This window comes from Melopsittacus undulatus, chromosome 2 (genome assembly GCF_012275295.1).
Source record: "Melopsittacus undulatus isolate bMelUnd1 chromosome 2, bMelUnd1.mat.Z, whole genome shotgun sequence".
In the NCBI taxonomy this organism is placed as follows: Eukaryota; Metazoa; Chordata; class Aves; order Psittaciformes; family Psittaculidae; genus Melopsittacus; species Melopsittacus undulatus.
In genome coordinates this window covers 10,250,921-10,388,328 of record NC_047528.1, presented here as the reverse complement: position 1 = coordinate 10,388,328, position 137,408 = coordinate 10,250,921, and the positions used below count along the sequence as shown (strand labels likewise).

The window sequence follows — 137,408 nt, the reverse complement described above, 5'->3', positions numbered from 1 at the left end:
TCATGTGCTTCTCTATTCCACTTACACCACAATCAGCAAGGAATACGTATTTCTTCTCCTTATAAAAACTCAGAAGGTGATGCATCCCTTTCTCTCCTCCACCACATACTTTTAAGGCATGGAAAAAACACCCACTTTTTTAAAAATGTATTAAAATTGTTGGGGTTTTGTGTTTTACTTAAAATATAAAATCACTTTGCTTAATTTTACAGAAGATTATATACATCACCTTCAAGTACCTTGTGGAGCCTGGTACCTTATCTACAATCAAAGTTGCTCAGGCAAACCTTTTTATTCATCACTGTAATTGAGCAATATAAGGTAAACGACAAAAGCCAGCCCTCAGCTTCTGAGTACACTATTAGCCAGTGAAGTCGATGAGCCAGAAAACCAAAGTAGATTTATAGAGATGCTGTATTACTGACTTAAGCAGCTGCAGGGCTGAATTTCCTCCCAAATCTAAAGGGAAAAATTGTGCAATGCTCACACAAGGCTGATGAAAAAAGAAAAGGTTTCTTCTCTCCAGCACAAGTGCTCTGCAATAATGGTTTACAGGACTGCAGTCTTCATTATACAATTCCTGATATTACTCATGCAGCACATACAATACGCACAGTTGTGATCACCTTATTCAAACATGATGCTTTAATTGCATAGCTCTTTTCTGAATTTTACAAAACCTGAGTTCATCAAGATTTCAAATGGGTTCTTAGAGAGGAGAGGAAAAAAGTATGGTTGTGATCTCTGGAAATTCCCATGCTCCTGCCTGAGGCATTACTAATGATTACACACGAACTGTGTGCCTGGAAAACTGTCAGAAAAATGCTCAGAGATTTAGGACTGGAAAAAAAATGCACTAGTTTCAGCAGACTGGTGCAAAGTAGTACAATCTTCAATATCAGCTCACTTTAAAACCTGGTTTTTGCATACCTCTATGTGAACTGCCCATGGCAGGGGGCTTGGAACTAGATGATTTCAAGGTCCTTTCCAACTCAAACCATTCTATAATTCTATAAACCATGATAAAAACTGAACAGAATAACATCATAAATCAAAGGCAGACATTCTCTCATCCTGACGCTCAGCTATTACTGATAATGCTATACTTAAATCACACTTTTTATATTATCAGAACCAATCTTCCAGGAGTAGTAACCACCTGGCAGAGAAACAGATGAGCATGCAATGAAGAATATGCTTTTGCTTTAATCACTCAGACCTGTTCAAGTGAAAAAATGCAGCATCAGGGAGCATCCCTGCTACACTCCACATCAATGCTGACTGTCTACCTCCTTCCCAATCAGATTTCTACAGTGAATCTGGCATTAACAACAGAAAGGTTCACAAAGTACTTTCAGCCCATCCTTTCTTCCACAAAAGCAGATGGAATAAACATAGAAGCCAGCAAGATCTGATCTGCTAAATCTGTGCAAAATTAGCAATGAACTTCATTATTATTAGGGGGCTTGGGGCTTTGATAGGTTTGGGGGTTTTATTCTTCTCAATAATCCTGGTTCCATGCTTACCTAATCAAGGGGAACATCTAATTTAAACTAAATTACAGTAAGCTGCTGTCTCATAAAAGTACCTACCCACATCCCTTACTTCTTAAGGCAAATATAATCCTGTTCTAAACTTAAATATGACTCACAAATGCCAAGTAAACCCACCTGTTCTGGTCCTCACCTTGTGCTTGTAACCAACCTTCTTTTTCCACCTGTTCTGTGCCCGATTTACTCTAGTGAAGCTCCTTAAATAGGAGCTGGACAAATCCCACAGTCCTTTGTGCAGGACTTTTGTGGGGTATCATTTTTGTCACCAAACATTACAATTGCAATGGGCAGGGAGTGGCTAAACTTCCTGAGGATCTGTAATGGCAACTAGAGTTTCTCCCTGGATTTCATCAAATAGATTACATGTAAACAAAAAGTAACCATAACACCTACTACCAGGAAGACTCCAGCGAATGTCAGAGTCTGAAAGGGAATAATCACCATAAATGTTCCCTGTAGGCATTGAGAGAAGAAAGTTTTGCCTAAGGAACCTATTTATGAATTAAAAAACTGAGCCAGAAAAAGCCCTCAAAACCAAAGGAAAATGAGTAGTGAATCGTTCCCTTTGCATATGCTTTCCTCACACAATCTGTATTATACAACAGTTTAGATATTATTCTCTACAGCAACTTTCTTTTCAAGAGGCAGTGATTTGGGACTGGAGGATTTTGGGGAGGGTTTGATAACTATTATTGTACAAACACCAAAGAAGCACTCTGAGTAGTCTGTCACCTGGCAGAATTGCTGCAAACGTGTCCATCAACCAAAACACTCGCTACACACCAGGACTGTCTACTGATACTGGAGCAATAAGTTAGCCTTTCTGTACACATATTCAATACAGTAATGAAACCCCCATGGTTCTGAGCCCTTCCCTGCTTTTTCCCTACATGGCAGTAATTTTGCAGGGGAAAAAGGCAAATTCTGTAAACATTTTCTAATTCCTGAATAAAGGAAGGGTTGGAAATGTTCCGACTCTTTCTACAGTCTGTCCTTTCCTGTACTTAAGGTTCTTCTCCACTTTCAGACAGGATAAACATGCCTATGTTTTGGGTAGGTGGTGGAAGAAACACTCTACATCATCTGAGCTGTTTTGTTCCACTCAAATCCACCCTTCCCATACACTTTTTCCTAAATGGAATTATTATTTGGCTCAAAGCATTATTAGTTGGCTGCTGCAACTTCAAACATTGCTAAAAAGTGCTACTGCATCGTTACATTCTACATTCAACACTTTGTGGCTCAGAATTTGTCTGCAAACAGCTTTCACGTGCATAACGTGCATCACTGGTTAAAAATATTCACTTTTGTCCTTGGAATACAGAAGGCCAGCGCTGGTCACGTATCCTCTGCAAGCAGAAGAAATGGTCCAGGAAGCTGTCAACAGCCGACAAAATTGGTTGCAGATGTACAGCTGAAGAACTTAGCATCAGTCAGTTATGTCAAGCTGCGCACAAATGTTAAAGGCTTCAGATCTGTACGAGTTCTGGAGATTCAACTTTGCTCTTGAAGAATCATCTTGCCCAATGTTTCTTTGTCCTTCCATAATTTTGCACTTTAACAAAGATCTTCCTTCTGTAGGCTTTCCACAGCTTGTTTACCTATAAGCTTCTCTTGCTGATGACAACTTCTGTGCACTACCTCAGCTAATGATCTCTGAGACCCATCCTTCCTACACCTTGGTGCAGCTCACTGCCAGCACAGGCTGCCCAGCCAAACCTCATCCAGGAACATCAGCTTTCAAACCAGCTGGCCAGGTTTCGTACAGTCTTGATTTGATTCCCAGCTGCCCTCCACGGCCCTGGCAAGCCTTGCAGAGATGCTCATCCCAGAAGGACGTGACGTGGACTTCGTACTTCTTCCTCCAGGCAAAATACTTCCTGTAGTTGGGTTTGTTTTTATCCAGGAACTTCAGGTAGGTGGCCAGCAGCCGGGGGCTGGGGAAGTCGTCGACGTGAATGAAGGAGTCGCGGGGGATGAAGCGCTCGTAGTGGCCCTGCGGGGTCCGAGAACGACGGGCACGGCGCTGGCAGCAAAGGCGTTTTCTCCAGAGCTTCTCAGTGATTGTAGTCGGTTGTGCTGGGAGTTCTCGAAGGCCAGGTAGACTTGTAGTGCTCGAGACAGTCTCCACCACCGCCGCCCTCGGCCAGCGCCAGCCCCCGTGCCCCATACACATCGATGGCGAGGTACTCCTTCAGCTGGCGGTAGTAGCGCACCCGGGCGTGCTCCTCGTTCCAGTTGCTGATGACCCAGGCCACCAGCCGCGTCTTGCGGGGCAAGGACGAAGGGCCGGGGCGCCGGCGGGGTGTAGAGGTACCCGTAGGGCACGAATACATCCGAGTCCCGCCGGTAGGACATGGTCCAGTTGAAGAGACCGGCCAGTCCTCGCAGGCCGGGCGAGTGCCGAGGGGCGACTCGAAGTTCATCCACACCCAGAGCTTGCTGCGGCGGCCGCGGCGGGGGCCCTCGGGGAGCCCCCTCTGCGCCGTGCAGCGCCAGGTCGCGGTGATGGAAGAGCACTGCCTGCGCCTCTCCGTAGCTGCTGCGGTCGGCGCTGAGCGGCAGCCGGTGATGTTGTACCGCCGGCGGCAGTCGGCCATGCGCCGCGGGGCGGCCGAAGGGCCTCCCACCATAGCAGCACATTCACTTCTCCGCCGGCCTGCGCTCCCCCGCCGCCTGCGCGGCCCCGGCTCCGGCAGGCGGGCGTACAGGGCGAGCGCGGCGGCGGCGCCCAGCACCCCGGCCGCCAGCGCCCACCGCCGCCCTCGCCACCGCCGCGGGCAGCCGGGCTGGCCGGCGGGGCGGCGGCGCGGGGCCGGCTCCATGCAGGCCGCCCGCTGCCGCTCTGGCCCTTCGCGGCCGCCGCGGGGCAGGCTCGGGGCCGGGCAGCGCATGCTGCAGCTGGGGCTGCGCCCGGGGCTGCTGCTGCCACCGCAGCCCTCTCCGCGCCCACCCCTTGCCCCGGAGGCGGGGAGGTGCCGCAGCCGCTGCCACCGCCCCTCCCGGCCATGCCTGGCCGTCCTCCGCGGGCGGCCGCATCTCCGGGTGCCGCGGCCCGCCCCGGGTGCCGCCCTGCCCTGCCCTGCCCCGCACCGTGCGGCACTGCCGCAGGGGCAGCGCTGCCGATCGCGGAGGTGCCCGCGGGCCGCTGAGGACTATGGAGATCTGGCTGTTACCGAGGTGATGGTCACGGCCTTGCGCCACGGCCCCCGCGTTCCTCAGCACCGTTTCGGGGCTGCAGAGTGGATTTGTGTCCCTGCACTCGGGCAGAGCCCAGCCTAGCAGCAGAAGGGGTCAGGGGATGGTGCACAGCGGGCTTCAGTGAGCTCTGGTGGGTTGACCCTGGGTGGACTCTAGGTGCCCACCAAAGCTGCTCTGTCACTGCCCTCCTCGGCTGCAGAAAGAGCAAGCAATGTGTACCAGAGAACTCCCATGCACTAGGATAGGCTGGGAACATTCTGGCTGATAAAAAGCCATGAATGAACCGAGATGAATGCGAGCTCTCCTCGAAAGTAAAGCAAGTCACCTGCTAGGCAAGATGTCCATCAGACAGGGAAAGTAATTATCCCCTCACTGGTGGAGCAGCTCCTGGAATACTGTCTTCAGCTTCCCAGTTCAAGAAGGATGTTGAGAACATGGTCCAGTGGAAGGCTACTAAGATTATGACAGACCCTAGAGCATACAAGCTAAGAGGAGAGGTTGAGGGAGGTAGTTTTTGTTTAGCCATGTGAAGAGGGATGATGGGATGATTTAATGAGAACCAGCAAGTACCAGAAGGTAAGTTATGAAACTAATGGAGCCACTACAAGAAACAACCACCACAAATTCCAGGTTTCAAGGTTCAGGATTAGACATTAGGAAAAGCTTCTTCTCCAAGAGGGTGGCACAGCACTGGGGACAGGCCATCGGAGGTGGTATGGAGTCTCTATCCTTCAGTATTTTCAACACCTTGATGCTAACCCAGCCAGCACCTTGGTGAGCACCTTGGTTAGTGCTGGTAATGATGCTCCTCTGAGTTGGAGGGTGGATTAGTGACCCCCAGAGATCGCTTACAAGCAATGATGTGTGTTGGAGCAGGGACAGTATGACACCAACTATAACCACAGCTGTTGGCATTTCTTATGCTTTATGAGTGCTTAATGCACAGGACAGCAGAAGCCTGCAAGTTTTTTTATGTACAATTAATAAATTTATGAAGCACACAACCTAGTTACTAACCTAACACCAACATCACACACGACTGTTGTTTATTTGTCAGGGGTAAACAGGCTTCAATCACTTCTTTCACTAACATAGAGACAAATCAGCAGGGCCTTGACCTATGTGGGTATGTAAAAACCTGTGCTGCAATCCTAATGGTCAGCAAGAATTTATGGCTGGAGTAACTTTGCTGCTTGTATGAGAGGACCATGGACCTCTGCTGTTGGATATGAAATGCACAGTGTCCGAGCTGGAAAGCTCTCCACGTCTCTCTGAACAGTCTCTGAACTGTGTGAATCAATGATCTCTTACTTCACTGAAGCGAATGACCTGCTGGAAAAAGAAGTTTTCAAGCCTACGTGGTACACTCTTACACAGCAGCTTTGTGAAACAGAGCTGGAAAATGTGATTTTCTGGTAACCGTGTGGGTTTGTAGGTTATTGCTCCTTGCTGAACTCCAAGTTTATCAAACTTTCTCTGTACTCAAGTTCTACAAGCCGTGAACCCTGCTTTCTAATTTACCATCGTCTGCAAAATAGTGCGATAGCAAATAGTAGTGCAATGCACACAGCACTTGTCTTGACAAGTAACAGTGATTTCAGCCAAAAAGTGGGAATCTGGGAAAATTATTTTGCCACTGTAGAAAACTACAAACAAATGTAGAATCTAAGGGAGAGTCAAATCTTCTGAGGGCACGATCTGCACCAAGATTCAATCCAGGGCCCACCCAATGCAATGAACACTATCTAAAATGAACACAGTCCCTAGTCTGCCTGAATTAAAGAGTCAAAGTTGTCCAGAAGCCCTCCTGTTAGTAATTTTTACTTAGACATTTTGCAAGATAATGTGAGAAATTTGGCACCCATGAAAGTCAGTGAAAGAACTCAAGTGACTTCTGTGGAATTCTGATTCACTCAATAAATTTGATCGTATCAGCTGCAATGGCAGTTCTGAATTTTCCTTCAGGAATTTAGATTTCAGCCTTGATGACTCTGGAGGAGTCTTTGTCTGGCCAAGTTTTCATTTCCATTTCTTGAAGATTTAATGCTAAGCTACTCCAGTTCCAGAGCTGAGCCAATTACATGGATGGCTCCAGGCATGATCCTGTGTACGCTGCAATCAACAGAAATGTTTGCATTAATTCAGGGTCTGTGAAATGTCTCAGGAACATGGAAGTCTTCATAAGCCAAGTGGTGACAAATTTGGAATAAAGAATATATATATGCTTTTCTTTTGAAGGATTAATAGCAGGAATTGGCTAGTTTTGCTTTGTCTGCAGTCTCCCAGTGAAACATCAATGTTTCATGTTCATCTGCACTGCACTGTCCTCTCTTTTAGGGTTATTGTCATATGGGAATGAATGTGCTGAATTATTTAGCACGAGATCAGAACAAAGCTTTTTGTATTCATCAACACACCATCAGCTAATGCATTACACTGCACATTGAACAAAGCTACTACTGAAAGCCACGGTAAGTTGTGATGGCATATACAGCATGGAAACCCAGTACTGTAAACATTTCCTATGTGTTTTATTATGGTAAACAGGAGATCGTTTCAAGATGAGAGGACAGAAGCCCAAAATGTTCCTAGTAATACTGTCACCATAAGTTCATTTGCATGTTACATCTGCTTCTGCAGAGACTAAATACATGTTTACATTTACATGTTGTGTATAGTCCACTAGTTCAAAAGTTTTTACAGAGTTTATATCTAGAACATGATGAATCATATTATTACATTCTGTAATTTTTACAAATTACAGATGCAATTGTTTTGCTATTCCTATCTGCCTTCAAAATCCTCACAATGTGGGAGATGATAGCACAGCAATGTATTTGTTAGATATTCATCATAGTCCCTATAGAAAGTAATGATAAGTGTGCCTTCCTCTAAGTCCAGCAGCCTCCTAGAAATGCTGGTGTAGTAAACTTACAAGCAAGAGGTGATGTATTGCTGTAGAGTGAGGAATATAGGGAGTGACCTCACCATCAGGACCAAGGTTAGAAGTGAGCTGTCCTCAGACCTGTGTGTGGGTGATGGGTTTCTTTCTCCTTTTTAAGTCTTATTTCTCTCCTAGGGAAGAAATACCAGCCTGGCAGTAACCACATCACCTCCAGTTTGCCTGATTTTTGCTGTAAGGCACAACATGTTCATGGCACAATCACCATCTGCTACTCTGCACTGGTGATGCTTTGTCAAGCAGTTTTGTTCACTCTGACTCGAGAAAAACTCCACAAAGTACAACGTGGTGAAGGCTCAGTAACATTACCAGATGCCTGCAGACCTTCCAGAGGGAACACACCTGGTTTTGTCTGCTCTGGAGGTAAGCCAGCCCAAGAGATAGCTCTGTGGACTAAGAACCATACAGACTCCTTGGTACTGTACATAAAACTGAGAAACTGTGGTTTAACTGCTCTGTGGAAACCTCAGTAAGCTCCAATGGTGCTTATAGCCAGAGATTTAAAATAAAATGCTGGCTGTTAGTGTTGAACCTGTTGCAAAATAGAAAATATTTGGCTTATTTGAAGGTTAAGTGTTTGCTGTTTCTAACAGCAATAAATGTTTTCTCCTAGAGCTTCCCAGCTGGCTTCCTCTTCTACTCTGACTCACTCTGTTTTGTCACACTTGAGAAGTAATAAAGCCTAAAAAGTCTTTGATATTATTTGTCAACTCTCTTGCAAACACAGTTTAAAAGGTACTGCAAGATGTGATTGCGTTTTCAGCCACAGCTATCAAGCCAGACATTCTGTCAACCAGGGAAACCTTGCGGAGTTTTTTATCCGAAGAAAACGTGATCAGCTTCAAAGAGTAGGAGGATGCTGTCTGCTAGCAAAATGACACTAAGAATGACTTTGAAATCTCTGCTTCATAAATAGTCCCACGGTTTCAATGCAAGTTTTTACTTAGAAGGAACCTAAATCTTGTACGAAAAAGAGTGTTTCATACTCAGGTTTCTGATCTTTCTGCTTGGAAGTTTAAAATTCTAATATATGACCAGAGAGAAAGGATTAAGTTGAAAGTGGAGGCCTACCACATTGGACGACCAGCTTCTGGACACACAAGCCCACGTTACTGCACACGTAGCAAATGTGATGTTAAAATACTCTGCCTGGCTACAGTTCCACTTCTGACTGTGAGCAGGGCTGGATTAAAAGTATGTAAAGCTGACATTTCCAGGTCAAGGCACAGCCATGAATAAATGTGCTGTGCATGCTGTGGATGAAGTATCCTGTCCCAGAACGCTCTTCAACCTTCCACTGCAGTACACATCTCTGTTGTTCACCAGTGTAGACTAGAGCCAATAGGAGAGGAGACAACTTTTCCACCAAAACCACATGATCCTCAGACACAGAATTTGGCTCTGTGGAGGTTTGTTAGCAGTTATAATGAATTTCAATCTTCCTTGGTTCTTACTGAGCACCAGACTGCATCTTACACACCAACAGTGGCAGCACAACCAGCACTGACACTTTCATTTTACCCACTGAGCACTCTCCAGGCCAGAGGGCAAGGGTAAAGCTTTTCTTCAACCATTTTTGAGGCTCAAGCACGAAGGTGACCTTCAGTAAAGGAGAAAAGACTAGCTCTAGTTTGAAGTAAATCTCAACCACATATAGCCTAGTTATGGGGCTCTCAATACCAATTGCTTTAATAACTTGACGCCCTCCTATCGTGCTTCACTGCTTGATAGATGTAGCTTTTGAAAGATGCCAGTGTTTGAACACTGTTATTACTGCATGGAAGCAATGGGAACATTTGTCTTTTAAAACAGAAGAGTTCAGTTTGGAAATGAAAGAATATAAAATAACCTAAGAGAAAAGAGTAGCTGAAGAGTTAGATGGTAAAAAGTCGCTATGATAAAATGTGAGCACAGTTAAATTACTTGACCCCTCATTTACTTAAATATTATATTGTAAATACCACAGTAATATTAATAACATTAATATACTATTAGACAATGGTATTATATTTAAACAAATCGCTTTGGTTTATTCAAAGATGAGACACACAAAAATGAATGTATCAGACAAGCTGGGAACTGCCCAGGCCTCATAACTGAAATAAAACATTCAATAGAAAAGACCTAAAAGACATTTCTCCATTGTACAAAGCTGCACAAAAAGGAAGAAGCAAAGGAGCAAATGACATTCACAAATCTGCCTTTGTTGCAGTAAACTGAGCTAGTGCAAGAAGCCAGGAAAGACCCAGAAAGTCTTTTCATTAGGAAAAACTGAAGATTATGAAAATAAACCACAAACTAAGAATGAGAAAGCAAGGAGCACAAGTGAGACGCAACAAGCATCATCAAAGCCTCTATCTGAAAACCCAGTCTTTTTCACACATTACTGTGTGATTCATGATCAAATTTGCATCTGTAAAGGAAGAATAATGCTTTCAACACCAGTTATTCCTCCAGTGCCTCAAATGCAATTATCTGTGTTTTTCCAAGTCAAATGGAAATGCTGAAAGAGTTGGCCTGGAGCCAGCTAAGGGTTAGGGGATGTTTTTTCCCTTCTCACTTATATAAAAATAAACCCAAACTTTTCTTGTCAGAGAAGAGTTCCAGGCAATGAAAAACACCCCATTTCATTCACAGATAATTGGTAAAAAACAAAACAAAGAGAAACAAAGCTCACCTACACAAAATTGTCACTGACACTTCTCCTTTATAACAATATTCAGTGTGGTTTAGATACCTCCTTAGGATGCAAGAGCCTCTGAAGTAAATCCCACCTCCACCTCTTAGGATTGCACCTTAGGAAAGATGTTTGAAGTAGAACTGGGAATAAAGGAAATTCAGTGCAGCCCTGTGGAGAAGGACTTGGAGGTGTTGGTCAATGAGAAAATGAACATGAGCCACCTTCAGTGTGTGCTTACAGCCCAGAAAGCAAACCGTATCCTGGGCTGCATCAAAAGAAGCGTGACCAGCAGGTCAAAGGAGGTGATCCTGCCCCTCTGCTCTGCTTTTGTGAGACCTCACTTGGAGTATTGTGTGCAGTTCTGGTGTCCTCAACATAAAAAGGACATGGAACTGTTAGAACAAGTCCAGAAGAGGCCACGAGGATGATCAGGGGACTGGAGCACCTCCCGTATGAAGACAGGCTGAGAAAGTTGGTGCTGTTCAGCCTGGAGAAGAGAAGGCTGCGTGGAGACCTCATAGCAGCCTTCCAGTATCTGAAGGGGGCCTACAGGGATGCTGGTGAGGGGCTCTTCATTAGGGACTGTAGTGATAGGACAAGGGGTAATGGGTTGAAACTTAAACAGCAGAGGTTTAGATTGGATATAAGGAAGAAATTCTTTACTGTTAGAGTGGTGAGGTACTGGAATGGGTTGCCCAGGGAGGTGGTGAATGCTCCATCCCTGGCAGTGTTCAAGGCCAGGTTGGATGAAGCCTTGGGTGATATGGTTTAGTGTGAGGTGTCCCTGCCCATGGCAGGGGGGTTGGAACTGGATGATCTTAAGGTCCTTTCCAACCCTAACTATTCTATGATTCTATGATTCAACTCTACGTTTAATTTTTCCATCAATCCTCATTATTTTTGTCATTGTACAATACAATTCCCTCTTTCAAAAAAGACAGCAGCACTTGTTTATCACAGACACGTTGGAGGGATGTCTGGGATGAATTCTGACAATGGAAACCATAGGCTAATGCTAAGCATGAAAAACTAATCATTATGGCCAAATTGATCATTATACATGAGGACAGGAAATATCCTGCCTACCAACCTGGTCCACCACCTCCCTGTCACTTCTACTGATAGTTCTCCCCACGTTGGCCTGGCAAAGATCACTATTAGGGATTTCTCACATTGTCACAGCAGTCAGGAAACAATCACAGATCCTTCTAGATATGGAACAAACAGAACTTGTTGAGGTGAATCTCACCTCTTTCAATCTGTTCTTAGTCCTCAAAGAGAGGACATCCCACAGACATAAAAGCCAACCCCCCATTTTCAGCCCCAGCTGTGCAAACAATAGTTGACCTACAGGATCCATCCTTTCCTCCAGCTATATCCACTTGCCAGTAGGAATGAGAAGAAAACCCTGGGCACCTATGTCCTTGACTTGCCCTACAGCAGTGTAGCCATGCTTGATATGCTCCATGTGTCCCCTAGCATTATCCTTGGTGACCATATGGAAGAGCAACAGGGAGTAAAAGTCATTCACTCATTCAAGACTCAGCATGCTCTCTACATGCTCCCAGATCAACACCCCCCCAGCGAACCTCCTCAGGCAGCACACTGGGGCAGGAAACTGGAGCTTCCCTCTCCCACGGCAAGGAGTCTCCAACTACCATCCCTCTTCACTTCCTCCTGCATGGAGCTTCCATCTCCCATAGTAGAGAGTCTCCAGCTACCATCCCTCTTTACTTCCTTCTGCACTTCTTCCTGTGCCAGCTCAGACTTTTTGCTGAAGAGAGCTTCCAAGCTCTCATCTGCTGCCAGAGCACTGAAACTATTCTGTAGCTGCAGATGTCACACCTGTCTCTGGTACCTCTAGTCATCCACAGGCTTTCAAAGCTACCTTTTGTTCTGGTTTTATGCAGTACCCAGGAGGACCCACATCTGTTTCCTATGTGCTATGATAAACCACACCAAACTAATGATCATTTGGTATTACTCCACTGTAGTATTGCCTAAGAGTGAGAGTTAAGTGATAGGTTATTTCAGATTCCATGCTGTTTCTGTGGTTCTTCAATACTATGGTAACTGTTACATACATAGACATATATAGAGATGTTTATTTATGTTAAACTTGTATTAAATCAAGCTAGATATTGAATTACAAACTCTTGGCTTCCAAACTGCTCAGTTTAATGAATGGACTCAGCATAAGGCATTTTAAGGCATCTCTTCAATGACATTACAATTTTCTGCTGGAACTTACAATCACTCTGCAACAGAGAAGCCAAGGAAACATTTGAGTTTTACAGCTGTAAGAACATTTTGTTGCGATGTCTTCATCACTGGCTGAAATATGGATGATATTTGGCCGCTACAACATCAGAGTAAAACAGTGTGAAGATACAAATAAAACAACAAAGAGAAAATACTTCCCTTTCCAAGCAGAACTTTCTTGAAAATCTTAAAACCAGAGATTTACACTTCCAAAGGCAGCTAGTCATTTTGATGTTTGATTTGACACACAGGCTCAGGTCTTCACAGCACTAAAGTTCAGTAATCTGTAAAAAACCAGAATCTGCTCTAAGAATGGATGAGACACCACACAGTGAGCCCTACTCACTTTTAGGGAAAGGCAGTAAAAGGGAGAAGCAAAAATCAACACATTAACTTCAGTAAATTCAGAAACACGGGTATATATATTCTTTTTTCTTCTTTCGCTCTTCTACTTATTTCTCTTACCTCTTTTTCCCTCATTTCTTACAGTTTCTATCTCTGTGATGCTGAACTGTGCTATCCTCTCTCCAGTTCCCTTCAGGAATTCCTAAGCTGCTATTATATGTCTCATTTTTCATTCCCTGTGTCTGTGCTTCTTCCTTTTCATGTTTTGGTGCCTTTCCTTCTGGCATTAACCACTGTAGGCTCATCTCTCCAGAAACCACTCTTTTTTTGCCCATTTATATAGCCTATACCTGCTCCATCTCCCAGCTAGTATCTTACCATCCGTACACAGAAGAGGGTGTGTGAATGGAAATGGTCTGATGAGTATAGGAGCTGAAGGCAGATTGCTCCCCGATTTTCTCTTGTCTTGTATCTTTTCTGCCACCCCTGCTCTCATGATACCTGCCTATTCTGCTGCAAAACAGGCAGTACAGCAGTGAGAAGAGCACAACTTGTCTCTAGCAGCAGCCGCTGGGAATGAAGGGACATTTAAATTCACAAAGGAAAACCAACAGATCCCATACATTTCAGCACCTAAATCAATTTGAATAAACTGCTTTGGTTTAAAGCTGTTCTTTCTCCATGGAATTTAACAAAGTGGTGGAGATCAGGATCTTTGGAAGCTCCACGTGCTTCCACCAGAAGCCTCAGGTACATAAGTTTTAAAATAATGCTAACATCTCACAACTCTTGAGGTATTAAGTTCTATTTTCTGTGGTGTGGCTAAAATTTTCTCTGTTTAAGTACATACCAGAAGTGACTGCAGTGCATACCCAGCACTGATTAAGCCTGCTCTATAACCAAACTATTCCTGCTAGTAGTAACTACAGTAAAGGTAGCATGGCAGAAGGCTGTGCTGGTAAAAGACTTCTTGTACTAGCAGTAACATAATTCACACTGCTGTTGTAACTAAGATGCACTACTCCCAGAGCTCACAAGACCAAGGTAGGGAGAAAGAGGTGCTAGTCATGCAGCTAGCTGTATGTTTAAACAACTATCCCCTGAGAACATAGGAAGAAGCTTAATTTAATGGCAAAATATGCTGGTTCATATATTCTGGAAGCTCATGGCAGTAATGATATTCCTCTTACAAAGCTAATGAGCTCTGTTTCCTTAGCACTGGAAGCTTTCATCTTCAGCTACAAAGTCAATATATTCCACGAAAAGAGAGAAGGCAGGCACACTGAGGCTGCTAAAATCTGCCAGCTCATACGGAACAGGTCTGCTCCTCAAAAGCCACACTCCATAGACTGTGAAAAAAGAAATAGATGCTCCAGAGCACCAGCTGACCATTGCAGGCAAAGCTAGAATGCCTGAAATGGTGCCTAGAACAACCTCTTTTCAGTAGGTGTGTTGGAGAAGGGCTTTTCCAAACATTTGAATTTATTAAGGTTGGATGTTAGGAAAGGCATGTTAGGTTCATTACGTGCATGAAACCAACACTTACCACCTACCAGCAGGAAACAAGTGATTATTCTAGACATTTACAAAAAGTTTCAGAATATGAACATGGCTCAACACCCAGCACTCCTAAACGTGTTTCTTAAGCAAAGATTTAAACACTGTTAGCTACTTACTAAATGAAGAGGTGGCTTAGCTCTGCAGAAAGGTGCCCAGAGGTAACTACTATAAGACCATATAACTGCATCCTGTGAGATGTCCATGAATTATAAAATAATACTACCCTGCAATTTTAAATTAAGGTGTTATAGTGAAAGTTTCTTATTGTTGACTCTTACTTTTCATTCCTGTATGTCTTGAGTAGAATTGAGGCTGTAAAAGTAAACTGTTTCTGTTCTGTGACACTGGATTCAGGCTTCCAATGGAGAATTTCTTTTTCACATTCCAAATTCCTTCAAGAGCCTCTGTTAATAATTTGTCACAATAATAATGTTATAACTGATTACTTCAACTTGTTCTAGAATTAATGTAACCTTTGTTCTACACAGTAATGAGAAGCAGTTAAGCAGAACCATATAATCTTCCTCCACAGTTAACGAAAACAGATTGACACCTTCAGAGAGCAATTCAGATTGCTGAAGGTATATGATGCTCTCTACTGTCTGTAGAACAGCTTAAGACTACTAAACTCCCAACTGAAGCAGGATGCAGCTAATCTGTAAGAAAAAGCAGTAATACCATCGATGCATCCAGTATGATTTACTGGTCAAACTGGAATACCAAATGCCCTCATCAAAAGATAGGGGAACAATAACAAAAAAACCACCCACCCCCTAAAGAAAACTATCAAAACCCCTCAGAACAAACCCAACACCACTAAAATGAAACAGAAAAGCTAATTTATCTTGTGGAAAGGTTACAATTCACTAACCATCTAATTTGTGTAAACAAATAAACTTACTAATGATCTAAGCTGTGTAAATAAGTAACCATCCAACCTGACATCTGCTGTTTATCCGAGCCCAGGCCCATACTTTGGTAGCATCTCTAATTCTCCAGATTTATATAGATTAAAACAAATTTGCTGAATAATCCAGCATCTATTTGATCTTATTATACACACCATTGTTATGCTGTGCATATAACATTGTGCTATAAATTCAATTTATATACTGAGCTTGTTACACATTCAGATAATACATTCCTGTTATGAGTATTTTTCTATAGTGTTTCTATATTATCTTTAGTACTTCAAGCCTTTGTAACATCCATGAGAACATATATGGTAGCATCCAGCTATGCCATTTGCTGATAAAGATTACCTGCCACGGGATGTTTAACATAGCATGCTTCTTTCTGAATATAAAGCTCTTCTTCAAGGAGTTCTTTAACTCTCCTAGATGGTTCAACATACACAGATTTCTTCCCTGTTAGCAAAACATATTACAAAAGAACGAGTTATTTTAAATCTGATTACTTATATGCTTTGTTGAATGCTTTTTTGCTGCTTTACTTCTGTCTTTAATACTTTTAAGACAAGTTGTTTACAAAATACACGGCCCTGCTCCCATGACACAGTACAGGGTGGTGGTGGATAGAACTAGCAGCATATGAGTTGTATCTCCCGGGCAGAGCCAAGGCCACCCCAGGGAGACATGGCCACTGTGCCTGCCCATGTCAGGCACCCCAAACCACGGCCAAGCACAGAGGTCTTCATGGAGATGTCCTGCTGAAAGAGATCTCCATGGAGCTACAGAGGAACTAGGGCTCCTTGCGCCGGCAGGGCACTGCCGTGGCCCGGTGCACGGTGCGCGGGGAGGCGAGGGACCACCGCGCAAGGTGGCCACGGGGGATCAGTGGGGACCTGCGGAGGTGAAGGCTCGGCTCCCCGCAGGGACAAGCCGGGGATGCGGGGGGAAGGCCGCACCGGACGGACTGCCGGCCGGTACGGGAGGTGAGCCCCGCCGCCAGGCCGGGGCCCCGCCGCGCTCACACGCCTGCCCGCCTCCCGCCGCCTGGCAGCGGACATCGCTGCCCGCCTCCTCGGCCGCCGCCGGCAGCTCCCTGGTCGCAGATCTCATGGCCGCCGCCGCCGCGTCGGGGCAGGCAGGAGCCGAACGGCCCGGTTACCACAGCAGCACGGCCCAGCGCGGAGGGTGGAGCCGCGCCCGGCGGGGCGGTGCCGCTCGGCCCCATGCTGGGGCTGGGCCTCGGGCGTGGCGAGCTTGGTGCCGAGAGGCAGGTTCGTTGTTTCCCGTCGCAGCGGGGCTGTTTTATCCGGTCCGCAGGCGGTTGACAACGGGGGTGGCCAGAGGCCATCCCGCTGGGGCACAGGGTGAGTGACAGCTCTCAAGCACCACCGAAGAGCCTCTGTTGGGTCAGTCAGCGTGCTCAGAAGGGGCACAGGCATCACCCACACTTTGTACCCTGTGGGGGGTCACCCCCGGCCTGCAGTCTGAAGCGGTGTTTGTACCTGAGGCAATGGTGATGGATGGAAATAAGGACCGTATAGCTCAGTTTAACTGCGAGGAGGATGTAGAGCTACTCAGAAGTACTAGCTTGGTTCTAATAACGCTTTTCACAAAATGAAAGCGTTACTAAACATGTTTGTAAGACTGAAGTAGATCTGATTCCTTGTTTTACAGCCGTTCTGAGAAAGAGAAGCATCTGGCACTTAGCCGGTACTGCTGCCACAGGGAAGCTGTCCTGCTGGCTGGGCTGGAATCCTGGCCCCGCAGTAGCTTCCTTGAAACCAAGGCTTTGCTTACAGCAGTGAGAGTTTATGGGATATAAACCAAGTCCTAAGCCACAAACCCACCCCTGGCACCTTAAGTTTGGTTAAGTGACAGCAGCCAAACCAGTCAGGACTTCTGGAAGTTCAGCTTGGATGTGAACACCTTGGATGAGAAACACAAGGGATCAGAAAGCTGAAAGTGTCAAATAAGAAAATAGTCTGGAAATTAAGGAGAGGTGGGGCAGTCATGAAGCATGAGGGGAGATCATAAGGGGACAGGAAAGGCAGCCATGAGGGATGAAGGGAGGCTGTGTGGGGAGAGCAGGGGCTGACATGAGGGGAGAGGTGGGGTGGTTGCGAGTGGAGGTCATGATGGGATAGGAGGGGTGGCCATGAGGGGAAACCATAAGGGGTGAGATGGGGCATTCGTGAGGAGGGGTGGTTGTGAGGGTACAGGAGGGGCAACCATGAAGGGTGAAGGGAGATCGTGATGGGAGAGCAGGGGTGGCCATGAGGGAGGATCATGAGAGGTGGCGTGGCCATGAGAGAAGGGCATGAGGTGAGAGCAGGAGTAGCCATGGGCAGTGGGGGGTGGCCATGAGGGAGATCTTGAGGGGAGATGAGGGATGGCCACGAGGGTTAGAGGCAGCATCTATATCGTGTGGGGCCACTGAGGAGGCAGATGAGGGGTGGCTGTGACTGGGGATCGTGAGTGGCAGACATGGAGATCACTTTGCCCTTAGTGACATGGTTGAGTGGTGGGCTTGACAGCCCTGGGGTAAAGTTTGGGCTCCATGATCTTGAAGGTATTTTCCAACCTAGCTGATTCTATGAAATATGTCCTACACGAAATCAGCCGTAACCAGTCAGACACAACAGTGTGTTAGCTGTTTATCTGTACAAAGCTGTTTTGTTCGAATTTATGACATAATCATGACATTGAAACTTCTAAATCTAATTCACAAACACAAAATAAATAGGATTTTCATAGAAAGTCAGTTGCTTGGGAAGTACCAGGAAAAAAAACCCAAACAGACAAGAAAATTCCTTTGTCATCCTATGATTGATGATTTTGATTTATGGACAGGCAATTGCATTGATAATTGTGTTTTCAATTAAAAATACAACTACAAACTCCTTAGGTTTAAATATTTTATTTTATAAGAAGCCTTACACCAGGATCACCGAACGTTTTGTGTATCACCCAAATAAGTTACATTCATTCTGAGCTTTCATGCAGGTCTAAAAAAGTTAGATTTCTCAAAAAAATAATTTTCAAGTTGAGTTGTCCCAAACTCTACATTACCAACCCAGAATTATTTCACATCTAAGTAAACATTCCAGTTTCCTCTCCTGCTTTAATAGTACAGACCAATTATAAAGGCCCCTCCAGTATGCACTAATTAAATGGAAACTCACTGGAATTACCAAGACTTCCTCAATTCCTTGAGTGATAGTAGGAATGCTCCCAAGTATGAGCGAGACCACTGAGCAGAGCTGCAAGAAGTGACATTTTGCCTGAGAATACTAAAGTATGCTAAATGAAAATCTTGTTGCAAAGGGACACACCACCAGGGATGAGCATGCAGGACACAAACAGAAGGCAGCAAACATCCCATTTTCACAAGCGTCACCGCAACCTTTAAGGGCACACAGCATTTATGCAGTCTTCTACTATTTCAAAAAGGTAGTGATATATATCAGTCCTCCTGGCAATGTCAAGAGCTGTTTCATCCAAGTTGTTCTTCAGGTCTGGCTTCACATAGCGATTCATCAGCAGGAGTTGAAGGGTTTCCTTGCTGTTCTTGTTTCCTGCAGCAATGTGCAATGGTGTCAGCAAGCCATTTGTCTGGGCGTTGATGTCCGCACCCTGCTGAAGTAAGAACGCGGCCACACTGGTGTTGTTCCACTTACAGGCACTGTGCAGGGGTGTCCAGCCGTCCACCGTCTGCGCATGAACGTCTGCCCCTTGGGCCACCAGCTCATGTGCCATGTCCAGGTGCCCGCTGTAGGCAGCACGATGGAGAGGAGTGTACTGGTCTTCATCACGAGTGTTGACTGGAGCCAGCTTTTCCGTAAGGAGCCTCTTCACTGTGCTCAGCTGTTTGAAGAAAACAGGCAAATTAGTATGAAACTCTGCCAGCAAGATGCACAGCTTTTACTGTGCCAAAGTTTTACAGAAAAGCAATTTCTCTCAGTCTCAAAAAGTCTTAAAGTGCAACGAGAAGGCTCAGGGGAGACCTGAGAGCAGTCTTTCAATACCTAAAGGGGCCTATAAGAAATCTGCAGAGGGACTTTTTACAAGCAGGTAGTGACAGAGCACTGGAACAGGTTGCCCAGGGGGGTTGTGGAGTCTCCTACGTTGGAGATATTCAAGGCCCACCTGGACAAGTTCCTGTGTGATGTACTCTAGGTTACCCTGCTCTTGCAGGGGGTTGGACTAGGTGATCTTTCAAGGTCCCTCCCAACCCTTGGGATTCTGGGATTTTGTGACAGGAAAACGGAGAATGGCTTTTAGCCAAAAGAAAGTAGATTTAGATTAGCTATTAGGAAGAAATTCTTTAGTGAGGGTGCTGAGGCCCTGGCACAGGGTGCCCAGAGAAGCTGTGGCTGCCCCATCCCTGGCAGTGTTTAAGGCCAGGTTGGATGGGGCTTGGAGCAACCTGCTCTAGTAGAAAATGTCCCTTCCTGTGGCAGGGGGTTAGAACTGGATGAGCTTTAAGGTCCCTTCCAACCCAAAATGTTCTATGGCTCTATGTTAAGAAATTTTAAAATGAAACCAGTTATTGTTGCTGGGTTTTTGTTAGTTGTGTTTTGAGATTTTCGGGGCTTGTTTTTTGTTTTTTTTTTGTTTGTTTTTTTTTTTAAAGAAATACAACATGAGCATTAGCTGTGATGCCTTAAGGATACCTTTAACTTACACCTTCTCCACATTTACTCTGAGGACATAACTACCTCCACAGAAACGTAGACAGAGCTTGTGTGCATGTAAGAAAGACAATGAATAAAAATAAATCTGCATAAAGGCATAATAACCTAACAGGAATCTTGGTCATTTCTCTCTCACTCCCAAGAGTAAAAAGCGTTATTTTCCATAAAAATATAGGAAAACTATCACCCATTATGTCCATATGGATTTTAGAAACTCAAAGTTCAGAGACACCCTCTCCACCCCAGCAGAGGCTGACTTGCCATGAAGGGCCTGGCATGCTTTCAGTATATAGAAGGTTAAGAAAAAGTGCTACTGCTTTCACTCTGAACAGCAATCAAAGCTTTTGTTCCCAAAGCTTTTGATCCAGACATATTTTATCGTGTGGGGGCTACAAAGAGAGATGTTTTACATAGAGTGGCTTGCAAAACTGGATCTAAATAGTTTAAAGGAATAAAGGAAAGTGTAGGTGCATTTCTGTTTATGGATGAAACTGCAAATATACTCAAAATAACATTCTTGTCAGGGGTTCATACAAATCAAATAAATGCCTTACCCGATTGTTTTCAGCTGCCCAGAGTAGCAACTTCTCTGGATGTTTTTCCATCTTTTTTTCCTGCATTTCATACCATTCCTCACTTCTTTCTTGCTCATCGTCATCATCATCCGACTGTCCTGACCAACAGCTCTGAGTTCCTACAGGAATCAAATGCCTGTGTGTCTCCAGCAGCTCGAGCTGGTTAAAATTCTCCATAAAGGCTTCGAACTCATCACTGTCATCATCATCATCATCTTCGATTTGTCTCCCTTTGTTCATTTTCACTTAGTGCCTGTAAGCAGCCGACATTCAGTGGTATTTGTAACGACTCCTCCTGTTACCCCAGCGCTGGTTGTCGACTCAAAACACCTGATGGACGATGCAGAGATGAGCAACGCCACCACCAGCAATGCTCGGGAACAGAATCAGTTCCTCTGCTCACCGGCTTCCAGGACAGAGAACGCCACCACCTCACAGCCAAACGACCCCACATTCAGACACACTCCGGCCACTCCAAACTCATACACAAAAGTGGGAAGAACAGACCAGGCTTCACAGCGACCTTCCGCTGCTCCCACCCAGCGGCCCCCACTGCCCTCCCAGCCCCGCCGCGGGGGCCAGGCCACCGCAGGAGGGTCTCAACGCCCAACCCTGCGTCCACCAGAAGCCCTCCCCGAGGCTGGGGCCGAGCCCGGCCCCCTGCGACCCAAGCCCCGCACACGCCGTACGTGTCTCCCGTCTCCCATCCACACTCGTCCCCCTCCCTGCCCTGCTTAGCTTCGCTCGCGGCTCACCACCAGGGCGAACGCACCTGCAGCCTCCTCCGCCGGGACGGAGCTACTCTCGCCCACCACCCCCCCCCCGAGTTCTTCCGGGCCGTGCTGGTTGGCGGACGGACGCCACCGGACGTGACGTACCGGCAACTGGTTTCCAGATTGGCCTTCGCGGTGGTGGCGCGGGGCGCCATGGAAACGGTGCCTGGCGGCGGGTGGCAGTGCTAGGCCCGGAGGTGAGGGACGGGCCCGGTCGGGCCCCGGTTCCTGGCGGGGGGGGTTGGGGGCAGTGTCCCGCTGCGCTCCCTGCACTGGCTTCTGCTCTGCGCTCCTGGGCCGCCGTCGCTACCTGCGGCGATGCCGAACCCGATGGCGGCCGTGCCCGAACCGGTGCCCGCCCTCCCCCCTACCCAGTCACGGCTTTACGGCCGTTCTCGGGAAGTTCCCCGTTCCTTGCATGTTTCCGGGCGGCCTCCCTCCTGGGGGCGGGGTGAGGAGCAGCGCTCCGGGACCGGATGGCTTCACGAGTACCCTGAGTCTTGTGGGGTAGGGGACGGCTAAACCAGTGACGGTTCTCCTTTACCTTGAGTTCTTTTGCAACGGTAATTCCCAGTCAAAGACTGGGTAACTGATCGCTCAGCTCGTCATGCCCTTCTTGTCTCAGGCTCTTTCTAGCATCTATGAAGATGGAAGCTTGCTTTCTGACCTGACTTACTAAGCACTGTCCTGAGCCTTTTCGTAAGAGTCTTGGTGCGAAGATGAGTACCATCAACTCAGAGTAAGCTCCTGTTGTCTGCAGCTCTGACATATAAAATAGAAAGTCTTTTGTATATTTGTAACGAGATTTGTGTTTTCATCCAGGTCCTTATGGTCATCATACTTGCTTTCATATAAAGGTAGATTGCTAGTGCAAAGAGAGAAACTGAATATTTGTTCGCTGAGTCTTTTTAAGGGTAGAAAACATGCAAAGGATTCCTTAGGCTTTGTTAGACACTTCAGAGAGATGGTTGCAGCCCTTTGTTCAAGTGGGATGATTGGAATAACTGAATCTGGTTGGTTTGGTGAAGTGCTGTTTGCAATGAAAGTCATGAAATGTTTTGAGAATATTACAGGACTGTTATTTTGATAGAGTGTTATCAAAAATCTGTGTACTTAATGATTTTGAGCAGAACAACTCCTGCTGCTAAAGTCTGGTTTGAAATTCATAAGTATATTGCTTTCTAACACAAATTTTCTTGTCTTACTCAGGGATGATGAAGATACCTTTAAAATACTTATTGCTACTGATATTCATCTTGGCTATATGGAGAAGGACCCAGTGCGTGGAAAAGATACGTTTGTGACTTTTAATGAAATTCTGGACCATGCTCAAAAACATGAAGTGAGTACTGCTTTGATAGTGAGACAGTAGAAAGCATGTTCCAATCTGCCAGAAGCTGTAAAGCTTCAGCCTGGTGTGTGATCTTTAGTAAGAGTTTGGTAATTTAATTTGCTATTGATTGCAGCCAGTTGTGTTTCTCCTCTGCGAGAGCCTTCTTAATGAATTATAACCCTCTTTACCTGAATGGTGATTTCAGATTGCCCTGGGGAATGCCAGCAACCAGGAATGCCACCAGTAGGGTGGGCAAACAGGGTGTGACGCAGCAGTTCATGCAGGAAGGGGCTGAAACTGCAGCTTGACCAGAGGGTGATGGTGTTCACCTGGTAGAAAACTATGGACTCTCCATGCTCTGCACACACCATGACTGATGCAGCTGCACAGACAGCTCTGGTGGGAACACGCTGCCACCCAGGTGTCCGGCTGCAGGCTGCTCTTGTGCCAGTGTGGGGTGGCAGCAGTGAGCAGAGCTGTTGGGGGTGTGCCCATGGCATGGAGCCCCTCTGCTTAGGGACAGAGCTCTGAGAGGAGTTGAGTAGGGTGAGGAGTATAGGGAGTGTGAGAATGGGACAGACTGCTAGAATTACTCCCTGGCTTGCTCTGAGACAGGGCCGACAGGCAGACAGGACACATGACATGGAGGATTCCCTGTCCTCTCTCCTCCACTCTGAACATAGTGACTTAAAGGATAGGGGCAATAGCAAACATAGAATCATAGAATAGTTAGGGTTGGAAAGGATCCTTAAGATCATCTAGTTCCAACCTGTCTGCCATAGGCAGGGACACCTCACACTAAACCATGTGACATGCACAGCTGTCGCATATTTTGTGCCTACCCCTCCTTCCTGAGTGCTCTTCCACAATAGGTGTGAGGCTCCGCAAGTGGAACACAACAGTAATGAGGACGATGGTTCATCTGGCTTGGAAGTGTCACCACGGTTAAGCTGACTTCCACCCTGCATCAAAACTGCTTCTATAAAGAAAAAAGATGGGTCTTTGTCACAGGAGACTCCTTCCTGACAGAAACTGAAGTCCCAGTGTGCTTACTGGACCCAGTTCTTTGGAAACTGGAGAAAATGAGGCTTAGGGGAGACCTTACCACTCTACAAGTACCTGAAAGGGGGTTGTAGTGAGGTGTCAGTCTCTCCTTTCAAGTAACAAACGATAGGACAAGAGGAAGTGATCTCAAGTTGCATCAGGGGAGGTTTAGGTTAGATATTAGGAAGAATTTCTGGAAGGGTTGACAGGCATTGGAACAGGCTCCCCAGGGGAGTGGTTGAGTCTCCAGCCCTGGAGGTATTTAAAAGACAGATATAGATGTGGCACTTAGAGGTGGACTTGATAATCTTAAATCTCTTTCCAACCTAAATGATTCTGTGGTTCTGTTTTAAAGGATTCAGTGTCTCTGAGTTAAACTATTTGTAATTTTGATAGCAATGAGTTTTGTTTGTTTGTTTTCTAAGGTTTCTTCAAAAGCTAAGTATATATGCAGTCACTGCAGCTAGTACCTTCTCAAAGTAATGTGGCAAGTCCAGAGGAGAGCATTGAGGATGATAAGGGGGCTTGAGCACCTCCCATATGAAGATAGGCTGAGAAAGTTGAGGCTGTTCAGTCTGGAGAAGAGAAGGTTGTGTGGAGGCCTCAGAGCAGCCTTCCAGTGTCTGAAAGGGACTTACAAGGATGCTGGGGAGGGACTCTTTGTTAAGGACTGTAGTAATAGGACAAGGGATAATGGGTTTGAACTTAAACAGGGGAAGTTTAGATTAGATAAAAGGAAGAAATTCTTTACTGTGAGGGTGGTGAGGCACTGGAATGGGTTGTCCAACGACCTTATGAATGCTCCATCCCTGGCAATGTTCAAGGTCAGGTTGGATGGAGTCTTAGGTGACATGGTTTAGTGTGAGATGTTCCTGTCCATGGGAGGGGGGTTGGAACCAGATGATCTTCAGGTCTTTTCCCACCCTAACTATTCTATGATTAGCTACTGTTTTCTTCCCACTAGGTACCACAGCAATGAAAAGATAATGTATGTCTTCATGCCTGTCAAAGCAAATGTTCACAAGCCAATCCGGAGACCCTTATTAAAACACTTAACTGCTTTTTGTTTTTTTTTTTTTAGTACTGTCAGTTGTTTTCTTCTGTAGCTCTTCATAAATGGGTCTCTTTGGGTTTTGTTTTGATGTAATGAATAATTTCAGTTAATGTTCATTTCATGAGGAAATGAAATACCATGTCTGCAACTACCACCTTGTTCTACGTAAAAGTCTAGATATGAGGAGGAACGTGGAACTTCTTAGACAAAATGATTTAAACTACTTACTTAGAAGTCTTTCAAGGAAATACAAAATGTTGTATTAAAATAATAAAGCTTTTTGTTACATACAGGTGGACTTTATTTTATTAGGTGGGGACCTTTTCCATGACAACAAGCCTTCCAGGAAAACAATACATGCTTGTTTGGAGTCTCTGAGAAAATACTGCATGGGAGATCGTCCTGTTCAGTTTGAAATACTGAGTGATCAGGCAGTTAATTTTTATAATAGCATGTAAGTATCTTTGTAAGCTTTGTGAGGTTTGGTTTGCATCACTTATGAATATGTTGTTTTTTGTGATTTAAATCATCTGTGGCTGGAACCGTGATGTTTTAGGCCTGTTTGTTTGGAGTGGTGCACAGGATGGCTTCACCTATCATCTTCTGTAATCTAAGTCTATAAAGGAGCAGACACCATTTTTTGAGAAGCCTGTGAGTGTGTTGTGATGTTGGATACATTTATGTAATGTATCGTTTGTGTCCTGCAAGTGCAGTACAAGTAAACCAATTTCTGTGAATCACTATGGTAAATCAGCAAAGTTCTTTGTGTGTAAACACGGGTTGCACAGCCCAGTCTGCTGCTCTTGCATGTACCACTCTGCATGCTGTACAACTTTTTTCACAGGCTTGCTCTAAATAACATCTTTCATTACACTGTTCCCAGTGGGAAGTGCTGTTCCAGGCCATGAGTAAGAACATTCTTACGCTGTGTAGCTGAAACTTATTCACAGCCACTTAGTCCTTATTTGTGCTGCTGTTGTAATGTATTTGAGATGACGTTTGTTTGAAGAGAATATTGGGAGCTGTCCCCAAATTTGCAGATAGAGTTTAAGTTTTTGGGTTTTTTTTGTTTTGTTTTGTTTTTCTCCCTTGTGCAGGTTTCCATGGGTGAATTATCAGGATGAAAATTTCAACATTTCTATTCCAGTGTTTAGTATTCATGGCAATCATGATGATCCCACAGGGGTAATTATTATCATAATTGTACTCTACTGTTATATTGCAAAAATAATATTCTAGAAATAGAGATGTGAAAGAACACAGTTCTTGGAGAACCACCTGATTTTAATTTGTTCCACTCTCCAGATAAATACTGTGTTGTCACTAATTAACAGAATTGCTAAAGATATGCAAGTCAAGGATGGCATGAAAAAAGAGAATGGAAAGAGGTTAAGGGAACCATATGAATTCCATCCCTGGCAGTGTTCAAGGCCAGGTTGGATGGGGCTTGGAGCAACCTGGTCTAGTAGAAGGTGTCCCTGCCTGTGGGCAGGGACTTAGAACTGGATGAGCTGTAGTTGTTTGGAGGTTTTTGTTTTGTTTTGTTTTTCTGAATGATTTAATGTTTAATTTCAAGTTTTTCAAATGAAGTGAGGATTTTAGGGAAAAGGGATTTGCTTCTCTACCTGTGAGTACTAAAAATAAAAGCCAATATATGTGGTGGGGTTTTCAACTGCAGAAGTCACTTAAGGAAAGATATTCTCTCTCCTTTTTGAGACTGTTTCATTTAGACTTTGAAGACTAAATGTTCTGTTCAAAGTTTTTATATTGTTTCTTGATATTTTCTGCAGGCAGATGCACTGTGCGCATTGGATATTTTAAGCTGTGCAGGATTGCTGAATCACTTTGGACATTCAGCGTCTGTGGAGAAAATAGATATTAGTCCCATTTTGCTGCGTAAGGGTAGAACAAAAATTGCTCTATATGGCTTGGGTAAGTACCAGCCTGCCAGACTGTGGCCAGACTGTTCATGTATCACTGGAGTTCAGTAGGTCTAAATTATGTTGGAAAAAACATACAGTGTTGCAACAAGCATGAAGATCTAAGTAACGCTAAATGAATACATATCAGATCTGTGACAGTGTTAGGGTTCTTCTCTTGCTGCATTGGCACTGGTTGACAGATTTTTTTTTCCTCTGTGTTTGTCATTGGTTTGGTTCTTTTTTTTAATATAATTTAAAATAAATCATTCAGTAACTTTATTTCTGTATTTCTATTGGTCTTAAATGAACATTGCTTAAGTTAGCCAGAGACAGTGCATGTGTGTTGAGTCAGGCAGTCACACTTTAAAATTCTCACTGTTGTGTTAATCTTACTTCCTCCTGCTTAAGTAAAATGTAACCACTGTGTGTTCACCTGCCATTTTGGTTATATTTAAAAACATAAACTGCCTGAGCTCTGAAAGTTTGCTGGATGTTCTAAGGGTTAGTAGTGAGAGTGCTTATACCAAAGCATAAAGGTTTTTAAAAGCATTTGAATTTTAGCATCCAAAATCATTACTGGGAAATGCAGCAGATTTCTAAAGCACAGGTGTTGCTGCATGAAAACATTTGAGATGTTTCTTTGAGTTTATGCCAGGATTATATACTCTCTTGACTTTCTCTGGTTTAGAGAGCACTTGTTCTCATGCAATGTATGTGTAAACTCCATATGGTATTTTATTGAGATGCATCATCAACCCTGGGTATGTATGGTTTATTTGGGTTTTTTTCTTTGTTAAAAACATGAAGGAAATAATCAGTCACAGTTCACAAGTACTGCTGTGTGGGAAAGCACAGCCTTTGCATAATTCATGACTTGTTTGGTAGAGAATTTCAAAGTATGCTTAAGAAGTCCATCTCTACTCAGTATTATGTGGTTTTAGACTCCACTGTACAACCAAATAAACTTCTTACTCTGTCAACAAGAAACAAAACACCTCTTGTATGACTTTTATTCTGTCCATAGTCAGTTGTTCAGCACAAAATGCTGGCAAGAGGTCTCAAACCAGAGGTAGGTAATGAAACTGCCTTTAGCAGTTGTTTAAAGGTAGATTTTATGTTAAAATGTCTTATGTTTAGAAGTCTATCTAGTAAAATAGCCAAGTTATACTTTGATATGTTTAGATTCATAATTAGACTCATGGTCATGAAAATGAAGATCTGATCTTGGCACAAAGTTGTGTTCTTTATGCTTTTTTTAACTGAGCCGCTAATAAAAGTACTATCAAATAGTTAGTTTACCACACAAAGATAACTTAGTGTTTTGTTTTGTCCACTCCAGGGGCTATTCCAGATGAGAGGTTGTATCGTATGTTTGTTAATAAACAAGTAACCATGCTGAGACCAAAGGAAGATGAAGATAGTTGGTTTAACTTGTTTGTGATTCATCAAAATAGGTAACAGTATTGAATGAATTAAGGTGACTTCTGAACTTACTGTGTTACTTCATTAAACTGCCTTGAAAAGGATAGGTGAGGAGACCAGCTGTACTAGTTGCTGGTTCTTGTGAGTAGCTTGTTTCATTGGATTTTCCCAAATGCAAGCATTGTTTTACAACTCTTTACAAAAGAATCATAAAGGAAAAGTGTTGGAATAAATTAATTTAAGAATTTTGGGAAGTCTCTTCCCAAACTTTTATAGTTAGGGGCAGTGGAAGGTTTGTAGTATAATATGTATATAATAAAGTCTTGTCTTAGAGCTGAGAGCATTAAACTTCATATTGTGTTTTATGTCCTTGTTTGGACTATGATTTGAGAACTACTGTATCTTCCCTTACACTGCTAGACTTTACAGTTTGAGTCCAGGGTAGGTGGCATGTGTTCTTTCTGCCTACAGACTTCCAGCAGTGGTAGTAGGAACAGGTAGAGTTATTTTCTAAATTCATTCTTACGGTTTTTCCTCAAGGAGTGCATTCCTCATGGGAGAGTAGCAGAGAGGCAGGAGTAAACAAATACAGCTCAGATAACCCTGAGTACTGATCTTTGTCCAGTAGGCTGAATGAGCTCACTACTCTTTCATCTCCTCTGCTTTCTGGAAAAGGATGGGGGGGTGATGTCTCCCATATCTGTTTAATTCAGTGGTTTTTGCCCCACCATTAAAGCCACCATGAGGTGCTATAAAAGCATTCATAGGGAAAAAAAACCCTAAAGCCTTGCAAGTCAAGGAAGAAAAAAAGGGAGATCTGAATAAAAGGGAGCAGAAAAGAATGAGCTCTCTAACTAAATACTTTAAGCAGTTGTGTAAGGAATAAATGTGGAGAGTAGCTGATGTAGCATGTACTTCAGGTGTTCTTGCTGGAGTTTCTGTATCACTTTAAATCTCCCTGAGTTTGTCTCCTCCTTCACTCCCCCCTTGTTCACTTGCTGCACATTCTAATTATTTTTCTCTTTTCTTGAACAGGAGCAAACATGGAGCTACCAACTACATCCCAGAGCAGTTTTTAGATGACTTTCTTAATCTTGTTGTGTGGGGTCATGAACATGAGTGCAAAATAGCTCCATGCCAAAATCAACAGCAACATTTCTATGTTTCTCAGCCAGGAAGTTCAGTGGTGACATCTCTGTCCCCTGGAGAAGCTGTGAAGAAGTGTGTGATGTTTTCTTGTTCTTACTTATCCCTTGCCTTATGTCTGTGATGTGTTGTGTTTGAAAAAGGAAGAATACTTCTATTAAGCATGAAAGGATTTGTGTTAGAATGTGCATTAACTTCGGAGTGTGATAGAACAAATTAAGTAGATAGAATCAGTGCCTAGAATAACCTTTGCTTTACTTAGGATTAAGCCTAACACCTGAAACATGGAATTTACCTGAGGAGTTGCACCCTCATAAATTGGCATACAAGGAACTGTGTTCATGTGCTGGGTATGGAGCAAGGACAATTAAATATAATAGAACTGAAGTTTGGCAGGGCCGACCCTGAAATGCAGATTCAAGAATTTCCTATAGCTTTTAAACTTTTGTCCCTGAAAAGTAAACATAAATTGGAACCAGATTTTTAATCCATAGTTCTCTGAAGTGAACTTTGTAGGAAGTTATTTGTCTCCTTCCTTTCTCCTTCTAGACACATTGGCTTGCTGCATGTTAGAGGGAAAAAAAATGAAAATGCAAAAGATTGCTCTGGAGACAGTGCGGACTTTCTACATGGAGGATATTGTTCTAGCTGATCATCCAGATCTCTTTAATCCTGATAATCCTAAAGTAACTCAGGCAATACAAGCATTCTGCATGGAAAAGGTAACTTGTAATGCTGACAGTATATGGACAACAGTGTATGGACAGGGAATGGAATCTGTGACTGGCTTTGAGGCAAAAATGAGGAATCCTGTGTCTTTCTCCAAATTACTTGAAAAGAACTTAGGCCATGATTCCACAGATGCTAGTTCCATGCCATTCACTGCAGCCTCGACTTCCAGATTCCTTGGCTGGGATAACTCATCAAAATAGGCTGTAACTGCTTTATGGGGCTCCATATCATCTTTGTATGAAAACTCCCACCTAAGAGTGGGGCACTGTTGGATGTGCACTTTGGAATCAGCATAAATACATGCACCTAAACCCTGGGAGCTGGGTTGTGCAGCCTGAAGGGACAGAAGTAACGAAGCAGGTTTATTAATTGATATTGGTTCTTTGGTATAAGTCTGCTTTTCCCTGGAACTAGAAATATAGCAAAGTATAATGCTTATAAAGTAAAATGCTGAGTGGTCAGTGATGTAGGTACTGCTGGACTACACTATAGCTGAAAAATAAGCTTTTAATTGTGACTCTTTCCATTCATTCTTATGGGTTTTGGTTGGATCCAGCTGTGGATTGTTCAGAAATGAGAGCACATCCTGTAGCACTTCATTTTTATACCTCCACCCTGCAGCTGTGGATGTATTTTAAGCTATATTTGAAGGGTTCATACATCTGTAAGAAAACAAAGTGGAGCTGAAGTTCTAACTCTGTTTCACAGGTTGAGATGATGCTAGACAATGCAGAACGAGAGCGCCTGAGCAATCCACGCCAGCCAGGGAAGCCTCTCATAAGATTACGTGTAAGGAATTTTTCGCTCTGTATTGGTTTGGTTTGAGAAGTCACTGAGCTTCAAAGCATAGTCGTGCTCTAGCATAAAAACATAATATATTAAATGTCTTACTGTGTACAGGCAAATATAAACCATCTTCATACCATGATTCCATTTACCTGTGGTACGAGTATTCCATGGTAAAGGATGAGCTGGTCATAAGTGTATGTCAGTGCTGGTCTGAGCATTAGACTGCTGGTATAATTTATGGAAACCTTCCTGAGGGTTTCCATAAATGAAACTATTTATTATTATTATTACTGTTATTATGCATTAACTATTCTGCATAGTATGGTAAAGCATTAATTTTAGGTTGGGTTATTTTCACTTTTCCTTTGAAGGGTAATAAACCCATCTTCATACAATCATAAAATGGTTTGTGTTGGAAAGGACTTCAAAGATCCTCTAGTTCTGACCCCCTGATCATGGCCAGGGGCACCTGTGTGTCTTCTCTGTTTCTGTTAATTTCATATTTAAATTTTTCGTTTTCTCTCTTAGGTAGATTATGCAGGTGGCTTTGAACCATTCAGTGTCCATCGTTTTAGCCAGAAGTACATGGATAGGGTGGCTAACCCAAAAGACATCGTACACTTCTTCAGGCGTCGTGAACAGAAAGAGAAAAATGGTAATTATAAAGGAAGTGTCCTCGGTTCAGCAGTAGCAGTAATTTTTCTCCTTAGTAGCTTGTGCAGTCTTTTTGTCTTTCAGCCTGGGAACAATGCTGATAACACTGATGTTTTTAGTTCATGCTAAGTAATGTTTACTCTGACCAAGGACTTTCTGAGTCTTATGCCCTGCCAGGGAGGAAGGGAAGCTGGGAGGAAGTAGAGACAGGATACCTGACCCACACTTTCCAAAGGGGTGTTCCATACCATGCCGTGTCATGCCCAGTATATAAACTGGGGAGAGCTACTTGGAAAGTCCAGATCGCTGCTTGGGTCAGCCAGGGTAATGGTCGGGGGGTGGTGAGCAATTTTATTCTCTCCCCTTGTTGTTTCCTTTATCATTATTATTGATGGTAGCAGTAGTGGCTTGTGTTATACCTTAGTTACTGGACTGTGCTTATCTCAACCTGTAGGAGTTACATTCCTTCGATTCTCCTCCCCACCCCTTCCGGACAGGGGAGGGGGGAGTGAGTGAGCAGCTGTGTGGTTCTGAGTTACTAGCTGGGCTTAAACCACAACAGGTAGGAATCATTGGCTCACTTAGGTTTTCATTCTTATGTTATTTTGTAACCCAGCACTTGCAAAGGCTTGGTGTCTACCATCTCGTGTGTTATAAGAGAAGTAAAGATGCAGAGTCTCATTTAAGAGTATATATTGCACAGATATTTCTGCTCTGTTTCTGGGTTTGTCTAAAATTCTCGCATTTAGCACAGCATCTTCTGACAGCTATTTATAAGTAATTCTTTGGCCTCAGACCATAATGTATTGCTTATGGTAACACACATAGGCCTGTGCCAGACTGAGTTACTCCATGATTCCATGGTAGTTACCATAAAAGGTGTTGAACATCTCACTCCTGAGACCTCTCAGAATGCGGAGTGTTGTGTTTGGATGCTCTGCAGGAAGAGAAAGGGGTGTTGTGATTTTCCCACTTTGTTTTTTCTTTTATTTCATTGCTGTAGTTGTTAATTTGTTTATTCCTAAAATAGTCATGGAGAGGGTGGGCTTGAGAGTTGTTTGTATATTCAAAAAAAACCCATGTCTGAATATAGGGGCATTTTGTCTGCCCCATTTAATTACATGTCTGAAATGCTCTTGGCTTGTCTGTTCCAGGTATGGCTCTATTCAAACATTTGTGCAAAACAAATACTAGCTGTTACTGTTGCAGCATTCCTTACTGCCTAGAATTTTTCATAAATGGATAATAGATGTTGGCCAAACACTGGATTTGTAATAGTTGCTAATGAAGATGCAGCTTGCAAAAGAACAGACTGTGCTAAAGAACTGTTATTATTTCACATTAGCACATTATAAGTACTCCAATTCCATTGACAATTTTTACGTACACAGTCATTTTTATGGAGTTCAAAACATGTTTCATGAGTAAAAAATGCTTTTAGTGATTTTTTTTTTAAATTATACTTTATTGATCTTATTTTGTTTTGGTTTATTTAGTGGTTGTGTAATCTCATTAACTTTTCAGAATACAACATAGGTACTGCTGTCATTACATTTCATCAATGCATTTTAATATTCATTTTAACTTTCCACTGCACGTGCATCTCTTCTTCAGGAAGGGAATGTAAAATTATCATAGTTCTTGCATTGTTTTATTAGATAACCTCTACTACAAGGGAGGTGATTAATAAAGCAGTAAGAATTTTCAGTACATGTGTTCATAATGCTATGGTTTGCTACAGTGATGTTAAGACTTCATGAGTTCGGAAGTTGTTATTGTTCCTTTTAGAATCACAGAATGGTTTGAGTTGGAAGAGACCTTAGAGGACATCTCATTCCAACCTCCTGCCACAGTCAGGGACACCTCACACTAGAGCAGGTTACTCCAAGTCCCATCCAACCTGGGCTTGAGCGCTGCCAGGGATGGTGCAAGCCACAGTTTCTCTGGACAACCTGCGCTAGTGTCTCACTACCCTCATAATGAAGAATTTCTTCCTAATATCTAATTTAAATCTCCCCTTTTTCAGTTTAAAGCTATTCCCCCTTGTCCTATTCCTGCACACCCTTGTCAAAATCCCTCTCCAGATTTCTTGTCAGCCCTTTTAGGTACTTGAAGCTGCTGTAAGGTTCTCTTTCCAGAGCCTTGCCTTCTCCAGCTGAGCAAGCCCAGCTCCCTCAGTCTGTCTTCATAGTGGAGGAGCCCCAGCCCTTTGATCATTGTTGTGCCCTCCTCTGGACTCACTCCAATAGCTTCACGTCCTTATGCTGGGGGCCTCAGAGCTGAATGCAGGACAGCAGGTGCGGTCTCACGAGAGCAGAGGAGCAGAGTTGACCTGCTGGTCACACTCCTTTTGATGCAGCAAGCGCACACTGCTGGGTCATGTTGAGCTTCTCATCAAGCTGCTTTTTGTTGTAGCTGTGTATGTAACAAAGCAATGGTTTGTGTTTGTGTATGGCAGATGTCTGGAAGCAATCTGTAGTCAATTCAGATTACTTTGTATGGTTTGTGGTAATCTCACTTTCTGTCATTCCTACCTTGCTGCTTGAGCATGGGGGACAGCCATAATGAGCTATGAGCATTTTCCACTAAAAATCAGTCAGTGTGCTTTGGAGGAAAACTTCTTCCCAAGTAACAGAGTCATGTGTGAAAAAAGCCTTGTGCTTTTATGGGTCCTTTGATTTTTTTCCATTTGTGAACTTCTAGAGTACAGTTATAGTAATCTTCAGGACATAGTGTTAAATTTATAATTCCAGACATTTGGGAATTAGAAGAACACTTTGTATCTGCTAGTGATAGAGTTGTCTTCTACAGTTATTGCATCTGTTCACCTGTGTTTCCAAATAGACTCCACAGTTAGTACAAAAATCCTTTACATATAAAAGGGACCACAGTTCTTGAGGCCTTTATTAGTCTTTTTTTCCTATTCCTGTCAGTGGGATGATAAAAGCTACAGATGTGAGTGACAGTGCCCCTGCGCTTTTCTATTCTAGACAATGATCTTGATTTTGGGAATCTGGTTAGCAGACCTGCCTCTGATGAGATGACACTGAGGGTGGAAGACCTTGTGAAGCAGTATTTTCAGACAGCGGAGAAGGTATCTGTCAACCTTTTCTGATTTGTTTTTTAATGGAATATAATTTTTTAATTCTTTTTTTTTCTTAATGGAAATGCTGTGCTATGAAAAGACTGACATTCACCAAGATTTATATCATATGTGAGTTCCTGTATGGAGTATTTGTCTTGGGTTAACAAGTGTTGTGTGTGTAGGTGTGTGAACACGTGCTGGTTTGAGAACATTATGATAACACTTCATGTGAACTTGGCAGTGTCTACCCTGTACTAAATGACGTGTTATGTTCTTACAGGAGGAAAGTAGGAGGCAGCATACTCTGAGTGAGAAGCTACCTGAATTTCCTATAGGGTCAATGCGAGAGTATACCATTTACTATTACCAGCTGACTTGGAGTAACCTGTTACTTTGCAATATATTTCAGACATAGTTCAATTCTGTATTTTATTTAAAGCAGAGGAAGAAAGAAGAGAGCCCCCTCCAGTAGTTTGCCATCTCTCTACCCTTCCATTAAACCCAGTTTATTTCCCTTTTCAATACCAGAACAGTAACATCTCAGAGGTAGAAAACCCCCCAAAAATTAGTGAGTCAGATGCCCAAATATTTGATCTAGATCATAGAATAGTTAGGGTTGGAAAGGACCTTAAGATCATCCAGTTCCAACCCCCCTGCCATGGGCAGGGACACCTCACACTAGACCATGTCACCCAAGGCTCTGTCCAGCCTGGCCTTTAACACTGCCAGGGATGGAGCATTTACCACTTCTCTGAGCAACCTGTTCCAGTGCCTCACCATCCTCACAATAAAGAATTTCTTCCTTATATCTAACCTGAACTTCCTCTGTTTAAGTTTGAACCCATTACCACTTGTCCTATTGATCAAGCATAGCATTCAGAAGCCATTAGAACAAGAATTCCTGAGGTAGAGACCCCAAATTACATAATCTTGCAAAAAATACTGTACTGGGAAAGCAGGTAGGGTAGAGAAGAGCATAGCTGCAAAGCAGCACCAGTAGCATCTGCTACTTTTACTAATTAATGTCCATAGTAATAGCATATCTTGATGAATGTCATTTCACTTCATGGACACGTGAGAACTATTGGTACTTACAGGACTGCAATCCAATAGGGTGGACTTCTGCATAATAGCTCTTAATGCTTTATAACAATGATTTATTCTGTGCTGTAACTGCCATTTTTTAATATCAGAATTTTACAATAAAATTTAGCATCTGCAATAATTCAGGCATAATAGTAATAGCATTTTTATTTCTCTACAGGTTGATCTTTAGTTAAAAAAGGGAGGGGAGCCAAGAAAGTATACAGGTTACCTTCTCTCAGCAACACACTGCAGACAAATTGTTTCAGAAATTATTAGCACTGTAGCTTCTTTACTGTTCCTGAAACCTTTTTCTTTGAGTCTTGAAAATACTCCTAAGTAGGTATAGCATGTTACTAGCAAGAGGATTGTAACTATATTATAGAAAGTAATGTGTTTGCTTATTGCTGTGCTTTTCTCTGAATGGTATTGGGTTTGGAGCCATTTTAATGTAACATTTATGTGAAACAGCAGGAATATAGCTGGTGTTCTTTGGCAGATGCTTCTTAACCAAATGTTTTCCCCCCATTTTAAGAAAGTACAGCTTTCACTTCTAACTGAAAGAGGAATGGGGGAAGCAGTGCAGGAGTTTGTGGACAAAGAGGAAAAAGATGCCATAGAAGAATTGGTGAAATTTCAACTGGAAAAAACACAGAGGTTTCTTAAGGAGCGGCGCACTGCTGCAGAAGAAGAGAAAATAGATGAGGAGGTAATATTCTCTTAATGTTAACCTCTTAGGAGAGATCAAGACAGAAAACAAAATAAACAGTGTTCAAAGCTGGTTTAGTAGATTTCCCTGTGTGAGGAGCATGTGTGGTAACTTGCCTCTAGTTGTTTTCTGGAGTTAGTAAATATGGTGATGGAGTTTCAGAAACAGTGTAAAAGCTTATACTGAAAAGTACACAGGGCGTTAGGTATGCTTTTACTGATTCCCACTTTATAGGCACATGCATATGTAGAAAAGATCTGTCACTCTACGTAGATCTGTATGTATATCTGTTGTGAGAAAGATGGTAGATATGCTGTCTTTTTAGGTTTTTCATATTGGCTCAGGGAAGAGTACAAGAACAGGGCAAACATAAAGGAAACCTATCCATCATGTGCTCTACTAGCTTCTAACTTCTTGAAGCTCAGGATCTGCCAGAGACAAACTGAATTATGTGTATCAAATAATCTTTAAGAGACTTCTCTACTTGTTGAGCTTCCACATGAGCCCATGTGTTCAGTTGTAATATTCAAGCATTGTGTGACAAGTTATTAACTGTGCACTGTGTAAAGAATAATTTGGTGTGGAAAGTTGCATCTACCTGTTTTCTTGTTGATTGATTGCTTTAATTCATGGGGGGTTGAAAGAGATCATAAACAATCAGTGCCTGTAGGCTTTCTGTACCATTTGAGGCTGGTGTGTTTTGTCTTTTGGACTAATATTTTCTTACTCTCCACCCATTGCATTTTCTTCCATACTTGTCAAGTTGAGCTTTCTTAGTTGTGCATGTATTGCACTGTTTGTCTCTTCTCAGTGTTGTACTCTATCTTGCTTCTTCATCTGTGCACCTTGTCCACTTATTTGTATTTCACTGTTCCCTGTTGCCAAATCCCAGTTACTTCTCTTGAATGCAGAATCTCCTACTTCTCATCATATCCCAAGCTTTTTTAATCCCCAGTGTTGTAGCTCCAGTAATTCATAGAATGTAAGGTTCTTAAACTGCAGGACAGCATGAAAAGGCTCTGAATAAACTGTACAGCTGTTCTTGTGCTCTTTTTCCCCTCTCAGATGAGTTTTATGTAACAATTTGGTGCTCATTAAGGCTTCTGTGTTTTGATTATTGTGTGAAATGAACTGTTATTTTGATGGGAACTCTTTTTTTTTATTATTCAGGTGAGAAAATTCAGGGAGAGTAGAAAAAAGAATGCTGAAGAAGAGGATGAGGAAGTTCGTGAGGTAACTGCTTTGAATTTTGAGCACAGAATGAGGAATAGAATGGTGACTTTAAACAGCAAAGGTTTAGATTGGATCTAAGGAAGAACTTCTTTACTGTTGGGGTGGTGAGGCACTGGAATGGGTTGCCGGGGAGGTTGTGAATGCTCCATCCCTGGCAGTGCTCAAGGCCAGGTTGGATGAAGCCTTGGGTGATATGGTTTAGTGTGAGGTGTCCCTGCCCATGGCAGGGGAGTTGGAACTGGATGATCTTAAGGTCCTTTCCAACCCAAACTATTCTATGATTCTATGATTCTGCATACAAATGAAGTCTTTTAGCAATACTTCAACATTGTACTAGCTAAAAAGTGCCTGTCTACCTAGGGAAGATTATTAAGTCTTTCTAAAATCTTCCATGGTATCACGTGTGTTTAAGCTTTTGAGATCTCTTTTGTGCAGATTTGTGAATGTGAATGTTCACTTGTTCTTGCTTTAAACTGAGGTGAAACCAGACAGGTGGCCTTGAGAGGTCTGTCATCTCTGTTTGTGATCCCATCACCAGTATACAGGGGGATGGGCTGTATTGAGTGATATTACTGGGACAAACTGGTTCCGTTGGTAAACCTTTAGGTATTATTGTCCTCATCAGCAGTCTGGGAGTCTTAAATCTTCCAAAAATTGATACCTAGATTGCATATGTCTTTCCAAAGAGAATTGCTGCCCTTGATATCACTGGTGTTCTTTTGTCTTTGCAAGCTGTGTAACCGGGGTAAGATTTTGAGGAAAAAGTAAAGCTGGGGTGAGATCCAGTTCTCCTGGTCTGACATACCTTCATGTGAACTAGTCTTAAGAATCCACTGTTACCAATGAGGATCAGGTCTCCTCTGAGCAGATGTACATAGCTGACATAGGATGACAATGTATCATATGAACTAGCTCCACTCTCTTGTCAGAGCTACTTTGTATGTACACATCTAAAATAGGCTAAATCATGTCCCTGCTTTTTGACAAACTTCCGTGCCTTCCATAACACTGCATTTGGGTCTTCTAAGCCTCAGTGGCTTAGAACAATGTATCACAACTAGGATTTAACAATAGTGTATTTCACTGTTTAAGGGTCTCTTCTATAGCACTTATTGTTCCATTTCAGGCAATGACCAGGGCTAGAGCCCACAGATCTGAGGATGCAATGACCAGGGCTAGAGCCCAGAGATCTGAGGATGCAGTTCTTGTCACAGCCTCCAGTGATGAAGAAGCCATGGATACTGGGATGAAAGGCAGTGGTGATTCAGATGATGGCTTTCCTGCAACACTGACCCGAGGAAGGGGTCGAGCAAGAGGTAGGGCAAGAGGTGCCAGAGGGCAAAATCCAACAGCAAGAGGTTCATCTCAAAGGAGAAGAGGTAAGAAAAGCTTCACATTCTTTGTACTGCAGTTATTGACTTTTTTTATCTTCAATTTAAAAGGCTACTCTCTTCTGAATCTTCTGTCAAGTGGAAATCTGGTGCTTGAGGACTACTGGGGAAAGATAATCATTCTCAGATATTTTTATTATCATCTTACATAGAGTTGGCTGCCTTACAAAGCTGAATTTATTACTTTTTCGTGGGGTGGTTCAAATTAAAATGTCTTGCTTCTTGCTTGCCAGCTATAGAAACATAACAGACTCTTAAAGGTTCATTATTGGGAAGGTGTGTGCAGTGAAGTGCATAGCTAAATCTTTGTTACTGCTATAGGTTTATCAGTATAGAGAGGAGGTGCAGATTGTCTCTAATGCAATTTACAAGAGACTTCATTGTTTCTAGGGACTGAGGAAATGGGGAGTGTTTCCTAAGCAAAAAGCATTAAGTAGTTGCTTGGCTTTGTGTGAATGTGCGCTTACAGTAGTAGCAGTACTCGTGTTAGATTTGTACTTCCATTATAGTTGTACTTCTGTTACATATATAAAGAAAAGATGGGATCTTGCAATAACATTATCTTTTGAGTTGTCTCAGTAATACTCCCAAAAGTCTAAGAGCAAGATGAGTTGAAACAAAGGCACTTATCTTGGGACTGATTTGGTTATTGCCTTCAAACGAGTTCTGTGAGAATGTGCTGCAGCAGTGGTGTGATCACATCAAAGCAGGGGCATGCGTGTGAAGAGTCTGTGTCTGTGGAGCAATGGACACTTGACTTGGAGCAACTCTTCTGCATATAAGGAGGGCTTTGGTTTGAGGAAGAAAGTGAAGGGGTAATATAGACAATATAGGTTTTTAAGTGACTTCCCACTCAGTTATGATAGACTAAAGGGAAAAGTAAAATTACCACTGAACAGATTTACATATTGTTTATTTTCCCTACAGGAAGCAGTGGCCGAGAGTCAGGTCCTAGCAGCAGAACCTACAAGCCTCTATCTGTGCCTGCCAAGAATGCATCTATTATGGATGGTAGGACTTTGATTTGTCCGTTGCTCTAATCTGCTTTCTCAAATTGTAGTGAAGATGTTTGTTTAATGATGAAGTGCCTAAATAGCCTTTATTAGTCCAATTCAGCTGTGAGACATTTTGGTTCTAATGAAGTAGAAGCAGTGATTAGAGAAAGACAAATGGAGGGGAAGAACGGAATAGTGATATCCTGCTGCCATGGGGTAAAATGAAATGTGTCAGCAACTTCTGTCTAGACATGGAGATAGGGAACATCTTACTGTATGCAGATCCTTAAGGAATAAGCATAGAATGAATGCAAATTAATAGTATCTATTATATGTAGAATATTCCTCAGTGGATATAAAGTTTAAACTTGATTGATGTTTACATGTTTGTGAGCTTTAATGCAAATCCATTTAGTCTTATGTTGTATCAAATTTGGGGAATGCTGGATTTTACTAGGGAAGAGAAACTTACCTGTGATTTAAACCACATATATGAGAGTAGCCCTTCCTTGCTCCAGAGGGGAGAGGCTCTGAGGAAACAGCACAGGTAATCTTGAGTAATAGAGAAAAAAATAATGTTCACAAATCTATACACAAGACTCCACAAACTGCCCAAAGGTAGAATGAGCTTTAAATTAATTAGCAGATTACTGAGATTTGAAATTGAACAGCAAATGACCTAAAATACTGAAGATAAATCAATGTTAGCAGATGCCTAAACTATTAGACATACAGAAAAATCGGTTACAGTAACATTTTCTCCTCTTAACTAAAATTACTGAAGGTTTTTTCAGCTGAACTGGGAAGCACCTGCTGCTGCACAGCAGTGGTAGATCCCTGGGATGTTGTGCTCTAGCAAAGGCTTAATTTATGTTTTGGGTTGGATTTGTGGGGTTTACTTGTTTGTTTTACAGGGTATTTTATAGAGGAAACACCTGCTAAGCAGGTCTTAAAACAAATGATGAAACATCAGCATGTAACTGTGTGAGCACTTTAAAAATATTACATTTGTTCTATTCTAGCCTTTAAGTCTTTGAAACCAGATCCCTTGAATTCATCTAAATCCTACTCTGAGGTAAGAGTTCACTTTTGCATGAGTGAAGTTGTGCTATCTTTTGATTTGAATAATAAATATATGGTCAGAATATTAGCCTTAAACTGGTAGATGTTCCCAAACTGTAAATTCCAGCAGCAAGTTTCTGCATGTTCAGTTGTAGAACTTTTGCATCTTTTCTTGCTATTGTGTTTGTCTGAGAAAAACAAAGACCAGGGGGGTTTTATTTGTGACCATAGCCTATGATACAGACTGTAGGTACATGAGTATTTCAGTGAATTCTGCAAGATCAAAGATCTGAAGAGCAAAACTTTGTATTTGTACATCATACAGTTCTAGCCTGGAGCCCTGTCATGTATATATATATGCATATATATTATAATAAAGTGGGAATATAGTTGGAAAACCCCCAAAGGTTCTATGCTGTAATGCTATGCACTCTATCACTGTAAGAATAAATTCTGTGAAAAAGCTTTATAAATGGTACTTCTTTTCCAGGACATTATAGATGATGACTCCGATGTAGAACAAGTTTCTACTACTTCTTCTTCTAAAGTCAGTCTAAGGTTGGTATGTGTACTTCATGATCACTACCATAACTGATATATCTCTGATTGGCAGTCATCAGAGTCCATGGATCTGATTCATTATCTGGAAAACCAGATTTTTAAGACAGTCATATCACTATTTAGAGAATTTATATTCTTTTTTATTATTATTATTTATTTTTAATATGTTTTTTAACAGTGTGGTAGATCTTTCTCTAACAATAAATTGGTCTTCTGCTTGAGGTAAGCTAGGTCAGAGCTTTAGAGTTTGGAAATTTGAATTGTTCTACTTACATTACTTCTCTTCATTCTTAATCTCTGCATTGGTGGTCCAAATCTAAGATGAAGGGCAATTTATTGGAATATCTGGTAATCAGGAACATACTGATGCGTTTTCTTCTCTTTGTATGTCTCAAGGTTGTCGTCTACACCTTCACTTCTTAAACGCGGTTCACAAAGCCAAACATCTAGAGGAGTTGATTTCGAGTCAGATGAGGTATGGTAATAGGGGTGTCTTTTTACCTTTGTTTCATGTAAGTTCCTATAACTTACTGTTCTACAGCTACTTAAATAAAGCATTTCAGAGGAAAATAGTTTTGTTTTTTTTTTTTTTTTCCTCACTAGCAGGACTAGATTATTGCAGCCAGCTTACTTAGAATCTGTACAGAATCATCAAATACAAGGCTAGAAGGGACCTCAGGAAAATATCCAGTTCTTTTTCCCTTCAGTTCTTAATCAGTTCATTGTCATTCCTGACATGTGTGGAACAGGTTATTTTGCCTGTGGAAGAAAATAACTGTAATCTCTCCTAGTGCTTGGCTATGTCCTTTTATTTGTTTGCTTAATTTTTTCTTATAAAAAGGAAGTATTTTTTTTATATATAGTGTGTATATATATAGTGTGTATATAATGTGTATACACATATAGCATATATATAGTATATATATAGTGTGTATATATATATACACACATATATATGGGGTTTTTGCATTTGTAAATGACTGATGGCCTTTAAATCCATAGATAATCTCTTTCATATCACAACCAATAAATCCAGATCTGTCACAAAACATGGAGTAATATGACCAGACTTTCTAGTTTAATCTAAAAGCAGTTATATTTCTGTAACTCTGAATTCATCTAGTTCTGGTAACATATCTGTTTACAAATTGCAGGGTGAATTTGATCCATTCCAAAGCACTGCAACATCAAGAAGGAAATAAGTAATTTTTGGCTTGCTATACAAGAGGAGACCATGAAAGATAGTCAAGAGGATGGAAAGCAGTTTGCAAGGCGTTCTCTTTATGACATTTCTCCGTAAATGCCTTCAATTTTCACTTCTATGAAATGTTTTTGGTTTTGTTCTGTTTTGATTTTTTTCCAGTGGCACCAAATTTGGTGTAATTTGGGTTTTGCACTGCTTAATGCATTAGACATGAGTGTCTGATAATCTGAAGTACTGCCTGAAGCTGCAAGTTCTTTCTAAAACTCCTAGAAGGCTGTTTTGGGGTGATAATGTAAATAACAATTATATCTTTTCTATAGAACTCTATCTCTTGTGCTTGAATTTTGCAGAGGAGTAAGTTTATAGTAGTACACGGGTATGGATATGGACATGGACTTTGTCAGTGCAAGAGAACTTGTACTTGTTTGCAGTTTTCTATGGATAGAGTTGTAAAATCCTAAGAGTAACAGTTTGACCCAAAAATACAATTTTCAGTATTGAAGCTGGAAGATATTTTAATACTTTCAGTTCTATGAGGAAAACCAAGCCCAATGTTGCACTGTTACTAAATGTCACAGTATATGGGAATAAATGCTACTTTGGAATTAAAGAAGTATCAAAGGGTATTCTGTCTGTGATTATAGCCCATTGCAGTGCTTCAGATTGCATTTTTTTTGTGTGTCTGGGTGAGTTATATTCTTCTTACACCTTTGTTTTCACCAGGCCTATTTTCTAGTTATTTTGTTAAGGGTGCTGTTTCAAGGATGGTTTTTGACTTTTTGATGACCTGAGTTCATGAGCCATATACCTTTATTTCAAACATTTTCTAAATACTTTCCACTTTATAGATTACCCCATTTTCACAAATACCTTTTCCAGAAGTACCAGGTACAGTTACCGAATCCTGACATTCTAATGCAGCTGCTTCCTTTGTTGCCGGTGGGTGCTGGGAATGGTGGAGTAAGGGTGCAGTTAGTAGGCACTGAGCTGACAAATCCAGTAGAGCCTGTTCATACTGAAGTATGCTTAAATACAAACAGAAGCAGAATGGTGGTGTTTGAGAGCACGTGGGTGACATGGGAGAGACATGACCCAGGGACCTTCCACTGGGGTTTTTTCCATTACCCTTTGGGGGTTTTTAAGGTCAACCTGCCCTGTGTGTGGTGGGACCCTACCTCCTCTGGATCACAAGATGCTGAGCCTATCTCTGAGGAGCATGGGCTTGGGCTGCATGGGAGGTGATTCCCATCCTCTCCCCAGCAGCCTGGCTGAAAAGGTGAGGAGGTCACAAGCTCTCCTGAAGCTCACCTGGTTTTCAAAGGCAGCAGTGGCTTTGGCTACACATGCCAGGGTATGTTATTAGAAACAAAGAATCAAATTGGGGAAGTAAATACACAGAACTAATGGGTTTTGCCAGTAAATGGAGTACAGTACAGAGGGGCAGGATCTGATCAGATGTGGAAGAGTAACAAATGGAGTTTGAGTGTCAGAGGATGGAATACCCTTATGCCCTGAAAAGGAAGGGGCCTGGGAGCTGCTGGAGCAACCCAGTGAGAAGAGACAGGTGCCTCTGCCCACTCCGTTCTCATCCAGAACACTGCCCTATCCCACTTCCTGCCATTTTTTCCCAGCCTTGATGTTATATTGTGAGGACTGTTTTTTCCTGGCAACATCAAATTAGAGACATCCTCACTGGTCAACTCCTTCCAAGCTGGACACAGATTTCTTCTCTCTGAAAGGTCACAGTTGACTGCTACCTTAGCAGTTCCAGCAGGTTCTCTGGAAAACTCCTTCTGAGATGGGACAAATCCAAATAACTTAAATTGGACAATTTTATGGAAGAGATAGATGCTGGAGCAGTTTGTGGAGGAGCGCTGTGGGCTGGCTGTACTGAACAGAAAGTAGCCTGAGTGGGTCACTGGGGGAGTCACAAGCATCTTCTAGAAGTGTTATTTTCACCAGTGAGTGACCAGCTTTTAATACAAGCTTTTCAGATGATGGTCTTTTAATTGATAGTTATATAAAGCCTCTTAAGTAAAAGCCTGCCCTGTCTGGGGTTAGTTGACACCACACAAGCCGGTCTGTCCCTAGCAGACGGGCAGCACCTTACACATGTAGGCATGAAGAAACATATCTTTCTGTGCTGTGTGGGATTTGGTCTGATGCTGATTTTAGGTTTCCTACCATGTTTTGGGGGGATGGCACAGCGAACACTCCTGTCACAGTTGCAGTGACACAGCTCAGTCATGAGCAAGAAGTAACCGTATGTTTACTGATGTAAAACAGTGATTTAACAAAGTCCTGTTAGTGAATGCGACAGTGATTTAACAAGACTCGGTGACAAGATGCACTTGAGCATTTACTGCATAGAGGACAGGGTCAAACAAAACTATCAGTCATGAGGTTCAGAAAGGATCCTCTTGTGTTCTAAACTCAGAGAGGAGTCTAGGTGCAGCTGGATCCCAACTTAGTCCCAGATGGGGTCAGTGTTTTATGTCTAAAGGTTTATATGTGCACGATCAATCCTTTCCATCACTTAGCTAAGATTTCAAAGTTTAGCAAGTTAACCTTTTACCAGTTAGCCCTTGGCTATTGTGTTGTTGTCTGTCTCCCCCCAATCCATGTTGATCTAGATGAAGGTATCATCACCAGCTGCAACATTAAGACCATACCTGGTTGCCACTTGAGCAGGGTTATGGGAGGTGAAGGTGAGACTGGGGATAGCACACTGGTCACAGCATGCTGCCCTTTCCTTAGTGCTTGTCCAATATACAAGCCTGTTTATTTGGATACTGGGCTGGGACATCCTATCTTCTGTCCTGTATAATCACTTCTTTGTAACTACCTGTGCATTTCTATAAACACTAGAAAGCAGAGTTTCACATCAAACTTTTATTCCATTGGCCAAGAGAAAATCTTTTCAAAGGGAAAGTCTAAGTATTTCTCCATCTCTCGGAGGGGAAAAAGGTCTTTGGAAAAATAAGTAAAGTAAGCTGGCTTGTTACTCACAGTTCATCTGTTGCCCCTTATTCTGTGCTAGTTAGTGAGTGTCATGCTGTGAAATAAGCTGCTACCTGCCTGCCAGACCTTTAAAACTGAACTTAAATTGGAATTGTGTCCTGGAAGACAGCGGAGCTGCCACACACACTGCTGGTTTATAAGCAGTATGGAATTTGCATGAGCTGGGCTGTCGGTAGAGAGAAAGGATGCTGGCAATTGATTTGCCTTTCTGATGTGCTTACCTTGGAGTAGCGCTTGGGGGAGTGTGACTGCATGGAAAAGGGGCACGTCAGAGCACAAATAATGTCATGCAGCCCAATGGCTGCACAAGATCCCGGCGAGGAGCTCGCCGCAGGCTATAAAGCTGGCTGAAGGAGCAGAAGTAGCAGCAAGCTGAACGGGAGAGAATCCAGCCACATCCTGCTCCTGATGCCGAGCGCGCCTGTGCTGAGCGAGGGGAGGACAGCTCTGCCAGCACACAGGCGAGCTCTGCTGTCTTGCAAATGAGCTATTTCCAATTCGGAGGAGCAGAGCGGCGTTTCAGAGATGTTGTCCCGTTTCATCTGGCTCTGCCTCCCCTACCTGGTTAACACCTTTGTAACCTCAGCAAAGCTGCCCCTCAACGCAAGCCTGGAGAAGACTTTTGTGATCCAGAACATCTCGGGTTTCTTTTCCTGGGATAACGACAGCCTGGCTGAGTGGCAGAGCTTTGTGGGCAGGAGCCGGTATGGAGCGGAGTCGCAGAGCATCACTGTGAAAGCCCTGCTCGTCGCGGCGTACTCTGTCATCATTGTCTTCTCCCTCTTCGGCAATGTCCTGGTCTGTCACGTTGTCATCAAGACCAAGCGCATGCACTCCGCCACCAGCTTGTTCATTGTGAACCTGGCTGTAGCCGATATCATGATCACGCTCCTCAACACACCTTTTACACTGGTAAGACTGGGGCAGAGATACCATAAAGGCATCACAGGTACTTGGTGACCTTTTCTTTATGCTACTATAGGCAGTGCTGTTCTGTCCAGTTCAAATGAAAGTGATTGGAGTTATGCTTGCAAAACTCCACCTGTCTTTTTCTTCTCTAATTCCTGTTATCTAGTTGAGGTTCCGAGATTATACATTTGTTAAAAGCGGCCCTGATAGTACCTGAAACAATAATAACTTCACAGTAATTACTGAGTACTTTATAGTATGTGGTCTTATTTCCCCTTCCTTTCTCTGAAGTATTTCCAAGGCAATACTATGAACCCTCTTGGGAAAAAAATAAAAGATTAGTTTTACAAGCTGTGTTGAAAAGCTTTGCTTTGAAGTAAGGCAAGATGTATAGATCAGTCCTATTCTGTAAATAGAAAGGAGAAATGTATTGATTCAATAGTTAGGCTTCAGGACACACTGTGGATAAAACAGAGCAAACATTAGCACTGTGCTGCAGTATTGTCCTGGAGGATACTGCTGGGCCACTGAGCAGCACTGACTCTTCAGGGTTCAGAAGCTAGAAAATGGTATCATTATATAAAGAACCTGCAGTTTTACAACATACATTTTCCATAGCGCAAAGAATGATGTGTAAGGGGTGTCTCAGATGTCTATAAGCATCTGGAGGTGTATGTGTGGGTGCACAAAGCTAATTGTGTTCTTGTTTTAGGCTCGTTTGTGAACAGTACCTGGGTATTCGGGAAGGGGATGTGCCATGTCAGTAGGTTTGCACAGTACTGCTCCCTCCATGTCTCTGCATTGACCCTCACAGCCATTGCCGTGGACAGGCACCAGGTGAGAGCTCTCTGAAGCAGATAGATGGAAAGCTTGGGAGGGCATAATTAAAATGAGAAAGGATTCCCATGTCCTTTCCTTCTCAGCTCCCAGATTAAGATGCTTGAGGAGCTCACAGGGTGGGGAAGCAGTTCTTGCTGTCATAACAGTTTCAAGCCTGCAACAAGGTAGGAGATGGGAGTTGTCCATCACCTTGCAATGACTTCCAGCTAGGGCATGGGAGCTTTTCTGCAGCAGATAATCCAATAGGTCTCAAATGAGAAGAAAGTCCAAGAGCCTGACAGGAATTCATGTGGGCAGCTCTCTTCTGGGGTGGTTTGTCCAGCACTATGGATGCAGGGACATCCCAGACAGCTCCCACAGTTCTGCCTGCCTTTACTCTAAGATACCCTGAACACCAGATAGCTGGCTGTTGCACACTGGTCTTTGTCATGAGCAGAGCTGTGGCTTGCTCTTGATAATGGGCTCAAAACTGGGGTGAGTCAGGCATTATTGGTTTGGAGGCATTCAACAACCACACAAAAGAGTTGACATTTGACATTTTCTGTCACAAAGTTTTGCATTTGCAGGAAATGCACTGGCTCTCAGAAGCATCCACAGGCAGGTCTGGTTAAAACATGTGTGAGACTCCCTGGTACCCAGTTTTTCCCATCTAGACACAAATACTGAAATGTGAGGGCAGGATTGGGATGTGACTTACTCATTTCCATGGAGAAAAATTCAGGCTTTCATGTAGAGCTTGTAATCAATGGGAGCTGGGTTAAGATTGTACTGCTGGCATGCTGGATTTCCACATGAAGTAATAGATCTAAGGCCAGAAGATCATATGAAAAATCGATGTAATTATTCCTGAAATATCATAAGACTGAATACTGGTTTATTTTGCACAGGTTATAATGCACCCGCTGAAACCTCGCATATCTACTGCAAAAGGTGTTATTTACATCTCTGTAATCTGGATCATGGCAACTTGTTTTTCTCTACCACATGCTATCTACCAAAAACTCTTTACCTTTGAGTACAGGTAAGGATGTGCTTTGCTTTCTTCCACAGTCTCCCTAGAGGCGAAACTCTCAGTGGTGTACTTTGGCATCTTCTACTGAAAGCCCTGAGCTTATGTTGAGGGCAGCCAAACACCTAGTCTGTAATTTTCATCAGATGCCTTTGAAATGGCTGATGTCCTATCTTTGTTTCTATTTTTAACCATGTTATCTTTGTTCTTTCACACTAATCACATGAAATAGGCAAGGAAGTTAGAGGATCTGGCCTGCAACCTTTATCTCTATACACTGATGTTTTACGCAATGTACCAATCTGACCAGAAATGGGGAAAAAACTAAAACCTGACAGCTTTTAATCTGCTCATCAGCCCTGGGAAAGTGCAAAAACCTCCCTCAGCTTCTTGCTCCATAAAATGCTGTCATGAACACTGGTATTTGGAAAGTGCTTTAATGAGGAAGAGGTCATTCTATCTATGATTCTATGATTTAATTAGTGCAGAGACTGTTTTTCTCTTTGCCAAAGGACAGAAAACAAAAACCTGCTTCTTCGCAGCTGGAAATTTTGTAATTGATGGAATTCATAAAAGAATTATAAGGGTCATGAATGCCCACGAGAAATTATCACCATGTTGCTCACAGGCTGCTCCATGGCTCAAATCCTGTACAGCAGAACTTGGTTTATCACAGAATCACACAATCCCAAGGGCTGTGACATGTGGATAAACAAAAGGTCTACCTCCAGGCCTTATGGCAGGAGCCCTCTCCTACCCTCTTCCTTGTTTCTGATGTACTCTTCCCACAGTGTCATGCTGTATGTGCTCTCACCCCTGTCCGGTGTCTCCACTTGCAGTGAGGAGGTTACCCGGTGTCTGTGCCTGCCAGATTTCCCTGAGCCTGCTGACCTCTTTTGGAAGTACCTCGACTTAACAACCTTCATTCTGCTCTATGTCCTGCCCCTTCTGATCATCTCTGCTGCCTACGTGACAGTGGCTAAGAAGCTCTGGCTGCGCAATGTCATTGGTGATGTCACCACTGAGCAGTACTTTGCCCTTCGCAAGAAGAATAAGAAGACCATAAAGATGCTGATGCTTGTTGTCATCCTCTTCGCAGTCTGCTGGTTCCCCTTGAATTGCTATGTCCTCCTCCTCTCCAGCCAGACCATCCACACCAACAATGCCCTGTACTTTGCCTTTCACTGGTTCGCAATGAGCAGCACCTGCTACAACCCCTTCATCTACTGCTGGCTCAATGACAGCTTCCGATCAGAACTCAAAGCTTTACTCAGCATGTGCAGAAAGCCTCCCAGGCCAGCAGAACAGAGGCTTCCTTCCACAGCCCCATCCTACCGACTGGCTTGGCCAGAAAAACAGCAACCTCAAGAGGTTGCAAGCCTCCCGTGTCCTTTTGTCAGCTTCCAACATCCAGTCAGGAAAGACAGACATCTCTGCAGTTGAGCCAGTCGTAGCTGTGAGTTAAACAGTGAGCCTGCACAGCACGTAGATATGGCTAGAGCTGAAATGATGGGAAGATGTGGAGCCCTGGCCTACTTAGGGAGTGTGCAACCACAGGTGATAAAACTAAAGAGGAGGTTCTGGCAGTATGGAAGAGCTGCATGTTTCATGTAGGCTGATGATCATGGTGTGAAACCCCTAAAGGAGAGAAAGCAAACTCTTCCCAGGAAGGAACTCTCTTTGTCAAGCTGACTTTGGATTGGGCTTGCAGGATGGGAATCTCTCCAATGGGTGTCACTGTTATCTGTGTGACTAAGCCTTTTTAACCACTGGGGCTGTGTGTGTGTTTTGCTGATATTTAACACTAAAGCAGCAGTCTAATCATATCAGTCCTTCCTCCTCCTTTTCTAAGTCTCTTCATAGCAACGTGGAAGTGGTCAAGCTGTAGACCTTTATGTTGCTAGTTTAGATCCATGCAACTGGTGTCATAGTTTAACCAAGACAGCTGGGTAGGAAGGCATCCCTTCTGAATTGGGGTCTGAAAAGTCATGATTTGGCTCAGAATGAGCGAACAGATATATTCCATAAATCCATGTTTTTGTGAAGATACCCTCAGAGAAGTGGAGAGTAAGGCAGACATTACTAAATAGAGGAATTTTATATCACAGGAACTTTTTCTAAGGTAAAGTTGAAGAAAACTGGATGCCTATTCTTTGCATAAGAAGATGGCAAACACCAACCTGTTAGCTCAGTATCTATCACCAGTGCTAAATCACACAGAATTCAGAAAGCTTTTCTTCAGATAGAGAACTAAGCCCCCAAAAGCCACTTTGGAGAATGCTGGACATCCCATCCACAGTTAGACAACACGTAGTTCAACAGTACTCTAAGTCTGGACTATGATTAGCGCACCTTTACATTATTGTCAAATGGCAGCTAAAGGATCCCCACATTTTGACTTTTAAGTTTGTCTTTGAATGTTGTTCTTTATCATGTAAATATCCAGGTATTTCTCAGATCAGTCGGCTGGGGCATTTCATCCCGGATAAGTTATTCGCTCAGTTGAATTAATTCATAAATGAACTGCTTTGGGAGAGCAGATAATATCTCTGATAGCAAGTAATAAAAGTAGAACATTTCTCTGTAAGATATCCTCTGGTAATTGCACAATTTTGATGCATTTAAAGACAAGTGAGATGTGTCCTTGCGGTGGCAAAGAAAATTCATGTGCCTGCCGCTCTCTGGAGTAGTTTGTAGAACTTAATGTTCTTAGCAGGAAAAGATTTTGAATAACAACACAAAAAAGGGCATTTCAAAAGCTGTACCTTTTCTTGCACAGGAGAGCAATACCTCTCCTTGTGCTTTGGAAATTAGCTTGAGCGCTACACCAGTATGCCTCGTTCCATCTTCAGCTTGCAGCAGCCAGCTGTGAAGTGAGAAAAAATGTTCCTTTTATATATGGAAAAGAGGAAAAAGAAAACCAGCTTTCCCAATGTCTTAGGATAAACTTAGAAATAATTTTATGCCTTGTGCAGGTCTTTCACAGCTGAGTAAAAAGACCGAAATGACTACCTCGCCTTGCAGCTCACCTGCTCTTTCACAAGGTGTCTCACTTTGAATCCAGTGTGGTTTTACTACCCTTTATCAAGGCTTCATGAGTCACAGTATTTGTATCACTGATATGCAGATACTGCTTTGACTCCCTGAGAAAAAGGGCCCACTTCCTTCTATAACCTTTACAACATATCAGCCCTGAAGTGGTCGGGCAGTTGGACAGATGTAGGTCCCTTCCAACTGAAATATCCTAGTCTAATCTATTCTACCAGAGATTCCCAAGCATGCAGAGCCTGTGCTCTGTGCCCCAGTCCAGTGACAGCAGATCCCAGCTCTCTGCCAGCAAATAAACCTTCAGGAATGCTGAATACCTAAAAAATCTAATACTATGCACTTAAAACAGGGAAGTGATGATGGGGTGGTTTGAGAGCCACAGTAACCTGGGTCATATTCTGAATCCATTCAAAGTAAATCAGACCCATTCCTTGATTTCAGCTGCACAAGATCTGACCTATATGTTCTGTATGAGAAGATATATAAGATAATACGCCAAAGCATATGAGAGAAGCAAGGACCTCAGCCTATTTTTGCTCTACAAGAGAGAGTGGTCTGGTAGTCTTGGAAAACCCTCTGCATGAGAGTTTGGGAAACTAGCCCTTCTCTCCCAAGGTCTGTTCAGTGGACATTGTCCCTTTGTTTTTCCCTTTACGTCTTCCTTTGTTGTAATCACACAGTTCCAGTTTAAATTCTGAGTCCCTCATAACCCCTTGTAGTCATCACTTTTTAATTATTTAAATATTAACAGATTGCTTAAACACTAAAACATTTCCCTAGGAGAGGAAAAATGCGTGTGTGCACATATGGGTAAGGGATAAAGCAACAAACTGAATGCTACATTTGATTTCCTCAGTCAAAAGAAAAACGCTTTGGGTTTTACATGTGGTTTCTAGCAGCAAGTGTTCACCCACTAGTAGCAAAGAGGAGGGAGAAGAGTGGTTGAGGAGGAAGCTGAGAGGGGAGGAAACGTGATGACAGCAGGGGGAAGAAAAGACTCAGAGAGAAGACACAAAGGGAGGGGATAGCATGAGGAAAGGAGATACAGGAAGCCAAATACATCTTCTTCCCACCTTAATTTCATCACAAGTTGTATAAATATTGAACTAAACCATTTTGAAGGCTACACATTTGGTATTTTGTATTTATTAATAAATCCTTTATTGAGATTCCTGGAATGGCTTTACTCAGCTTAAGCTAGCAATGAACAGAAGAACTTCCCTGTCTAAAGCAAAAGGAGAAGAGAGCTGATCAAGAGACCCTTCCCAAAAGCATCTTTGCTTCACTCAGGGAAACAAATGGTCAACATTATGGTTGCATTTACCTATAGAGTCACCTGGCTTCAGGAATTAACAACTTTGTCTACTTAAGTTTTAGGGTTTTATTTAAGAGTCTCCCCTTTGGGACATGCAATGTTTCAGATCTTCATATGACATCCAATATTTTGCAGGATTCTTTCTCTGTTTGGTCAGAAATGATTGAGAGGAAGTCTGCCTGGAAATCTGTTTCTGAAAGTTCGATTTTGCTAGCAGCTTGACCTGCTCTGATCCTTCAGAGCATCTCCACTCCTGTGCATGGCCACACACCTCTTGTGGCTTCTGCCAGGCCAGCACTGCCATGGCTCTGTCCTGTCAGCATCACCTGCTGGCTGGGCCACTCTCCTCAGGAAACTAAATCAAGGCATCTTGTGGTGTTCAAGGCCAGGTTGGATGAAGCCTTGGGTTACATGGTTTACTGTGAGGTGCTCCTGCCCATGGCAGGGGCGTTGGAACTGGATGATCTTAAGGTCCTTTCCAACTCTGACTATTCTATGCTTTCTATGATCTTCAAAGTATGATTCTGTTGTTGTCAGTCTTACCAAAAAGAAATGGGAAAAAAAAAATCTTTTTCATTTTTAATTCATCTTTTTCTGTTTAATGCTTTACCTTTTTCTGTAGTGTCTTTTTTTTCTTATTTTCCTGTGTGTCTGTAGCTTAGAAGACTCAAGAACAAATACTTCAGTTGTTTTATTCTGCTTGCCGTCTGCTGACGGCTCAGTTGTGTTAGATGTTCAAAGTTTCTTTCTTGCCCATAAATCATTGATTTCAGAGCATTTTCAGAGCTTTGTCTGAATGATGTCTTTGATTTGTGATATCAACACCAGAGACAGGCTGGAGTTTGCACTCTGCAGTCCCTCAGGCCCAAGGCATCAGGCACTGGAAGGCCTAAAACTTTGGGATCAGTTTCGCTGTTGGAGAGGGACATGCTGCCACGACAGCTCGTGCATCAGCCATCATCCCACCATTCTGGGGACTCCTGGAAAATCACTGTGTCAGGTGCAGGTACTGGGAGCTCCATCTGAGGGAGCTTTTGATGTGACAGAAGTTGCAGGTTGATGATCAGTTGGAGCTGATGGATAGGCTGACAGCAGAGGTGAGCCTCATGAGAGGTGATGCTGTGTCTACCCAACGCTTTAACACAGATTTGCAAACCAGAGCCATTTGGACTGAGCCATATATTACATTAGTGAATGTTTTTTGTCCCTTTCAGTGAATGTTTTCAAGGACATACATATATTACAGGTAAGATGTTTCTGAAGCTAAAGACAATATCTTAAGATTCTCTGTCTTTGGGCACAGTTACCATCCTTAGAACAGCTACTTAAGTAGAACCTTGCTGTAACTCCAATTCCCCCAAAGCCTCAAATGCCTGATCAAATGTTCCAGGTGAGTCTGAGCTGGGGTCCTGCAGTTACAGCTCTGGATCCTGCACCCTGCACTGGGTGAAAGCCTTCCTCCTGCAGGCTCTCCCTGATCCTAGGCACAGAGGGGGTATAAGAAGTGCTGAAGCCTGTAATTCAATTCCAGAGAACAGGGGAGATGGACCTGCTACAAAGAAAAGAAGAGGCAGGTTGGACAGTGAGCCTTAACAGCCTCTCCAGGGATGAACCTGTGGCCAGTGCCCAGCAGAGGTACAACTTTTAGAGACAACAGGATAGAAGTGTGCAGAAGGATACAGGTAAAGCACTAGAAATAATGTCCTTGAAAACTGTATGAAATACAGAGTGCTATGCAGTACATGCCATGGCACAGGGCAAACATCTGATGAGCATTTCCTAATTAGCTGTTTTTCATTTCCTGCAGATGTGATTTGGGATTCTGAGGAACCATTTTGCATTCGCTGCAGTCAGTGAGGGGTGTGCTCTGAGCACACACTGAGCAGTATGATACAAATTCACATCCTGGGCAGTTTAAACTGGGCATCCAGGCACCGTGGGTATTTCTGTATTATACCGCAGCTCTGTTGCAGACCAGGGAGTCCTTTTAAAATGTGAATACAGGCAATGGAGCATAACCTGCAATGAGAGGCCACCTCTGAGAGTGTGAAGGGATGGTCTGAGTGATGATAAAATGAGACATATGTGCCCAGTGGAGATAATCTTCTTTCATTATCACTTATGTGTGTATTTGCCTGATGCAGCTGGGCTTTTTGCTACCTTTGGAGTACTGGTCTTGTGCAGTGCTTTTGTTTAGTAGCTAGGCTTAGAAGCACAGATCTGCAAGAACAAGCCTTGGGGGGACTTTTAGTGTGAGAAGGGACTGGTTGCTCTGGAGCACGGTAAGGATCATGCTGTTGGGAGGCTTTTATTTCCCATCTGGGAATATAATGAACATAAATGTGAGGCATTATGAAAAGGGTCATTTTGTTTTATCTAACTCTCCCCACTCCCAACCTCATACCCGCATCCTCAGAAGCACTAAGACCCATGTGTGTATGTCCAGCTAGGCTGACTCCTAAGTGACACAGAGCCCAAGGGATGCTGGCTACTGACTCCTCCTCCTGCCTCTTGGGCTCCTTTTTGTTGGCAACAATGAACTAGATTTTGGACAGGTGTTTTATATGTTTAGAGTCAACAGTTATTATTGTTGTATTTTCCCTCAAAATCTTGCCTGCTTCTCAACCAAGGCCTGCTGGGTTTTTTCACCTCTCCTTTTCAGTGTCTTTATAGATACAGACTGTCCTCCTGTTGGGATGAAGAAAGAGCAATGGTGCAGGTGATGTGCTATGACCTTGTGGCCATCCTCCTGTCATCACATCACAGGTCTGCTTACAGCTTTACCTGGGGTAGTGCATTCCCCAACATTCACCAGTTTGCTACCAGTCACATCCTTGTTATGAGTGCAGGTCATTCCTTTAAACCTGGCTCAGTTGTTTCCTCTGGAGGATTCACACATGTGCCCCTGCAGCAGAACACAGCACAGCAGTGTCTACTGGATAGCAAAGAGTGTGCAGGCACTGAGCAAGTGGTGCTTGCAGGATAGAATACAAAGCCTGAGCTCAGGAGCTTGGTGGAACAATGAATTGCACTTAGGAAACGCATCATCTGGCATATGAATTAGGGAACTCAATTAAGGTCATATAGTTGAAGTTAATACTGGCATCTCCAAAACCTTGAGTGGTTGGCTCTGCAGTTTTCATGATTTGAAGAGTACTGGTTTTTCTATCCAAAAAGTGAAAATATTTGTATTGACAATACTGGTTCCTTATTTTCCTGTTTCCTTGGAAATATTGTAACAGGTCTATGAAAATGAACTTCCAAGTTCTAGAATATAATGAATGTTTTGTGTTTCTAATGCTGTTCTTAGTGGCTTATTTACTTTCTCCATGTAGAATTAAGCAGACCTTGAAAGGAACAAAGACTATGCCAGGTTGTAGTCAGCAGCTTGTGCTATTCTGAATAGCATTCAGAGGAGAACAAACCCTTGAAGCCTTTCTTGCACTTGTTGATGTCAGATGAGGTTTTTAACTTCTATCTTTCATTCATCGCTCTTTCTCTCCCTCCAGGATCTTGCCCCTAGGCCTGTGGTCCATGGCATCACTACTGGCATTGTGACACTTTCTAGACCAGTGCTGTGAAGATAAAATGTAGTCTCAGCAACTCACAGCTGAAGCATTGTACCTGCATTCGTTAGAGGGATATTTCATAAACTGACAGCACACAGCACAGTCAAAGCCTCCTGTTATACAACAGGTAAAAATAAGCCAAGACTCCTTGAAGCATGCTGAGATCATGACCCAAGGAAAAGATGACAGATTTCTCCTGCACAGAAGAAATAAACCTCAGATTTAGCTGCTATTGTCTCTGGTTACAGGGAAGCCTACCCCTTCTCCTGTCAGCATGGGGTGAATACATTCTCCTCTTAGTTGGTGGGGTGGAGAAGAGGGATACTAAAAAATAAAGCAATTTCAGGAACTTGAATGCCATTCTCTCATAGGCATTTTCCAAGTGTAGCAGGCACAGTCTCCAAAATAACTTCACTTCCACTTGTTATGGGGAAAATACTGTGAGGTTCCAGAGATTTCAGAATCACAGTTCTCAGATAACTATAAATCTCCTCCTAATTTCCTTGATGAATGTATGTAACTGGACACTACTAGTTAAATATGAGCTAATACAAGCATGATTTTTTTTTTCTCTGGAGCTCAAAGTGCTTAACAAAGGTTGATACCATTGTACACATTTTGGTGCCACACAGAGAGCAGTTACTCACTGCATCCTTCCATTACTGAGTCTTCAACATTTGCATATTGAATGTGAAAATTCAAGGTGGTTTTTGGTGCATTTTGAGTAGACCATAATCAAAACAGCCTGGGTATGTGCTTGCATAGAAGTCATCAGTGGACTGCAGTGCGGTATCCTAACATCTTTGCCAGCTACAGACTTACCTGCTCTGTGAAATCAGAGGCTCCCCAGGGTGCAGGCTACATTTGTGCCACAAAGCCACTGATGTGGGAGCTCACGCTGAGCTCAACAACAGTTGGATAAAGCTGCACAGCTTTTGAACATGAGTAGGTTCATTCACACAGTGCTGAGCTGTGTAGACTTAGAGCTGAGTCTCAGCTCTGCTGTCTGTACTTGTGTGCTGCAAGCACAGCCATCACAGGGCCATGGGCCAGGTATTCCCACTAAAATTAGACCTTCAAGGATGTAAAAAGAAGCAAAGCTCAGCTGCTGTAAAGTGTCAAGTAGCAGAAAAGTGTTTCAGGAGCTTCAGGAATGTCTTGACATCCCTCACCTAGAAACTAGGTGTGGAACCAGAGGCAGAGCTGTAGCATAGCAGTTTCCCAGGAGACATGATAGCCTTGCTCACAGATCTCTTGGATGCTGGTGGGAGAGAGCAGCCTGTGCTGCTGCTGCTGCTGCAGTCTGATGGCCTTGTGTTGAAGCCACCAGGTTGTAGCTGTCTGCCCATGGAGGCTCCTGCATGATGCAGCTCTTAGGGGCTTGGGTGAGGATGCATGTGCCTTCCACAGCCTCTGGGTCTGGTACCTGGCTGGGTGGTTTGCATTCTTATTCCTCACCTTCCTTATACCACCAAAAGGGATGAGGATGGGATTCTCCCCTGCTGTCCCCATTGCACAGCCCAGCAGAAGGGTAGTGTCTGCTCCTTCCCCATGTCAACACTGTAGGCTGAGGAGCAGATTTTGGCTGTCATCAGAGAAACAGGAACAGGGAAATTCTTTGGCTTAACCTTTCTACTTCTGGGAACCATGTCTCCAGCAGCCTGGCTTGAAAGGATTTCTGTGAGCCACCATGAACCACAGTGGGGTCAGACCTCCCACACTTTATGCTCAAAGCCTCTCAATGATACTTAGAAAGGGATGAATCCAGTCATCACTGCAATATCCTGAGCAGAAATAAAACTGACTTTATCTCCAAAGCAATTGCATGGAGATCTCCACCTCCTTTAGATCAGTCTCTGAGTCACATCTTATACAGCAAGCATGGCCTTTTAGGATGAGGCAGGTGTTCCCATACAACTAAACAACTGAAGGTCTACAAGTGATTCCTGGTGTCAACTTGCTTGTTTCCATAGTGTGTAGCTCTATCTAGGAGCAGTTCATCTATGTCATCATATGCAGTCCTTGACTCTGAGCTCCTAGGGTCACAGGAATATGGGGATATTTAGACATAATCACATTTTTGGGGATGTTTTTCAGTTGAAAGCACTCAAATGTGATGGGTTTGCTAGAGGCCACCAGAACAGTTTTCAATAACACAAAGCTAAGGACATGTATTGGATGTCCTAAAGCCGTCATGGTCTCTGAAGGTACCAAACTGGATGGGAAATGTTGGATGGACTTCTAGGGTGGTGGGAACCAGATCAGTATGGTCTTATCCCTTCTACCTTTTGGAAGTGCTCTTGAAGTCAACTATTCCCAGAGGCTTGCCTGGAATTTGTCTTGGAAGAAGTCTGAGACAGGGCTCAGGAATGAGCTAACATTTGAACAAAAAGGAGAGCAGGGACCATACCCTTCAGCGGGGTCCCTGGTGCTCCTGTTTGGCAGCGCAAGCACATTCCTAGGCACCAAACAGACAAGCAGCCTTCAGGTCTGTTTCTTATCCTGTATCTCAGACTCCCAGCACAGAGGCATTGTTATGAACTGTGCAGCATCGCGTAATTCTCTCATTCCAATTTAGCACAAGTACGAGGGGAAAAGCAAACAAAAAGAAACCTGTTCTTTTATTGCTGGTTGAGAGATTTTAAATTAGCTGTGCAAAAGCCAAAGCCATTAAAAATGTAGCATGAACACAGCTGCAATTGCAATGATGTCCAAAAACTATCTGCTTCCTCAAGCTACCTAGTACCATATTCACTGTTGTATTTCTCTAAAGAGTGCATCCTGCTTCCCAAATTCTACTTCACCCCCAAATACACTCAGTTCTTTCCCAAAGACATCTCCCTTTAGAGGAAATTTGAGACAAATTGCTCTTTGGACAGCTTTATAACCATCAATTGCAAATCCAGATGTTACCCTCTTGGTACTTCCTCATTGTCCTAGCTGGATCAAATAACCCTATGGGCTGCACACTTGCCAAACCAGTTAATCTCCAAGAGGTGAGTGACCAAGTGCTAGTCACTTCACAGGCAACAATAAAACAATAAGGAAATTATTTGTGTGCCAGGATAACAATCCTCACAACACATCAAGAAGAAATTCCCTCTTCTAATCATAGAATCACAAAATAGAATCATAGAATAGTTTGTGTTGCAAAGGACCTTAAGATCATCCGGGTCCAACCTCCCTGCCATGGGCAGGGACACCTCACACTAAACCATGGCACCCAAGGCTCTGTCCAACTTTCCCTTGAGCACTGCCAGGGATGGAGCATTCACAGCTTCCCTGGGCAACCCATTCCAGTGCCTCACTACCCTAACAGTAAAGAACTTCTTCCTTATATTCAATCTAAACTTCCCCTGTTTAAGGTTGGACCCATCACCCCTTGTCCTACCACTATATTCCCTGCTGAAGAGTCCAATGAAGAATCCATCGATCTGGCAACATCGGTAGGATGAAAACCCTCATATCTACTTAAAAAGCAGATCAAGATGGAAAGTTTGCCTATGGATTTGAATGATGAGACTTAGGACTGTCGCAGTACTTGGAGTGAGTCACACCTTTTCCATCTTCTTCCTCTGCAAGCATTTTGTCTTTCCATACTATAGCTTCTCATTCTAAGCCTGTTCTCTATTCCTCTGACTCTTCACTGCAGCCATGTTGCCCTAACCCAGAAAAGGATGGTTTTCCCCTGAAAAGTTTTAGCTCTGCTTCCTGGACCATCCTGCCCACAAAAGCAGTGCAATCTTTTTGAAAGGCTTAAAACCCAGCCCTTGCACAAAGCCCTTTACTGAGCCTTCAAATTTCATCTTCAATGTAATGGGGAGAACAATTTGAGCTTTTCAAATGGAAATGTGCTGGAATATCTCCCAGGCCTCCTCCTTTATTGTTCCTCAAATGGTTTTCATTTCCCTGCAGAAATTGCTTATATCAGTAGCCTAACAGCATTAACCTCAAGGAGCATAAAAACAGTCCAGGTGAACTTTGAAGACAGCTTGTATCTCGCAAAAAAACCCCATCCCAAATCAGGGCTTTCTTTAATTCAAAGGTTTCTCTCTAGTATTAAGAGCTCATGGTGGCTCCCATATCCTGCTGTAACTCCTCCTCAGTGGAGATTCCTTGTAGGAAAGACCATATCCTGCACAGTTCTTTTGCAGGATGTGCCTACGGATTTTCCTGCAACAAGGCCAAGCAGGCTCAAGGTTTCTGCAGTGAACAAGTCCTTCTTGAACATCATTCAAGGTCCATGTAGGGGGAAGGAACTTCATAGAATCATAGAATAGTTAGGGTTGGAAAGGACCTTAAGATCATTTAGTACCAACCCCCCTGCCATGGGCAGGGACACCTCACACTAAACCATATCACCCAAGGCTCTGTCCAACTTTCCCTTGAGCACTGCCAGGGATGGAGCATTCACAGCTTCCCTGGGCAACCCATTCCAGTGCCTCACCACCCTAACAGTAAAGAATTTCTTCATTATATCCAGTCTAAACTTCCGCTGTTTAAGTTTGAGCCCATTACCCTTTGTCCTGTCACTACAGTCCCTAATGAATAGTCCTTCCCCAGCATCCCTATAGCCCCCCTTCACATACTGGAAGGCTGCTATGACATCTCCATGAAACCTTCTCTTCTCCAGGCTGAACAGCCCCAACTTTCTCAGCCTGTCTTCATACAGGAGGTGCTCCAGTCCCCTGATCACCCTCATGGCCTCCTCTGGACTTGTACCAACAGTTCCATGTCCTTTGTATGTTCAGCTGCTCCTGAATGACAACTGCACTATGTTCCCTGGGGTTTCTTTTACCTGCCTGTAAGCTGCTAGTCCCTCCCCTGCTGCCCTGGATGTCCCAGCCAACCTCGCCTCTACAAAGGGCTTGTTGATTGAACATTCTTGGAAGAGAACACCACAAGACCACAAATGAGGCAGATTAGATGGTGATTTAAGGTCTCCTGAACCACTTACCTTCATGAGGGGTCAAAGTGCTGACAGCTGAGCAGCTCAGTGGGTGAGTGTCACAGGAGGGAGGAGGTTTCTCTCACTCAGACAAGAAGAGCTGAAGTCAAGCAGTCACTGATGATTGGTTCCACCTGACCTGCTGAATCAGGCTGTCTCCTGCTTATTGTTCTAGTTCATAGGTCTTTTTAGGTTGTAATGGAATAATTAAGATGAGCTTCTAGTGGCATCTTGCTGTCTCTGGCCTGCTGTCACTTCAAATACATCATTTGTGAGCTGCAAGGTTATATGAAGCCCCCAGAAGAAAACTCTGAGGAGTTCACTATCTTCAGCAAACTTGTTACTAGCAATGCTCCAGCAACCTCCACCTCTTGCTTTGCTGTTACACTATTTGAGAACCAGGAGAAGGCACTCTTCCCTACCCCTTGAGGTGCTCAGGGCTGAATCAAAGCACTGTCAGATCATGGCTGCCTTATTATTGGCTTCTCTGAGCAGCCTTGATAGCACAGAATTGACGGCTGAAGCTTGGGAAGCCGCTGTGGTCTGGAAGGACATCAGTGGTCATCTACCACTCAGCCTCCTGCAAACAAGCTCTGGGAGAAGAGAAGGTGCAATAGGGAGGAAGAGGAGGAGGAACGAAACAGCTCAACATTTCAATGAAGGTATTTCAGGACATCCCATACCTTATCCTTGAATTCAAGACTGCTCTGTGCTTAAACCCGAAGGAGCATAGTGCTGTAGCTCAGCTACCTTGGTTGCAATGCCAGATAGCCTCCCTGGCACACACCTTTTACATTTCCTTTCTCCCCACCTTTTGATGCAGTTCTAAAGACACAGATATTTCATTCAGAATATGGGAGCAATGCTCCTTCCCTTGAATGGGAGAAGCCCATTTTTGTGGCAGTTCACTGTCTGATGTGTGAAGAGGAAGAGGTGAGAACTGCTGATGTGGGCAGCAGCTCTGAGATGTCAAGAGTTCATCTGTCTTTGTATGTAGTAATAGCATGTGAGGAAATGTGCTTTAGCAGGAAGTGGTTGGTCTAAGGAAGCAGCTAAAGATGGAAAACCGTTGCTGCTGCTATGGGGGTACCAAAACCCTGAGGGTGTTAATGTGCCCGGATTCCAGCTTTTCATCACTCCCACGAGCTAAGGCAGGGCCTGGAAATTCATGCTGAGATGCAGCTCAATCCCAGGGTATGAAAGCAGGGATTTATCCTCTCTCCCATAGAGAAAGGCTTTTCCTCCAGTGGAAGGAGGGAAACCCCTCTCTTCAGGAAGCTGTCTCTGGAGGATGCTGTGTATGGAACAGGAACTTCAGTCTGAGCAGAACTTGTCCTGTTCTTTGAGGCTCGGGCAGACTGCTATGACTGTGGCAGTTGTTCTGAGGAGCCCTGAAGAGTTAATAAATGAGAACAAGAGTACCAGTAAAACAGAGTTCCTCTCCAAGCACTGATGAAATCCTCATTGTTTTCAGAGAAGGCTGGCACTTCAGTGTGACATTCACAGGACTTCAAGCTAAAAGAGCACTGCAAGGCTCTGATTTCTGACTGTATTTCCCTGCTGGCTAGAATGAAGTACAAACAATCTTTTTAATTTCAGCTTTAATTTAACGGTCTTTGGAAACAGGTGGATCCTCCATAGAATTCCACTGATATCTGCAGTAACAATGCTGCAGAAATGTTGACTTTGAATTATTAGAAATTCCTGCTGAGGGCGTTCCAGTGAATTTTAATTAAACCTCCACAAAGAAAGAACACATTTCTCAGCTGGGAACATCTGAGCTGAGAGATAAGAGACTCTCACTGGTGGAAGGTATCTGCAGTATCTGAATAGCATGTTCTAGGACACTAAAGCATGAGGAAAGGGTCACCTCAGCTGATTTTCTTGGTGCTGCTGATTTGAATTGGTAGAAACGGAGCTAAGTTTAGTTCAGGCCAGCAAGGTGTTAACTGGTCTGAAAACACCCTAGGAAATAGTTCATTGCATGACATTTAATCAAGCTGTGGAGTTCCTTGCTTTTAGGAATTATGGGTCTTGGAAGTTTTCATGGTTTCCCAAAGCAAGCGGAGATACTTTTGGAAGTAAAACCTACCAGCAATTATCATACATAAAGTTTTAATAACAGCCTCCATTGCAGGAATCCCTTAGTGGTGAAACTATTCTGGGAAAGCATGGCTATATGCTTGGCCATTAGTTACTACTGCTTTACTTATACTTGTGCCCTAGGTAGCTACTGTTGATTGCTCTGAGAGACAAGGTACCAGGATAGATGGATTTTCAACCTGACTGTCCTTAAGATATCTTCTGTAAGTCCTGTTTGCTGGAACATGGGCTGTAAGAAATGTGGTTGGTAAAAGTACTCATGTGAGACTCCTCTAGAAGTAGTTTCTGCCTGAGGTCCCACTGCATCTGGAAATGGCTTAGTTAAGGACATGTTGTTCTGCAAGACTCTGTGGGGTTTGTGGACAAAAGGGTCTTTAGTGGTGAATGAAAAGCACCATGGAGGTGTTGTTTGCCTTGTTTTTAATGCAGATATTTACTTTGTGCTGGCTGTACTTCTGAACAACAGTGTCTTCATGTTTCATTTTACATTAGGCCATTTGATAGACCCGCACTTCTGCTAATTGCACACATGTAGGACATTCTGCCACCACAAAAGCTCTGTCTTCTCTGCTCCAGTGTTGTCCTTTCCAGGGCACTTCTGCTGCCTCAGCCATCAGCCTACTGATTTCCACCAGGATTTTGCTTTATTCATCACTTAGGTGATCCTACCCCATCACCTTCTGAGCCAAGAAGTCTCCTGAGTGGGCCATTGACCAAACATGCTACATAAGGTCTCCCAACAGATCATTCTTTACAATCTTTTTACAAGCCAAGAAGTGGTTTTGGTGTGTTCATCTGGCAGGCCCCTTCTGTAGTGTTTCTTGGTACTGAGCAGGAAGCTGTGCTCCTTTGTTTCCTCATCTCCTTGGTACCACCAATAAAAACCCCACAAATCCCAGATTCTTTCAAGTCTTTTGAGCACAAAGAGTACTCCTGAATCAAAGCCTAATTCTTTGAGGCACTTCACAGTCAGTGTGAGAGGGTTACTTTGTACTCCTAGCATGCTATTTAGCTCTTATTCCAGGAGTGAACAGCAGGCACATCAGTAAGAGCCTTACTAGATGCATTAAGCACAACACGGACAATGGAAGTAATTACTGTTGAGTTGTTTCATCTGCCCTTGTCCTGTTTGTACTGATCCAGCTCTTGGGTCAATGTCACAGCAGCATGAAAACACCTGTGTAGTGATGACAGCCACTTACTGAGATGAAGATAGTCTAAACTTCATTAAAGCAGAACTTCCATAAGAAGACAAAACACTTCACCTACCTTTTTAAATACAGTAACGGCTTTGATCCATAGGCTAGAAACAAGGCTGCTCCTGTGAGCCTTTGAAAGCAAGTCTACAGTACAAGCCTTGGTGCAGAAAAAATGTAAAGTCCAAACTATTCCTAATTTCCTTCAGTACCTTAGCAGATAGTGCATTTTATATAGCAGAAGCTATGCAATGGAGACGTCTGCTTTTTATGCACAGTGCAGAGTTCTCTTTAGCATCATTAGAGTATGTGATATATGGTTCCTTTGGATCCCTTACAAGGATTTACACAATTCAGGTTTTGAAGCCTGAGCAGTCTAAGTTAGGCAGGGAAGGAATCATTTCATAAGTGTGGAAGTTTTCCTATCTCTGTGGGAAAATCACTGGGGAGGAAGGGGAAATTAGAGAAAATTGGGGGGTAACAGAAGTTGTAGCACTAAGGAAACCTCTCCAGTGTGAAACACAGTTGGTGCCTCCATGCATGGAAGCTACTACACCACAGTTCCCCAGGCTGAATCACCCTGTGCTACAGTGGGCTGTGCAGTAAGGTCCCCACAATGGGACACAGACAAGCTGGTCGGACACAAGGGTCTTCCCTGGGATACTGACATGCTGATCAAATACAAAGGGTTTGAGGAAGCCTCCTTTTAACATGACACACTTCCACCTTCAGAAAACCACTCATGACCTGATCTCTGTCTTCATGTTCTCAAAGAGCAGCCAGGACATCCTTTGCTTGCAGGGTCATTAAATGGGGCTCTAAGTTTGGGAGCAGTGTCACTAAAATCTAAGTAGAACTGAGCTGGGCAGGTGCAAAAACCCATCTTAAACTATCAAGACACAGGTGAAAAGCTCAAACATGCTGAGATTGTGGCCTATTTATAGACAGTAACTGACACACTGGATAGTCTGTTTACCACATGCTGATGTTTTCTCAACAGTTTTTAAAGGCTGAATAGATTTTGAACAAATTCATGGTGCTCTGATGATTTTATGAGAGCAAAAATGAAAAGAAAACATTATAAGTGTCCAAAAAGCTTGCTCAGGGTTTGGCATCAGACCACAAGTATTGCACTATGGGTTTTCAGATAGCAACTTGCAACTGTTCTTGGAACCTTCAGTCATGCTGCTGTAGTTCACAAAATTGACTTTATTTAAATAACCAAGAAGAATGGATACATATTTTATTGAGCACTTTACAAGACAACAAGAGATTCACTGCAGCAAGTCATAGCTTTAAATACAAAAGGGGAATTAGTAAAAAGTTAGGTTCATATCCAACAGGAAAGATGAACGTGTTGCCTTCAGGAATTTCGAGGTTTAGAGACTGAGAACTCTACTTACATCAAACCCTTCTAACACAGCCACATCACAAACCCCTAGTATTGCACTATCACTCCTTGTTCAAAACACACAGTGCACAACATGCATCTGCATTACCCACATATACAGGATCATCAGCATCACAACACAGCCAGGCAGAAACGTCCTGGTAAAGGTCAGAGGGGTTGAAGCTTTGATGTGAGAAGTATGGCAGTAAAATTGAGCCCTTTGGACCACCAGTGTCCAACACAAGCCCTGTTTCTTGCTGGTAATGCAACAGACATCAAGACTGCAGCTCTGCTACTGTCCTATGCAGACGTAGCATAATACTATGGCTTTTAAGGCTCTCTTTTAAGTAAGGCTTGTCTTAGCTGAAAGCCATATAATAACTGAAGAGTTCTTGTAATACTCACTGAAACTATGGTATGACAGCACTTTGGGATCCATTTTAACAGTGGCTGCCAAATCCAAGTAGGTACACTACCTCTTTGAAGTCTACTGCAGCATATAAACACTCCTGTGCAGAGACAGTAGCACCAATTACTTCTTTTCCCCCTCATCCTCAGCCCTATGGAGGATGTTGACAGTTGAGAACACAACAGCGGGTGACACAGATGAACCAGAAAATGGAACTCCTACCTAGCTATAAAAGAGGTGCTACTGTGTCTAAAAAGACAGCTCTGAAGAGGTGGCAGGTGAAACATTACATGGACAATACAGAACCCACATCCCCACCTTTGTACCCAAAATTCAAGACAAAGCTCATTTTAATGTTCATTGAAGGTAGAGATCCTGGGCAGGGGGAAGACATTAAAACTGAATGCTGCTCTCCCAAAACTGTCCAACAGCAAACCAGGAGAGTTTTCCAGTGCTTCCCTTTCTATTGTCGGTTCCAATCCACTTCAGCATCTTAACTAAAATCAAGTCACAGGATATGTGGGGAGAACAACCTTTTGTCATATTTACATCTACCTCATTTTGGCTCTGCTGAGGCACTCGGGTGCCACTGTAATACAAATGACTGTCTTCTTGAGTGGGGTTTGGAGAACAGCACAACTAATATTGCAATTGATACTAAAACCACATGGAAATGCTACAAAACTTGTGCAAACCATCACAAAATGGAACCAACTTCAATGATCTTCAGTGTAAACTCCAAGGTGGATTTTTTTAGCCACTAAGGCCAAAATAATTGAGAAATAGAAATTAAATATTTAGCTGAAGTATCATTACATTTTGTGAAAATTAAAGTGTTAAGACATCATTAATTTATGAATCCATAAAGAATTCAAAATCACCAACATTTACAGTGCCCCCTTATACTAAGCCTGCTTGTAGTTTCTTTCCTATCAGAGCCAAGTAATTAGTCCCACGCATTACTTGAGCTAACCAAGACATCTGATTGAACTGAGCTATGTCTATGTCTCCTGTGAGGACAGAACCAGTATCAGAGGCCAGCCACCACCTGGTACCAGTTAACCATAGTCATTAAAAACCAAGAAAGAAACCCATTTTCCAGGGCAGAGAGCCCCAAGATGCTTCACTTACACACCAGAACTGAGATGGCTGCTCCCAGCAGAGCAACACTTCAGAAGACAAAGTGGCCATCTAATGTTGTTACCTACAGGGTTATGTTTCCCTCTTCCCTTACAATATAGTGCTAGCTCTTTCCTGCTGCCAGCTTTGATTGCATTCAATGCATGTCACTTGTTTCTCAAGATAGACATCTCTTGTTCTTGTTGCTCCTTGCGTGTTTCGTGGTTGGTTTCTTTCAATAAGCAGTGAAAGTCCACACCATGCTTTTTCAGGTATGTGATTGCTGATTATTACACAAGCAGTCTGTAAACCAGTTTGGCCTCTGCAGAACTGCGAGGCCATGGAGAAGGCTGCATCCAAAGAGCAGCACCTTGTGTTCAGCACAGCGGAGGTGGAGGAGAAGCCCCCCTGCAGCACGATGCTCCTGCCTGCTGCGGCGGGGGAAGCATCAGCATGAAGAGTCTAAGAGTCTTTGGCGAAGCTTTTTACCTTCTCTGGGACTGGAGTTTGCGCTTGCATCATGGTCTGTCAAAACTAGAGAGAAAGTGAACCTTTAGAAGAGGAAGGGCCATCAAACCATGCAACATATCCTCATTTACAAAGGAACTATCACCAGGACAGTGTCGCGAGCTGTCCTGTACTGCGCTGGAGCTGCAGAGCACTGGTTTGTTAACATGGATACTAATTAAACCACGCTGATGCTGTTCATGACAGAAGAAAAGACAATGAGCCACAAGCAAAGGTGTGCTGATAGGTGATGAAGTCTGCAGCTGTACCCAGGCAGGAAGAGAGGGTTGCACCAGCTGGAGCTGGTCATGAAATAGCAGCTTCTTTCTGCAATGCATTTTAGAATCGCTTCAAATACAAGTTTGTCCTGCTCTGAAGGAAAACAAGTTCCTGAAGTGTTTTTTGTGAGATGAAAACAGCCCCAAAAGTTCTGCTTTCAGGTAAAAGTGAGTCAGATTTTCTATGAGCTTTTTCAGCTCCTGGAGCAGAGATGTCTACTTCAAGCTCTTAAAAACCTCCTACCAAAACCCACCCATCTGCCATTTCAAAAAGGGTCATATTCAGAATGAAAACCACTTTCTGCCAGTTTCTCCAAATTGCTGTATTAAAGCCTGTTGCCAGAAGTGCTTCCTCTGGCTTGAAAACAATTCTGTTAGCTTGCCCTGAATTCCCCTGTTTTATAAATTGCCTTCTCCAAACGCCTACCAGAGCTGCTTGTACGGAGCTGCAAAGTACGGAGGAACAGTAGCCCTCTGGGAGCTGCTGCTGCTTCCTTTTATAAAGCACAAGGCATAGCTTTCTGAAGAGAAAGGCAGTCTTTGAAGCAGCTCCTTAACTTGCCTTCAGCACTCTGCTCACCTACTCAGGTCAGCTGCTGGATGTTCTAAAGTATCTTTTGGGTGGCACGGTTTAGTGTGAGGTGTCCCTGCCCATGGCAGGGCAGCTGGAACTGGATGATCTTAAGGTCCTTTCCGACCCTAACTGTTCTATGAGTCTATGGTTCTATGATCTTCAGTGAGTGACAGATGTTGTGAAGAGGCAGCCCACAGTGTCAAAGCTGCTTCATTCAGGGGATGTAGCACCGGTATCCTGCTGCCTCTGTGGGGACAGCCACAACAGCACCCATGCTCACATCAAATGGGAAGAAGGCTCTACCATCCCTTTACGCCTCTCCCTGGATATTTGGCTTCTCTTCTCTAATTCTGCACTTGAGGAGGGAACTGGAATCACATATAAGGTATGCCACATTTTTAGCAGGGTATCTAAGTCTACATCTCACATAGAGATTGCTCAGAGCCGATCACGTCTGGGAACTGGTGGGAATATTCAGAGAACACCAACCCAGACTGACTCAGACCATTGGGGCAAAATCCCGTTCACAGTCAATCTTTGTAAGAAGGAACAGGAGCATGTTCATTGGCCACAGTCCCACTTCCTTTCCTTTGCTGCTTTCTGTTCCTCCCTCAGCGGTGTTTCTGTGCATCAGCCTTCTTTTACAGCCAGCTGAGATTTCTGCCAAAGCCTGAATGAAAAGCAGAAGCAGCAGCTACTGCTCTTCTGAGCTGATCTCTGAAAAACAAATGTCCTGAAACTACCAGATTTACCACTGGAGCTCCTTCAAGTGCAACCTACTGTGACCAATGTAGAGGTTTTCTACTCTGCAGGTGATCTCAAGGAGTTCAAGTGCAGACAGCTGAAACCTTTTACTGCTAGAGGAGAGGTTGCAGCAAGGACCACCAACCTAACAGACACTTCAGCATCTAGCCTGTGCCACTGACCTGCAACACCCCAGTCTTCTGGCACATGCATGAAGTTGTAGCAGTTATAGTGCAGACAATACAGCAAGGTCTAAGCAGGTCCATTTTCTCACAATATATATTAAAATGGTTTTGGTAGGAATACCCATCTAGATGAAAACTGCTTTGTTTTGCATGACTGAATACTTGCTTTACTGGATTCCTTATCCAGCAGGTTTGTATGTGGTGGTTTTTGTGGCGTTTCTTTCCTTGGTTTTTCTTTTTGAAGGAACAGCAGGGCACCTTACCTTGTAGCTCTGTTGCATTTTTTCCCAGCTCTTCCGGAGCTGTTTCTTCAGGCTTCTCCAACACGGCTGTCCCTGGCTTCCCATCTATGGTATCTGTCTTAATAGTGCCGAGGTTTACCAAAAGTTGCATGACATCAAACTTCTCAGAAACTGCAATGTTCTCCAGCACTTTGAGGCATTTGAATGATTTAAGTTCGCTCACGTTCTCCTCGAGAAAGAGGAGGTAAAGGCTTAAGTCATCGAAAACACTTTGACTTCAGCTTCAGAACATCGAAAGTTGGCAGGATTTCATACACTTTGAGAATGCCTGAATTCCACCTCCATGGAACAAACATTGCATACACTACCAGTGGCATCACTAGAAGGTAGATTATCAGGTTAATATAGCTGAGTACCTTGAAGACACCAACAGTAATAAGCTTGCACTGAATCACTTCTGGAACAGATGTGTCATTCTTTAAGATGCCGGTTTTGATGGTGCAGAGGAACTCATCACTCAAAGAGGACAGACTAATGTAATAGCTCAGATAGAGGCACGCAACGATGATAATTACTAGTGTGAGTAAACGGCAGATAATGTATTTAACTATTAAGCATTTGAATTCTTCTTTGTTTTCAGGTACTGCCTCACAATCGGGTATTTAAAGTGGCTTTCGGATATTTCCCACAAACTGAAAGAAAGAGGAAGAAAAAAAAAAACCCAAATCACACAGATCAGATGCTGCAGCATTCACCTACCTCAAATTTCCAAGAAACCTGGTACTCTGAAACAGACACATGACTGGAATACCCCTTACTGGGGTACATTACGGGTACTTTTACTGAAGTCAATAGAAAAACAACAGAAGAGCAGATAAGTGACACTAACTACAGAAAAGTAGCATTCTAATACAGAAAAACAACACTCAAAGAAAGGGCAATTAAGAGACAAAAGAGCTCAAACACTGAAAAAAGGGAAAAAATACTGCTTTGAAGCAAAAAAAAAATAGATTTTTGCTCTTACCAATACAAAAGAGGTATCAAAGCAAAGCCATGAGACAAAGCAGAATTCCCAAGCACTTGTTTGATAATAGCATGACGGAAGGCTTATTAATTGTCACGACATAACTCCACATATTAAAGAGCAGGCCCAAGACCCCATTGCACTGGTTGTGCCTCTGCTTTGTACTGCTTTGCACATCCAAAGAGAAATGGGTACCCTGACCTAGGACGAAGCAGCAACTGAACCTGCTTAGAACTGCGCACCAGTCTGATCAGAGAGGGGGGGTTTGCTTTTGTTGGGTTTGGTGTTGGAGCTTTATACCATTTTGAAGCCCTGCAGACCTAGATCAGAAAGGACAGGAGATGATAATAAGAGGTTTTGCTCACAGCATGCAAGCAACTGTCAGGATCACTGAGAACTGAGGACTGCAGCCATCCCCATTTTCTTCTGCTGTGGTGGGTAAAACCGATTAACACTTACTACAGCTGAAGAAACCAGGACATGATCTGAAGAGCTCCTCAAATACTGTATTCTAAAACAGAAAGCTGCAAGTTCCAGCTCAAAGAAAACAGTGATTTCAGATGTCTTCTTTTTGTAACCAAGATTAAAAGGGTGTCAGGTCACTATTCAAACCTTCGCAATAAAATTTCTAAGCAAGAACAAGTTTCTCATCTGTTAAAAGCTTAAGGAAAAGAGCAAAGAAAGCCAAGCCCCAGCACCTTACCTCTGTGTTAAGTTCTCATTAACAGCTGGAACCAAGTCAGCGGGCTCCCTGGGGTCTCCGCTGTGGATGCTGTTAGCAGCTTTGATTGCCCTGTTATAGGCTTTGTCAAGTTCTTCCATAATGAATTTGAGGTCTGAAGAAAGGTGAGGTGCTGCTGTGAAGCGCCAGAACAAACATGGGAGATACAGCAGGATAGCGACGAGCAGAAGGATGTATGGGAAGAACTGAAGGGAGGAAAAGACATCAGATTAGGATCAATCTGGATGTAAAAGAAGTCTGCCAATCACCATCATTCCCTGTAAGTCTATTGAATTCCCTATAATTTTATTTAAATGTTTTTATTAAAACCCACATTTGTGGTTATTTGGGATATGCAGGGAAGCAAAATCTCTTTTCAGAGACCTCCGGTAACCTGCTGCTGCTTAGAGCTTTTGCTGAAAACTGAAAAAGGCAGAATAAAGTTACCATGGTCCTGATAACATTTTCATTGTATGTTCAGAACTGCACTGATGGAGCCTGAAATTGAGAGGCAGCATTAACCGAAGGAGCAACAAATAGCAAAGGCAGCTGTCAGAGAGGCTGACAGGAAGAAGAGGACAGTGTCACACAAACTCTGCCCCCCAGGCACGTCACCACCGTTCATAGCAATTAAAATGCTCCAGACACCAGCAGCATCTCTCCTGCTCTCCATTAGTTGCCAGCAGGTTAATGAACAGGCCATTTATAGTGCTGCATCTGCCTGCAAACACAGATTTTATAAGGAAGAAATCCTTTACTGTTCAGTGGTGAGGCACTGGAATGGGTTTGCCCAGGGAAGCTGTGAATGCTCCATCCCTGGCAGTGTTCAAGGCCAGGTTGGATGAAGCCTTGAGTGATAGTATTTAGTGTGAGGTGTCCCTGCCCATGGCAGGGGGGTTGGAACTGGATGATCTTAAGGTCCTTTCCAACCTTAACTATTCTATGATTCTATGTTTGTTCAGAGCGCATGACAGACAGTGACTTTAATGGATGCAAATGCTGTTGCAATATTTAAGGGTGTTTAAATATTTCTAGGTAACTCTGAAGTGTAAACAAACACACAACATCAGAATGGTCTGCTTGCTAATGCAGTACTGGGAAGTCAGCCCTTACACAGTCCCCGTCACTTAGGGAAGGGCTTGAAGCAGGTATAAAAGACAACTTGGAAGTCTTTCCATCTTTCTTCTAGTCATCAACAAGTAGGAGCTTTTCACCATGAGATTTAATCTCTAATTCCCTCCAGCTGCTGGTTAGATGGTGTTTTATTTCTATCTGCTGTGGTGTTATATTTGAGGAGTACATTCATACATAACATTACCCTTTCAGAGACATGATGTAAGGTTTAGTTAGACAAGCAGCTACTTAAACTATACTGCAAACTTGGCTAATCTCTAATTTACTCTAATTCAACTCTCGGTAAGCAGATTTACCTCAAATCCAGCATCAGTTCCTAAGGAGTTTTAAATCAGTTATGGTGAACAAAACTTAAGACAGATTTAAGGCATCTTAAGTGTTACAGCCATGCATGCATGCACATTGGAAAAGCCAGTGGAGAATTCTAGAGGAAACTGGGACTGAAGTGGAGCAGCCCCACTTACATATGTAAGTATTTAACAAGATGAGAATTTGGACCTCATATTAATAGGTAACTTGAAAGTTCTGTATTCGTAAAATAATTTGATGATATTGAACATCATATATATAGATTATACATATAATATTGATGTTATTGAATATTTTATATTATTGATGTCATCAAGGAAAGCTATTTTTAATATCATCTACCATTAAAGCAAAATCCTATGTTACTGTTAATACTAGGAATGCATAAGGACGTATCAGCACCTAAATAAAACCTGACTTCTTAAAGGTACTGCATCAGCGACTGTATTTATACTATGAGCCATCATTCCGGATATGCACGCTCTCTCCATAGGAGTCAGATAGGAAATTCGTGACACACAGTAAGACAAAGCCATGAAAAGCTCAAAATAGCCACAGAAAACGGAGGATGCTGTATTTAAAGGTCAGCTTTCCCTGCAAACCCCTATAAATTTGTACTTTAACTGTTTCTGCTCAGTAGCAACATAACTGAACTTGGAACAAAACTGCTACTTCAGTCTCTAGGTAAGCCCTTGAGAAAGAACACTTCAACAAAGGCTCACCTCTAAAACTGGAACAGACCAACCCTGCAGGGATGGGGTAACGCACTAACAAGGTTGTTTCAATCAGAGTTGACTGTAATTATACCGTACGTCCCACTAGAGGTAGCTATTCCAGCAAGGACCAAGCATGAATCCTGTACTGCTGTATCATAGGCTGTGGTCTATCCCCTCTCACCTCACATGCCAGAGGGACTCAGGGGATTCCTTCTGACATCTGGAATTGCAGGGGACTGCTGCTCTGCCCAGCATTCCCACTGAACCCATTACTAATCACCTGCACCACTAAACCATGCTCGCAAACAGATTATCTGTGGTCACCACTGGGAATTTCTTCCCTCCAGAGCTCTGCCCTCACTAATGCCCCTCTTCCCTCTTTGCACACAGCAGATAAGCTCAGATCATCTGCTTTTTTCCCAGGTCTATCCTTCCCAAATGAGATGTGAAGCTCTGGCATGTTGAATTTGTTTTTGTAGGCATCTTGTCAACTCAAACCCAACAAACAGCTCAAGATTCTGCCCCTCATATGGAAGGGCATATGGTGGATAATCATAGAATAGTTAGGGTTGGAAAGGACCTTAAGATCATTCCAGTTCCAACCCCCCTGCCATGGGCAGGGACATCTCACACTAAACCATGTCACCCAAGGCTTCATCCAACCTGGCCACTAGGTCTCACAGGTCTAAGCCCTTGGTCTAACCCAAAGCTTTATGGTTTCATGTCCAAGCTCTTTCAGTCCTCTAAATTCTGTATTATGTATAAGTAGAAATAGAAATAATCCATCTACAAACACAAACTTATTTAAGCTTCTCTAAGCTGCTGGAACACCTCTTCCATACCCTTAACAAATACCAGCTTGTATAAGATTGCTGCAAAGCCTGTTTGTCTTTACTTATGCCTGTGTCCCACACCTTTTAGCACCAGGTGCCAGCTGGGGAAAGAATAAATAAAGAAACATCTGATTTAGTAAGGAGTGACCAAAGCTTCTTATGTTGCTTTATAACGCTTGGATTTAATGCTCCCTCTATTGGAATTTTACGGGCATCAAGGGATTTATGAATTCCCTTTCTGACCCCCAAAACTGGAAAAGCAACCAGCAGTATCTGATTAATCCTTATGATCTCTTTACCCTGAGGCCTTCAATATGTGCAGCAAGAGACTAGACAGTTGCCACACTGAAGTCACAGCCCTAAACCTCCATTGTCCCAGTCCCTACCTCTTCCTTTATACCTAGAAAAAAGCCCTGTGGGCACATACTGCACTTGTGTAGTCACTGGCATCAGCCCCATTGCTCTGGCCTAGACCACCTCCAATGCCCCCCAGTGTCTGCCTCATTACAGACTGTTGTGTGTAATGCCTTCTTCCCTTGCCCTTCCTCCTCTCACCAACTCCTTCACCACTGCCTCTTCTCATAGTAGCATCACACCACTAGGACAAAGGCAGATTTGCCACATGTTTACTGGGCTCTCATCATTCTCACAGCTGTAGCTTATGGCAGCATGAGAAAACACTATGCAGCTCTTTTCTGAATGGTCTCAAAACCAGAGCAGCAGCGTGACTATCAGACCAGCTCATTTTGTCTGGAAACAAAAGCCCGTGTTTGTTAGCCCTTCCACAGCACTTGCTGTATGACTACATCCTTATCGGATTCTGGCTGGTTTAAAAATGAAAGATATGCCTGTTTCTATTTGTTAACAGCAGGCTTAGATCACTAGCAAATTGCTTTGAGCCATTAAAATTTAAGGCCTTGGACCAGTGGCAGAGGTGAAAATGCAGAGTCCTAGGCTTCAGACCAACAGATCTGGATTATCCAACTCATCTGACTACGCATAATGACTTCCACTTTTAGGAAGAGGACTCTCTGATATTCATACACAGATGAGCATGTGCCATATGTCTGTTATGGTTTATGCATTTACATCCAAGGCACCAAATATACAAGGAGGGAAATGCTACTTCAGCTTTTGGATAGTTTGTAGTATTTAAGTTAAATGGGAAGTGTCACCAACCTCAAGAACTGTATGGTCAAACACACGCCATAGAAAGATGTTTGCCCAGAACTAAAACTCAGTTTTTCCTTTACTATCCAGTTATCAAGTTCCTTTTCAACGGCAAGCTCACAATGTTGGATGTAAGACAGTATGAGACTGTGCAAACTGAGGAAAGATCTCTGAATGAGATTAGAACAAGCACGTTAGATTACATACAATATCCTATGGCTCAAAATCCTCCTTTTGGAACTTCATTAGTGAAAGCGCATTGAGGGCTACAACACTGTGCTCCAACCTGGCCTGAGTCTTCCTTTCCTCCCAGCTGCAAGGAGAAAGGGGACAGACAAAAGCCCATTGAATTTGGCACTCGAACACAGAGCAGCAGAGTTTCAGCTAGGCTAATCCAAGTTCCTGGAAGGCAGTAGGCATGGGCACTGCGTGATTAATATTCAGCATGAGGCAGACAAAACAAGTAGCACATGCACCAGGGACTCAAAATAGAGTCCCCTGTATGTTTCCTGCTAAGAACTGCTTGAGCTCCTTAAAGCTAAAGATGATGGGAACAGGTTCACCTGATCTGGCTTGTCCCTTTGTGTGATGGCACACTGCATGGGACAGCAAGCTCCCGAGGAAGCAGAGCAATAGGAAGCCAAGAAATCAACTGCCCCTCATTCTACACTGCTGCAGTTCATTTCACTTGACACACCTTTGAGCTCTGCATGCATTACAGGCTATACCCCTGGCTCCTCCTGAAAGCCAAGAGTATCTCATACCTCAGCGAGATACATCTGATAACACCAGAACCCCCCTGAATCCTGTGTTAAACCAGTTTACTGGTGAGGCACTGAAATTCAAGCCTTATCTGAGCAGAAATCTATGCAGAGAAGGATTCCTCCCTCCAGGCTAAAGATTTTGTGCTCAGAGTCACTGCTTTTCAACCAGAAATGGGAACAGGAGCTGCAGAATTAGTGCCTCTCTATCTCATAGCTGTACTCTGAGAGGAACACATCCCACAGGGCAATCAAAGACAAAAAAGAGGACTAGATCTGATGCTGGCTGTTGGGTAGCCTGTGCCACAACACTCCACCAAGCCCTGCAATAGAGAAAGCATGATCTTTCTGGACAGTGAGGGCTTAGGAAATAGGATCTCTGGTAGTGTTATGATGCAGAGCCCTGATCCCCCATCTCAGCACAGCACATTGTTTCCAGTCATGTTTTTCTGAGCTTGCAAAAGCAGCTATAAAAGTTATCATCAAAGCAAATAATTTATGCACATCAAACGCTTACACTTTATGGATGTGTGCTGGTGTCCTCACATCACTGACCACAAACAGGTTGAGCAAATCTAAATCAACAAATACGATGAATGAAGAAGAAAAATAACCTGCAGTCTGAACCCTAGGAATCTCTTATCTATTTAACACACTGAACTCTTCTAAAGTCATGACCATTTATCCAAGCACCTGCATCAGCTCCTCTCATGAAGATAATCTACACAAACTCAATGTCTATTTTCCCAAACAACTCTGTCTTCCCAGAATTATCTATATTCAGATATTCAGAAAGACACAAACCATCTTCACTACATTTCAGCACCCACTCACAGCCTTTCACAGATAAAGGCACATACAATGGTAACATTACAAATATTACAAGTGAATTTCTAATATTCCCATGACATGATTTTTTTCACCTTTTATTGGGAAGCCAGAGAAATAAGCTCTAAAGACCTCAGTCCATTTAATTTGTTAGAAATCAGCTAACTGTTCAACCAGAACATATGCATGTGTATACAAGAAGGGTTTGAGTAATCTGTTTGCATAAGCACGTAAGACAGTAGAATCATGAAGCTATCTTTTACGGGTGCATTAGCATCACACTTTCTTGAAGGTGAAAGGAAAACTAAGAATAAACCACAAAACAGTCTATATGTAACATCCCCAGCTTCAACTGTGCTAAGATACAGTAAATACACAGCAAATTAAGAGGGCATGTAAAAAACTTATTTACAAGCTCAAATATGCTTTTAGCACCCAAAGGACAGATATCTACTAAGAGCGGTGTGAGGCAAAAGGCATTTTCAAGGACCTAATCTACAGGAAGCTTGCCAGGGTCTGGATAAGGTGGCTGATAGATGAGAAACACTTTAGTGGCATTTAGAAAATAACAGTTTTTTAACCTTCAGTCCTTATTTTCCCTGGGCAAATACTACGAAAGTGTCTGCAAGCATTCTGATTTCTACCATACCTAATAGTGGTGAAACAGCAACTTGAAGTCCAACAGCACAAAGCTGTTAAGCTGCACAGGTCTGAATGACAGCCTTGAGAAAATGCCCTGGCATGCAGTACTCACAAAGAAGGAAGCACTGAACTGTTTCCACTCGCTTCAGATGGAAATATTCCTCATTAAAATACAAGATCCTGGTGAGGTGCCTGCTCCTTCACTTTCACATTCCTACTTGCCACCAGAAAGAGCCTAAGCAAAGACACCAGCCCCCAAACAGGCTAATGTCAGCAATGACATGTTTTCAGAAGCAAAGTAATTAAGCTCCCTCTGGATATGACCTCATTCCTGTTTGAGTCAATGGGAGATGCTTCATTGGTGTTCAGGGCAGAAACATGAGCTATAAATGACTCATCATTCTGGTTGAGATACAATCAGAATCTCAAGTGGATCTCAAACCACACATGACCATTTTTACCCCACCTGTTACTTATTCTCTGTTTTGATGCAGCTTAAAAGCTGTATTTCTCAAATTTCAATTAGTAGGACTAACGTGACTGAAGTAGCTCTAATGCTACACTCTAAGAAACAGTTTACAAATGCATCTGCATTCAGGTTTTCCTGATCTGCCAGCCCCTAATCCCTCCAGGATGGGCTAAGTGAAACATGAGGAATCCTCAGCAAACTAAGTTGTTTAAATCACAAACAGTGAGTAACAAGAACCAGATAACAATTACAATTATAGCCACACCATCTACATAATGGAGAACCTCATGAGCAAGGCAGGGGTTGGTGCATTTACAGACAAGCAATTCAAAGAACAACCCACATGCTAAATCTTCCTTCTGTTACAAACAGTGGCTATTGTCAACAAGGTAAGTTTCACTTCATGCATACAAAGACTTCAGACCCACTCTTTGTATGCAATGCTTTGAACAGGTCCTGCAGCACTTGCCCTGCACTTTTACAAAGGTCTGAGCCAGACAAGTGACCTCTCCTGGCTGGGCCATGTGCAAAGACCTCTTCTTTCTTCTTTGTGTCAGTCAGATGGACCATTTACCTGCGTTTCACACTGGTATGAATCCCCCTTCTTCTGAAGAACCATCTGCTCCCTTTACCTTTCTTACCTTTATCTTCCTCCTTGATACTCTAGAAAATAGAGGACTTAAAATCCCTAGAAATCTCTTGATCAGAGGCAGCTCCACCCTAGCAACCCAGATTTCAGGGCTAGAGGCCATCACTCAATGCCCAGCTACCCCTCAGCTTGCTTGGTTGCTGTCGTGTTTGGTAGCTATCAAGAGCCAGCAGATGATGCTCACTGCTCTTCTGCTTGTGTTTGTATAAACTTCTCTGTGCGCTATGTATGGATTAAAAAGGTGGCACAGTGCAGTCTCCTCCTCTATTAGACCGCAAGGACTGGGATGGCCATCTCATGATGGACAAAAGCTTGTTTCACTTCATCTGATGATTGGGCTAAGTTTTACCAAAGCAAGCTGCCAGGTGGAGCACTCATCTTTAGAGACAACAAGCAAATGATGTGCACAGAAGGAGCGAACACCACATGGCTCTTCCAGCCACATCACTGCTGTCTGCCCCTCTTCACCACCCATTTTCAGAAATCACTATCTCTGTTCTGACACTTCAGATACACACAAGAAACTTCTTGAGGGAATTAAGCCTTAATGGAAAACCCCAGAAGAAATGATTATATATCAGCTTCTTCACTGATGAAGAGGAGGAAACCTTGGCATTAAACTAAGAATATAGACAAGGACACGCCATAGTCTTCTTTCCACTTACTTACATGTAGACAGCCTGCTTCTATTAGGAAACAGTCTTGTTTGTTTCAGCAATTGTGTACTTGGCAATTGAGTACCCAACTCCTTTTGCTTCCTGCTAAGGATGATCCAGTGTGAAGTTATTCCAGGATCACTGGAAATCTCAGCCCTCCTGTTCTCCAAGGAGAGAGGCCCTGGGCACCCTCCAGGAATGCGCTAGAGTCAGGTAAGCCAGAGAGTTGTATGCTCCTCCTCTCCGCTCCAAAACAAGCTTCCAAACTGATAAATTCAAGTGCTGTGAGTGATCTCCCAGAGCAGAAGGGACAGCAGGTAAAGGTGCCCAAGCTTCAGGGATTGCCCGAAACTGAAGCATACATTTTACTGCAAAGCTGTACTCTGAAACAGGAACGAAATGGGAAGGTTTCAAGTTTTCTGTAATGCAGCCTGGTTTGATAACCCTTCAAAGCAACCAGAAGCCTAGAACAAAAGCAGGGCAAGTTGCTGCAAGTTGGCTTCTTCACCAAAGAGCACAGGGTCCTACTTTCTCTCTCTATTATACAGTAGTACTGTCCTAGGACACAAACCTATGACAGCAATTCTGACAGCACAGAGAGTGTGCCAGAAGGAAATCCATCCATTTCAATCAGAAATTGGGGTCTACAACCTCATTCCCCCCAGACTGTAATATAATGCTTCTGTAAGTGTTTTTTTATGGAGCCTTCCAGCATGCCGATGCAGTGAGATGGTAAATGAGTCAGAGTATTGGAAAGAACCTGAGATGCTTTGCACTGCTGCCCAGAAAACAGAAAAAGAAGCTTTAGGTGCTGTCTTAATTAAAACTGGGCCTAATTATCCCCCTGTCCCTGCATGTGCATCCCTGCCCTTGCACTACAGAGCCAAGCCTCCTCTCACCCAAGCTTAGGAAGGTTCCCTTTCCCACCAACATCACTGTGCTCCCACAAATGTGCTCTGCTGAAACCTGCATCCTTTATTGTGCATCTCTTACAGTGCAAGGCTGGGGAGACAACGTCAGTCCTGCCTTCCTGCAGGGGTTACCAGCCCCATGGCAGCCTCCCAGCAGTACAGCAGGCTGCTGCTGGCCCTGCAGGCGAGCAACAGCCAAACACCTTCAGATACCACAGTGGGAACCAAACATCAGCGTCAGTAGCTGTAACACTGCTCCTGCATGGAAGTTGATGAACAGTCAGTATAAGGATATTAATGAATACTGGCCACCAAACACCATCTGCAGCTCCCAGTGCCCCGCTCAGAAGGGTAAGTGGCTAAGCATGGATTTAGGAGGTTAAGATGAGGCACCCAGCCTTTGACTCAGCCATTCAGACATGGTTCTTGCAGCCAGTCTGCAGGGTATTTACAAGAAAACATCACACACCATTAAGGTGTCATGGAGGAACTGTGAGAAGAAGGGCTCTGCATCAATTCCTGAGATTTGCTAGTCAGCAAATTAACATGGGTTGCATAATAAAGTATGACTGCTTAAGCTATTAGTCATGGCGAGCAAATGAGGAGACTTCAGCTATCAGCAGGTGACTACAGCATAAAAATCAAAATAAAGAGATGGGTAACAAGAACTCATTCCCTTGTGAGAAAGGGGCAGCAACATATCCAGGTTTGCAAGTGGAATTTCCACCCATGCATTGTGACTTGTCCCAGCACCTTCCACTGGCCTCTGTCGAAGATCTGGCTGAAGTGGAGCACTGGAGGAGGCTAGATACCAACGGACTGGCTTTAATATTCATGAAACACAAGACCTCTGGGTCAAGGCTGTGAGCAGAGTTAACTGGAGAAGGTAGTAGTGAATCCTTACAGTTAGTGATTTGAGCCAGGAAATTAACTGGATACAGTCCAGAACAGTCTTTCAGCAGAGCTGACTGGGTAATAAAAGCTGAGGTACAGGATACACCAGCAAACCCCAGAAATACGGGTGCTGCAGGTCCCAGGCTTCAGATCCCTCTAACTTCTCCTCTGCTCCCAGGTGACAGAAGGAGCAGGTAATAAAAGGGCTGGGAAGGCAGGCATAACACACCACATCTGCAGAGCCCCAACAGCATTTCTTACTCTGGCATCAGCACTGCCCAAGCAGGGTGATGCTGCCTCCCACACAGATTCAGCTCCAGGCACTGGCATGGCACTTACTCAGTTTGTAGCTCCTGCCAAAGATCAGCTTTGAGCTCTCTCAAGTATCTTGGTATCTATTGCACTTTTTACCCATAAAATAAGCCTCTTACTGTGCATTCAGTTTGATGCTGCTTCACCTGGAGCACTGCAAGCAGCCAGAGCTCGTGGTTTGCAAGGGAACAGCCTGAGGAAGTGCAGAAGAGCACACTGAAGACAGGGGTTAAACCTCTTGGTACCAGTGATGAATTTCATCTCTCCCAAAAATTCTCTCTGCCACGAGTTTCTCTCAGTGAACAACTGGCCAAGCATAACACAATAAAAATACAGTATGTTTTTAATACCCTCTTTGCCTAAATAAGCTTTTGATAAAGCATTAGGGTGGTTGTTTTGCCCTTTCTCCTGGTTTTAAAATAGTAACTGGATAAAGCCAGGTGAGGAACTCAGCTCCAGGGCAACAGAGCAACACTCACATTACTCTTGTGTCAGCTAACTAGTGACCCTTTATTTAAAAGCAGAAAATACCTCCTCTAGTACTACCCTCTTTGGATGTAAGGGAAAGAAAACAGTCTCTCTAAAAAGAGAGTCGAGTCAAAGCCAAGGACTACAGCAGAGCAGAGGAGCAAGGGAGGCAAAGGCAGGTTTCTAAGCAGGGACAACTTTTCCAGGAGAAGGAGATCTGTACATACTTTATGCAGCCACAGAGGGATGTTCTCTAAGTTGTTCTGGGATGGTTGCTTCTGCTGCACAGCTGCCCAGCAGTAGGAGTCCACATAAGCAGCCTGTCGCCAGGAGAAGGAGCTGGGTGCAAAGCAGCTTATCTGAGCACCTGGGAAAACGAAGCAGAAGTCAGCACAGCCTCAGAAGGTTAACATATAACCCAAAAGAAGTCAAATTTAGGAAGAAAAGCTCACACTGGAGATTTCATGGTATGCAAAGCTAGTACCTTAAGTGATGGAATGAAACACAGCAGCTGTGCAGGGAGGAGATTCACCAAGTTCCCATGGCACCCAATGGGTTAAACACCCATAGGGACTCTCTGATGTCTCCTAAGGTTTGAGACTGCATATTAGAAGTACCTGTCTTTTAGATCTGTTTTCATAAATCTGGGGGAGAACGTGACCTCCAAGGCCTGGCTCACTTGCACTTGACTCAGGTGCACTGAGGAACCAGCAGATATAAAGTGTCACCAGATAAGGCTGGTTCCCAAGGAAACCATCACGTACCATCCTGCCACTGTATTTCCCAAATGCACAACCTGCAGCTTACACATTTATTGAAACAAGACCTCAAGCACCACTCTCAGAGCCTGGCAGCCCCTGCAGTGATGCAAGAGTAAATCTGGTTCAGGCTGCTGCCACTTCTCCTGCCTCTGAGGCTCTGCATGAGTTTTGAGGGGTTCAGGTTATCCATGTGAAAACAAGGATTCCCTTGTAACTTCTGGCAGAGCAGTAGTGGCCCCAGACACCTCCAAAGGACACCATACCCTTCCTCACCAGCACAGTGACATGCTGTGCCCAGGATCAGGCACACCATCATCACCACCATCATCATCATCATCATCATCATCCTGACTCATTCCCAGTGCCTCTCCAGCTGCTAGGGAGCTTCAGATTAAGATCAGGGCACTAATTTGACAGCAAGAGCAGCTAGTAAGGGTGGTGAGGCACTGGAATGGGTAGCCCAGAAGAGTTGTGAATGCTCCATCCCTGGCAGTGTTCAAGGCCAGGTTGGATGAAGTCTTGGGTGACATGGTTTAGTGTGAGGTGTCCCTGCCCATGGCAGGGGGGTTGGAACTAGATGATCTTAAGGTCCTTCCCAACCCTAACTATTCTATGATTCTATTTAGTCAGCCTCAACCTTAGGGACAAACTCTGTGTCTTCCCACAGCATATCTCAGTGAGGAAGAGTGGTTATTGGATATGGGAGTATCAGTGGCTCCTCCAATAAAGCTGGTAAAACAGGATGAGGGTTCTGATTTTCTTAATGAAGCTTTGAAAGTGAAAGCAAAACCACTCCACACATTTCCAGCAGGCTTTCATAAGTGTTGAAACAGGATAACCATTTCACCAACTGATTACACAAACTGAACTGGCTCTTCCATGAACATCCCTCTTCCAAGAACAACCTCAAACACGTCCTCCAGCACACCATCAGTATCAAAAGACCAACAGGAGGGAGTATTGCTCCTTTTTTTCCCTTTAATATAGTCATCAAAGTTAGTGCTGGTGGCATTGCTGTGTGCTTTATGAGAATTTCATGTAAGATTGTCTCATTCATTGGGCTTTTTTGTTACTTTAGCTTTCAGAGAGTAAGAACTTCTCAACAGCAGCTGACTGCATTCGCTTTGTAACTTGTACAGCTTCTTTACAATGTAGTATAGTCAAGGAGCATTATGAATAAAAGCCTTTCCTTATGAGTCACTATTATAATTACTTCCAAGGCTGCAGTATCATAAGGACATGGTCTGACCTGTCACAAGCCTCCCTTATGGAAAACAAGTTACTGTTTATCAGAGCAGAGCTCATGTGGTTTAGCCTGGTTGGCACCAGACAAGCACTTGCCCTCTCCCAAAGCTTTGGGAGTTTGTGCTTTCCTGAGCATTTCCATCAGCTGTGGAAGCTCAAGAAATACTACACTGCAGACAAAGGGGAAAACAAAGAGAAGCAGGGGGGTTGGAACTGCATGATCTGAAGATCCTTTCCAACCCAAACCATTCTGAGTCTATGATAATTGGAGTGTCTGTTCTCCACTGATAGGGACCATTCATACCCTATTCTCACCACTTCAACCTCCTGCTGCTGGCTGTGCCCAGTGTGAAGCAGCAAACAAGTGACCCTTTCAAAGGGCAGGCAATGAGTGTCCAGAAAGATGCTTTATCTTATTAATGTCTGTGTATCTGCAACAAGAAACACATCCCATGTGTCCATTCCCATTAGCGGGTGGGAAACCACTGAAAATGATGGAGTGTCTAAATTGGTGAGGAAAAAGGCAGCCAGCTTCCTTCTCCAGAGAGCTGTGTGCACAGCTTCAGACTAGAATGCACAGACAGGGATGGAAGTGCTCAGCAGAGCAAGTGAGCCTCACTCTCCCCATCCCCAGGGTTGCAGTAGGAACACTGGAAACCTTTGGCAACTTGGTTTGGGAGCCAAGCAGATAGAACTCGACACCAAGCAGAAGCTGGGGACACTGGTTACTGCGGTGGCTTTTAATTAACTTATTGCAGTCCTGGCTGTAAACACTTGTGAGTGTAAATTACAGCTTTGCATTAACAGTGGTAATGCTAAGGCAGAGAGTTTGTTTACTGTGCATAATCTACGCAGAACACAGAACATTAAATGCCTCCAAAAATGGTCACAATTTCCCATCTCTTTTTCCTTCCTTCCTTCTCCCCTCCAAAGGAGTAATAGCAATAAATCCATAAAGATGATTTACTTTATGTTGGGCTGTTCTGGAGGAAGTGAAAATCTGCAGCTTGTGTTAGAGAAGAAATCAGGAAAAGGGCCAAACACCATTCGCAGACCCACTGTGCACACACATGCTCAGGGCTAGTGTATGAAAGGCATTTAATAGCCATCTGCAATCAAAGGAACAGCCTCCTGGTGACATGAAACCATTCCCTGTTCTTCCCTCCCACAGGTAATAGAAGAAGAAAAAGAAAAGCAGAAGCCAAGCCCGTAACAGCAACAGGGAGATAAAACACCCTGGAAAAAGGATGAGGGATAACAAATGACTGCAATTGTTAAGCAGTTGCCACAACAGTCTTCACCCAAGTTACCATTACACTTGGCAACACACTATTTTTGTAAGCATTCCCTGGTACTAAATTAGCTTTGGAGAGGCTGTGATATGATCTGATTTATACTTTTTGCAAGAAAACGAAGATTTAAAACCCACCACTTCTATTGGTGGCCCTAAAGAGAGACCACCCGAAAGAGCTGCAGGAGCTTAAGGCAGCAAGAGGTGTGCAGCCACGTGTGAAGTCACCTGTACAAGTGTGCTGAGATTATCAGACGGAGCTGGTTGCTGACGGCAGGAATTACTTGCAGGCATGCAACAGAGAGCAGAGTACGAGCCTGAGTCACCGCAGCCAGCAGGCAGCAAGGCCAAGCTGTCACCACCACCCAGCCATGGCATGTCTTGATGGGTGCTCTGCCAGCAAGAACCAGCCATTTCCTCTATGTCTGCACCAGGAGAATCCTTTTCCTTTTCAGCTGCCTCTGCAGCACTGTTAAAGCCAGCATGGGTTACAGAAGAGGTCCCAGTCCTGGTAACAACTTTTCATTCCCTATGCCTAGGTCTTGCAAGCTCATCTGGAAGGATCTGTCATAAGGTGTCTGATGATGTCCCAGTCCCAGCTGGGACTTCTCCGAGTTGAGATGCAAGCAGTGGCCCTACTCCAGCTCCTTTTGCCTAAATGAAGGGGGAAATTTTGCTATTGATGATAATGACCAGGATACAGTCACTTTTGTGATTCCTAACGCCAGTGTAGATGCTTTCCTAAAAGAAACATACCCACAAAAAGAAACTCTCAGAATCCCAAGGGAAATCTCAGATCTGAAGGAGAGTTTCTGTTCAATTCCTAACTGCTCTGCTGGGCTGCAGAGGACTCAGCATCTTCTGCCTGCATCCTTTGTCAAGGAGAGCAAACCCAGCGAGCCAGACTGGTTTCCTCCCCAGTGGCTCAACACCCCCTTCTGTTCTAAGCATCTAATTAAGAAACTCCAACTAACAGAGAGTACTTCCAAGAATCAGTGTTAATCATATGCTGGAATACATTTCCTGAACCAGGATCTGGTCATTGTAGTTGACGGCATTAAACCTTCACTAAGTAATTATTTGATTTCTCATACACTGCAATCACTGTGAAAAGATTTGCATAAGCTTGGATGAAAACCTAGCCATTAATTACTACCACAGTTTCCCATGAGGCAAAATGAACCTGCCATGATAACCAAACCCTGATGTTATCTAGCAAGAATTACACACTTTAGCAGCCACTAAAGTAAAACCCACAAACAAGAAAATCAAGGGACACATTCCCAATGCACAGACTGCCAGGCACCATCCAACACACGTCCTCCACCCCAACATCAAAACCATTTCAAAATACGAGAGATGACCAACACATGCCAAAAATAAGCAAACATATGTCCTGGGTACACACAAGCATTAACAGCAGACCAGAAGGAATGATTTTCTTAGATTTATCAATGCTTCTCATGAACCAAAGGGCAGGTTGGGTGGAAGAGAACAGACACTATGTTCAAGAAGGAAATATGGGGACACACAAATGGGTGCACTTGGGAAAAGAGCCCATTCCCTGAGCTTTGCTTTGGCAATGGAGCAGTAGCAGAATGTAAAAGCTCAGCTGATGGAGTGTTCAAGTGGAGGGGATCAGAGGAGCCAACAAGTAACTTTCCCTCTCCATAGGGCTGCAAGTTATCCCTCAGAGAAGTCCTCAAAATCATGTAGTGGGGAAAGAGCTGGGTGTTTATCAAGCACTGCCTTCAGAGCAATAGGTTTTCTGATTCATTGCCCTCAGAGATAGGTTTTTTGATTCATGGGAAAAAAACTTGAGCATGAAATTCCCACCATTGAAACTTAAGGAAAGCAAACAAAAAATTCCCTTCATCTGAAGGAGAAACATAAAACAGCGTCAATGACCAACTGGCTCCACTGCCAACATTGGTGGTACCCCAAATCACAGGCAACACCACAGGGCCATGGTGCATTCCAAATGAATTCAGGCACCAAAGCAGCTTACCATCACTTCCATAGGAAATACATCCTGGCTGTGTGGAAGTTAAACAGAAAAGAGTTTCCTCACCAACAGCTGCACATGTTCACCCAAAGACAATTCGGACTTGACATTAAGTAAATGTTTTTACAAGCTTGTTCTGGCATCCAGGCAGGCCTGTCTCTAATGCTGGTGACTTCTGCTCTTTAAAGAGCACTCCTTGTATGCCAAAGAGCAGCCCAGCATGTGCTGCTGTTCTCTGCACCTCTGATGGAAGATGCTTTGTGATTCAGTTTGTTTGGAAGCTCCAGCCTGATGCTACTCACACACTTGTTGACTCAGTCCTGTCATTAATGCCCAGGCTTCAGAGCATCCTGCTGAGCTAAATGCAAGGGGTGCAAACGCCAACTATTAGCATGCAGCCTACTTCAGCAGCACTGGCAGATGTTTTGCAAGCTCTTAGGCAGCAGCTGCCACAGTAACAGTCTTTGGCCTAATTGCACCCAACTTAACTTTAGCTCCTAGTTCTTACGGGAGTCACAAGATAGGATTATTACCCAAAAGCCTCCCCGGAAACATGTGAACGTGAAGGGAGAGGGACATCAGCAGGGAGGGCCAGCAAGGAGGCAGCAGGAGGGGGAAGGAACCTAATGCAAGAGTTAGGACTACTTTTTGGTGTATTTTTGTGATTTAGTCTCACAATTGGCTTGCTTTTGGGTTTTTCCTTCCTATACATTTGATTCTTGTGACTGTTTGAGGAAGCTGATTAACCTGTGTAGTGATACAGGCTCAGCTGGACATGCAATGAGGGATGCTGTAGACAGGCACTGCTGCACCCATGGCACCCACCAAATCTGTTGGGATGCAGCACTCACAGTTCCCACTAACAACCCTCACCCTGTGTTTTCTGTTGGCCAAAGCACCTTAAACCTCACAGGGCAGCCAACTGGGGGGACGGGATAGAAATCAAATAAATGATGGGAAAAAAGCTTCCTAGAAATTGGGTGGAAACTGAGTGGGACAAGCAAGGATTGTCACCACTGAGAAAGCCCAAAGTGGTCAATGGCGACATTAACCCCATGGTGTATAGAGTATAGGGCAAGACTCCACTCTCCCACTTTTGAGTACCCTCCAACATGATAAGATGCATCAGAGAACATCATAGGGTAATAAAACCTTTTTAGTGCAGCAGATGCTCATTTTGGTTCATGCTGATGCTGTGGGTTGGACCTTGGCCAGTTACTTGCTAACCCAACATCCTGCCACAGATAACAACCTAGCAGCATTACCCAAGCCTTCATGCTGATTATACCCAGGTTTCTTCGGTGTCTTTACACAACATGTGATGGTTTCCTGGGAAGGCTTCCAAGGGGTTTTCTTGTATTTTAAAACAGAGATGCTAAACCAAGGAGGATTACTCATACCAGCTATGTATGAGCCATGCACAACCAACACCCAAACAGAACATGTCGTGAGAACTGGTGGTGGCCACGACAAGATTCCCTTCTCTTCCCCTGTCTAGCTTTCTCCTTGCTTCCTCATCTCCTTTCCCAGCCATCCCCTCCCACGTGAAGCTACAGAGACCATGGCAAGCACAAGCTGTTTATGCAGAAGGTCAAACAACACTGCTGGGTTTAAGCACATCTGAGCAGTTCACTGTCAGTTTCTTACAGGAAAAGATGCAAACAGAATCATAGAATAGTTAGGGTTGGAAAGGTCCTTAAGATCATCCAGTTCCAACCCCCTGCCATGGGCAGGGACACCTCACACTAAACCATATCACCCAAGGCTTCATCCAACCTGGCCTTGAACACTGCCAAGGATGGAGCATTCACAGCCTCCCTGGGCAACCCAATCCAGTGCATCACCACCCTAACAGTAAAGAATTTCTTCCTTATGCCCAATCTAAACTTCCCCTGTTTAAGTTTCAACCCGTTACCCCTTGTCCTATCACTACAGTCCCTAATGAAGAGTCCCTCACCAGCATCCCTGTAGGCCCCCTTCAGATACTGGAAGGCTGCTATGAGGTCTCCACGCAGCCTTCTCTTCTCCAGGCTGAACAGCCCCAACTTTCTCAGCCAAATATTTGATGCCCAGTGGACACCTCTCACATCTGCTTTTCTTTTGGCTGCAGCCCGAGCCAGCTGTTCACATTTTTCCCCGAACTAACCTGGAAACAAGCCTCTGCCAAAATTACACAGCTTGTTTCAATTTCCTCCCTGCTCAAGTGAATGTACCTGCTTATGGTTGCAGTATCCTGCTACAGGCAGTGCCTGGTAATAAAGATCTCTGTTTTCAGCTAAGTTGTTGACAGTAAGAAAGCACATCCCACAATATATACACACAGAGCTTAAAAACTGGAATCTCAATCCTGGCTCAAAGCTGCTCCTATTAAAACTATTTTTACAAGGACATGTAGTGACAGGACAAGATTTTAGAGATAAGCTCTTCCCTGTGAGGGTGCTGAGGCGCTGGCACAGGGTGCCCAGAGAAGCTGTGGCTGCCCCATCCCTGGCAGTGTTCAAGGCCAGGTTGGATGGGGCTTGGAGCAACCTGGTCTAGTGGAAGGTGTCCCTGCGTGTGGCAGGGGGTTGGAACTGGATGAGCTTTAAGATCCTGTCCAACACAAACCATGCTGTGATTCTCTGGTTCTGTGAAAATCAGAGTCATAGAAAAATGACACAGACAAAATTATAGTAATTTGTGGCTAATCCATTACTGAAAGTGCCCTTATCTATTTTTATTTTTTCCTTTATAAGAGGGATTGGTGATTTAGCCACATTTCTATGGTTTCCATTACCAGACTAACTAATCAGCTGTAGTATATTAACCCTAAGGACTGACAAATAATATAAGGAAATAATACCATATATACCATTTATATAATAATAGATATTATTATAGCAATTTCTTATATATATTATATATTCCTTGTATATAAATATAAGGAAATAATGCCATATAAATAAAAAGGCCATATACAATATAAAGAATACAAGCACACACAACACAGCCCTCACAATACTATTCTTATTCCCATTTCAAGTTCCCAGAATATAACTATATAAAATTACACATAATTATATAGAACTGTATAAAACAAGCTCTATCTGTAAAGAGGTAACAGGTGCAGGCTTTCAAGCAGCAAAGCTTTCTAGGGCTGACAGAAAACAGCTCAATCACAGCTGAACACTGCCAGAACCAGCTTAAAATCGTCACAGACCTCCAGCTGACCATGGGTTTCTAAACATAATCAGGAATAGTTAGTTCTCCTCCTGCCCCTGAAGGATACTGAAGCATGGTGCTGTGCACAGTTCTGGTGTCCTCAACATGAGGAAGACATGGACATGTTGGGGCAAGTCCAGAAGAGGCCACGAGGATGATCAGGGGACTGGAGCACCTCCTGTATGAAGACAGGCTGAGAAAGTTGGGGCTGTTCAGCCTGGAGAAGAGAAGGCTGCGTGGAGACCTCATAGCAGCCTTCCAGTATCTGAAGGGGGCCTACAGGGATGCTGGTGAGGGACTATTCATTAGGGACTGTAGTGACAGGGACAAGGGGTAACAGGTTAAAACTTAAACAGGGGAAGTTTAGATTGGGCATAAGGAAGAAATTCTTTACTGTTAGGGTGGTGAGGCACTGGAATGGGTTGCCCAGGGAAGCTGTGAATGCTGCATCCTGGCAGTGTTCAAGGGAAAGTTGGACAGAGCCTTGGGTGACATGGTTTAGTGTGAGGTTTGGAACTAGATGATCTTAAGGTCCTTTCCAACCCAAACTATTCTGCGATTCTGTGGTGCTGGCACCCCAGCACTTTTGGCAGTGCTTGCTGGTTGGGTTTTCCATGCCTCCAGCAAAGAAATCCTCTGTGATACCCAACTGGAATCTCATTTATTTCCCAAAAACTTCTGTCAAAATTAGAAGTTACTTGGTGGTTTCAGAAAACCTCCATGGCCCTTTAAACATTTTAACCATCCTGTACAATTAACAGCAACCACATGTAGGAGGAAAATAGCAGTTGCCTTACACAGCACCACAACAAAACAGGAAAGCAAGTGGGAAGGGAAGGTGACAGCTCAAGGTGCCAGGAGAATTTTAGGTGGGAAGAATGCAATTACCCAACAGAAATAGGATCTGAACATTCATTTTTGGAAAGGGTGTGCAATTTTTGTATCTGGAGGCAGAAATACGTCCATGCACTCACTGCTTTCACAACCCCTCTGATTCCGAGTTGCTCTTCTCCAGACCTAAAATTGATCCTTTTTCTCTCAGTTTAGCACTCCTGAGCTTTCTCAAAATGCAGTTACATCAGGAAGCATTTGAAACCAATCTTTGCTTTCTATTTTATCACTGGTTGAACACTAGTGCTCACAGAACCAGGTATATCCAGACCCCAAGAACCTCTCTATCCCCCAAAAAAGCCGCAGTGGAAGCAGCTTTGGGATCTGCTATAAGCAGCCAGCCTGCAAGGACTGTGTGTGAAACAGGCAACAGCTGTAATAGCAGCACAGGTGATATACTATCACTTTCTGTATGGAAACCACGTGGTGCAGTTTCACTCACACTGTGGGCCTGGCATATTTCCTTATTTTCATGTTTGCCTTTCAAATGTTAGAGCTCAGTTTTAAACTCTTCTCATGGGCTCCCAGGGTTATAACCAAAATAAAGCACGTGCAAGATGTCTTGCACATATTAGTTCTTGCTTTATGAATCTACTGCAGTTCACAGATTCAATTTGAATTAGTTGGATATGGAAATATCTTCTATATAGCATGCACTGAGGCCCAAATGTTTGAGTAGTGAAGATGAGAACTTTACTCCTCTGAAAGAAAGGCCTGCTTCACCAAACTGCAATTCAACTGCATTTTGGAGTTTTACGTAAGGAAGGAAAATGAAATAAATACCTCTGTAGAGTTCATAAAAGAGACCTTGATACACAGGCACTGTTTTACCTGGATCCAGTGCTTTTAGAAGAGAAGCAGGAGGAAGTATAGGGCCCATACACAAGCCAGTATAAGGAAATGCAAACCTCTTTTCATTACTTCAATGCTTTAAGAGGAAGAAATGTGCAGATATCAGTAGCAGATCTAAAACTAAAAGCAGCAGGTATACAGAAATAACGCTGTATCTATCCTGTCTCTGACTGACCAGCGGCTAGGATCTGGCCTTGACATTCCCAGCCTGGTTGTCTTTGACTCCTCTGTGTGGTTATTGCAGGCCACAGTGATTTGGGTCATACCCACATCTGTTGTGATACGTGTGTAGCTAGATGTAAATACAGCAGTTTTGGGGCATCTTCACGCTTAAGCAGCCTGGTATCTAATTAATGCTATACACGATGGTATTGCCCAGATTCACCACTAATTCACAATCCTATTCCAGCTTTCACTCTCTTGACATTAGCTTGGCTCAAACCTATAGATATGTATCTCAGATACACAACCCTGAATGCCAACAAACAGGCACATGCAGTAAATCAAACTATATCTGAGAGGGTGAAAGTCCTATGATTCACCCTATATCAAAATGGTCAGTTCTGCTTATTTACCTTCAAAATCTTCATTCATATAATGCTATTTAAATGCTGAGCTATTATAAACAAATAGATTTTATAAGTGAGTGCTCAAAACAAGACTCCAGGGAGACCTTATTGTGGCCTTTCAGTACTTAAAAGGGTCCTATAAGCAAAATGGGAAGAGACTTCTTAGCAGGGCCTGTTGTGATAGGAGGAGGGGTGATGGTTTTTAGCTAGAAGAGGGCAGATTCAGACTGGATGCAAGGAAGAAATTCTTTATAATGAGGGTGGTAAAACACTGGCACAGGTTGCCCAGAGCAGTGACAGATGTGCCATCTCTGGAGACATGATTGAGACAGTCTTATTGAACTGATCATCTAGATGTCCCTGCTCATTGCAGGGGGATTAGACTAAATGACCTCCCGAAGTCCCTTCCAACCCAAACTATTCTAAGTTATGAGTGCTTGACCTTTGGATTTAAAAGTCTCCTTGTCACACTCAGGAAAGGGCTGGCTACTTGGCTGCTGCACAACCACTTCTGTAACTTGGGGATGGGGAAAGATAGGGAAATAATGAGGAAAGCTGTCCCTGTGCCGCAGAGCACAGCTTCATCTGCCGGCGTTGAGCTGGAGCAGCGGGCAGAAGCACAGCAGAGCAGGTGAAAGCCTCGGAGAGCGCTCCCAGTGCCCACCCTGCCCGGGATCCGAGGAGCAGCCTCGGTTTGCAGCAGAGCCCTTCGCATTCCAAACACCGAGGTCCGAGACCGCTTCTCCTTGGCACCCGTCCATGACAGCTGCCGAATGACGGCGAGGTGCTGCAACACCGCGGCTCCGGGGCAGAGCCAGGGCACGGCACCTCTCGGCACGGCTCGGGAGGCCGCTCACAGCCCGGGCTGAGCTGGGGAACAAAGGGCGGCACGGCTCCATCGCCCCCGCACAGCACCGCCAAGGGAGCCTCACTCAGGAGGGAATCCCAGCGGTAAAGGAATGTGCCTAGGAGGAGGCGGGCACGGGAAGGGTGGGAAAAGCCATCCGGGATGCCCGGTTACAGGGGAGAGGTTGGGACACCGCTCCCAGGGATGCTCTCCAGGAGAGCGGCTCTGCCCATGGCAAACTCCCCACGGCCTAAAGCCGCCTTGTACCCTACCCATGAGGGGAAGCGCCCCGCGGCAGACCCCCACCCGCCCCCGGAGCTCCGCTCCGCTCCCCGCCCCGCTGAGCCCTTTGTCCGCCACCCAGGGGCTGTCGAGGAGGCCGGTTACCGATGGAGATCTCCTGGGCGAAGGCGAGGGAGATGAGGAGCAGCGGCAGCCCCACGGCGATGCAGGTGACGATCTTATCCAGCGCCAGCTCCAGCCGCAGCCCTTTGTACCCGCGTCTCCGACGGCTCCTTCAGCAAGAAGTCGGAGAAGACGTACTCGGTGGCGATGTGCGCGATGGCCATGGCGGGCACGGCACGGCTCGGCTCGGCCCGGTACGGCCATGCACGGCCCGGCACGCTTCGGCTCCGCCCCGCCAGGCGGAGGGGCTGTACCACGGGGTTGGGCCCTCAGCGCCCGGGCCGGGGAGGGATGGAGGAGGCGAGGGGCCGCTGTGCACTCTGTGTCCCAATGGATGGGGGCTTCTCGCACTGTACTTTGCGCCCACCGCATCCTGCCCTCCAGCTGGGCACCGCTGGGAAGAGCCAGGCTCCGCTTACACTGCATTCCCTCGGCAGGTCCCCCCGAACAGGCTCTTCTCCAGTCTCCGGCACCCCCAGCGACCCCCTCCTCTGTCAGATGCTCCAAGCCCTCACCCTACCTAGCACCATGTGCTGCTGCATGTTCCTCACCCAGGGTGTTCACTCACTACTGCCGCATCTTTAATTAATTCTAATGGGGTGCCTTCACCTTTGATAACCCTTAATTCATTTGCCTTCTTTATATTTTCCAGTTGTTTTCTGAACCTCTGTAGGCTTGGAGCATCCTCATCCCCTTCCCAGCAGGATTTTTGGCTGCCCACCCTGGAAAGCACCACCTCCTGTGCTCTGCTTTGGGTCTATCACTCACTGGCTCATGGTACCTCTGCCAGAGGGGACAAATCGTTCCCAGCTTTCCCTTTGTAAAACCACATTCTATCTGCTTTCAACTCTCATTTCTATTTTTCCAAGCCATAATCCAAGGATAATATTCCTCATATGGAAACTGTTCTGCAACCCTGATTACCTTCCTTCTTTCTGTGCTGTTCTTGTGTCCCTCCTGGATGGGGCCAGGGGTTGTGCTCCAGACATTTATATAATGGTACTAAGTTGTTTTTTGGTTTGTTCTGTTCTTGATTCCTACTGGTTCCTAGTATTCAGTTGTCTTTCTGCCCACTAAAAAGTGCTGGGGCTAACACTGTCATCAAACTATTTGAACTAAATCCCCATTTCTGAGGTGTTTAGGCAGTTTGATGCAGAGGGTCGGGGTTATTTCTTCTCACAAGTACTATTGCAAATGTATCGGTACTAACTTTAATCTTTTTTTGACTCATTTTTCATGCTACATGTACTTGTGATTGTCACTCATCTTGGTCACTCATTTTCACATCACTTACAGAAAATGGTGAAGAGCAATGGTGCTTGCAACACCCTATGAGTGCAGCATTAGCATGAAATCTGGCCGCTATTTCCTGGCTTTTAACCAGGTATTTAACCTCCATGGACCCTTCCTCTCATCCCAAGGTGATTTCATTTCCTTAAGAAGCTTTTCCTAAGGACTTTCTCAAATGCCTTATGTCTTGGTTGTTGGAGAGGGACTCTTCATAAGGGACTGTAGTGATAGGACAAGGGGTAATGGTTTTAAACTTCAACTGGGAAAGCTGAGATTAGATGTAAGGAAGAAGTTCTTTACTTTGAGGGTGGTGAGGCACTGGAATGAGCTGTCCAAAAGAAGTGGTGAATGCTCCATTCCTGGCAGTGTTCAAGGCCAGGATGGACAGAGCCTTGGGTAACGTGGTCTAGTGTGAGGTGTCCCTGCCCATGGCAGGGTGTTGGAATGGGATGATCTTAAGGTCCTTTCCAACCCAAACATGAGCAGGCTACATTCATCCAAGTTTCTTACCTATACCTTGAGTCCTCACTGAGCACATCTTTCTATAAGAAAATCAAAAGTATCAACTCTTCCATGATCTGTTTTGTTCCTTTGACCACTTTTCTGCTCTTTTTTTGGGAATGGTTTCATCCAGCTTGTGTTGTGTGGTTGTCAGAGCACCTTAGTCCTCTGGAAACTTTTTAAAGGTTGATCTTGCATTGGTCATCTTCCATTTGGTGCTAGGACAGTTTCCAACTGTGACCCAAGTTCCCACTCCAGATGTTTCATACTTGAGGGCCTACAGCACTCTGTGGAGAGCTGCCTGCCCTGGTGACTTTAGTTTGTTCTTTTGATGCTTTACTCCGTTCCTGCCAGTGCTTCAACCTAACACAGATGCTGTCCCTCAATACATGTGTTGTGCATTGCTACACACCCTGCATTGGCACAGCATTGCCAGGCAGACGATGCTGAACTCAATGCTTTATGCTGTCCTGATACTTCAGACTCTGTGGCAGGCTGTGTCACCTGGACAAGCAGCAGTGATGTCCCAGGGCCCTGAAGACCTTTGGACTCTTCATTCTTTGTTTCACAGCCACCACCCAGCTGAGAACATGTCAGATGAAGTGAGTTGTGCCAGAAGGTTCATACAAATGACCGTGGTTTTATCATCATTGTACTCACTTTGGCTGGTCAGCTCCTATGGTCAAAAGATGGTTTTGTTTCTAAGAAGTTAGATGCATTAGTTACTCTAAAAGAAAAGTACTAAATAATTTCCTTTATTAACAGTGTATGTTTAAGTAAAAGGCTTTAATTTTGTATGTCTACAGAGAACAAATGTTCTGCACAGACAGACAGTGCTTTTGCACAGAACAGGAGACCTCGTTTTTAATGCTTACAAAACAAAAAGGTGAAAGGGTTTAGAGTTCCTGGTTTTGTCAGCTGAAAGGGAAGACTTAGAGGAGGAGTCTGGAAGTGTTTATTGCTGTGGTGTACTCCTATTTGGGCTCAGTCCTGCAGTTCTACCTCACGTGTGTGCTCTCAAATGACCAGGGAAAACAAAGAATCAAGAAATAGCTGAGAAACATCCATAAGACTTCAACATTTTTGTTAAGGGGACATCAATCCAGGACACCATTAAGCTGCAATGAGAGTGGTGGCCAGTAAAGTTTCCTACATTTGAACAATACTTCAAAATACTGAAATGGAAATGATAAAATAACATTCCCCGCCCCCCCCCCCCCCCCAGCAACCTGAACTTCCATTCTGAATCAAATTTGGATAAACAGCTTCACAGATGTGCTTGTTCTGGAGTTCCTCTGCAAGAGCTGTAGCAGGCCAGGATGAGCACTATCTAACTAAAAATGAGCTATAAACATTCAAGTATCACCAAACATGGCCTGGTTTTGCCTGTCTTCCTCACAGAGCACAAAGGTCAGCTTCCTGATGGCTTCATTGCAGGTAGGGAGTGAGGAGCTACTCAATGCAAAGAAGAGGTGCAGAATCAGGACCACAATGAGCAGCAGTTACAAAGTCAGCTACTTTCTCAGGGGTTTCTTAGGGCTAGATCTTTAAAGGCATTAACAAAAGCTGTTAGAAACTAACAGCAGGAGCACTGCTGGAGTGCATCAGGTGTGAAAATGTATTGGTAGGTCCCTAAATGCCTTTAAAAATCCATCCACAGTGCACAGTTTCCTTCCTTAATAGGAGAAATAAAGGAGAATTGCTTAAATCTCAGTGAATTCATTGAGCCAGACTCTGGGAAACTGCTGGCCCTTCTGGATTAAAGCCGTGCCTGCTCTGTCAGAAGCCAGAACACTTAAAACAGTCCCTGGTGGTATTTATTCCCTAGTGTGAACCCCATGTTTCTGCACAGAGCACATGGATCCCGTGCTGCTCGAGCCTGACTCCTGTGGAAATCCTGTACAGCTGATGTGGTTGCCATGAGTCTTGCTGCTCTGCTTGGTTGTCAAATCTGATCTTGGTCAATGCTCAACTGAGCTCCAGAGGAGTGGAATGGTGAAAGGTGGTACATGGGTCTTGGAGCTGAACCATAGTGTTCACTCTTAACAGCACTGGTGATGGGGTAGGACTATCAGCATGTGTCTTGCTCCAGTGTTATTGGCAGCATGTCATGAAATCCAGTGCAGCTCTGTGAATGATGCTAAAAGCAGGGATTTACAGGGGATCTGTTAGAAATGCACTTTTGTCATGCAGAGCTGTGTAATGGATCCTGCTTCCTTGGCGGCTGATGAGGCAGAAGGCAGTTAATGCTGTTGACAGCAGAATAAGTCCAATGAGAAAAAGGCTGCAAGGATCAGGCTGGTTTCTCCAGGACTTAAAGCTTTGCCAAAAAAATTGCCCCCTTTGCTGTCATAATCTGCTAAAAGAGAAATATTTGGTGAGAAAACCTACACATGAATCTGAAGAGTCTGAAATGACATTTAAAGAAACCCTTACCTTCGGCAATGGTTCTGTTTCTTGCAGTAGCTGCATCGTATGCCCTGGTTGTGAGTTCTGCTGAAGGAGCCTTCCTCTCTGTGCAGGGAGAGGATGCATTGTTAAGTTGAAAACCTTAATAAATAGTTTGTTCTCATCTGTAAAAGTGGTGCTGGTTTTATCTAATTATATCTGCACTGGTGATCTGTACAGAAATCATTATTAGATCAGCACAGCTATTGCTCTGGGCAGCCCCATGGGCAAACGTTTCCCTTCTCTATAGGCATTCTCTGTTACTTCACTACTTACTGTAGTGATAGGACAAGGGGTGATGGCTTTAAACTGAAAGAGGGTAGATATAGATTAAAGGAAGAAGTTCTTCTCTGTGAGGGTGCTGAGGCACTGGCACAGGGTGCCCAGAGAAGCTGTGGCTGCCCCATCCCTGGCAGCGTTCAAGGTCAGGTTGAATGAGGTCTGTAGCAACCTGGTCTAGTGTGGGGTGTCCCTGCCCATGGCAGGGGGTTGGAACTGGATGAGCTTTAAGGTCCCATCCACTTTAAGGTCCCTTCCACCCCAAACCATTCCATGACTCTGTTTCAGTTCTGCATTTGCTTATTCATTTGAAGTTTCACAGCCTGTAATGAATATGTGATATAGAATAAATTCACCTTATCCAAGGAATGAATATTTTAGCTACATTTAGCATTGCATTTGTTATCCTGCTGCTATAGGGTTACAGGCACAAGTTGTGCCAGCTGGCACTGTTGCTGTCCCTGCAGAACAGTGTAGCAAGGTGCAGGGGCCTCCCAGGCAGAAGATGCTGGATACAGATGTTCAGTGAAGTTATGTGGTATAGAGAGGCTCACAAAGCACCTCTGGCTTCACTCAGAAGTGGTGGAAGGGATGAAGCTAACTTCTCTGAGTCAAAAGATCTCCTGTTTCTTGGACAGGATGAAAAATCATGTTCTGCAGCATCTTTATCTCAGCTGATCTCTGCCCTTGCAGGAAGGAACTCAAATAGGCTCTGGGAGACAACAGTTCTTGCAGGGAGGAACCAGCCCCATGCCAGCCTGCAGGCCCTCCCCAAACCATGTGTACAGCAGGGGCTGAAAAATAGCTTTGCAGTTGTTTTCTGCACCAGCTGTGGATGACTAAGCAGCCTTAGAAGGGGTGCTCCACTTAGAAGTGAAGCACCAGCTGTTTGTCAGCAAGTCACAGAGTGCAGCAAAGGTTTTTGCCATGTCATTAGCGGTGTTTGTCCTGTCCCTAGGTGATGTTATCTGCCCATGGCAGTAATGTACAGGGTGCAGCAGTGACATTAGCTCTTGTTTCTTCCCTGCCTTCTATAAGGTCTGCTGCGATACCACCTCTGAGCTGTGGGACATGCTTCTGGTACTGCACCTGATTTATTGATGGTGTAGGTTGTCTCCATGCCGGCGTGGATGTGGTCGGCTACGTGGCAGTGCAGAAGCCACGTTCCAGGGTTTTTCTGCTACAAGTTCAATTGTCTGGAAAGTCCCAGGAAAAAGGTCGTATACGTCTCCTCTGTGGTTCTTATCTGTCTGTGCAAGGCAAACCCAGCATCGTGAGAGTCGTGCCTCAAATACCTTACACAGGCACTGAAATATTCCAGTTAGACTTTCAGCTGCTTAAGGCAGATCAAATGCTTCTTGTTATACATTTCTAGTGAGCCTGATCCAGGGAAACTGAGGTCTGTGGACACCTCTTATTTTTAATCATATTTATTATTAATTATTAAAATTATATTATTATTATATAATCAACAGAAGACCCCTCATGGAGACTTTGGGTGCTGGTTGAGCTCAGGTATTTCTTTGAAAGACAGTGGTTTTTTAGATAGACCTGCCAGTGACAAGCTGTCACAACATTAAACTGTACTCTAAGCAGGCATAACTGTTTTCCCCCCTGTATCTTCCCTTATACTGATGGGTAAACACCTATTTCAGCCCATCTAACCATGTCTTCTAGCAGTGGCATTTATTACTGTTTCATAACAGGCTTACAGTAACAGAAGCTTTGCAAGGATCTCATTCATTTTGTATTCACATGCAGAACTCCCACGGAGCTCAACATCAGCCCAGGGCTCTGCACCCAACCTGCAAAACCAGCCTAGAACTTGGACTCCTTTTGCAGAAATTTCCCATCATACTCTAAAGGTTTGACTTTGATCAATTTTACCAACCTTGAAGATGAAGGTCTGTGCATGGAAGTGAACCGTATGTATATCCACTTCATCGCCCATTCCTATCAAATACCAGTTTGTCCTATCACCTTCGTTCATTGTTAGACCCAGAAGACTGTTATAAATCTTCCCATTGATGGCTGGAAGAATGACAAAATAGAACTGGTTAATAACTGGCCACGGTATGGTGATGATAACCTGCACTTCATCACCCTTTGCACTTTCTGTCTGGGGAGATGGGGTACCCAGGCAGAGAGGGGACAGGCATGTGTGACCATGGCAGGGAGACAGTCACAGTTCTGATTCCAGTTTCCAGATCTAACTGCACAGCAACAACTATTTTTCTGTCTTGAAAAGTACTGGGTATGGTTTTTGTTAGTTGAGGTTAAACTCCTGAACAAACAGGATTTATGCTGAGAATCTACATGGAAAAAGAGGGAAGAGTTGTTGCCTACAATAGGTACTGACTGTAGATAAAGAAATTTGTTTTGCCAGGGTTGTTCCTGCCCCTGTCCAGTCTGTTTTGCTTGACTTCTGGGCTGGTTGTTGCTACAGGACACAGCTGTAAAACGTCATCCTTATGCTCCTACAGAGCAAGCCTGCAAGGACCACAGCTCCCGAGGGGCAAGGGAAGTCTGGAAGGGCAGCCTCTTCCTAAGAGTATAAGATTAAAATCTTACATGTATATTATAGATATAAAAATGTAATATATATTATTATAAATATATAAATTATTATATAGTATATTATTATTATATATAAAAAGATTGTCTTGTTAGAAAAATATCTTAGCTGGGCCCCATGAAATCTTTTGTTTCCAAAAGCTGCAGTTTCTGAAGTCGTGGCGTGGTGGGGCACGTACAGGCTAAGTCAAGTGTCTTCCTAAAAGGGCTGTGAAAACAAAACCTATGTCCTTTGGCTGCTGCCCCCAAGTCCTACATACCATGCTTGCTGTTGCCTTCTACGAAGTTCTTAGTGGCATTAAAATCGTCAGGATTCTTATGAAGGTATGTTTCAATATTGTCTTTCAAATACCAGGATTCATTTTCATCAAACACCATAAAAAGAAGAGTAAATTCACGATCAATGTCTTTCCTTAGACCTCTTCCATCTAGAACTCCTTTTCTACAAACTACAAGAGGCCCAATCAGACCGCTGTATGTGTCCTGAAACAAAATAAAGACATGTGTTATAGATTTCCAGTTCATCCAGTTATGAAATAGACACAAATTAACTGCAGATGGAACAAAGATGAAATCCCTTTTTCATATCAGATGAGAAAAAAGAATTTCTTACTCTGATTAGAGATATCTCTCTATACATGTCCCTAAATTAATGTACCAAAGCAATGTTTTGCCTTCACCCAACATTCCTTCAACTACTCTTTAAAGAGGGAATCACATTGCATTGGTGTATGCCTGGGGATTTCCATGGATTAAATTACCCAGGCATGTGCAACTGCTATCAGAGGACAAAGCATCCAGCTCTGTAAATCATTCCTCTAGCCTGTGGTCCTCGCATAAATGTGAAGTAGGATCCTTTCAGAAACATTATGCAAGATAGGATACTTTAACCAAAGGAATGTAATCTTTAATGACCATTTCTTGGTTACCTTGACAAAATTCACTGTCGAATAATAAACCCAAGTAATACAGTTTGGATCTGTTTTACCAGGGCCAGATCGTTCTGGGACATTCCATCTGTAGGTGTTAATTTCCCCTGAAACAGAGAGAACAATTTTACCAAGAGCAGCTGGGTATAGGAAGCTTTTGAGTAGTGTGTAACTGAGACCTGCTACCTGCCTCAGCAAAACATGACCTGAATCACAACTATCTATGGAAGCATGCAGCAATGAGATATAGATGTGATGCTGCCTGCCAGGAGCTTACTGAGGTTCCAGTGGTGTAAAGGAAGTCAGACAGCCCCAGAAAAGGAGATGTGCAAATGATTCTGTCAACAGTGGCACCCCACAGAGGGAAGTTCTGGAGATAGAATCATAGAATCATAGAATAGTTAGAGCTGGAAAGGACCGTAAGATCATCCAGTTCCAAGCCCCCCTGCCATGGGCAGAGACACCTCACACTAAACCATGTCATCCAAGGCTCTGTCCAGCCTGGTCTTGAACACTGCCAGGGATGGAGCATTCACAACCTCCCTGGACAACCCATTCCAGTACCTCACCACCCTAACAGTAAAGAATTCTTCCTTAGATCCAATCTAAACTTCCTCTGTTTAAGTTTAGGAGTCATTCTCTTTCCCGTTGGGCAAAACCTGTAGCAGATCAGTGATCTTGGATGCTGGTACTGAAGATCTGCTGGAGATGTTGGAACCAAGCTCCAGAAAAAGTTTGTTGGACCTTCTCAGCTGAAAAGGGCACAAAGATGTGGCAGTTGCCACTGGTATTTTGTAGACAGTGCTGCAGCAGCATATCAGCTCTGGACCAGGAGAGGAGAGCTGAGTACATGCCAGCCTGCTGACTGGAGAAACAGAGCGGTCCTTGCCTCTTCCAGCTAAGCCCCTGCTCTCTATCAAATACCAGAGAACCACTGCCCCTTCTCAAAAGCCATCACCCCTGTCACATCCTCTCTGAGCAGAGGTTCCCTGACCTCTGGTTTAAAACACTCCAGAACAATCTGATCAGGAAATTATCTATTTGGGTTGTCTACACTGAACATGAATGTGTCTATGTTCAGATGAACTGCCTGGGATGTGTTTCCCTGCTCTCTTTTTTTGCTGGTACTGCAGGGAAGAAAAGGAGATCAAGATGTGGTCAATGCCTTGCCCTTTTAAGTGGTGTAGAAATGTTGAACCAGGTACTCTGTGGTACTTGTCTGCCAGGGTGAAAAAAGCCGAGAACAGATGGGCATACAAGGAGAAACTAGCCATGGTTTTACCACAGGCACAACCCAACAGCTGCCAACAGCTGTAGGCATCAGGTCAAAGGAGAATTTTCAAGCTTAAATGGTTGCAAAGTGAGTGAGCCTGATTTTGTGTCACTGAACCTGTTTAGATGGGGTGTGCAATAGTGGGGTTTATTGTACAGCAATAACTACAGAAAAGAAATGGGGACTCAATTATTGTGCTCTATGAGGTGAGTCTCATGGCAATGTTGCAATACCATTTAATCTTACAGGACAAGCACCTTCTGTTCATTACAACATTGGTTTATGCACTCAGTGGAGGTTAGAAAAGCCTTCAAGAGACAGCACTACACTGATAGGACAAAAAGCCACTAACAAGAAATCCCCAGTCTAAGAGATATTCACGCAGTGGAGACATACACTGGGGAAGAGCTTGTCCTCCACCTGTATCTAACCTGCATGTCACCACTCATTTTCATAGGGAATGATGTGAGAAGGTGTCCTGCCTATGGTCCTTTACCATTTTCATGCTTTTTTACTCCTCACTTCAGGACATTTGAGCACTACAGATGGAAAGATCTCCACTCTGCTTAAAACCTGAGGCACTTCAGGAGGCATCAAAGACCTGTCTTTGAAGTTCAAATGAAGCATAACCCCTGAAAAGACTGATAAACAAGAGGAAAATTGATGTTTTCTCCCTTTTTGCTGCTGGGTAAATGGAGGAATGGATGAGGACAGAGCTGTGGCAGCTGAAAGCTGGTTTAGGCACCATGGATCTGCTCTTTGCATCTCTACCATGCCACCCAAAATCCCTCTAGGAGCTGGAAGTGCTCTCGAGAGCACAAATTAGCAGGACATAAATCTGACTGATGGCTGCTTCAGGATCTAATGGAACCAGATAGGCTCTGGAAGCTTAGGGTGAGCATCCAGCCTGGCCTAGGGAGACAGCGAGGATTCCTGGATGCTGGTGGTGGGTTCGGGAATTGCTCTTGTTTTGAAGGACTTGATTCCCTTGTTAACTGCTGCTTTCAAACTCCTAAGGAAAAGTCTGTCCTTAGATCTTGCTGAAGAATCCTTTCCTTTGGCTTACTGTCGAAGGCAGACACCTTCCCCCAAGCTAACGTATCCCAAGCCTGCCCCCGTGTGGATATAGGAAACATGACAGTAGCTTTCCCAGTGTTATACCTCAACTGTCAATAAAACATCGACAGCATCATGAGGCACATAATAAAACAAGGGAATCATATAAATCAGCTCCTTTTCTTTTCTTTCTTCCCCCCCCCCCCCCCATATGTTAATCACAGGTATTGGCAGATGTTGGCTCATTAATTTCTGGGTGATTGTACCCTATTGATACAGCTGGTTACAGGAAAGAAATGGTAGCCTGTGAAGAGGCTTGGGGCATCAGAGCCCCTTTACATTTCGTTTCATACTGAAGCTCACAAATACTAACCAAAATATTGTGTGAGTGATGGAAAGCAAAGGTATGTACACTTTGGCTTGACTGTAATTGCCTGGGCTTGAGTCTGGCTGCCTACTACAATGTAAAAACCCAACATAAAAATTGAAGCACAGATACTTTAAGAGGAATTTATATGAAAGGCTTCAACGCAGTAAGAACTATTTTCCACTCTTTTTCTCACCAGAAGCTGAGGCATATTTGGACTTTCATTTTTTTCCAAGAATTTTAATTCACACAACAGCTACACTTTGCATTTTATGCATCAGCTCTGAATGCAGATGCTGCTTCTGTGTAGACCAAGAGAGAGGCAGAGTTCATATTGCCAACTGTAACTGTCACTGAGCTTCTCAGTTTTCAAAACACTTAGAGTGTCATTCTGGAGGCAGCTCTGGCTTACACTTCTCTTGCCATGATTATGGACCTCCTTCTGCCTCTTTTTGGAGGTTGCCCAATGATATTACATTCCTGCTTCTGACTCTAATAGGAACAAAGGTACCTTCTCTGCCCGAACATGACCTACATGTATAACAACACAGAATCGTACCTGAATAAAAGCTAGTGTATTATGCCTGGAAGAACATACAGGTATGCATAAGCATGAAAGAGGGGTTATCATTCATGTGTTAAAAGCCTTTTATCTACAGCCTTTGTAGCTCAAAGGGAAAAAAAAGAGCAGCCTTACCAGGGAGTGTAATTGGTGTCTCAGGTTGCTCTTCACAGCCCACCTCTTCTATTCCATGTGCAGTTATGGAATAAGGCCTGCTGGCTTTGTTCTTAAACACAACCAGTACAGAGTCACCAACCTCAGCATGGAGTAACGGCCCTAAATTAAACCAGAAGATGCCAGTGATTAATGCTTCTTTTCTGAACATAACAAACTGACTTATCCCTAGCTTGGCCTAGGAAAGGAGCCCAAAACCCTCGGACTCTTCTATTCTTTCAGCAGAGCCATCAAAACCTGGTTGTTGTCCCAGCTGGTGAGAATATATATATATATATATATATATATATATATATATATATAGTCTTTTTGCCTTTCTGGTCAATGAGAAGAATTGTTTGCTCTGGAGACAGGTCTTTGAACACCTTGTTTTTAAGGAAAAACCCTTGTGCATGGTTTTTGTATCTTTCAAAATTGTATTTCTTAAGCTGGTAAGAGCTTTTTTTATTAAAAGAAATAAAAAGAAAGAAAACCACAACAGAATTATGTTTTTACCTTTGTGCCCCACAAAAGGAAATGTCCAATATGTTCTGAGAGAGTGTTGGTTACTTTATGGCCATTGTTGCCCACTTTGCACCCCATAAAAATATGAGCTGATGGTTATTTTATGACATGTACAAAATTTTGTCTTGCCCAATTTCAGATACAAATCCAGCCCCTTAATAATGACCTAACCTTCCTACGAGTCACCCCCACATTACATGTTCTGAAGTTAAGGTGAATCCTGGAATTGCCATTTTGACATCCTCCCTGTTAAGAAACTATTCATGTTTGAGAATGAAATCTCTAATTTAGAAAGAATCTTTGCATTCAGCAGTTATACAAACTGGGTGTAAAATCACCGATAACCTGGATAGGCATCAGTGATCCTTGTTTCCCATGTTAACAAAGCTGGAAAAAACTAGTTTTTGGAAAGCAATCCTCTCATGTGTCAGGCTTGGTCTAAGAGCTACTTGCCCAGGATTTCCAAGTGTTCCTCCTCCTCTGTCCTCACTTTGCGCTGTGTGAAGTTGCCGTTTGTGTACTCCCTGTAAACCACCTTCTTGTATTTTGAACCAATCTGATCTTCTGCTTGATTCAAGAAAATATGCCCATAGCTGCAAAATTGAAAGTCAAAAATTAAACCCATGAAGCATTACATATTTAAATGCTGGTAACTGTTGTGATCCTCACAATATATTTGAGGAGAATTTATGGCTTGATCCAGTGCGCTGACTGATGTGAAACCCTTGGTGCTGAAAGAGATCTTAAACAGCGAATAATAACAGTGATAATCTTTACTAAATACACACCCTCTTCAAACAGGTTAAGCTGAGAACACATTGCGCTCACCACAGACTTTTGGAAACACATCCTTCACCAAATCTTTCAGAGCAGAGATGGGTTTCCAGCTAAGAGTGGGTTTGGCAACTGTCTCCAGCTGCATCCTCTGCTTCAATAAGATACTGCCTGTCCCTGCAAACCGGAATCCTCTTATCCCAGTGGCTGCTTTCACTATCTTGTCTATTTGTCAGCCACAGGGAGATGATAACCAAAGCCTAACCTTGCAAAAGCAAATGTCATCATCTTAAGAGGGGTCTGCTTTCCCCTGCCTCCTACTGGTATGTACTGCACAGGGCTGGATGCTTTCCCAGCATGAAGATAAAGTGGGAAAGGTGTTTTCCCACCTGGCAGGGGGTGCTTTTTTGTGCCCTCCAGGTTTGAGCAGTCACCCACAGTTTGTTGTGGCTCCGATGGGATCCCAGAGGGCGGATTTGCCAGCAGAGGACACTCGCCACCAGCTGTGGAGGAGAGCGTTGACCCGCTTCTGAGAGCAGCTCTGTCTCCTGGCTGCTCGTCTCCAAGGTGCCCCTGGCAAAGGAGCGGTGAGGTTGGCTCACAGCGTACTAAATAAAGGCAAAAACTGCCCCAGGAACACTGCTTACTGCACTAAGTGCTTACTGTAATAATTTACTGTGTGTGCAACAACAGCTTCTGACAGTACTGGAGTTAATGTTTTCTTTAAGCATACTTCATCACCTGTGACTCATATTTTTTACCCCTCACCATACTCTTCCTCTTTACAGGGTGCAGTTTCCCAGCCACTTTTCGAAGATTTATATTTTAAATATGCGCTTTGTTCCATTTTGTTTTCACCAAAGTTGCCTTAGAGACCTCCTTATGCAATATGACCTGGAATGGTTTTTATTCCTTAGCACAGGGCAGTGCAGAGGTGATTCACTTGCAGTAGTTACTATGTTCTGACTTCTCCAGGGGAGTCAGGCTCAGCATCTCCCTAATGCATGTGAAGTTCTTGCAGGGGCTCATGTCTGGGATGTGTACCTGGGTTTCTTCCCTATGAAAACCGGAGCACTGGGATGGGGAGACTGGGGAGAGTGAGGGAGAGGAGGGGTTTGGGTGGCATCATTGTAGGGCTGAGTCAGGGCAGGAACACACACATGGATTTAGGTACTTGGAAGCCTTCTTGGCTCCAACAGCATTACAAGGCACTCAGATGAGCACATTTGAAAATGTTGCCTATGAACAAGTCTAGTCTGAGGGTTTGTCACTTTACAAATACATTTGCTCTTATTTTGTTCCGCAAAGACTGCCTCCTAACAAGTACAAAGCTGCTTCATGAAAGGATGCTTCCAAGTTTCCCCTCTATTATGAGTTTACCCCCTGCCCACAAACAGTTTTTGCTTTGTGTACCTTTCCTCGTTGCTGCTGATGTTGTAAATGTTCGGTACCGAGCTCTTGTTTGAAGCATAGTCCCACTCCACCTCCTCCGCAGCAATGTAGTAGAGCCTCATGGTTCCACTCTGCTGCCGGGCTCGGGTGCTGTTACGGCAGCTGCTGACCTCGTAGAGATGTTTCATCCCACCAACAAAGTGATCAAAAGTCCTGCAAACCACTTTGAATGTGCCTGGAAAGAAAGCACATGAGAGTTAGGTGATTTAAAACACTTCATAAAGCAGCTTGGCATCAGTTCCTGCGCACTGTATGTCTCTGATCTGTCCTCAGGCAAACCTAATCTGTGATGCTGTATAGAAAGTCAAGCACACGAATGCTTATACAGAATCATAGAATTGTTTATGTTGGAAAAGGCTTTTAAGATCATCAATTCCAGCTGTTAACCCAGTACTTTCAAGCCCACTGCTAAACCATGTCCCTAAGTGCCACATCTACACGTCTTTTAAATACCTCCAGGGCTGGTGACTCAACCACTCCTCTGGGCAGTCTGTGCCAATGCCTGACAACCCTTTTGGTGAATAAGTTGTTCCTAATATCCAACCTAAATCTCCCTTGGTGCAATTTGAGGCTGTTTCATCTTGTCCTATTGTTTGCTGCTTGGGAGAAAAGACTGACATTCACCTCGCTATGATCTCCTTTCAGGTAGCAATAAGGTCCCCCCTGAGCCTTGTCTTCTCAGTACTATACACCCCAAGTTCCTTCAGCCGTTCCTCATCACAGTTGTGCTCTAGAACCTTCACCAGCTTCACTGCTCTTCCCTGGCCCTGCTCGAGCACCTCAATGTCTCCCTTGTAGTGAGGGGCCCAGAACTGAACACAGGATTTGAGGGGCAGCTTCACCAGTGCCCAGTACAGGGGGACTATCACTGGCCCTGGCCCTGCTGTTTCTGATATCAGCCAGGGTGCTGTTGGCCTTTATGCTTTTAGGGCAAAAGTGATGGAAAAGGTAAAATAACATGCAGTTAGAGAAAATCACACGTTGATGATTGTCAAGATCTGATAATTCTCAATTTCCTTTACTGCTTATAGAAGGCTACCTGGAAAAACATAAAAAATCTCCTAGAACAGATTGTTTAGTGGAAGTTCTGCAGTGCAGTTACTTGGCAGATGGGGCAAATACATGGGATATGCACAAGAAAAAGACACTGGTGCCAGAGGTCTAACCTGGCATGTGCACAATACAGATACTTCTCTCAAGTCCTCCGGCCAAGGATGGTCCTTGGCACAGCCTTGCACAACAGTGATAACTGTTGATTTAAGCAGAGTTGCACTAATGTAAAGTAACACTGCACTCTTTATCATGAGATCATGGTCCCTCTGAGTTTGAAGAAAGCATCACTGGATTATACATGAGAATTTCAAGTCTCTTTAATGTATCTGTTCCTGAAGAATCCCCTAAAGAATGTTATTGAAAAAACTAGTATTGAAGTCCTAAAATGGCTTAAATCCCTGTCTACACAGCAGTGAATTTTATCTGTTAAAAAAAAACCTGTTTCAAGAGTTACAGAAATTCTATTAACATCTCATTAGCTGTCTCTCTGCCTATCTCAAGGCCATCAAAGCCTCCACTCTTTGGTGCATATACATATTTGATTTATAGCTCCTTCCCGGGAAAGCAGCCCAGCCTATGCCAGGTCCCCACGGTCTCCATGCTTTCAGGCTCCCTTATGCAAAGCAGAGCATCTCACTGACAGTTATTTTGGCTGCCTGGTTTCTGCATGTGCCACGCCACCAAGATAAGCCCATGAACATACCCACACGGTCCGGCTGCATCAGCGCTGTCCATGATAAATGAGGGAACAAGGCCAGCCCGTCCCTCGTCGTCCCTCTCAGGTCAATGGTGTTCCCTTGAAACTGAACCCCGTGCATGTCGTAGTGGCTGCCCAGCCCGATGAGGTGCCAGGAGACCTTGTCGTCCTTGCACATGGTCAGGCCTGGCAGGTTACCGAACAAGTAGCCATTGACAGCTGGAGGAGAAGGAAAGAGCCTGGTTGGCAGCAGGTTTATGGAAGCTCAACACAGAGCCTCCTACTGCCTTTCTGGCAAGAGACTCATAGAGCTATAGAATCAACCAGGTTGGAAAAGACCTTTAAGATCATCAAGTCCAACCATTACCCCACCACTGCCAAGACCACCACTAAACCATGTCACTGAGGGCCTCCTCTACGTGGTTTTTGAACACTTCCAGGGATGGTGATGCACTTTGTGACTCAACAAGTCACAGCGTTAATTAAAGGGGCATTTTGTGAAGCAGAGGTAGCACTGGATGACACCAAAATAATCTCATAATGCTATTCCTGTAAACTCTGAACTTCTACCTGGTTCTTTTTTAGCCTGTAAAACCTTGTAATAGCCCTTTGCAGTGATGTAGCACTTCTCACCCAAGCTTTGAGGACACCTCACACACACAGAGTGAAGTGCATAGTAAGGTACCTCCTTTCAACCTGGAGAACATATAACTAAATCACTAAGGCCGTGGAGTAGGCCTTAAAGAGTCCATATTATAAATTCAGTTCTAATGGAACCTTTTTATGTGATTTTGACCTTTTATTTCCACTTTTACTTCCAAAATGTACCTCTTTCTTTCACAAGAAAGGCTAAACTCCCTAATCCTCAAATGCTCTCTGTGATCATTGGGTAAAAAGATATTCTGGCAGAGCAAAACTCCAGTATAAATATTACCTGATAATAGAAGAATAAAATAGATGGGTCTGGAAAGCCCAGAGGTTCCCTAACAATATATATTCTCAGTGCTCTTTAGAAAACTAAAGCAAAGAGAGGTTATGTGATTTGTTGAAATCTGTTGTGTCAGGAACAGCTTGGAGGAGGTCCATCCTGGAGTCAGATACTTGCATTCACAAGTGATGTTTTAAAATACTATTGGCCATTCCCCTCTTCCAGAGGTGGTCAGTACCAAAGTGGGAGCTGGCAGAGCAGAGCGGGTGGACCTTCATTGTCCAAACCAGTGCCAAGGCCAGCAGTGAAATTCAAAGCACCAGTGAACACTGGCCTCTTCTGCAATTGATGCCTGACTCTGGCATTACTCCTTGTTATAGGCTCAAGTGTTGTATTTAAAAGCTACACTCTTCCCTTTCTCTAGGTATAGCTGGTAAGTGAATGCATTCATTGCTAATGTGACTGGGGTTTCAGGATGCACTCCAAGAGCATCAGGAGCTGACCATAAGCTGACTGACAGCTTTCCACCTCATCCCAGTGCACCGCTGTTAGCTGTGAATGATGGTAAAACCTGCCAATTCTTCTTAACTGAATAAAAGGTATCATTAACAGATATTAGATATTTCATACCATGCATTTTATTGGACTCCTTGAAATCTTCATCGTTTTCATCTACTTTTGAAGGGTCTCCAGTAAATGCTTCGATATTCTTGTGCAGATACCAGCTGTCATTCTCATCGAAGATTGAAAAGAGGAGGTAAAATTCTCTGTCTATTCCTTTCTGTAGCCAAGAAGGAAACAAAACCATTAAAAATTAATCTGTGCAGAATTATCCAAGCAATTCTTTTTTTAGCAAAACTTTCTCTCCCCCCCAAAAAATTGTGGCCATTTTCTTACTGTGTCCTTGTAGAGACAGGGATTGGCACTCTTCCATATACCAAAAGCATAAATAAAGTGTCCATTACTTACTTAGGGTGAAAAGATGCATTCATTGCCAATTAGTGCATGGAAAAGATGGAAAACCTAGGGATGAGCCAGAATACTGGGGAATTACAGTTTCCTCCTAACCATCCCCTTAGGTCAGCTTTTACCCTGGGGGATGCCATTTGTTTAATCTCTTAAAACTGAGCTGGGCAAATTGGCCTATGTGGGACCCCCCACTACAGTGCACCACCCTGTGGTTAGGGACAAGCAGATGTCCATATTGAGTACCTGTGTCCCATCAGGATTCAGTGTATGCTTCCGACAGACTAGCAAAGGCCCTACAAGGCCAGAGTTGGTGTCCTTGACGGCATCAGTTGCTGAGTAGTACAGATAGGTCAGGCATGGGGGGTCACTTTCTGTTGGACCTCCATTTTTCAGGCACCCTCCATTGTATGTGAAGGTTTCACCTGGCTTAACGTGGGCTCCTGGCTTCATATAGCCTGCAGAGAGAAAATGGAGAAGGTTTTGTCTTCCCGAATACAAGTGTTAGCTGGGAGTCAGACATAGCTGCTGATTTATGTGCACCACCTCCCCCTTGCAGTCATAGCTTGGGCAACATCCCTTACTCCAGGCATTTATGTCTTGGGGACACCTCACTCGAGTCTTGTGCCATGGAGACAACCAAGCCCATTTAGCCATAGAGGCAGGTTAGCTACTTCACCCAGACATCTTCTAATGCTATCTGGCTTCCTCTAATGTTTGCAGCTTACTTTGCCCTATCGTGAGGTTCATCTGTGGCACAAACACAGATCCTGGCTTTTCATTAAGCATCAACAAAGCGACCACATCAGTGAGCAGAGCTGAAATTGTGGCTCTCTAGAAATTCAAACCCAATCTGACCCTGGTAATTGTTTCTTTCTGGTTTTGTAGCAATGCACAGAAACCTCTGCCAGAGTCTTCACAGGGCGGTTGCTATTGGTTTTTTTGGAAGCTGTTGTTAAAGGATTTGGGCCATTGTCTGCTGCCGTGCACAGGGTGGATTTAGCACCATGCATGTAATTTAGCCACTGTAAAAGAATGTCGGCATCCACTCACAGAGGACTTACAAAAGGGACTTGAAGGGAGAATTGGGAAAAGGGGTCAGCCCTGCAGTCTGTGTAGAAAAAAAAAGCCAAGTCACTTTTCTGGTCTCTGCTATGAGGAAGATCAAGTCAGGAATTTTGTTTACTACTTAGGCATCCATTAAATAGATTTTCCCAGCACAGTCAGATGTGTCTGGCAGCAGCAGCATTTACCAATCTAATATTCCTCTCTAATATCCCAAAAGAATCCTCTTGAAAATGTAAACAGGAATGAAAACAGCAGTATTACATATGAACACATACTGTTTGCTGAAAAGCACAATAGAAAGAAGAGTACTGCTTCAACCATATCTGATATTATTGGGTTCATCCTGCAAAGGTGTTCAATAAGGAGAGCATTGATTTGGATTTATAAACCCTCTGAGACTCGACAAGTGTCAAATGCAACATGGAAGAGTATGTCCTGAGAACACTATAAGAAAAAGATGCCTGCAAACATTTGTAGATGTCAGTAGGTATGTTTATGCACAGCATTTCACATGAATAAGCTGCACTCAGTCAATGCACAGCCTTTGAAAAATCATTTACCTTCAGTGTAAACCTACAGCCCTTGTAGGATCTCTACATATATGCAATAGGTATGATGGGAATACAGAACACAAGGGTTCCAAGGGGAGAAGAAGGGGCAGAGGATTGTTGATGAATCTGGAGTCAGGTTCCTCTCTACAATGCCAAAGGTGTGCAGTGCACACTGCTACTGAACTGTAGGATTTGGTTTCATTTTGCTCCACCCCAAAGCGTGCTGACGGGCACTATTCCTGGGGAGTGTTAAATGAAAGCAAGACAGGGCTGTAAGCAGATGGAAGCCGCGCTTCCACCAGGGAGCTACATCCAACACATGGCATTGGGACATGTGCGGGTAACTTCAAGGCTGAACTCAAACCAATTTCATGATGCATTGGGGCCCGCGGGCAAATTTGTTGTGTTGCAAGGTCAGCAAGTGGAGACAACAGAATTTAATAAGCCTTTTGTATTGATTTTATTGTATGATGTTATGAGTTTTACATGTTGACCTAATTATCTTAGCATAGTTCTGAGAGGGATTATGTCCTATGAGTTTCTTTCTGATGTGTTGTAGTGGAAACAAAGCAATTAGACAAGAGACCTACCTTTCTTTTCAGTGCTACAAATGCAGCAAAAACTTTTTCAGAGACCACAATATTATCTTTGTAGCACTATGGATGGGATTCTGCTCACCTGACTTGAGCCATCTACCTTAGTCCCTCACCCAAACTTTGGGTTTCTTTTGTAGTTGATGGAGACAGAACGCACCTCCAGAGGATGACCTGTGTGTTCAAAGTAAATGGGACTTCACCCCTCTAAAGGGTTTGTTTCTGTCTAAAAAATGTGCCTACGAATTAAACGTGACATTTAACATTTAGATGCAGATCTTGTTCTTGTACAAAATGAAAGGAAGCCTTTGGTGAATGCTCCATTTGAGTGTTTACGTATTTATGAGGATTAATAAGGATTATCATTGCTTCACATTCCAGGTCAATCAGATGAAAGCTGCCTCCAAAACTGACTATCCTGACAGGGAAGTGAGGGCAATGCCCAGCCTGGATTAGAGAATAGGAGTATAGCAACCCAGATCATGTGGATGGGTGTATTCAAAGACTCAGCAGGGGCACTGTGCCACATCTTTAGCTTCATAATTCTGGAGCATGTCCAGAAGAGATCCACTGAATGCACCTGAGAGAGATTAGAATTACTATCAATTGGATTCTGCCTGTGACTTTTGCTTAACATGGACCTCATTGAGTTTTAGACTCCTTTGTGGTACATGTCCAGGGGGAAGAGCCAGCACATTGGCAGACTGTGGAGTCCCATGGGTTGTGACATGTACGGTAGATACAAATTAATCAAGTCAATCCCTTCTGTGCCTTAGAATCCACATAAAGGGCAAACCTGCAGAGCAAGAGAAGATCTTTATACTCAGGTATTCTGGATGTGATGATAGAGCTGTACAGTCATAACTTACCATCTATGTATGGAGCTCCTTCTGACAGCTTGCTGAAGCTTACACCATGGGCCATAATGCTATAGCTTCTTCTGGCTTTGTTGGCAAAAGTAACCAGCACTGTATCTCCCACTTCAGCTTTTATAACAGGGCCTTAAAAGATGAGAATGAGAGAAAGTGTTAGTAGAGCTACCCTCTAATATAGTTCCATCTAAACAAGAGAGGGATGATTGGCAGCTGCATGTATAAAATTCCCCTCTGGATTCAAGTGAAATCTGCATTCAAACCTGACATAATGACAGGAAAAGAAAACATTCACTGTACCAAGTATTCCCAGGTGCTTCATGTCCTCTGACCAAATCTTCTTACTGAACGTTGCATCAGTATATTCCACATAGCGAACTTTCCAGTATTGCCCTCCTATTCTGTCTGTCCCTTGTGTGAAATATACTGCAGATTCACTGTGGAATTAACAAATGGCATTGGTTAAATAGTTGGAGGTTCAGGCAGAAGCCTTAAGTTCAAATGAAGTTATAACTCCAGACACAAGGGAAATGCCCCCCCAAGTTGCTAGTTTGTATACATTTCTGTAGCAGACAAGGGGAGATATTACTGATCTGAATTACAATTATAAATTAGTTAACAGATGGACATTCATTGTACATTAGACTTTCATGTATTTAACCCCTTTTACTTAGGAAGATGTCTATGTCAACTTACCTCTAACTAGCTTAGGGCAACACCTGTGCCATTAACTGTGCACAGCATGTCTCTAATCCTTGTTAGCAAAGGAGATAATGTAATACAAATCATCTTCATCAGTAGTAAAAGGGGGGAAAATCTGCCATTATGGCACCTCTGAGATACACTCCAGTGTAAGTGTGAAAGCTGCCTGAGGAGTTTCAATGTACGCTCATTAGCTCTGTTGAACTTTGCTGTACCTCACAAAGATACAAAGGGCTCACTTTCTCCATGGACTTAATGGATCAAGATAAGTGCTTCCAGAAGGCAACTCCAAGCACTGCAGTTACGAATCTAACTTCCTGGGAAGGCTGTTGAAATCCATTCCTCCCTGCCCCTTCCAATTAAAGTTAATGACAGTGCAGGACCTAGCCCTCGTGAATCACTGGGGAAGTCTCACCCTGACTCCTGAGATTGAAGCGCAACAGGAGAGGACTAGAAAGCTCACCTGCCAGTGGCGTTTAAACCCTGCCCAGTGAATTTATCATAACCGTCAGGTCCATAATTCCAGAGCACTTCTTCAGCAGCAATATAATATCTCCTCTTGTGACTGGGTGGTGAGGGCCGAGACAGGTTTTTCTGGCAGATCTGAACATCGTACAGTGCCTCCATGCCACCTGCGAGGAGAAAGAATCTGGAGACAGTCCTTGGCCAGCTGCAGAGTCAGCAATCTCAGGGGTACAAATGTACATTTAAAACTCTTTAGAAGCTACAGGGATTGGAAACAAATACTAGGGAAAACTGCTGTTTTTAAAGACATCCTCTGCCTGGGAAGATGCTAGCACCCTTCTCTTGCAAGGTGGTACTTTATGCCACAGGTAAACACATTGACACCAATGACACTCATTAGTGGGCTAATTTACTCAATTCTTTAGTCTGGGTAAGGATGGTAGAATGATTTTGGGGGTCAGAGTGCCTCCTGAAGTGTGCAAAATGGCATCATCTCCCCTTGACTTTCACTGAAATAGAGGCTGGTTATTACCAGACTGAAGAGATTTGCTGGTTACCAGACTCAAGTCTGTTTTGCCTGATGCAAAATCCCACTGAAATCAATGTGCAAGTTCTTAGATGTAAAAATTCTTCCATTTCATCTCTGATATAATAATTATACATTGCTCACTGTCATAAGACCTAGTTTTTGATATGTGCTTTTGTGCTACCACACCACACAAATATCACATCATCATCACCAAATTCCTTCATGTGAAGGTTTCTGAAAACCCTGCCCATTTTTGTCTGATTTATGTAAAGAAAAAAGCTATGAAGCGTTCAGTTGTCATGATTTTAGTTTATGTGGGATATATGTGGTGTCATTTCTACTTTATTTTGATGTGTTTCTTTATGTTTTTCTTATTTACAACAAAAAGTGATGATGAAGGCTTCTCTCTTTGCTCACAGAAAGCATAGTGTCAGCACTGGGTCTAGCAAGCCTTCCTCATACGAATTACACAGCTAAGTTATTCGTACTAGCTGAAGATTTGACCCAACATGTGTAATTTCCACTGGTGACTAAACTCATATTCATGATGTTTATCTGGTGAAATGTTTCCAAAGTGCTCAGTTAGTCACAAAAAAGAGGTGTAAAATCCTGCTTCCCCTGGAAACATCTCCCAGCTTTCTTTTCCAAGCATAATAAAGGCTGGATCTTCTGGAAGGATGAGGGAGATCTATAGCAGCATACCTCGTAAGTGCTCGTTAACCTGGCACGTTATCAGCCACCTCCCCGGGCTCCCAGGAGTCATCTCTGCTGTGATGAACGTTGCTGGGAACAGACCAATGACATCTGCCCTCTGGTCTCTGCTGGTGAACGTGTGGCCATAGAAATACGCAGCGTGGATATCTATCTCGCTTCCCATGCCAAACAAGTGCCAGGACACGGAAGTGTCAGCGCACATCTCCAAGACGGGGAGATTGCCATAAATATAACCATTAATAGCTAAAAACAAAAGTATGAGACTTTATGAGAGATGAAAGAGAAGTGCCAAGTGCCTCTGACCCATTTAAAGGATGATCCTTTCCTGGCCCAGAAAATAAACTGTCTGAATACCCATAAGGCCCTCATAGGCTCCTTGATGAAGAGTACCATTTTGAACATGCAGCTTACAGCTCTGGGTGATCAAAGGGCCTAAATTCTCTGGTTGTGTCTGTGGAAAGCTTCCTGGGTGGTATCAAGATTGGCAAAGGCCAAGGTCATCACCAAAAAGACCTGATAATGAAGTTAACTCATTCTGCAGCTATTTAACATGTCTGAAATCTATTTCCTCTTATTCTGAGTCATAAATATGCCATTATGTGCCAGACTTAAGCAATTTGGATTTGAAAATTGTGATATCAGTCAAATCAGTCTAGTCAGCTGTCTCCTCCTCAGCTTCCACACCTGACAGCGTATCAGGACACTAGGAGAATAAGACTCATATTTTGTGAAATGTTTTAGCTCCTAGGCTCCATGGAACAGCCAAAATACAGAGAAATACCTGGATTTAACTTCTTACACCAGACCTCCAAATGGCACAATGGACTATAGGCCAATGGATATCTGGACCACAGGAATGGTTGCACCAACCAGCTCACTGTCAACAAGGCCATTTGAGAACATGGAATCATGGAATCATAGAATCATAGAATAGTTAGGGTTGGAAAGGACCTTAAGATCATCCAGTTCCAACCCCCCTGCCATGGGCAGGGACACCTCACACTAAACCATGTCACCCAAGGTTCTGTCCAACCTGGCCTTGAACACCACCAGGGATGGAGCATTCACAACTTCCCTGGGCAACCCATTCCAGTTCCAACACACACATCTCCAAGTGCTCTGCAGCTTGCTTTTCTCTTTTCACAGCTGGTCAAACAGTCACCAAATGGCTTAAATCTGTTGCCCAAGAGAAAATGCTAAACAAATGTCAGAGCCAGGCATGAAAGACAAATCCCCTTTCTGCAAACCAGTGTGTTGTGCCTTATTTATGAAGAAGCTTTTTATCAGCACTGCTTCCACATCCTGACCCCATTCCTTGCTGTTACAGGTAAAGGACATCACAAGGGGCAGAAAGTCCTATTGAAATGAAAAGAGCCTGCTTTAGGTCACCATTGGCTCAAGAGTCCTGCTCACCATGCATTCTGTTGCTGGTCTGGAAATCTTCATCCTCTTTGTCAACTGTGGCTGGCTCTAAGCAGAACGTGTTTATATTCTCATCAAGGTACCAGCTGAAGTTTTCATCTACAATGCTAAACATCAGGGCAAAAGCGTTAACAGCACCAGTCCCTTCTATTGAGGTCTCATCTGCAGTTCCTAAATTGCAAACGAAAAGGAAGTGATAAAAAAAGCCTTGGAAGGACTGAATTTTAAAGTGACAATAACTTTGGAGCACCTGAGCAAGTACAGTGCTCTGCCCATCATCTATAGGCACCTGATTTTGAATCTCACCTAATTTTGCCCCCCCCCCCCAACAGACTTTGAACAGATGAGTGCCTCCAGAAGGTAGTTTATCTTATCTAAGTTAAGCTGATATTTCAGGATCTTTTTAATTTGACATAGGCATAAGTACCTGCCAATATCTGTATCTACCAAACCATTTTCTCCATCTATAGCCCACTGCACCCAACCGTTCTCTTTATTCAGTGTTAACAGCTTTGTGTCTACACAGTAAGCCAGGTCATGGGCCTGATAGAGCCAGAAACCAGTGACTTTATTTTGACCAGGAACTGAGGAGAGGCAAGTTCTGTTGCAGTTCTGTTGCACTGAAGTGACTGCTGAACCATACCCTCAGAATGGCCATTTGAATGTGGCTCACCCTCCATGGACTGACAACAAAGCCTTGACAATTATCTAGGAGTAGATAGTCAAATTTAAGAAGGCTGAAGGCAGAATTAATATGATCTGTTCAGGCTAAGTTTCGTATCATTATGAGTGACCATTTGGGGAACAACCTGAGACTACAGGAGTAGCGATACTGAGCAGTTTACTAATACTCATTGACAGGTTTAGACTTCATCCAACCACCCAGTCTACCTCTGAACCCAGGGAAACCTTTGCTTCCCATGTCTCCTACTGAAGGGAGCCCCGAAGCCTTGCTGTCAGTCCTGTAAAGGAGCCACACACCACCACTGGACAGAGGACTACAGCAATAGCATCATGCAGATATCCACCTTGATGAATCCAAGACCAAACATGCAGATAACCTGTCTTTTCAGGCTAGGAGTGTTCTGAATGTGCTGTCTCCTGACTTCATGTATTATTGTATAGTTATTGGCTCAGTTTCATATATTCAGGCAGTTCTGTAGAATTCAGAGGTTCTCTGGGAGAATGTGAGTCTGAGACATTTTAATTGTGTGAGTTAAGCTGGAGACCAGCCTATTCTTCCCACATTGAAGTATTTCTCTTTTTCATGTACAAAACCTTCACTTATATGTTCTGTATATAAATCAGGGTTGATTTTGTACTATGGGAAGTGCTGAAAAAAGGCAGCAGAGGTAGAAGGGAGAGAGCTGGTACATGATCCCTGATGGTTCCAACACAGTATCAGCAGGCTATAAGTACATGGGACAGGCTGTCACCTCAGCAGTTCAGCACACATCCCTGTATGGCTATGATAACTTGTGAGCAAAAATAGATATATAATCCATATGGGAGGAAAAATGACAAAGAACATTGGGGTTTCAAATATGTAAATGCCAATGCCAAAGTCACCCGTCCAGCCCTATTTTCATTTTCTGGGCAATGAGTCCTTGTCCTGAAATGATCTCAGTTTGGGACCATTTATTTTTGGTCTTGGCCATGACTGGCTGGCCACAGAGCATGCTGCAGTCCCTCCACCAGCCAAGGCAAATCTCTTGTGAAGCCTAAGGGGAGCAGGAAGGGGGTTGTCCCAGAGCTACAATACCTACCCTGGGATGCTCCTGGAATGGCCCAGCTATTCCTTGCCCCTTTTTATGGGCTATGTAGGGATAGACTCTAGACCATCAGGTTTATACCTGTAAGCAAAAATGACTGTTAAGATGCCAAGCTTGGCAGAGGGGCTTGCTTTGTCACTGTTTCTAGCTCAGTACCTTTTTTACAAACCAGCAGTGGCCCAATTAAACCAGATGCAATATCTCTTGGTGTGTCAATGTGAGAATGGTAAATCCAAGTCAAGCAGTTTGAGTCTGCCAAAGTTGGGGAATAATCTTTCCTTACTGGCCATGTGTACGTGTAATTTCCACCGGGAACAACAAAGTCGTCCTCTTTGCTTTTACCACCGGTTCCATCAGGGTAAAGTGCTCCTAATACATTGAAAGGAAAAAAGGAAGCTTTTAGGGCCTCTCCTTAACTGTTTCCTTAAATAAATGTGTAATTTCTTCTATTTTATCACAGATTTATAAAATAATAACAACACTCACAAACAGAAACACTGAGAAATTGTGAAAAAATCAGAAGCCCTGTTAGTATAATCAGAAAAATGATGAGAATTCAAATCTATTATTTATTGGTAGACAAAAACTTTAAAAATACATTAACAATTTCTTTTTTTTTTCTAATTTAGTTCTTTAATCTCATCAGTCATCTACATCTTTTGTCAGCTAACACGGTATCTTCTCACAGGGTCTAAGGTTAAACGATGATCTAAGAGGACCACCCAGAGATGTTCCCCATGGCTGACACACAGAAGACTGATGAGAGTAATGAATGTAAGCAAATCAATACAGTTTCTCTAACCAAAATAGACATGCATAGGTTTGAGAATCTGAAAACTAAAACACGCCTGTTATAGCCCTACTGGAGGCAAACATTTACTTACAAGAACTCCATCTATTCAAACAGGCTAAGAGTAGAAGGAAGGAGGAAAGGTGCTTTGGTGACTTACAATTCAAGAAAAAAGACCCACCTAACCTGTTTCCTGTACTGGGTTTACCCCAAGCGTTGAGGGTTTGTGGCCAAAAGTTTTAAGGGACGAGGCTGTTCCTGGTTTTAGTCATCAGCTGCAATTACTGGTGAGTTTATGAGAGGGTGATCTAAAGTCCTCTGATGTCAATGGGCAGAACAATAAACACTTGGATAGACTTTTTAGCTATTATATTAGCTACTCCAGGGGAAAAGGAGAGGAAAAGGCAAACCAGCTTTTACCTTCAGAGTCCTTGTCATAGAAGACCCCATGCGGATGCACAGAGTATGGACGGGAGCCAAAGTTTTTTAGATGGATGATAAAAACATCCTCTTCTTCTGCCTTCAGGACTGGCCCAAGGAACCCCAGCCATGCTGCTTTGGGGATCTCCTGGGAGTATGTGTTATCTGTGAATTGCCTAAAAATAGCCTTTTTGTACACACGTCCTATCCGGTTGGCTCCTCTCGTCGCATACACGCTTGCAAACCTAGTGTGGGAAGGGAAAATAATTTAGAGACCAAAAAAACTCCTTTAAGAGCTGATCAAACAACTGGTGCTTGCAGTGCACTTAAGTAGTTCCCTTGGTGTGTATGACATTGCTGTTGGAATAGAAGCTGAGGCATAAACCTGGACAGTGTTAACAGGGTCCAAACTCCTTTCTGTGTAATAACAGTCATCCCACTTGAAGGTCTGGTCTTTAGCATGGTTACTACAAGTCCTCACTTGAGGACCAGCCACTCAGGCCTTTCAATACAGTTTTAGCAGATTCTCCCACTTTTGAAGGTTTGAAACCTCACATCTGAAAGCATGACTGTCCAGAAGGAAAACCAAATGAGAGCAATTCTAATCAAGTAGTTTGGCACCCCAGAGGAGTGGCAGGGAGATATTTTGCATTAAATACATCATCTCTACATTCCAGAGTCTGTTTATAGCAACTCCAAGTGATGTAGAACCCACCATAAGGTCAGTTGACATATTATAGCTATTAAATACCTGTTCCCTTCAAATCCTGAATTGCATTTGTAGTCTAATATCATCCAGCTCCACACTTCAACCTCTGGTTCCCATCAAGCCCTCTCTCAGATCAAAGAACCACATACCATCAGGAACTTCTTTTCTATGCAGGCACTTGCATAAGTTTTAATTAATTGACTAAATTGCTTTCTACCCTTCTGCACAAACCAAGTACACTGACGTTCTTCATGCCACAAATCTTTCCTGAGGCTCTTTTCTGAAATTCTTCCATTATTTCTCTGTATCTTTTGAAGTCAGAACACAAGAACTTCACACAATAGGCCAATATTCCAACTAAAGGCAGAGGTGCACCAAGTAAATATTTCTTACACAGATGGAAATTAGTTTTTCCCTTTTATCTATAATAACATCATACTGGAAAGCCGATGTTCATCCCTTCTGTTTTGATAGAAAATCTTCTCTCCAAGTAACAGCTGACAAGTATGATACACGTTCTTCATCCCTAAATATCCCACACAAAGAAGGTGGAAATGAACCCCTTTGTTACACAGCCAGCCATGGACTGTATGACAAATTTCACCATAGTTGACTGTTCTGTGAATTTTTGGATCCTCTGAAGACTGCTTGAACTTTCATGCTTCCAAATCAGCTTATAAAAAAGCTGGAGCCACATTTTCCTGAAGGATCACTGTCAGAAGTAGAGCAATTTTGTGTTATAGTGAGTTTTTCTGACTGGCCAATTCACCTGCTTGAACCAATTTTATTTAGGTACTTTTTGTACAGTGCCAGAAAACCTAAGTGTTGGATGTCACATGAGTAGAAAGGTGTGATTTACTATGATTTCTTCCCCATAAGAACCACTAGTCCCCCTTTTCAAGCCATCTCTGGGTGACAGCAGAACTCACAGTGTTCCCCATCTGTGGTCATTACACCTCTGTGACCACTGCTGAAACCAGTCCCTGAAGTGATCCAGACAGAAAAGCCTCTGAAAAGAATTGTTTTTTTTTTCATTGAAAAATGTGTTTTATAGCAAAACAAGACCTGTTTTTGGCACAAATGAAGGACACTGCCTATGATACTGCTGTCGCAGAATAAGTTGGCTGGGATGGAGGGCAAGGAACAGAAGCTTCTCCATCTGCTTCTTCACAGAATAATGTATGTCAAATAAACACACCTGAAAAGTGTGGTTAAGGAATGAGTTAGCAAGAAATCTGGATTTTCAGTGAATTAGCAGTCTGTGGTAACTGTCTGCACGCATACCAAGACCTGGCAAGTCACACCATGCTCACCGAGAGAAGATACCTTCCAATGCCTAGGGGGAAAGGGCTGCTACGAGAGTACTACCACAGAGGAGCAGGTGGAGTCAGTGGTAGTGCAGTGTAAATGCACATGCTTCCTTACCTCATGGCAATGTATTCATGTGGCTATGCCCTAATTCAAATTAGAAGCTAATTTTTAAAATGTTTTAAAAGAAATTTTCTCTAGAAAAGAAAATAGGGTTTGTTTTTTTTTTCCCCAGAAAGTACTGATTTTCAGGACATATTTTTCAGCAGAATTTCTCCCATTTCGTCAGCCACCATGCACTGTAAATGAGATGCTGCAGTGGCACCTTTCCCCATGCAATGGCATACTTTCCCCATGATGACAGTGCCCTTCTGCCCTTGGCTTTCTGGCCGGACAACATTGCACACTCTCCTACAAACTTCACACCTGTGGGATATGGCCTCTCCTGCAGGAGAGCTGTACCCCAGAAAAACGTGCTTCTTGATCAGGCTTTGTCAAATGCTTGACATGAGCCTAACACCTTTAAAGGCATTGATCTGGGATTCTAAAACCCAGTCAGGTTTTGAGGTTCAAGAAATGACCCTGAAAAAACCCTGTAGTTTTAGGCACCTGGGACTTTCTCATTGCCTAAAGCCATGCCTTAGCATCTCTGTTGTCTAGGTCTGTGCCTGTCTCCTACTTAAAGCCAGCTAGGAGCCAGGAAAAGAAGTCTTTTTAGTGCAAGCCTCCTGAAAGGAATCCCGTTCAAACCCTCCACCCACTCAGAGCTGCAGAATCCACTGTCAGACCAATGGCTATCAGCTGCAGCCAGTCTCAATGTAAGTGATGCTCTTCTGTGCAGGGCATCAAGCAATACAAGAATCATGGAACCAGAAATGGATCACAGCATGAAAGGAACAACCTGGCCTATTCGTTAATTATGGGTTTTGTTTCATCATCCAAAAGAAAACAACCAATGAACTCTGAGAGGAAGGCATACATGTCACTGATGCCTTTGCTGTTGTATTACAGACTCCCGGATCTTTCATAACTTCCATTCCTTCTAGGTCCACGCTCTCCAAAGGGCAGAAGAGTTCCTATTCAAATGCCCTGATGTTTTCTAGTTTCTTGGGGTGCAGACACTTCAGTCCCACTCCTTCTGTCTAGGAGGGGTAGACCCCAGTTCTATCTATACATACATGTATTTTCGGCACGTCATTTTGATTGCCCCTCAGTACCCAATTAACAGAGCAGATTGGTTGTTGTGGATCCTACTCTGGGTGTCCAGACTGCCCAGTTTCATCCAGGAGGGACTTTTGGGTGCCCACTGTAACCTTGCTGGTAGCTTTTTGCCTCTTTATAAATGTTGTTGTGCTGCACATTGCAGTGCTTAAAGTCCTTTGCAGAAAGACTCCTCACATTGGAGCTAATAGTATCAGACCTAGGAGCTCATAGAATTGTAAAATAGTTTGGGTTGGAAGGGACCTTCTAAGGCTCATCTAGTCCAATCCCCTTGCAGTGAGGAAAGGCATCTTCAACTAGATCAGGTTTGCCCAGAATGACATCCAGCCTGGCCTTGAATGTGTCCAGGGATGCAGCTTCTAACCACCTGAGTAACATATTCCAGTGTTTAACCACCCTCATTGTAAGGAATTTTTTCCTCACATCCAACCTGAATCTCACCTCTTTCAGTTTAAAACCATGACTCCTCATCCTCTCACAACAGACCCTGATAAAAGCCTCTCCCTATTTTCCTTATAAGCCCCTTTTAAGAACTGAAAGACCTGCAATAAGGTCTCCAGAGTCTTTCCCTTCTCAAAGCTGAACAACACCAACTCTCTCACCTTTTCTTATAGCAGAGGTGCTCCAGCTCCCTGATCATCTTTGTGGCTCTCCTCTGGACCTTCTCCAACAGGTCCATGTCCTTTCCTGTACTGAGGACCTCCAGAGCTGGACACATCACTCCAGATGGGTCTCACCAGAGAAGGGGTTGAAAGGATGCATGGGTATGAATGAATTCTCCCTCTGCACTCTGGATCATGAGCATGTGGCCACACTGTGGGGCTGTTATGTCTCCAGCCAGAGATGTATGCAAGGGAGCTGGCATAGGATGAGTGCCACGGTCCCTGTCTGCTACCATCAGAGGATCACAGAGGCTATTCCCCCCATCCCTCTTCTGTCTTTAAGTGAGAGCTTCTCAGTGCTCCATAAAGTTTCTGATGTCAGTGCTATTCATATCTGTGCATAATCCAAAGCCTAGAGGTGGATCCCTTAGACCAATCTCCACATCCCCCTGAAGATTTTCTCGGCTTCAGAATAGTGTCCTACTGACCTTTCCTCCCCTGTCCTTTGACAACAGCTCTCAAATACCATTCCCTGCCTTCTTTTGATGAGTCTGCTTCATTGGGAAACACTTCAACATGCTCAGTCCTGAGTTAAAACATCCCCTTCCACTGAGCCCCTTGTTTCATTCTTTCCCTTTCACTGATTTCCCAATATGTTCTGCAGTAGTGGTTTCTCCAATGCTGTAATGGTTAAACACATCCAGTTCTCTGAGTCTGCCTTTGTCTCTTTCTTCCAGTGGTCACAATGCACCTATTCTACTGGTCACCCTTGCCAAAACATCTTTTATCTGTCATTTCTCTCTTGTCACAAGAAAACACACCTTCTCTCTGCTTCTCCATGCTCCCCTGCTCACTTCAAACTGCTTCATCCTCCTGGTGGCTTTGTGATATTTCTGCCTGAACCTCTTCCATCTTTTTTGATCTTGTACAGTTGTAAGAGCTGCTCTCTGAAATCTTTACTATCTCCCTCCAACTCAGTTGTCAGCCTGGCACTTCATGTACAGAAAGTTGTGACGATCAGCCAGTTGTACTTCTCAGTAGGAAAAAGGGAATACTCCATCCCCTGGAGATGGACCCATGCAAGCTTCCTAAATTCCCTCCATCTCCTCCAGTCAAGCCAGTATTGAGGTTTGCATTTAGAGGTATGCAGGCTGTGATCAGGGCATAAAAAATCTTGTTCAGACTAAGAAAGCCATGCAAATCCTGCCTTTTATTTCTGTGCCTGATCTCATTTTTCCAGTTGACCACTCTCAGCAGTTTTTAAGCTCCAAGAAAAGTTGGCAATAGACAAGTGGGACAGAGAGTTATTAATAGGGAATTAACTCTAATTCCTTAAAATAAGTATGAACATAATTCCAGACATTCACATCCTGGCAATGATGAGCATACAACTGTTCTGAATAAGAGAAAGATAAAACAAGAGTGTCATGTAGATTCTACTTCATATCAAGACTGGACATGCAGATAATCTGCTGTCTCAGGGTATGACCATGAGCTAAGAGTAATTTCTACACATATTCCTTTTATCGCACAGGAAAAGTATTTTGCCAACATTTTAACCATGTTTATGCTACCTTTGATCTTAAGAAACACAGCTGCAACCTAACAGAGGTTACTTTTTCAAGAGGTGCTTGCATGAGTACTATGTAGTAACTACATTGAGTAGTTGTAATAACTACTGTAATAGTATACAGTAAGGAATGGAGCGCTACATGTTATGCATGGCCAACTCCTCAGTAGACTGGAGCCAGAGCTCTCACTGATACCATTTTGAAGCCTGCTGAATTTGTTTGTCGCTGTATCACCATGAAAAGTATTTCAAATAACTACCAGATATGAAGCCCCAAATTTCCTCCTGCAGTTACGTGCCTAATAGTCACTGTATGCTCCTGGGTGCCACGTAGGCAAAATGCAAACTCTCTTTTATTACCATTGGTTCACTAACGTGCCATAGATTTTACACAGACAGACCATCTAAAAGAACTATCTTTATGGATTTGTTCCCTAACATCTGTTAGTGGTGAAACCTTCCCTTACTCTCTACCTGCTTCACATAGAATCATAGTTTGGTTTGGAAGGGACCTTAAGGTCCTCTAGTTCCAAAACCCCTGCCATGAACAGGCACATCTCCCACCCAACCATACTTTATGGCTGGGTTTATATCAGGGTTTATCCTGAAATCTCCCCATTTTTCCAGTGGCTGGAGTAAGCCAGGACAATGCCAATGGCTCCAGGGTACCCCTGTCATTTTAACCCTGGATCATATAACTTCTTCAGGGTAACCTTCCGCCAAGCTCCTGTGATGGACAATGTCCGGTGCTTAGGATGGGCCAGTGAGGGAACCAGTGGTGTCACTCACATTTGTAGATGCTGCCCTGACCGCAGAACATAGAATCTAGAAATCATAGAATAGTAAGGTTTGGAAAAGACCTTAAGATCATCTAGTCCCAACCCCCCTGCCATGGTCAGGGACACCTCACACTACCATATCACACAAGACTTTCAATCCAACCTGACATCAAACAACCTTTTTGTTGTTTGTCCTGAAAAAAAGACACAATGTCCTTAGAGGTGGTTTTAGGCCTTTTCTGACCCACATAAGCCTTGGAAGATGCCATTCAAACATAAACCTTAGACAAGGCTCTGAGCGTCACCAGTTACGTGCGGCTATAATGGTTTCTCCTCCCAAATAAACTTTCTGCTTCCCCTGCAGATCAATACAAAACTCAGGCTTCATTAGGCCGGATTTTACCTTGAATTTTCCTTTTGATGTAACCCTTCCCAGAATGCTCATCTCTCTGATGCAATTCGGTCGTTTGGCTGCATGATGACTTGGCCATTAGTTTAGCACTTGTGACGACAGTTTTACTGTCATTTATCTGGGTGGGATCTCCTCATAGGCAAATTGCATAAACTGTGTTTTGATGCTGTGTAACAAAAACCACCCGTTACTGTTTGGGGGGTGCAGAGACTTGGCCTGGATAAAGGTGGCCTAAAGAAAACGGGATGAGCTGTTGTATCAAGCAAAAATCTACCATCAACAGAGTAGATTTAAAATGTTTCGTCGTATAAACTAGTACCAAATTGTTAAAGGGATTATCAATCAAACTCTAATCCTGAGGGCTGAGCCACAGCAGGGAGGGAAAACCTGCCATATATCAAACCAAAGCTCCCAAGTGTATTTTTCTCTTGAAAGGGCCATTGCCTATGTGGCCATTAAAGGGAGCGTATGTCCAAACTCACCTTCCTACTGCAGGAGGGTGTCCTATTCATGTCCAGCCTACCAAATCTCACTGTGATCTGCAGGCAGGTCCAGCAGCATTGACAGCTCCTTGCACCCTGTGTGTTCAGTCCACCATGTTTTAATGATGTCAGGCTCTTTCACCGGTTCTATCAGGTGCAAGGCCATGCTGAGGACCTTCCCAGTTCACCTGAACTCGGCGGCTATAATTTAGTTCCGTGATTTCCAAAGTCCTGTGTGCTTCAGAAAATGTCAGCTTAATTTTTGAAGGAAGAACTGAGAGCTGAAATACTCCTGGTTCCATTCATAACACTCCAAATTACAAGCAGTAGTGGAACAGCTTGAGGCTTCCAGTAGACAGACAATTGGCAGAGGTGAACAGACTCATTACTCTCTTTACATAAGAGACACTGATGCCCAGCAAGATACTAACTCTGTGCAAGCAATAGGCTGGCCCTTGAGCACAGCAGCAACACCAGGCCTAATAAAAATTAGCATCCAAGCAGAATACTTGTGTTAACAAAGGGCTGCATTCATCAGCTCTGACGAGAGGAAGCCTTTTCAGCTCACACCCAGGGAGGTGCTGATGCAGCTCTATGGCTCCTGGCTCTGGAGGCAGCTCACATCAGCACCAGCACAGCGGGAACTGAGGAGTGTCACTGTGCCTGGTACCAAAATCAGCTCACCTGATTTCCAGCCCCATACCTCAGTTACTGAAGTCTCCTCTCTGCTAACAACTAACAAGTGGAGGAAGATACTATTGACTTTGGCACAGCAACATTGAAAATCACCTCTTAAACCTCACTATCTGATCCAGGCAACGTAACACTTTTCCATTACACACTTGCTAATTCAGCATTTTTATTAAGTAGTGAAGAATAAGTGGTTTTGATTATATCTTTGTGGACTAGCTGGAATCAAAGGGAGCATTCCTTTATGTGTATGAACTGACTCTTTCAAAGATAAACAGCTTGTCTGCAACCTCTTTATCTTCACTTCCCTATCAATAAAACTGGGATACTGCCCCATCAGATGGGTGCTGTAAAGATGCATCACAAGGAGAGAAGTGCTAGGTTCAGCGAATATGAGCGTGGCTGCTTGCAGAGCAGAGCTGGCTCAAATGCATTCCAGTCCATACTCAGGTAGAGGATCCTACCCTAGGGATCCTTCAATTTACGTATGGAACTATGTTTTTTATGATATCCATAAGAACTAATTAATTTGCTGAAAAGTAACTCATTAGTATAATGCTTTAAATTTACTATAGAGGTTATCCTAAAGAGCTAAATAGTCAAAATAGCTATTACTAGTTCACTATTTAGTCCACATGTTTATTCAGACACGTTATTATTCCAGAATATAGCACTTTATTCTGGCTCAGCTTGATACAGTTTGGAAGTGGACTAAACTAGTTACAAGAATCACTTGATTGTTCTGCACTTAAGGAGCTCATTGCAACAGCTCCCCAGCTTTGAATGTAAAGTCTACATTAAAATCCTCTGTGGGTAAACCCTTTGGAATTAACATTCTGTATTACAACATTACAGTGATGACTGAAGACATGAACTACCTTCCCTCCCTGTCATGCCATGTAAAGGGCACCACATTTATGTCACGGACTTTAAAGTAAATGCGCCACTTGATGTTCAGGGGGCACAGAGTGCAGACAAGCTTTAAAGTACAATTTACAGTACTGATTCCAATCTCTCTATGGTATTGGAGTGGGTTTACAAGTAGCTGCTCTTCACTTAAAGCTGAGTTATGTCTAGTGAGAGGTCTTCCCGCTCACTAGCTCAGTGAGAAACTTCCCTAAACTTCCTCTCTGTTTAGGGAATGGAAAAATTTATCCTCTGCCAAAAAGAGTAGGAAGTGATAAATTCAAGTGTTTAGCACAACTGAAGACAACCTTTCCAGCCTGTTTTCATAGGCTGGGAACAATTATTAGCCTGAATTCTACCTATAAATGTAGCACCTATTGACCTGGATGCTGTCTGGGACATCTACTTGTTAAAACCATAAACATAAATGTGTGTTGAAAAATAAACTCTTTCTTGCCTCCCACTTGTGGCAAAATAACCTTCTTTATGAAGTCCAACTGAGAATGATTCTGAAATCACTGTTCACTAGAGAAAAGTCTGACATTGCCTGGGATTTCCTGAAAAATGAGAAAAGACATTCCCACTTCTAACTCCTGGGACAAAGCATTCAACTCCCAGTGTGCCTCCAGACCTGGTATGGACTCCAGGAGCCCCTCACTTGTTCACAAGCTCCCACCCCAACCCCAAGCCTAGGCACAGAGGAAGGACCCAAACTATCTCTTGTATGTCAAAGTTTCAATGAATCAAAAATACTCCTATACATGTTTGAAGCCCGTGCTGTAGAGTGGCACCAAGGGTCTGTGCTATCCCCATTCAACGTTCAGGCCAGCTCTCCTGGTATGTGAGGGACACGTTGCCAACCCCAGCAGTGTAAGCACAAGAACAGATGCCTGTTTCCCACTGGCCAAGGCACAATTTATCACTGTGCTTACCTGTACACTCCAGTTTCAGCACAGCTGATTGCTGGGACTTCGGTATGACCATTTACCCTTGTACGTTTAAGCACCTAGTTAAATAGATTCCCTAAATGGAGGTCTCCATGCATATATGGACATCTACTTGTATCTTACTCAGGGGTACCATACTTATCTGAATTTTACAATGTTAATACAAGTCCCACACCTTGTATTGTCTCACAGGGAGAAAACCTAAAACCTTTTGCCATTTGTACAAACATCTATGTCTTATTGCAAAGAGCTGTACTTGATTATGTCAAAGTTGCAATTTGCAGGTGGACAGCAAGTCCCCAAAACACCTGCATCTCCATAAACAGAGCCCACTATCTAACACTTTATTGACAAATATCAGTTCCTTAACACCACTATTCAAATACACAGGATCACCTTGTTTAATCTACCATGATGGAAGAGAAGTCAACCGATCTACTCTGGCCTTGAAGCTGACATCTTGCATATGACAACATCATCTGAAGAAAGCCAGGAAAAACACCATATTTAAACCTTTACAGAAACATTAACCACATTGGTCATTCTCTTTGGAGCTGTCGAGACATCTTCAGTTCATCAGAGCCCCCAGTGACTTACTTGTCCGTTAAGAGGTTTTCTCCAGTGATCAGATTTTTCCCAGACGGTGCATAGTCCCAGTACTCTTCCACAATCCCGAGGTAATAAGTTCTGGTCTTTGCTTCCACCACTGCAAACAGGCAGAGGAACCCCAGAGCAACGAAGGCAGCCACCACACTGGGCGGGAGGCATTTGTAGTTGTGATTGCAAGGCTGGCAGCAGGCAGGCAGCAGCAGGATGCACCAGAGAGCTCACCCCTCCCTCCCAGCTCTCAACATGTTATAAATAAGGAATGGACAGAGCAAAGCTCCTCCTTTTCAGCAGGTTAGGACTGGGATAGGGTAGAGAGCCCAGCTATGCAGAGCAGGGCTAGGGAGGAGGTTGCTGTCATGGCAGGACCTCTGCCAAGCCTTCGGTGAATACACAAATTGCTCACTTACCTGTCAGGCTAGAGCCAGCTGGTGTTTTTTGGAAGTTTGGATGCTTTTTTGTCATTCTTTTCTCAGAGCAGGTGGTGTGGCCCACTAGTGCAGGGGGTTGGGTTGGTTTGGGGATTTTTTGTGTGTTTTTGCCATTCTTGTCAAATCACTTTTTTTTTTAATTTTTATTTAACTCTTTTACTATGTCTGAGATTTCTGAAGTTAGCATCTTCCTCCATTGGGCTTTTTTCAATGACATAACATTAGGTTATATTCCAGCATTGTCAGAGAGAAAAAATTTGCCAGTACCTCTCCAAGGAAGATTTTTCTGACCCATTTATTAACATCATAAGTGATCTGAACTTATTCAGTTTTCAAGTGCCCAAAATGAGGCCCCTATTTACAGACATTTCTAGAAATTAGAGCCCTTGTAATGTCTTTCCATTTGGACACTTAAGAATTGAGGCACACAAACATCACCCTTTTATTAACCTTCGTAATTAATGTGCCTACGTAGCTCTCTAGAAAATCAGTCCCTCCCCTTATGGCTTAACTGCCTCAAAGAAGACATGTCTATTACCATTTGGACAAAGCTAAGTGTAAACCTGTAAGGGTATGACCTGATAGGATATTCTAAACTGCTTAGGAAACACCCCCAAGGAAATCACCCAGGTGCAAGACACTTTGCAAAACCATACCACACTCTTACTGATTTTTAACTGACTGAAGACATAAGGGAGTTGCAGGTCTGGAATACAACATTACTCTTGAGACTTGTTGTGAGTTTCAACAGTTGTGAAATTCCCCTTTCAGCTCCTGAAAAGTCTGACCTCTTCCTGTTGAAACTAATGGTTACTCATGGCTAGGGATGTAAAAGGCTTCACAAATGAATTTGGTAGCCACAGTTCTGATGTCGTCAGTGAAGACCTCAGTGATGTGGAATGTGGTTTTATGTAGCAGTTGCATTAGGTTCACCCTCTAACAAGTGACAGCAACAACTACATGTACAATCAGGTGTGCTGAATGCCTCTTTCCATCACTGTGCGCAGGTATCTCTGAAGCCACACAGCAAGTAACTCAGAATGCAGGTGAGATTCACAGCAGCCCAACTTCCAGCTACCTGGACTATGGTAGATCTCATCTAAATTAAGGGTCAAGGCACACAGATACAAAGAAGCTTTCGGTTTCTTTAGACTATGCTTTGCATTCTTTTAGGTATGAGGACTGAAAGCCCAGTACACATGGGTAAGGATACAGTCAGACAGTTGCAAACGGTCAGCTTAACAGCCACAAAGCAAGAGTCCCTCAGCTGTAAGCTTCTATCTGTACATACCATTGTTCATTATCTCAAGCCAGATAATTGATGAACATTAAGAAGAAGTGATAGGACAATACAGATGTACAGAGATCCTGATCCTAAGAATCAGCACCCACAGGCTTCCTGATAACCTTGAAGACCTTGCTTATCTCTGTATTTCTGCTGCAAACCACATGCTGCCCAGTATCTCAGCCTCTCAAGTCTATTTATACTTTCTTCCAAAATACTGTTATTTAAATATCATCCTTCTTTTCCATTGCTTTGTTGTGCCATTTGCTCACTCAAATGATTCCAATACTAAAAGTACTGTAATTGTAAAGGGCATAATTAGAAAGCAAAAGGAAAGACTATGACTGCAGGACAGGCAGAGGCTGTGCCAGCCAGTGGCACAGCTATCAAATCTGAAACTGTGGTGGGACCGATGGACCAGCTGGTGGCTATGAAGCTGTAGAAAGGCCAAGGTGACACTTTGAGGTTAACAGGACCTCACTGTGAGCTCTGCCAGGGCCTGGGAACCTGCAGCCGTCCTGCAGCCTTCTGTCCAGAGCCCAGGTGAGCTACAGACTTTAACTCCTGTCACTCAAGCGCCTGAGTTTACAGAACCAGGTGCCTGTTATGCAAATATTCATTGTCATAAAGTAGTAAGGATTTTGCATTTGAATAGGAAATATGCTTATTTAAAGGGTAAAGTGCACTTTGAATGAAATTGTATAGTGTTCAGTTACTTAAATCAGCCATTTGCATAGCAGTATTGGTTATTTAAAGACCAGGTACAGGGCCAGTTTCATTCAGTTTCTCTATGACTTTCTGCCTGTTCCCTTTTTTGTAACTAAAGAATTCTGCTATATGTTAAACGTAAATAGATATATATGTGGACTCATATAGCTTAAGTGCATCAAGCTAATGGGGAATAGGAAGGAGAAATGTCCAATTCTGAGCTGGCACTTGACTAGATTATACTCATTTAATGTCCCAGTTTTTCTACTGCTTCTCTTGTGCCCAGGATTGGATCCTGGTTGATTTCTTGCTGGAATAACAATTCCAAATTCAAATATGAAGTTAATTTCTTTGTCTATGACTGTAAAAATTATTTGTGTAGCAGGAATAATGTGCGGGCATTAGCACCCTATATCAGCAACGTGTTGTAAGTCTGGTAAACGCCTTAGCTTGGCTTCAGCATTTACTAGATCTGGCAACTTATATACCCTTTGCACCCATACATTAACACTTAATTACTTTGTCACATCATTAAACCCAGGCACATTTACATTCCCGAGAGGTGCTGTGACCGTGACTCAGAAAAAGATGAAAGAACAGCTATTTTGCCCTTGCATCAGGGAAATTTCTGGGAAGCTCCCATCCAGCAGTGAGGTAATGGATTAAGTCTGTCACTCTGTTCAGGATCCTGTCAGAAAAAAGGTTACATACTGGCTCCTCTGAGGCTTTCTGTCCCACTGAAGGCTAAAATTAGTAGCTGGTTGGGTTTGGAGTTGTGTAATGAGGAACAATGTTCATAGGTCTGAAGGGTGAACATCTTGAGTACCAGTTTGTGAATGAGCCCTGAAACATCACCAGTGGAGCTTTCTTTTAAGTACATCAAAAATGATGGCAATAATTATCTCAGTTAATCCACTAAACCCAGACTTGGGCCAACTAAAGTTAGTTAACTGGAATACCTGAGTTAACCTTGTGTTGATCATAATGTCAGTGAAGAGGAGACGTTTGATGTGCTGATCTTCTGCAGTTCCTTGAAATTAGGTGACACGAGTTCATGGATGAGCACTTTATTCAGGCTGCCTACTGCTGAAACCCAGCTGGTGTTCTCCATTGAGCAGACCATGAGTTGATGTTCAAGACTGACTACACTGTTCCCTCTGCTTATTCTTGGTAGCATCAGTCTTCCCATCCATAGACACTCCTTCCTGGTCTCTGCTATGTTGGTTTGTGTGTTCACTGCAATCCAGGTTGGGCAATTAGTCTGCCTCTTTCCAACATAAGATTACCCTTAGCTGGTATTGCCACCACTATGGAGCTCTGGAGTGACCATCCTAAGGTGACAAAGAGTGCCTGTGGTAAACCTGGGAACCGAGTTACACCCTCATAAGTTTCACACCAGTCTTTTAACCAAGCCATACTCTTCATTCATCAGTTTCCCCCCATTCTTCAGCCACAAACACATATTAAAGACAAAAGCCTCATAGCACATCTTGGAAAACAATTTCTATTACACCTTCTCATAATTTTCTGAGTTGCAGCAGTAGTGAGCAGAAAGTAAACCTCCTGTTTTAGTCTTAGACAGCCACACAAGGTGTACCTGCGCTACTTTGGTCTTTTGAGTTCACACTGGTAGGTTGGAAATCTCAAAAAACCAGGCGCTCTCCAAGGCATCCACCACTTCTATTTGCAGTTCTGGATAGGACTTTGATGAGAAAGGCTTCCTCAGCATAAACAGCACTTCCCAGGAGCAGTCCAAGTTTGAACACTGGAACTGTTTGGAGATGGAAAGACAAAAAAGCTGCTGTGATGCCAAGAATAACAAGGATCTGCAGTTGGTGAGGATACTGAAGGGCAACTGTAGCCCATATTAAGGTTACCCAGTGTGGAACTGACTCACATCTGCCCAGAAGTCTTTGTGGCAGGACGGAGACTGAACCCAGCCCTCCAGATTCCCACGTCAGAGCCCACATGGCTCGCCACTGCTGCCTTCCAGCCATCTGGGCTCCATACATGCACCCAGCTCAGGGTCACGATTGGGCATTTACCACAATGGTTGTCTGGAGATCATTAGAGGAGAATAATTTTCTCTGCACATCTCTGTGCAGTCACTCTCCTTGCAGAA

At 43.6% G+C, this 137,408-nt stretch overlaps 7 protein-coding genes across 9 annotated transcripts; 2 read left to right on the top strand and 5 right to left on the bottom strand.

Annotated features, from left to right (window-relative positions):
• Window positions 1-3,270: 3,270 nt before the first annotated feature.
• Window positions 3,271-4,378, bottom strand: FUT4 (fucosyltransferase 4). Its single transcript, XM_005149801.3, is given in 11 exon segments — window positions 3,271-3,349; window positions 3,352-3,545; window positions 3,548-3,668; window positions 3,670-3,690; window positions 3,692-3,832; window positions 3,834-3,962; window positions 3,965-3,988; window positions 3,990-4,114; window positions 4,117-4,174; window positions 4,177-4,207; window positions 4,209-4,378. Coding segments are annotated over 11 exon segments (1,077 nt in total). The 3' UTR covers window positions 3,271-3,286.
• Window positions 4,379-12,557: 8,179 nt separating this feature from the next.
• On the bottom strand, window positions 12,558-16,638 carry C2H11orf97 (chromosome 2 C11orf97 homolog). 3 transcript variants are annotated; one of them, XM_034074540.1, is made up of 4 exons: window positions 16,431-16,638; window positions 15,826-15,930; window positions 14,842-14,967; window positions 12,558-12,942 (listed from the first exon to the last, which is right to left on the bottom strand). In XM_034074540.1, the coding sequence occupies exons 1-4, from the start codon at window positions 16,582-16,584 to the stop codon at window positions 12,935-12,937; spliced, it is 393 nt and encodes a 130-aa protein (XP_033930431.1). In that variant the 5' UTR covers window positions 16,585-16,638; the 3' UTR covers window positions 12,558-12,934. The 3 variants fall into 3 exon arrangements, with proteins under 3 accessions (XP_033930431.1, XP_033930432.1, XP_033930433.1); XM_034074541.1 differs by having other exon boundaries at window positions 16,497-16,638; XM_034074542.1 differs by lacking the exon at window positions 14,842-14,967.
• A 1,734-nt stretch (window positions 16,639-18,372) lies between these two features.
• Window positions 18,373-21,571, bottom strand: ANKRD49 (ankyrin repeat domain 49). Its single transcript, XM_005149708.3, has 3 exons — window positions 21,516-21,571; window positions 20,723-21,073; window positions 18,373-19,338 (listed from the first exon to the last, which is right to left on the bottom strand). The coding sequence occupies exons 2-3, from the start codon at window positions 20,981-20,983 to the stop codon at window positions 18,880-18,882; spliced, it is 720 nt and encodes a 239-aa protein (XP_005149765.2). The 5' UTR covers window positions 20,984-21,073; window positions 21,516-21,571; the 3' UTR covers window positions 18,373-18,879.
• Window positions 21,572-21,623: 52 nt separating this feature from the next.
• On the top strand, window positions 21,624-43,545 carry MRE11 (MRE11 homolog, double strand break repair nuclease). The gene is given in 21 exon segments (XM_031049570.2): window positions 21,624-21,713; window positions 22,142-22,255; window positions 22,726-22,858; window positions 25,241-25,401; window positions 26,045-26,132; window positions 26,738-26,879; window positions 28,209-28,323; window positions 29,327-29,512; window positions 29,987-30,011; window positions 30,013-30,159; window positions 30,878-30,958; window positions 31,487-31,613; window positions 34,603-34,706; window positions 36,316-36,489; window positions 37,660-37,722; window positions 38,849-39,101; window positions 40,041-40,124; window positions 41,131-41,183; window positions 41,661-41,728; window positions 42,128-42,206; window positions 42,886-43,545. Coding segments are annotated over 20 exon segments (2,151 nt in total). The 5' UTR covers window positions 21,624-21,713; window positions 22,142-22,235; the 3' UTR covers window positions 42,934-43,545.
• Window positions 43,546-46,342: 2,797 nt separating this feature from the next.
• Window positions 46,343-50,577, top strand: GPR83 (G protein-coupled receptor 83). The gene is given in 5 exon segments (XM_034074556.1): window positions 46,343-46,873; window positions 47,582-47,702; window positions 48,593-48,726; window positions 49,554-50,067; window positions 50,069-50,577. Coding segments are annotated over 5 exon segments (1,272 nt in total). The 5' UTR covers window positions 46,343-46,481; the 3' UTR covers window positions 50,180-50,577.
• A 15,526-nt stretch (window positions 50,578-66,103) lies between these two features.
• On the bottom strand, window positions 66,104-95,115 carry PANX1 (pannexin 1). Its single transcript, XM_013129229.3, is given in 8 exon segments — window positions 66,104-68,345; window positions 70,363-70,609; window positions 70,611-70,957; window positions 70,960-71,033; window positions 72,069-72,292; window positions 83,066-83,205; window positions 94,888-94,996; window positions 94,998-95,115. Coding segments are annotated over 8 exon segments (1,299 nt in total). The 5' UTR covers window positions 95,070-95,115; the 3' UTR covers window positions 66,104-68,259.
• A 2,795-nt stretch (window positions 95,116-97,910) lies between these two features.
• HEPHL1 (hephaestin like 1) lies at window positions 97,911-133,086 on the bottom strand. The gene is given in 23 exon segments (XM_034060228.1): window positions 97,911-98,975; window positions 98,978-99,052; window positions 99,133-99,210; window positions 100,513-100,597; window positions 100,599-100,673; window positions 101,315-101,454; window positions 102,258-102,480; window positions 102,927-103,033; window positions 106,320-106,460; window positions 107,316-107,455; window positions 109,050-109,263; window positions 110,845-111,057; window positions 112,397-112,547; window positions 112,979-113,190; window positions 115,814-115,945; window positions 116,117-116,253; window positions 116,982-117,150; window positions 118,215-118,469; window positions 119,640-119,819; window positions 121,577-121,789; window positions 122,631-122,875; window positions 132,854-132,990; window positions 132,992-133,086. Coding segments are annotated over 23 exon segments (3,480 nt in total). The 5' UTR covers window positions 133,025-133,086; the 3' UTR covers window positions 97,911-98,850.
• Between the last annotated feature and the right edge of the window lie 4,322 nt (window positions 133,087-137,408).

Coding starts and splice junctions, on each gene's coding strand:
- C2H11orf97 (XM_034074540.1), bottom strand. CDS start 16,584: ATGAGATCTGCGACCAGGGAGCTGCCGGCGGCGGCCGAGGAGGCGGGC. Junction 15,931..16,430: donor ACCGGCCGGCAGTCCGTCCG/GTGCGGCCTTCC, acceptor TTTTGCTAACAG/GGAAGAAATCTGTGTATGTT. Junction 14,968..15,825: donor TGTTAAACATCCCGTGGCAG/GTAATCTTTATC, acceptor AATTATTAACAG/AGGCTCTTGAAGGAATTTGG.
- ANKRD49 (XM_005149708.3), bottom strand. CDS start 20,983: ATGAACAAAGGGAGACAAATCGAAGATGATGATGATGATGACAGTGAT. Junction 19,339..20,722: donor GGGCAGCTGAAAACAATCGG/GTAAGGCATTTA, acceptor TTCTTCAAACAG/CTGAGCACAGTGAAGAGGCT.